A 144,179-nucleotide genomic window follows, 5' to 3' on the forward strand; every position below is an offset into this window, starting at 1 on the left:
TGGGTTCGGTTCAGTAGAACATCTACAGAGTGAGGCACCATCAGGGTTAGATCATGGCCTAGCACCATTCCCTCACTCTGTTTTACAGACGCAGCAGCAGCAGCGACAGCTCGCAAACATCTTGGCAAAGCGCATGCTACAGGATCAAGGGCGGAAGAAAAGTAACCGCACGGCCTATTCTTCCCTCCATGTTCCTGCATTAATACAACCAAAGCACATCCATCACATTCATGCACAAACAACACAAAGGCCTTTTCATAGTTTGGTGTGCCCAAAACTGGTGCAGAGCATAATGCAGTCTTAAGCAAGTCAAATGATTGCTGGTGTTCCGTGTTCCATGGCAATGGCGAAGAAATGCCCTTCTTTGTCAAAGCCAACATCAGTTTGATCACTAGTGAAACATTTGGGATCCACAACCTACAGTAAGAAGCCATACCTATCAAGGCTCTAACTTCCTTCTGTGTATTTGGGACAGACATGCCAGAAATGTGTTTTATTCTTTCAGGTGTCAATCTTCTTCCCTCCTTTGACAGGAGATAGCCTAAACAGGTGACCTCCTGGCAACAATATTGAAATTTTTTAAGCAAAGCTTTGTGACTATGCTTAGCTAGATGGATAAGCAATAACACAGTGCCCTCCTTACAGGCGCTCTCAGAGTCAGCAGCTAAGAGCAAGTCATCAACATGCTGAAGCAATGTACAAGTAGAGGGCAACTCAAGGGTATCAAGTTGTTCTTTCAAAGCCCTACTATAAATGCTAGGACTCTCTGTGTACCCTTGAGGTGCATGAGTAAATGTGAACGAGCGTCTCCCTAAGGTGAACGCGAAAAGTATCTACTATCCTTGTGTTTAGGAATACTAAAGAAAGCATTCTTTAGATCCACCACACTAAAGTAAGTAGCTGTAGCTGGAATCATGGTTAGGATTGTCGTTACATCAGGAACAATTGGAAATTGCAGAGCCACGACTTTATTATTATCGCCTTTCTTGTACACGGGTAAAATCGGACTATCGCACAAACTTCCTGAAATTTCCTCAATCACCCATAGATGCTCAAAATCGGAAACAATGCCTTTCAAAGATTGCTCGCCCTCAACTGAAATCTTATACTGGGGAATGCGTGGCAGCTCAATTCCGTGTTTCAAAACTATCTTAACAGGTTCAATCTGTAAAACACCGACATCATTGTCGTCAACAGCCCACAAGCTCTCAGGTACATTAATGAATTCTGGCGGCAAAGGTCTAGTCAAGAATTGCGAGACAGAAAATTGCTGTGATGAAATCGTCAAGTGCACTCCATCAGAAGAACAATAGATCACTGCATTTAATTATTTTAACAGATTCAACCCCAGCAAGTTCTCTCCACAATTCGAAGTCAACAGAAATGGACAGTGGTCCAGAGGGCGCTAGAGAGCCGTCCAAGATGGCGGCCTCCCTGTGAGCTCTGTGGAGCTCCCCTAAAATCCTGACTAATCGAAGCATCTGTGGTGCGCAAATTGTCCGCAGCCGCCTCCTGTTTGTAGCCAAGGCGAATCCGCTCAGAACGCGGTATTTCATCCGCCGACCCTCGGACGCCATGTACCGGTCCCTCGACGGTGAAGAGCTCTCCCCCCCTCATCCCTGTGCGAGCGAAGCACAGCCACAGGCCGGGCGAGGAGGACGGCTGGCGGCGGAGCGGGCCTGCGACCCGAGTGAGTCGTTCGGGCGGCGACGGCTGAGCCCCGCCGGTGCACTGGCCCTCCGGGGAATCAGCGGGCCCGGAGTTGCCGGGACGAAGGAAAATCCTGCAGAGACCTGGGAAACCAACGCGGGCGAGCGGGCCGCACCGGAGGCTTCTCCGAACACCGCCGAAGAACAGGGACGTGCGCACCGCGCACCCTCGCACGCACTCGCACGCATGAAAGATCCCATGTGGATCCCCGGCTCTCCCGAGTGACATTTAGTTTATGGAAAAGCGCAAGAGCATGGGGATCCCCGAGTCCAGGTCCACATGAACAGTAAACAACACAGCGGAAAGCCATATTCAGGGCGGCGCGACCCGGGGCCCCCTGCGAGCGCGCTGCTCAGCCGATAGCAAGCTGTATATAACGCCCACGGAGGAACGGCAGGCAAACCCAGCACCCCTGTTGAACCAGAGATTTCAAAACCACACCACCCGGCCACGTCGAATCTGAACATTGTAGGTGTCCGGACACGTAGGCCCCGAGCGCATTCACAAGCACTCACTCGCAAAAGAGACCCCATGTGAATCCCCGACATTTCTGAGTGGCATCCAGCGCGTAAAACACTGCCGGAACTTGAGGAAGCATAATATACAGCACAGACTGTGGTCAAATGGCCCGAACCTGCCCAACGGCAAGACTTACAGCGCTGCAATGACCCGGGGGGGTGCGCCCCTGACTGAAAATCACAGCGGGCAGCCAAAATCTAGGTGGTGTGCTCTGGGACATCTTGCAGACGCCCTACTTGCAGACCTACACAATAACAGCCGAGATCAGGCGGTTGCCACCGTCCACAGAAAGATGGCAGGCGAACCCAACATCCCTGCTGAACTCGAGACGCGAAAAAGACACGCCACCCCGCCTAGCCTTCAAAGCAACTACTCTGAACTCCTCATGAAGCCCTGTCAATAACGCGCTTCCTCAGAAAGGACACACACCGCTGGAGAAACGACCAGCCGGGCGCCCCTGGACCCCTGACCTACCTCCCTCTGCCCTCTGGCTCCCACAACGCAGGCACCAATGGCGACCTCGAAGAAAACTGACAGATCTAAAAAAAAGCTGAACTTCGAGAGTAGCTCCACGACCAAAGCAACCTCCTCGAACAGCAGAGCGCAGTCTCCCATCCAGGTTGCAGCCCAGGATGAAGAAGAGGCCCACGGGTTTGACATCAGGGAAATCCTCCTTGAACTTAAGGCCGGGATTGGAGGTTTAGGATGCAAACTCGACGCACTCTCCTCCAAAGTCGACCTACTCCAGCACCGGCTGGACAAACACGCTGACAGACTGGACACAGTCGAGCAGAGAGTGTCTGACCTCGACGATGGTGCAGCGGCCCTGACATCCAGAGTGGCCTCCCTGGAAGTGCAAATGAAAGCAGTAAATGCGAAGAACGAGGATTTGATCGTGGGAGTTAGGGAACAACAACTTACCACGAAAATGGAAGACTACGTGGAAAAGTTATGTATAGACCTCTTTGGTGCAGAGATCCTGTCCAAACTGTTTGTTGTGGAGAGAGCTCATCGAGTTCCCAACGCCAGACCGATCCTGGGGGCCAATTCTCGCCCAATCATAGCGAGATTGCTCAACTATAAGGATCGAGATGCTATTCTAAGGGCGGCTAGTGAAAAAGGGGATCTCCAATACGATGGCGACAAGATCCAGTTTTTCCCAGACTTCTCCCAAGCAGTCCAAGTGCAAAGAAGATCGTTTACAGCAGTGAAGCGCAGGTTACAAGAGAACCAGATCCAATATTCCATGCTCTTCCCGGCCAAACTCCGTATTCAACACAAGGGCAGGACTCAGTTCTTTAACACCCCAGAGGAGACCAGCGACTACCTAGATCGCTCCGCTGTAGACCCGCCACACTTAACGTAAGACCGCAAAGGGGCGACAGGCCAAGAAGAAACCCGCCGTAAAATTCACCCATAGGATACCCAAAGCGGTGGCAGGAGGCTTTGTGGTTGTTTAGAAACTACCACCACAGATCAATATTGCATCCGAAGAAGGGAGCCAGCCTCCTCTTGGAGGGCCACCTGCGCCCCGAGTACAGCAATGCTAGTTGTACTGTTAACATGGGATTGTTCATCAAGGGCCAGTTGGGGGTTGCCTGTGCAGGGGAGGGAAGTTAGTTCAGCAAAACCGCCGCAACCCGCATACCCCTGTTCCACAACAGTCACACGAAGAACTACCTACCTAACAACTGTCAAGTCCTCCCATTTCCTCTATGGAATGCGGCTCCAGTCAAACCCGCGAATCCCGGCTCGACATGATTACATTGACCCCTCTAAATGGCATTGGCAATGTTGAAGATCGCCACCTGGAACATACGTGGCGGTAACCAGTCTACGAAAATGAGGAGAGTTCTCCAATATCTTCGAAGACACTTCAAGAGGCTCATCTGCTGCCCTCGTCAGAACAACACTGGGCCAAATCATGGGGATGACATCGGTACTTCTCGACCTACTCTTCATTCGCCAGAGGTGTCGCGATCCTGATTGACAAGAGAACTAATTTCAGCTTTACTGAGTCAAAGAGAGACACTGAGGGGAGGGCCCTAATGGTAAAAGGAATAATCGCGGGGAAAGAGGTAGTGATTGTGAACTCGTACGCACCGAACACAGATGGACCTGATAATTTCAACTGGGTAATGACCCATCTAGATGTGACCAACGCGACGACTATTGTGTGGGGTGCGGACCTCAATACTCCACTCGATCCCAGGCTCGACAAATCCCATAATACATCAGGAAGCCCATCCAAGGCCAGTGCTCAGGTTCGAGAGATTTGTCAGACCTTTAACCTATCTGACATGTGGAGAAGACACAATCAAGACTGCAGGGACTACACCTTCCGATCAGCCGTTCACAATACCAGTTCCAGGATCGATTATATGCTGGCATCCTCCCATAGCCAATTCAAATGGGGAGTGTGCCAAATTCTACCAAGATCTTACTCCGATCATTCAATAGTTGTGCTAGAGGTTACCCTGGCGGGCATCGAAGTTCCTGGCCTCAATTGGTGGTTCAAACCCGGTTCACTCACAGACGCCGTATTTGCAGCAGAACTGCGACAAGAAATAGTCTCTTTCCTGGAAATCAACCAAGACTCAGTTGAATCGGCATGTACCATCTGGGAAACGCTCAAGTGCTATGTACGAGGAATTTGCCTGGCAAAAGAAAATAGTTTATTGAAATTTATCCTTGGGGAATTATACAGTAATGAGCTTCATCTGAAGGAACTAGAGCACAAATTCTCCAATGCCCCAGATCCACGCACTCAAGCCGAGCTCAAAGATGAACTCTTGAAGTTCAAAGAGACAGCGGACCGAGAATTGAAATTCCTTGGTCGCAGGCAACAGATCAGGCAGTACAGGGAAAGACAAAAACCAGGTGCACTACTGGCCTGGCTACTAACGATAGATAAAGTTCCACCCTGCATTGAATATATCGATGATGCGCAAGGTCAGAAGGTTAATACAGAAGAAGAGATCTCCAACGCATTCCGAGAATTCTATCAAAATCTGTATAGCTCAAAAGGTGCTTCAGACCCCAACACGATACAAGAGTACCTCAATGACACTGAACTATGTTGGGTGAGCCAAGACCTGCGCGAACCCTTGAACGTGCCCATATCACTCGAAGAAATTCAGGCAGAAATAAAATCTTTGCCTAACACCAAAGCCCCCGGACCTGATGGACTCAATGGTGAGTTCTATAAAGCACACGCGGAAATGGTGGCCCCCCTTCTTCTTCAAGTCTATGGGGAAGCGGTGGAGTGAGGGAAACTCCCTCCCACGATGCGTGAGGCTAACGTAATGATGTTGCACAAAGCTGGCAAACCTACAGAAAATTGCGCATCATACAGGCCGATCTCCTTAATTAATTTAGACAGCAAAATCCTAGCCAAAATTCTGGCCACCAGATTACTTCCCTTGATGCCGGCTCTGGTGCTGGGCGACCAAGCAGGGTTCATCCCAGGGCGTAGTACAACCTATGGCATCAGGAGACTATTTGGCGTCATTGAGGCCCTGGACCCGACGCAACAGGCAATAGCAGTTCTGTTACATGCCGAGAAAGCATTTGATTCAGTAGAGTGGCCCTTCATGTTCGCAACACTAAGGCAGATGGGTCTGGGTAACTTCTTCCTGAAACTAGTAGCTCTGTTATATAACGAACCACGCTCATACATCACACTAGGGAATACCAGATCCACAGGGATCACACTGGAGCACGGAACGAGACAGGGTTGTCCACTCTCAGCCCTTATCTTTGCCCTAGTGATGGAACCCCTGGCCTCGAGGCTGAGAGCCGAACAGCAATGTCGAGGGTTAAAGCTGGGTCCTCACAGATTAATCGTCTCTCTATATGCTGACGACGTCATGTTGTTTGTCAGTGACCCCCAAATCAATCTCAATCCTGTAATGCGAGAGGTGATAAAATTCGGGTTAATGTCAGGCCTCAAAACCACAGTTAGAAATGAACCTCAGCTTTTCTTAGACAATCCGGAATTCAAATTAAAATGGAGCTATATTGCTAATAAGTGCGGCCGTGACTGGCTGATACTTATTATAGAAACAGCACAAGAAACAGCAAAAAAGATTGAAATAGATTTAAAGAATTTAGAAGAGGAAATAAAGAAAAAATTTGATATAGAGGCTTTCAAGAAAGGCCTAGAGAAACATCTAAAAGACATGCAGGAATTTAAAACAGAAACCATCACGGAACGCATCAAAAGGATGAAGAAAGATATACAGAATTTCACTCATGAGAAGGCTTTTGGCTATATTAATAAAGACTACGCATTTGGGGAATCAAGATCTAACCCGAAGCAGAATCGGAAAGTACGTTTCCGCAATACCTCCTATAGCTCCAGTGATGGTGCTTCTGAGTATGATGAATACACTGACCCTCCGAGCAATAGCGGGAGTACCCGACCAAATCGGGGGAGAGGATCAAGAGGCAACAATCGTAGAGGTGACAATCAACGACAGTCTTTTTTAGGAAGGGGAGAAAATCAAAGACAATGGGCACCAGAGCGGATGCAAACACGCAGCAACAGGGGCTGGTAGTAAATCTCTCAGATGTTATTTTTTCCAAAAAAGAGGAGGAGGTACTTAACAAAGGACTTAACTTTGTGATATCTAAACATCACAATCCTTTTGAATTCAGGGTAGAATTCAACCAATTTATGCGCAAAGTACATCTGAGAGAGTTTTTTAAAGATACCCCGTTTGAGAAAGGTGAAAACCTCAGTGGCCTTAGGAATCCCTCTACTTTTTGTGCTCCTTTCAATTCACATACACCAGAATCCAAAGTCTTCGAAAAGAAAGTAATGGAGGAAATTAAAAGCTTAGAATCTCAAGGAATACCGCATCATTCCAACTTGAGTAAAACAGAACAACATATTTTGAAAAACTTGGGGTCGAATGAGAAAATCATCATTCGTCAAGCGGACAAAGGCGGTGCAATAGTGGTCCTCAATAGGAATGACTATATTGAAGAGTGTTTAAACCTTCTCTCAGATACCAATCACTACCAAAAGCTAGATAAAGATCCCAGCAATGACCTTATTACAAAAATTAAAGAAAAAGTTACCAAAGCGGTTGAATTAGCCATGATTAGCAAACAGGAGGGTGAGTACTTGATTAGAGAGAATGGGAGAATACCTGTATTTTACATTCTCCCTAAAATCCACAAAAATCTGGATAAACCCCCAGGTAGACCTATCGTCTCGGGCGTTAATTCTCTCCTAGAACCCCTCTCGAAATTTGCGGATTTCTATTTGAGACCTTTTATTCCTAACATGAAAAGCTATGTGAAAGACACAACGGATGCCATTAATAGAATTGAGGGTAATGTTTTTGACCCTAATGTGAATTTGCTTATGTGTTTGGATATACAAGCATTATATACCAATATACCTCAATTAGCAACGTTAGAGGTAATAGAAGAGACTCTACTGAATAGAGAAGATCAAAATCCAGTCTCGAGCTCTTTCATAAAATGGTGCACGGAAATGGCTCTTACAAATAACTTCTTTCAGTTTATGGGCCAGTTCTACAAACAAATAGAAGGTACTGCCATGGGGGCGGCAATGGCACCTAACGTGGCGAATTTGTACGTCAACATGTTTGAGGAAACAGTGGTGTATACTAACCGTAATCCATTCCAAGAGAACATCCTTTGTTGGCTACGCTACATAGATGACGTTATCGTCATTTGGAAAGGGAGTGAGGAGGAATCACAACGCTTCATGCAATGGCTGAACCAACAGAACAGATATTTAAAATTCACCTGTAATATCAGTAATGAACAGGTACATTACCTTGATATCTGTGTCTATCATGACCAAGGGGTTCTACTGGTGAAACCTTATACTAAGGAAACTGATAGAAATGCCTTATTGCACTATACTAGCCACCATGCTCAACACGTGAAGAATAATCTGCCCTTTGGGCAATTTCTCCGGTTGAAGAAAAACAGCAGCACCAATGCTTGCTATGAATATGGGGCCAATGATCTCATTGATAAATTGGTCCATAGAGGATATCCCACTTCTCTAGTTAAAAAAGCTGCTAAGAGAGCATTTAATAACAATCGAGAAGCTCTTTTAGATAATCAAATACGTAGAGATGGAGAAACGAAAGAGACACCGCTGGTTTTTGTGAACACATTCAGTAATCTCTCGTATAAGATCAAGGGCATTATAAATAGAAATTGGAAGAAAATCATGACTAAAGAAATTGGGAATCCCATTGTAGCTTTCAAAAAGAGCACTACTGTACGCAATTTAGTTATGAGAAATGATGTTAAAAACAAGAAGAGAGTATGCCAACAGCGAACCTATGGGGTCTCCCACCTGTATCAGGACACCATCCATGTGGTAATTGCACAATGTGTATACAAACTAAAAAAACTACGACTGTTGATTTGGGCTTTGGGAAAATGTGGAAAATTGCAGAACATACAAATTGTGAAACAAGTAATGTTATTTACTTAATTAAATGTCCCTGTCAACTCATATACATAGGAAAAACAAATAGAAAATGTAAAACAAGGATGATCGAACACAGAAGTTGCATTAGAAACAGCATTGAACAAGCACCAATGGTGAAACACTTTATGGAAAAGAAACACACTAGTAACGAATTTGAATGGGTGATTCTGAAACAAATTAAAGGGGAGACACAAGAATTGATTAACAAAAAGTTACTACAATTGGAACAAAAACTGATTTTCCTGTCTAGAAGCCATACCCACGGTCTGAATGAAGGGGTAGAGTGGCACAATGCCTAGACAACTTACTTTGATTCGATCATCGATGTTATGAATAGGATTTTGGAGAAATGTAACCATACTATTGCCAGAATACCCAATTAATTTCCAACCGACTACATATGGTTCTTGGATTTGCCATTTGGGAGTAAAGTAAGGATGTATCACCCAACTATGTTGCAAATATATACACACGGTGACATTAGATAGTGGTTTGTGTATGAAGTATGGACATAGGATTCTACAATACACCCGTTTGTCTATGAAAGTGATGTAGAATATATGAATAAGTTGTACAATATGCAGAGAGTTACTATGTGAAATCTTACCGTGAAACACTGTGAATATGTGAGTATATGCCACGTCAGAACAAACTGTATATTGATGGTAGTATTTACAAACGTACGGGGTTATCCATTTCTCCCCTCTTTGTTTCACAGACTGCATTTACAACGTAATAGAATGATTGCTCTATTGCTACAATATGGATCGGATAGTGAAGAAATGGCAGGGTCTGTCAATACTTGAATGCCCGCATGTCAGTTGTGCTCAGTATCCGACATAGGTAGACACTAGATGCTCCCTGCACTACATTACCCATAAGAAATGAGTAGTTCGGGCATACGAACGTGGGATGACGTGATGACGTCAGCTTTTACGTGGCGTATGTGCCGACGGGATGACGGCACTTTATTTCCTGCGTAAATGAACTCGGGTTATAAACATTAAAAACAGAGCGATTCAGAGACACATCGTACAATAGGATGACCTTGATATTGACTGAGTGAGTAACTGTATAACGTTATATATCTTCCTCGTGATTGAAAGATTAGCGGTCTACATGAGATATTTGTTATTTTTCAGCTACTAAAGTAAAGAAGATATCCCATTTAGTGAGGGTCCGGATGGGAAGGGACTACGAGTCTTTGAGCAAGACGCATTGGAGATAGAAATCGTCCTTCCCCTAATTCAGACACATAAGTAAGTGGTTGTTTTTGATGAGGTTGTTGAGTATATTTTACTTTGTATGAAGTATGCGGACACATTTCTGAGGGCTACTTAGTTCCCATATTTATATCTTTCAGGGATAAGATAATTTGTTGGAAAAGTTAAAAATACTTTGAAAAGTTGGAATCGAACAAGATATTATGGAACAAAGATGTGGTCATGAGTCCATAACAATAGGGCAAGATTCATGGCCCTAGAATATAAGAGATGATAACACATTATATTAAGTCATTATGAATATAATGTCGACATATATTGTATACTAGGTCAGAAGAGAGAGGAGATAAGGCATCAAGTTCTGAAAAATTGGAATTTTGCCAGCAAATTAACCATTCACGGTTAGAAAGGACTCCAGTATAGTGAACCCTCGAGTCAGAGAGGTATGTAATTAAAAAACATATGTCTCACCCTCATGGGGATAAGGGTTACACAGCTAGCTTATGTATAGGACTAGAACTGTGATATAAGAGAGTAATAGAGTGCCTCTTTTATTTTAACAGGGTACATCGTCTTTTCAAAGAAGACGGAAATTTGATAATATGGTTGCATCTTGAACAGAATCGACACAAGACACTACTTGCCCCTGAAGAATGTCCTACATTGTTGTGTGAATGGGACAGAAACTTGTACAAGTTGGGAATCTGATAAATCAAAATGTGCAATAATCAGAATGACATCATGAGTTAAGGAAACTTAGTGTGACTAAACCACATGGGTTTGACTAGACACTGAATTGAATCTTAAACTTGATTTAAGCTGTTTTCACTTGTGTGGGTTTCAGACCAGATTATTTTATGTGATGTGATATGATCATTTTTAATGATGTTTTTTAATGAACTTTGGTTCAACTAATAAAAATTGTATTTTTTTGAGGATCATAGTAATTTCTGACTATTAGACAGGATACCCATGTGTGGTTGGCACTTTTTGGTAACTTCTTTTTGTAGATAACAGATATTGCTCCACGGAGTAAGAAGTTTGCATATCCCCACCTGTGGCTTAGAGCCGTGTTGAGAATAAGGCCTCAAAACCAACCACTCCAAATCGATAATGTTCCCCCTGACCCCCTGCACGTCAGAGTTTGCAGATGACCACGGGTTTAAATGGGAAAACTCGAAGGTGCGCTATCTGGGGATCAATATGTCACGAAGTCATCACGAGATATTTAGAGACAATTATGTAACTACACTGCAGTTTCTACAAGAACGTATCCAGAGATGGAAATCTCTACCACTGACGCTCTGGGGCAGGACCTCACTGACAAAAATGGTTATCCTCCCTAAACTTCTTTATCTCTTCACAAATATCCCGCTACTCCTCCCCAAATCCTTCTTATCAAAAATCAAGAGCATGATCCTAGAGTTGATATGGGTGGGGAAAACAGCGCGGGTAGCGTACAACACACTTACACTACCGATATCAAGCGGAGGCCTGGCTCTCCCTGATATAGAGAAATACTACTGGGCGGCCCAAGCCCAATTCCTAAGTCACTGGTATTCAACCCACTACATCAGACCACATGTACAAGTGGAACGAGCCCTAGCCTCCCCCGATATGTTAGCTGAAGTCATAATAAGCCACGTTCCCGTGCCACATAAAACGCTAAACACAGTCCTATCCACATATGCGATATGGAAGAAGATCGCTAGCGAATACGGAGTGGCTATACGATTTTCCCCCCTGTTACCGATAAAATTCATCCCCGGCATCCCCCTCACGAATGAAAGAGTATTCCTGATATGGATAGATAAAATAGGGATACAATCGCTGGGAGACCTCTTTGCAGAGGGCACCTTTCTAACCCCTCAAATGGCTAAAGACAGAGGAGGGAACACATCCCTGGATGTCTTTCTCTACTTTAGACTCCGTCACACCCTACAGGGGTTATTCCCCACATTCCCTATGCAACCCCCTACGTGGGATCTGTTACATAGCACAATTTTAGCACAAGGTGAAGGTAGACTGGTGTCAACTCTGTACAAAACTCTGTTAAGGGACACCCGCAAACTTCATCCTAAAGTGCAACGAAAGTGGGAATCGGCTATCCAAGAACCGATTAATGAGGAAGACTGGTCTTATATTCTTCGACAGACTCAAAAGGTAGCGCTAAATTCTCGATATAAGCTAATACACTTTAACTTTGTACACCAAACATACTACACCCCAGTCAGGAAACATAGACACCATCCAGAAGCATCAGCCCATTGCGAGAGATGCGCATTTGCCAACGCTGATTTTCTCCACCTGGCATGGGGCTGTCCTGGCGTTCAACGCTTCTGGACTTCCGTTATACAAATAACATCTGACATTATAGGTGAGCAGGTGACCCCCTTACCGCTGGGACCGCTCCTTGGTCTCACTAAATATCTACAGCCAGTGTCACGCAAGTTGGCAGCACTCCTCATGGTGCTAGCACGAAGAAGAATTGCTATTATGTCGAGGGGTCACGGCCCACTCCCCAAGATTGTAGACTGGGAAAGGGATATAACATATTGCCAAGATATGGACACCGAATTTATTTGAACGTTGCCTTTGCATGCGCGCCCTCCCGACATCTGGGGGCCATACATAACTTATCTGATGAACAACGCTAAAGCTTCAGACTCGGACAATCCGAGCCCCTAGAAGGAAGGGCCGTGGGATAAGGGAACACAAGGGCAACGCGGAAAGCATTCCTTCCAACTCAGACAAAGGATAGAGGCAACTAAAGTTACAGTGGACACGTGGGGTAGGGGGCGGAAGGGTGGGGGAATTGCTGTTGGGATTTGTATTGTGAGGCTCCCTGTTGAAGCATTGTTTATCTGATGCAGTAAAAAGTCAAAAGAAAAATATATAATAATAATAATAATAGATGGCCTAGACCCTCTGCTTATTGGCCCACTATTCACACCGCACTAGACGACAAAGAAGACCTAATGAGTAGAATTCTTCTGAAGTCTAAAGGGGCTCTTATTCTCCTGTGCATCACCAAGTTATAAGAGGTGACCTAGACCCTTTGCTTATTGGCCCACTATTCACACCGCACTAGACGGCGAAGTAGACCTGATGAGTAGAATTCGCCTGAAGTCTAAAGGGGCGCTTATTCACCAGTGCATCACCAAGGTATTGGAGGTGTGGCCTAAACCCTTTGCTGATTGGCCCACTGTGCACACCCTGCTAGATGGTGAAGAAGACGACCTGGCGAGTAGAAGGGTAAACAAGGCATCCTTCTGGCATTGTATGCCTCTCCTTTCTTAACACATTATGTTGTCTCAAGGCACCATTGAAACACAATAAATTTAAAGGTTGCAGAAAGTTTGATTTCTGTTTGGAGTATTAAAGGGTGAGGAGGGATGAGGGTTCACAACTAAGGCTTGAACACACTGCTTAGCCTTTTCATTTCGGTCTGCAGTATCTGCTTTGCTGATGTCATTTGGTTGTTAACTTGTGCTTTGTCATGGTGCATTTTGTATAACAACTGGTATAGAATAAAATGAATACATAATGTGGAAAAAAAAAAAAATGGACAGTGGTCCGTAAGGAGACTTAAAGAAATAGGTACCGGCGAAGAAACCGGACAAACAACTGGTGTGCCAGAAAACCCTACAGAAACATTGGTTTTCCCTGACAGTGGAATGTTTGGAACCCGTGAATGATCAATGGAACACTTCTGTGCTCCAGTGTCTATCAAAAACTGATGTTTCCTATTTCCCACCACCATTTCGACGTAGGGACTTTTCTGATTGACGGGAATAGGTGTAGGTTCCAAACCCTGCTTCGGGCAATCCTAACGAAACAGAATGTCATCAAAAGGAAGCTCTTCAGATAAATATAAAGCGGAAGGATAATCAAATATATTCCTGGTGTCCACACTCGAAATCTGATTATCCTGCGAGAAAGGTTGCTGAGGATCCTGTGTAAACTGACCTCTACCAGGACCCCATACACCCGGGCGACCTCTGGATCGTCTACCCATATTCCCGAATGTGTTATTCCACCTTTGTCGAAGGACGGGGCATTGTGCACGCCAATGACCCTCTTGACGACAGTAGGCGCACTGGTTAATGTTCACAGGACCCAAGGGCACATCCCCTTGCGGGATATACTGACCTCTAATCTGAGAACTACCCCATCTGGTGCCTCTAACAATTTTCTGCAATAGCAGTTAAGTTTTCAAATCACCTTTTCGTTTTTCAACTCTATCTTTTTCATTATTGACATGGTTCTTGTAGTACTGAGCGATGTGCAGTACTGCTGACTGCGATTTCGCCTGCCAATCACTCTCAGAAGACATCATTTGTGACTGGATGTCAGGCAGCAATACACGCACACATTTGTCCACAAATAACCTTTTCCCAGACTCTGTGCCTAGGTCTTGTCCACTGAAATCAGAGAATACCTGTTTGAACCGATTAAAGAACTTGGTAGCACCCTCAGGCTTTCCATGGACACAGGCCATAAGTTTATCCCAAATAATTCTTTTCTCTGGAATTATGGTTTTTAATTTAGCAATGATTCTATCAGGCAAAGTTAATATCACCTGAGGCGGTCTTTCACCAGCTGGCCTTTCTCCATCGAGTCTAGTTATAGTCACCCATGTATCTCCCAAACCTGGCACGTCGTCTATAGTTCTAACCTGTTTCCACAAATCTACAGGCAGGAGTACAGGGAATAACAAATCAATATCGCCTAAGGTGAACACTGAGGATTGCAAGACGGACTCTATTTCTTTATAGAATCCTGTCGGATTTTTCCTAATATCAGGAATAGATTGCCTAATAGTATTCATTTCCTGTCTTGAGAATGGGACGTGAACGAAATGCGACACATAATGTGCAGAAATGTTCACAGCGACTATATATATGTGCAGCATCGGCCGCAATCTCAACCTTCGGAACAAATGTCGGAGGAACCTCTCTCATAGGCAACTGAGAAGTAGGTGACTCCGAAAGCTTACTAAGTAACAGAGCTAAATTGAGTGCTAAAGCAGTCGAAGAAGTGTCAAGTGAAAAAGCTCTCTTGTAAATACTCAATAACTCTGTGGGACAACTAATCTTTCTTTTTACACAATCATCCTGTAGGTACTCTATCATTACCTGTATCACTTTCCTCTGCATTTCTGGCGTATACTGACTATATGTGCCATATACTTCAACTGGAGTTATCGATATATCCGAAATCCATCTAAGTGCCTCCTTCGTACAAATTCGTGCTTCCTCAGATCTCGATTTACGACAAGGAAGGAACCGTTTCTGTACATATATACTTTACTCCTCGTCATCCTCATTCTGAACTTTTCTAACTCCTTTATATACCCAAATAACCTCTTGACATTCTCATTTACTTTCTCCACAGTGTCTCTAGAAAACGCTAAAGTATTTAGATCCCTTAACCCTTGCGGGAGATCTGTATTATTTAATTTTCCCCACATTACACATAAATGAATCGCTAAACCTTCAATAAAAACATTTCTCAGGAAAATGATTCATATTACAAAGTGTGGCAAAAACATTAGCTTGATCATCCTTCTCCATACAATGTTTAGCCCATGTAATCAAATCACGTTTCTTCTCTGGTGGTACAGTATTGCGAGTGTCAACCTTTGACCCTGCACCTCGATCGACTACAAGTGGCTCAGAACCACTTGGAAGAAAGGGAGCAGGCAAATTCAATGGAGGTACTGTAACTGGTACGATAAGAAGAGGTGGAGGAGCTGGAGGAAGGGGAACGCTAGGAGGAGCAGGAACAACGGAACAACAGCAGGTAGAGCAGGAATATCAGGAGGAAGAGGCAAAACAGCAGGAAGAGGAACATACGGAGGTGGCGCAGAGGCACCAGGCCTTCGTTCATTTAACAATTTATCTATAAATTCATCGGAAGCATGGAGGTCTTTGGAAGGATATATTTTTTGAATTCTAAGTGAAAAAGCCCAATCCATATTCCTAGTCGATTCAGAATGTTTATCTTGGTCATACAATAATGCTTTTTCGGTGTTCGTTTTATGATGGCGTGCATGTCTTTCTCTACTTTTAAGTTGTTGCAACGCTTCTTTTTTCCAATTCTGCAAAACATCAAATGCTGCAGGTCTAGCCTTTTTCTTTAATAAAATTGACTCTAAATACGAGGGATTTCAAAACTACCATTGATTGGCCACTGAAGGTCAGAGGCATGTCTGGTTTGTCTGTGCCAAATGTCATAAAATACTATACTTCCAATGCCATGCTTACAGTACATAGTACATGCCGGCGACCCCTCCTGTAGTGCAGGACGGCTAAATTCCAAAGATTGTCTATCGCTGCGGAACAACGCCCTGAAGCAGGTAGACAATTTCCTAGGCATATCAAATTATTGGTGTGACCTAGTCAATAATTGTGTCTGCAGATACAATGCACCAAATCAAATTTTCAGGGTTGAATTAAGAGTCGGGTCACGACTCACCTGAACAAACCTAAGGAGGTCCGATCGGATTTCAAAGAATCTTACCTAACTAATCTTTTCTCGTGTATGGTGATTTCGGCAAATCTGCCCGCCTCGATAAGTGGACCCTCGTCAAGATGCCGTCTCGGACCACAAGCTAATCATCCAGGGATCGGGTCGTTCAGCGCTGCTGAGGTGTTGCGTCTCGTTCAGTGGGGCCCCTTTTTGTCACACCGTCCGATCCCGGGCCGATAGCCTGCATCAACCTTCAACAATCCGGCATCGATCTTGAGGGTCCCTATTCGGGTGCCAACTGTGAAAACAAAATCAAAATATCGAGGCTGAGTACTCCAAAAGGAAATACACCGAACACAGGTTAAAAAGAAACGTACAAAGTACTTTATTTTATACTGAATCAAGTCAATAAGAACAGAGCAAAAATCAGATAGCTATCGGCCCTCAATACAACACAACGAAGTCCAGCGTGGTTCAATGTGTTCAGTGAGAGACGCTGTACATTAGAATGCATTGGCTTTTTATACTTTTTGTGAGCATGATGTCCAGCCCCACTTCGGGTTAATATTCCACTAATACATCACCGATCTAGGGTTTATGCCAAGTCTCGCACATCCGCATATAACTGGTTTGCTTTTAATACATATATCAACAAGCCTATACGGCAACTATGTATTCTGGGATTTCCCATGTAGGTCGTCTTAAACATTAATACAATGTAGTTAAACAAGAGTTCTACGTTCAGTATTTGAATACATTGTCTTTATCGTATACTCGTGAATTAGTTTCATTGCACGAGTAATCCCTTACACACAGGTCAACGAAGGACAAGGTCTCAGTTCACGACCTCAACAAGTGGCATGCAGGAAAGTTACACATTAGCTACGTACAGAGGTCAAGACGGCCATGTTGTATTTTGGAATGACATCGTCCACCATTTTAACTCACAGGGTGACTTTACAAAGCGAATCCTAAAATGGCGGATTGACCTAAAATGGAACTTGCAACATGGATTCCTTCGCAAGCGACTTACGAGCAGCTTGGCGTAGGCCAATATACATAGATTTATTGCATTAGGAGGCTCAATATAATTTCTCTTTTGACAATGAGTCGGGGCCTGCTGGCAGGTGCCCGCCACTGGTGGGGGGACATGAGTCGGGGCCTGCTGGCAGGTGCCCGTCCCTGGTGGGGGACATGAATCGGGGCCTGCTGGCAAGTGCCCATAACTGGTGGGGCGATATGAGTCGGGCCTGCTGGCAGGTGCCGTCACTGGTGGGGAGACATGAGTCCGGGCCTGCTGGCAGGTGCCCGTCACTGGTGGGGGACATGAGTTGGGGCTTGCAGGAGCATGGTGCCATGTGGGCTGTATTCGGGGCATGGTCAGGGGTGATGGGCTGCCTGTGGGGCATGGACAGGGGTGTTGGGGGTCCCCTGTGGAGTAGGCAGCCTATGGGGCATGGTCAGGGGTGATGGGCCGTCTGCAGGGCATGGTCATGGTGTTGGGGTGTCCCCTGTGGTGTGGGCTGCCTGTGGGGACTGGACAACGGTGTTGGGTGGTTCCCTGTGGTGTGGGCTGCCTGCAGGGCATGGACAGGAGTGTTGGGTGGTCCCCTGTGGTGTGGGCTGCCTGCGAGGCCGTATTGGAGATTTCCACGGCTTTTTCTGGCGCAAGGGGCGTTCTTGGGGGCGTAACTGGAGCTGCTGGATGTTCGCTGCGCCACAGGTGCAAATGGGATCGGGTCGTTCAGCGCTGCTGAGGTGTTGCGTCTCGTTCAGTGGGGCCCCTTTTTGTCACACCGTCCGATCCCGGGCCGATAGCCTGCATCAACCTTCAACAATCCGGCATCGATCTTGAGGGTCCCTATTCGGGTGCCAACTGTGAAAACAAAATCAAAATATTGAGGCTGAGTACTCCAAAAGGAAATACACCGAACACAGGTTAAAAAGAAACGTACAAAGTACTTTATTTTATACTGAATCAAGTCAATAAGAACAGAGCAAAAATCAGATAGCTATCGGCCCTCAATACAACACAACGAAGTCCAGCGTGGTTCAATGTGTTCAGTGAGAGACGCTGTACATTAGAATGCATTGGCTTTTTATACTTTTTGTGAGCATGATGTCCAGCCCCACTTCGGGTTAATATTCCACTAATACATCACCGATCTAGGGTTTATGCCAAGTCTCGCACATCCGCATATAACTGGTTTGCTTTTAATACATATATCAACAAGCCTATACGGCAACTATGTATTCTGGGATTTCCCATGTAGGTCGTCTTAAACATTAATACAATGTAGTTAAACAAGAGTTCTACGTTCAGTATTTGAATACATTGTCTTTATCGTATACTCGTGAATTAGTTTCATTGCACGAGTAATCCCTTACACACAGGTCAACGAAGGACAAGGTCTCAGTTCACGACCTCAACAAGTGGCATGCAGGAAAGTTACACATTAGCTACGTACAGAGGTCAAGACGGCCATGTTGTATTTTGGAATGACATCGTCCACCATTTTAACTCACAGGGTGACTTTACAAAGCGAATCCTAAAATGGCGGATTGACCTAAAATGGAACTTGCAACATGGATTCCTTCGCAAGCGACTTACGAGCAGCTTGGCGTAGGCCAATATACATAGATTTATTGCATTAGGAGGCTCAATATAATTTCTCTTTTGACAATGAGTCGGGGCCTGCTGGCAGGTGCCCGCCACTGGTGGGGGGACATGAGTCGGGGCCTGCTGGCAGGTGCCCGTCCCTGGTGGGGGACATGAATCGGGGCCTGCTGGCAAGTGCCCATAACTGGTGGGGCGATATGAGTCGGGCCTGCTGGCAGGTGCCGTCACTGGTGGGGAGACATGAGTCCGGGCCTGCTGGCAGGTGCCCGTCACTGGTGGGGGACATGAGTTGGGGCTTGCAGGAGCATGGTGCCATGTGGGCTGTATTCGGGGCATGGTCAGGGGTGATGGGCTGCCTGTGGGGCATGGACAGGGGTGTTGGGGGTCCCCTGTGGAGTAGGCAGCCTATGGGGCATGGTCAGGGGTGATGGGCCGTCTGCAGGGCATGGTCATGGTGTTGGGGTGTCCCCTGTGGTGTGGGCTGCCTGTGGGGACTGGACAACGGTGTTGGGTGGTTCCCTGTGGTGTGGGCTGCCTGCAGGGCATGGACAGGAGTGTTGGGTGGTCCCCTGTGGTGTGGGCTGCCTGCGAGGCCGTATTGGAGATTTCCACGGCTTTTTCTGGCGCAAGGGGCGTTCTTGGGGGCGTAACTGGAGCTGCTGGATGTTCGCTGCGCCACAGGTGCAAATGGCTTGGGAAATTCATGAATACGCAGTGCACCTGAATGCTGTCTGGCGCACGCTGGTGCACGCTCCCTCTCTGCGCTGGCCGTGTGCCGAATACTATGAATTACCCCGTTAGTTGTAAGGAGTTTAACAATAGGCTTTTTAGTATAGGCTTTTTACTTTGACAAAACGCCACAAAGACTGCTTTATTTTTCATTTGATGGTCGACGCTTGCTCCTATCTTAGATTTAGGTTTAGGTTAGGCGTTTTTCCACCCTGCATTTACAGTTTAATAAACACCCTTTAACTGTGATCACTTGTGTCTTTCTTTACTGTTGTCACCATGAATTCCTTACAATACCCACATACCGCCTCCAGGGGTCACAGGCACAGGGTATTATGTCCCACCGAGTATTTAAAACTGACTTTTTATGTCTGGTCTAATATTGCTGCTGAGCATTTTTTGCATAGGACATACTTTAGCAGAAAACAATGCTTTGCGTGACACACTCTTATTTGCCTTCTGTGTATCATGTGTTGTGTATGAGGCACACATGTCTATTATACGCTCATAATTAATTTGCTGCTAAGGTGGAACTACCGTTACCAAAGTCGAATACTACATTAAGTATTTAACTTGTCTTTTTATAGTAGTAGGAATAAAAGTAGTATTAAAACTTAATTTGGATACCGAAATCCATAAAAGTGCAAAACACAGATATGAAACACAATCATGCAAAATCCTTACATAAAACATTAGATTCAGAATTCAGCCACCCCCTTCGGGTTGAACAATGACATAAAAACAACCCATACTCTGCCCACCTGCTTCAAGGGAGAGTATACTTTAGTTTGGTAGTAAAAAGGCCTCTGTCCTCTAGGATCTTTGGGCGCATTTTCAAAGCCCTTACATAGATTGACAGCACCCAAGCTGTCAAAGGGGCCTCAGCTTTCAACAGACAATTGAGCGTCAGACCATGCTGAGCTAAGCTTTTCCCTTTAAAAACAGGGACCATCAACCACTTTCTTAGCTCGGCATATTTGGGGCAGAAAAACAGAAAGTGTGCCAAATCCTCCAAACCTGCTCTACAGACAGGGCACATAGCATGTATAGTCATTCCAGTTCGCTTTGCTATTATTTCACCGAGTGGTAAACACATAAAACGAGCCCTAGTGATGTGTCTTTGTTGTGATTTGGTATGAAACCATTCCAAATAATCTTTTATTTTATTTGTTGATAATAACATAAAACATCTGTTTGAAGGTTTTACCATCTCTAAAGTTTCTCTTTTTGCCATAGATCCAGGCTGTCACTCTCTTTCCCATTTCACGAATCCTTGACCTAGTCAATAAGTTAGCATATCAAAGAGCACCTCCAAGTTTAAATTCTGGAATATTTGTTTTATGTAGTGGAGCCAATTAATTTGATTCGCCCCATTGAGCTTGAAGATGTTTCCTATAAGATGCTGGGACAGGGAAGCGTTGGGGTTTTCTCAAACCCTGAGCCACAATGAAATTGGTTCTCTTACCACTTCATCCACAATGTAGCTCAGGAACCCATTCACTCTGGACCGCAAGGTTTGGTGCCGATATTGGTAGGCCCGGTAACTTTTTCAGAAAAGCTATTTCTTCACAATTCCTTTCTGGTTCCCATAGCCACAAATCACAGCACCATATTTTACTATTCCTCTGGTCGTAGCCATATAGATTGATTTCATTATCTTCAGCGGCTGCTATTGTGTTGTGCCATCAACCTGAAAATGACCCCTACTGACTGCCTCATACTGCAGTTATTTTCTATAGTGGGCATCAGGGGAGAAAGCCCCTGATGAACAGACTCCCAAATAGTCGAATGAGTCCACCCGAGGAATTGGACTCGTCCCACACCTTGTTAGGGAGAATTCTCCAGAATGGCTAATTTTCCTTACCTACTGAGTCCCTCAGCAGCTTTGCTGGATTTCTAGGATTTATTTTTTAAGCTGGTAAGAGTGTGAGCCTTTTCTCCCACTCTTACATGTGTTTTGCTGTGTATTTAACATTTTTGTGTTCATAGACTGTGGAGCCTCACCTACTCCATAGGCATCATCTTTTTACTGTGTGTCACACAGCACCTTTTGTGCAGTAACACAGGGTTCTTTTTCAGACTTCCCACTCTAAACTCCATATTCTGGGACTGACTACCGTCTCCCAGAACATGTAAAGTTGCCATTGACTTTATTAGCCTTTTTAAATTCACAGAACCAGTACAACCTATCTTACATAGAGTACTGGAAAGGGTTAATAGTTATCCCTTTTTGTCTGTCTCTCATGGAACATTATTTCATTCCCCTTTCTTTGGCTGGTGGCAGTGGTATCTACCATATTTTTCCTACCGCGGTCTATGTAAATAGCCTTGGTACTGTTTTAGGCTATCTTAGTAGCCTCGAACCTAAATCCGCTGGACCCCATTTACTTTTATTTGGTTCTGGCTGGGTTTATTCGCTATATCTTTCTCTAAAGGTCTTTCTTGTGTTTTACTCTGTGCGCCAAACCAGGTTTGGTTCCTTTGTTCTCTGTCCTTTCGCAGGCTTCTGCACAGAAACCTTCCTTAGGGGCCTGAGAGTCTGGGGGGAAAGGATGTGAGGGAGGGGTTTTAGGCCCCCTGCAGAAGGTTCCCTTGGAAACCCAAGTCGCACTCTGGTTTGATTGGCTAGGTGACTGTCCTGTCAGGACAGCCACCCTGCTGTGTGATTGACAGCTAGGCTGTGGGAATGGGGGAAAACTGCATAAAAAGCAGCTCTCTGGGACTAGGAAGGCAGAGCCGCCACTGTATCGAGAGAACCGAAGAGAAGCTGAAAGAAGAGGACCACTACCATGACTGAACCTCCCGGTGAAGCCCTGCTGTGGGTCTGAATCTCCAAACTTCGACAACAGGGAAGATCTGCAATTAATCTTCTTCCCTTGAGCTGGTGGGACCAACCAGTTTGCCAAACACCAAACGAGGCCTCGATCCCCTGGTCGAATTTGCTGTGCATTGCCGCAGTGAACCGGATAGCCAGTTTGGGTTTTAAGGAGCGCACCTTTTACTTGTTGCTATGCTTTGCTGCTGGTTTCTTCCCTGGCCAGTGCAGGACCCTCCAGTCTTCCTACTTCAGGTCAGTCCGACAGTCGCTTCAGGAACCTTGAGCCTGCAGGACCTGCCAGGAAATTCTGCCTCAGCTACAGCCTTCTTCTTCATTTTAGGTACTGTTCCAACCAGGTTGTTCGTTCCGTCCAACCGTGGTGAAAGGGTTTGAAATCTCTCTACTCTTTTAAATAACTTTTCCTTCGATCAACTTTGTTTCTAACTCTTGGCAAAGACTTAATCGCAAACTCCTCTGAACTGTGTTATCCTCTGCAAAGTACCATTAACATTGGCCCAGGCCTATTGATTTAAATCCTCATTGTAGCAAGCCTTTTCTAGATTGCCCTGCATACTTACTTGTTGGTGCTGCTTAATTTTGTATAACCTTGTCTTTCCCTCCCTTTTTAATTGCAGGAGTGCCATTGTGCTCACACTTCATTTTGAGCTTAATTGGTCCAGAATTCAATGGGTGTTGTGTAGTATATTAAGAGTGTGATTCTTCTGCTGCTTTATTGAGTGAACTCTTTTACAAATGAATGTGTAAATAAATGTATATTCTTTTACTCAGAAACCTTGAGTCAGTGTTTGTTTGAACCACAGTAATTGCTGTCCTTTGTGTAACTTCTGATACTGCTCACTTTACTCTTGAGATAAGTCTGGCTGCACAGCCATCGCTACCACTTTACTGTGTAGTACAGGCTTGTACCAAAGGTGAATTTGGACTTGCACTTGTAGTCTTAATTGTGTGTGGTGTTCCCAAAGGGTACTGCATATGATTCTGCCTAACACACCCCATAGTCCAAAACTTTCCCTTCTTACTAGATGGGCTTCAGTACATTACTGCAGATTTGTTGCTATTTACCTGCAGATCTAATTCTCCCATGAAGGCTACATAGTTGTTCATCAGACGTTGCAACACTCTTGGGGTCTGTGCTATAAGCACGTAGACGTCCACATAGACTAGGACTGGCCGTGACACCCCCCTATTTTTGGGATGTCTGTATGACAATCTACTAGGACCTTGTGCAGCTTATTAATGTACAGCGAAAATAAGATCGGGGCAAGTAGGCTCTCTTGCATAACCCCAGCCTGGATCGGAAACCAAGGCATGCAGCGACCCCTGCCCCTGATCTTACACATGCCACATTGTTCGTCTAGGGAGATGAGGAGATCCAGGACCCCCGCTGGGAGATCGTAGGACTTCAGCACCTGCCATAACTTAATTCTGTTGACCTTGCTGAGGTCCATAAATGCAAGGTATACTTGCTCTTTCTTTATATACAATGAGTTATACATAATCAGGTAGAGGTTTGGGCATAGGTCAATAGCTCCAAGTAAAGGACAGAATCCAAGTTGGATTGGGTATAATATTGAATTGGCTGATACCCAATCCTCTATTGTCTTCAAAAGGCATCTTCCAAAAATTGTACAACTTGAATTAAGGAGTGAAATAGGGCAATAAGATTGGGGGACTCTCTACTCCCTTTCTTGAATAGAGGGACAATAATTGCCTTCTTCCATTATTCCGGGACAATGCCTGTAAGCTTTATCGCATTGAACAACCCTGCTAGGATGGGTCCCTAATCTCAATAAAATCTTGATAGTAATCTACCGGAATTCCATCTGAACCTGGTGCTCTATTTCTTTTCGACATCTTAATAGCATTTATTACATCTATATAGTCAAATTTCACTTGGCTGTTCATCATTGCTCGCTGCTCTTTTCCCCGGGTGGCCTAAGCCTCCCGATTGGCCATCTCCCCGTGGGCTCCTATGTTTGTGGCCGTATTGTTATAGAGATTTGAGAAATCCACAACCCAGCCACTGTCTGGGATCATAGTCACTAAACCCGATACTTGTGCCCAATATACAGGGGTTTTATTCACTGCCTCCCAAAGGTTTTTAGAGTTACTTTCCAAGCTGGCTGCCTCCAGTGATTCACGGGCATTAATATTGATTTGTAATTTCCATTTTTCTACGGCTCTTTTATAGGAAGTTCTTGCCCGTATGATATCATTTACCTGCCAATTTGATCCTTTAGTCTTTTCATAGTATTTGAAGACTATATCTAGTCTTTTTTAGCATTACATAATATTTGTTTTTAAGGAGAGTACTATATGAAGACTATTCAGTGTGCTGAATACTAGTCGATCGCTAACAAATACTAAAGTGTACCTATGTTTACGCCTTACATTGGGCCCCATGTAACTGGCTCAAGCGCCCTGATGCCTTTGGGTTTGTGTGCACTCTACAAATGTAAAATAAATAAATTAACTAAAAATAAATAAACAAATACTTGTTTCAAGTCTTTTAGTCTTCATTTAGTATTGAATACATTACCGCTATTGAGCACTACTCAGAAGACAAAAAAAATATGAACATAAGATCTTCCATTTTGGTGAGGGTATTGCATCCTCTGGTTTTGCATTCCCAAAGCCCTGAGAATACAAATGGATGATTTTGCAAAAGCTAAAGCAAGATTCCCAAGGCATAAAAGTGGCAATTCATTCAGATTGCACTGATCACCTTCTGAGAGTCGCAAGAATAAGGGGTAAGTAATTGACCCTACTTCCAATGCGTGCAATCCGCAAGGTAATTCTTCAATCGTCTGTGCGCGCTTACCAGTTGCAGGGCATTGCAAGGTTACGACGGATGCCTAGCGCAGGTGGCTACTGCCTCAGCTCTGCATGGTGGTGTGGCTAGCATAGGTGTGCAGCAAGCGATCACCATAATTCCCGGCCTACACTGCCCAAAGTATTTTTTGCAATGCAGCTTCAGAGACGTCATTTGGTGATCTCCAGGGGTCGCACCTGCGATCCCCGTGGTCCCCCTTTCTACCCCTAAAACAAAAAAAAAAGTATTTTGTTTTTTTAAAATTGAAGCTCCTGAGCTATGGGCAGCATTATGTAGCTCTTTGTTTCTAGGGTGGCTAGATTTCTTGTTCAGGCTTCTTAAAAAAACACAGGGGGTTCCACAAGTGTAACACTGAGCAGTGACCCTAAATAAGAACGAATAGGAATAACAAATCATTTGTCTCTCTGGAATCCTATAAAATAATTACTAGACTTATTAAATTTTTATTTCAGGCACACTTCAGCGGCTGAGTCACTGATTTAGTCTGTTCTTAAACACCTCAAATTCACAATGTAATGTGTCTATCTTTTCTATCTCCCTGGCATGCTATTCAGGATGTTTGTTTGCATGTATGAGGTAACGAGTGTCAAGAGTACGGGATGCAGGGTGAGTACGCTGCTTTCCCTGTGCTACTCTAAATTCTTTAATACACAGTTATGAACCCTCCCAATGGTATGTATTTTGTCAACCTCTGAAGCCTGAATGGTAGATCCACGCAGGCTTGACATGTGGCTAACTTTGCACCAGACCTGCAGATGAACTGGCCAGCTGCTAATCTAAGTTACCAGTTTAATGGTATCCACTACAGAGTGTAATTTGCTTTCTGATTTTGAGAACATTCAGACATGTAATTGCTCATTTTACTGTAGACGGCAAGATAGCGATAGCCGGTAAAATCGCTCAGTGGTTTGAGCGCTCCCTGCTGTGATATGTATGGGTGATCTGCAGGTTGCAGGTTCGAATCTGGGCAAGGCCAATTCAGCCTTTCATGCTTTTGATGTTGATAAATGATTACCAGCACATGTTGGGTGATATTGAATGATTATTTGTTCTACATAAAGCGCTTAAGCGTAAGTGCTATATAATTGGACATCATTATTATTTGGTCATGGACGCCTGCTTGCATTCACAATAATTTGGTAATATGGGCCCATAGACACTGATATTAATGATGCATATAGTGATCCATTCTTGGATAAAATTTATATCACATTACAGTGATCGTAGTGTACTTAGTAACATTGCTATTTGATGCCACATCCGGCTGTGTCAAGGGTTGAAAGGTCATGTTCTATCGCTTCGTGTGCTGGCACTTTGGGGTGGAGTCAAAAATGCAAACAGTTTGTGGAAGTAAACACCTAATGTACACCATAAAATGAAGGGACAAAACTATCCTTAATCCCTATGCATATTACCAGTGAGACAGCGAGTGCGTTTCTGTGCACAGCCCTTTGCTGTCAGCCTGATGTGCACATCTAGCACAGCACACATTTGTGACTCTGCAAGCACATTGCCCCACTGCGACTAGGCCCGGCCATACATGGACACGTGTGCTGTAAATGGCACCATCTGGCGCAATTTGTTCAAAGGTTTTCTATTGTATAAACTGCATAAACGAACTTAAAGAGGTTGCGGCCCACTCACTCACTCACTCCCTCACTCACCCGATGCAATCAGTGTGGGAGTGACATACTTTTTAAAAAAAAAATTTTTAATCTTGTTTATTTATTAACAGCGCACAGGAGCAAACATGATAAACACACATTAGTTACAGACGACATATGACATTTGGAATACCCTCCTCCCCCCACCCCTACGCCTGCAGACGGCATTGTTCCCGGGCCTCATTCCGTTCCGCTAGGTGGCGACCTGTCCCCCATAGAACGGAGAGCGTTCACGATCAGGCGCGGCTTAAAGGTAAGCGCCGGATATTTCTGGTCATAGTCTAGGACCGGGCCCCAGACGTCCAAGAAACAATAGAGTCTGCCCGCCTTAGCTGCCGTGACCTTTTCAGCTATTAGGATGTCCCAGAGTTTGATCCACCTCAAGGGCATGAGGGGGCCTTCCGCAGTTTTCCAGGTGCGGGCCACCGTGATTTTGGCAGCCAGCAAGAGTTGAGTGGACAGCGTGGCCCTCCTCCCCGTTCTCGGGTAAGAGTCTGTGTGCGGGATCCCAAGGAGGACCTGTTCCGGAGTTAGTGGAATGGTCACTTGGGTAATGTCTTTTATAGTGGCGAGGCATTGGGTCCAAAACTCCTTTACCTTAGGGCAGGTCCACCACATATGGAAGTAGGAACCCAAGTGGCCGCATAAACGCCAGCAGTGAGGGTCTAGGGCTTGTTGAAAGTGGTGGAGACGTAAGGTGGGGTAGTACCATCGCAACAGCAGTTTGTGGGCGCATTCCCGGTTGGTGATACAGCGAGATGCCGTGCGCGTCCTGGTCCAGATATCCACCCAGGATTGGTCCTCTATAGCGTGACCCAGGTCCGTCTCCCACAGGGACATGAAGGAGGGTTTAGAGAGGAGGGGGTCGTCCAGCAGTAGCTTGTAGAGGGCGGAAATCTTCCCTCAGGCAGGCAGGTCAGCCGCTGTGGGTTCCAAGGGAGTAAGAGGCCGAGTTGCTGCCATCCGGGTCTGGGGGTTGGAGCACCAGTGTCTTAGTTGGGCATAGGAGAATCTGTCCGACTCTGCTAGCTGAAAGGAGGATTTACATTGTTCGAAGTCCAGGGGGGAGTCTCTTGCGAAGAGCTGTCCCAGCGTTTCAAGGCCTCTTGCAACCCAGTTTCTGAAGTTCGCTGGACGAGCTCCCGGGGAGAAGGCCGGGTTGTGGAAGATCGGGGAGAGCGCGCTCAGGTCGTTTGGGATCCCTCTGTATCTGCGGGCCCAATCCCATGCCTTTAACGAGTTTTTCGTGGCCGTCAGCACATCTGGCCAACTCTGACGCAAAGCGTTAGGGAGAAACGGGAGGAAGCGAAGAGGCAGGGGTAGGCGCGATTGTTCGATGTCCACCCACTTTGGGCGACCTGAGGCCAGTCCCCACGGCTGGAGATGGGCCAGCTGCGCTGCGATATGATACTTGCGGAGGTCCGGGACCCCCAGCCCTCCCAGTCTAGCCCTGGCCATCATCGTTTTACGGGGAACCGTCGCTTTCTTGCCCTACCATATGAAGTCAATCAATTTCCGTTGAAGCTTCATGATGGGGGGAAGGGGGATTGAGACGGGAAGGGAAGCACAGGCATTTAGGAAGCGGGGAAGTAGATTCATTTTGCAGGTTGTTATCCGGCCCAGCAGGGAGATTTCCTGCGACCGCCAGCGCGTGAGATCCTTCTCCAGTTCCTCGAAGAGCGGGGGAAGTTGGCCTGGTAGACTTTTGTTGGTTGTGCTGGGATCCGGACCCCCAGGTATGGGATTGCTTGGGTGCTCCATTGGAACGGGCTTTGCTTCTCCAGGGCGATCCTTTCGTCCAGGCTCAGGCCCACACCGAGGGCTATCGATTTTGAGAAGTTGGTGGCGAATCCCGCTACCTCGTCGAAGCTATGGAGCTCCCCCAGAGCAGCCCTCAGGGAGGATTGGATGTTTGTGACGGTTAGCAAGACGTCATCCGCGTAGAGGGCGATCTTATGCTGGGTGGCGCCTATCTTCGGGCTGCTTATCAGTTGGTTTGTCCGAACCCGTTGGGCCAACGGTTCCATGACCAGGGCGAAAAGCAGGGGGGAAAGGGGGCATCCCTGCCTCGTTCCGCAGGTAGGAAGGATAGGGTCCGACAGGCGGCCATTAACCCTGAGCCTGGTTTTGGGAGCTTGATAGTTCGCCAGGACCATTTTCCTGAAGATTGGGCCAAAGCTGAAGGCTTCGAGGGTCAAGGTAAGAAATGACCAGTCCACCTTGTCGAAGGCCTTGGTCGCGTCCAGGGCCAGCAAGGCCAGTTGCTGGGAATTTCTTGTGGTCACCTCTATGAGGTTCAGGGCTCTGCGAATGTTATCTTTCGTGGACTGGTAGTTGATGAAGCCGGTTTGGTCCGGGTCTATGATGTTCGGTAGGACCGGAGCCAGGTGGTTAACGAAGATTTTCGAGTAGATATTAGCGTCCAAATTAAGCAGGGAAATTGGTCTGTACGAGCTGTTCTCAAGGGGGTCCTTTCCGGGCTTTAAAGCGAGAACGGTAATGGATTCCTGCATGGACGGAGTGATCGTTCCGGTGTTCACAAATGAATTGAAGAGGCGAGCCAAGGGAGCCACCAATTAGTTTATAAAATCTGGTGGTGAAGCCGTCCGGGCCGGGGGCCCTGGGTTTCAAACTCTTTATCGCCTCTTCCATCTTCTCCTCCATGATGGGCATTTCCAGCTCCTGGCCAACCTCCGGGGTCAGGCGTGGAAGGGCCGCCTTATGGATGTATGCACGCTGTGCTTCCAAGTCCCTCGGGACCGCTGTCATAGTCTCGGACTGATGGGCCGTGGCTAGCCGGATTTTCTCTTGGTCTGCATAGTGCACCGACCCCTGTGGGTCGTGAAGGCCCAGGATGAATTTACGCATCTTCTCCCTAGCTAGCTTGCTGACCAGGAGCTTGTTGGCTTTGTTATTGTGGACATAGTACCATTGTTTGGTCCTAGCGAGCAGGTTCGCAGTGGTGTCGGCATGGAGAGCCTCCAGCCTCTTCCTCGCCATTTGCAAGGCTTTGTAGGATTTCGGGGACCAGCCCTTCTGCTTGTGGACCGCTTCGGCTGGACAAACCTCGGCCTCCAGGGCGTCTCGGGTCACCTTCTTAGGTTTGTGAAACGCGGCGCCCTGGGTGATCAGTTCCCCTCTGAGCACCGTCTTCATAGCGTCCCAGGTGTTGGCGGGGGACGTGTCCTCGTTAAGGTTCTCCGTAAAGAAGTTTTTGATTGATCTGGCGATCGCATCTCTCACCGTCATGTCCCCCAGGATAGGGTCATACAAGGTCCATTGGCGACATGGAGGGGGATCCGGGTCGTGGACTCGGAGGGAGAGCGAGACTGGGGCATGGTCCGAGAGGATCCGGGGGCCGATCGTGACGTCATCCGTGAAGGTCAGGATCCGGGGTGAGGCCAACAGGAGATCGATTCTGGAGAAAGTGCGATGTACATATGAGTAAAAGGTGAAGTCCTTCTCCTCCGGGTATAACACTCTCCAGGTGTCGACGACATCAAGCGTGCGGAACAAGTGGAGCAGTGCCAGGGCTAGCTTCTGGTCTCTGGAGGTGGGGGGGTGAGATCTGTCTTTAAGGGGGTCCGGGACCCTGTTGAAATCGCCTCCGATGACAAGTTGTCCTTCCGTGAATGGGAGGAGGGACTCTTCCAGGTCCTGGTAAAATCCATCTTGGAACTCATTCGGGGCGTATGCTGAAACGAGAGTGTAGAGCTGGCCCATAATGATGCATTTGACGGCCACAAAGCGACCCTCTCAGCAGCGCAGGACGTCGAGGACTTGGGGGTTAAAGCCCGCAGCCAGAAGGATAGCGGTGCCACCCTTTTTGGTGCCATTGGACGCTAAGAATTGTGTGGGGAAGAGTCTGCTTCGGAGGCGCGAAAAGTCTGCTGGAATTAAGTGTGTTTCCTGCAGGAAAGCGATTGAGGTTCCATCGGATTGCAGCCCGTGTAGGATGGATTTCCTCTTTGGGGGGGAGTTCAGGCCCCTATCATTCAGAGTGGTGAGTTTCAGTTGCTGATGTGGGGGCTGGCTGTCCGAGGACCTTTGCCGCGTGGGGGGGATTGGGAAGGGTCTAGGTTAGCCATAGCTGCGATGTGTCAGCAGAGGTAGGGCTCCTGTGGCTGATGGTTTTAACAATAGTCTCCAACGGGAGATCCAACCTTCCAACTTCGGCCTCCAACAGGAGGGCCAAACTGTGGCCGGGGGGCCGATTGGTAACTGTCGGCGGGTCCCCCAGGCATCCCAGGCCAGCAACGGGCGACCTGGGTGACATGGTTGAAACTTTCTCCAAGGGTAATACGATGACATCCACCTTGGAGGAGAGTATAGGCCACATGGGGTCCGCGGCGGGCTTAAGAGAGTATCGCTAGTCTCAGTGATGCTTGATCCTTAAGGGGAGCATAGGCCATCATCTGGGTTTGCGAGATCTCTGCACTCGTGACCAGGGGGTCCGTTTCTGCTTGGGGGAGCCAGGCTCCAGGGCCGGATCCGATCGAGGTGGGAGAGAGGGCCCCGTGCTCTCGGGAGAGCCCGGCTGTAGAATGGAAGCCGCATCCTCGAGGTGACTGATGGTGCGAGGGGTGCCTTTATATGAAAATTGTAGCGCCGTGGGAAACAGCCATCTGTAGCGCACCTGCTGGTCTCAGAAAAAGAGGGTGAGAGGACGGAGCATTCTGCGTTTTTGGAGGGTTAGGGGCGATAGGTCTTGGAAGATTTGGAGTGGGGATCCCTGGAAGAAGAGCTCATCCTTTGTGCGGCTTATTGCAGCTATAGCCTCTTTAGTGGTGAAGAAGTGGACTCTCGTGATGACATCTGGGGGAGAGTCTGTGTCAGTTCCCCGCCGGGGGCGCATTCTGTGAGTGCGGTCAAGTAAGAGTTGCGTTTCATCTAAGTCCGGCAGTAAAGATTGAAAGAGGGTGCTGACATATTCAGGAAGTTCCTTGTCTGGGATTGATGAGGGGACCCCTCGGATCCATAAGTTGTTGCGCCGAGAGCGATTTTCCATATCCTCTTGCTTGAATTCGAGGATTTCGGTTGTATCCTTTAATGCTTGGATATTACGTTGCATCTCCTTCATCGAGTTAGAATGGTCCACTGTCAGCTCCTCGACCTCCACTATTCGGTGTTCAACGTTGTCAATCCGCTGTTCGGTTTGTTCCAACTTGGCTGTGAGTTCCGTCATGCAGTTCCGGAATTCCGCTTTAATGTCAGACATAAAGACCTGGAGGTCTTCCCTGGTGGCCAGCGTGCCCTTCACGTCGGAGGCCCTCTGGGGAGTTACATTCAGGGGGTCGGTTTTCTTCCCTTTCTCCGGGGCCTGCAGCATGGTGGCAATGTCAGTGCCCCTCAATGATTTCACCACCTTGGTCATGGTTTAAGAGGGGGTGGAGCAATATGCTTGCTGCCAGGGGCCACAGGAGTCAAAGGTGGTGGTAGAACTGGAGTGGGCCGGGGCGCCCCAGGAGATTTCTCAGGGAGAAGAGGCAGGAGTGCCTTCGCGGAGTAATAATCGTGTTCGTAAGGAGAAGCCACCCAAGGTGAGAGGCCCGGATCGAAAGCTATGGGGTAGAGATGGTTCCGCTCCGCCGGTGCGTGGCGACGGTGGGCAGGGGCGCCCCAGGAAGCTGCAGGAGCATAGAACCACCGCAGTGGAAGCGGAACACGATCAGTAGGAGGTGGGGGGGGCAAGATCGGGGGAAGCCAGTCGTGGATGCAAGCGGGGAGGCTCAGGGCCACCTCACTCAATGGGGACAGAGGCGCTCACCTGAAGAGTGGTGCGTTGTCGGTTCCAGGGTGCCAGCTGCTGGGCAGCGGGTCCGTCGGGGCTTGGAATGCTTAGTGGGGCCAGCAGCGTCCACTTGGAAAGTAGAGCGCCGACCGCGCTGGAGGTAGGGGTCGCATGCGCCGCTGGCTTGGAGTCCGCCAGAGCTCGTCTTGCGGGGGAGGCCCAGCGACACCCGTCCCAGGCGGGAGGGGAGGATGCAGCGCTGTAGCTCTCGGCGTTGGATAAGTGGTCATCTCAATCGAAGACCCCTTGCAGATGAGGGGGAGGAATGGGGGAGGCGGTAGGTACTACGAGAGTGCTGTTACATGTTGGAGCCACACTGCCCCTACCCGCATCAGGCCGAAGGGCGCCAACGGGCCGCGGCGGCAAAGGGCCCCAGTCACGGCCGCCATCTTGAATCACGGCGGGGAACACCGCGGAGAAGTTCCAACGCCGCGTTTTCAGCCACTCTGCCGCGTTGGGGGCCAGGAATGTAGCCACGGGTGCAGGAGACGTTCCGCTTCAGATCCCTGTCAGGAGGCCATTACAGCATAGCGGGAACCGGTGAAAGATCAGTCAGAGCCGCGGACCCCAACTGAGGCCATCAATGGGGCAGCCTCATCCGCGGCGCTCCAGGCCACGCCCTCCTTTTTTAATTACGCTACTTCACTTGGTTCAAAGACCAGCTGTGACAGGGAGCTTTTTGTACCTAACCTCAAACACCGGACCCCTCAAACCCCCTCCCCCCGACTCTCTAACTGACTAAATATTTCTTGTAAACCCTTACCACCTTACTAAGAGGTCCCTTTGCGGGACCCGACCTTAACGGCTGGTGTAGACCAGCCGTTAAAGTTGGGACCCGCAAAGGGACCTTGGTGCTAATTACGGTACCGCAATTTGCGGTACCGTACTTAGCCCCTTCCCCATTCCCATTGAGCCCTATGGGGCAAAAATGGGAATGGGGAAGAGCCATGGAGAAAGGGGGAATTACCGCCCCGCCAACCTTGGAATGGGGTGGTAATTCCCCTTTCCTCCATGGTGCTACCGGTATGGTACCGGCGGAAACCATGATGGTAATAGCACCATGGTTTATCGCATTCCGGGTAATGAGGCCCTATGACTAGCCCTTTAAAGGTCAGTTGCTGCTCAATAGAGAGCCAGTGTAGTCTTTTTCTGGGTGTTCTGTAATGTGGGATTGGCGACTCAGCCCACAGACCGCCCGAACTGCTCCATTTTGAATTGTTTGAAGACTCTTTATGTTTGATTTAGTGGTGCCAATAAAGAGACTGTTACAGTAGTAAAGTTTTGTATTTACAATTGCAGCTGCAATTGATGCTCTATTGGCTTCAAATAGATAAGGACGTATCTGCCAGAGAAGAGGAGCACAAGATGATTTAAGATGGGCCACGTGCTTTTTAAAGGTCAGGCTGGCATCAAAAAATACTCCAAGATTTTTTACATATTCAGATACAGCAATATTATTGCCATCTATCATAAAAGATTTGTAAGAGGCATCTAGATGTTTTAGCCTATGGGGTGTGCTGATGATCAGTAGCTCTGTTTTTTTTATCATTAAGAACCAAAGAATTTAGGGCCATCCACTTTTGGATTGCCTCATAGATTCTATTAACAGTTTGAAGATCATCTTTATAGACCCTAGATAGTTTAATAACTATCTAGGTGTCATCGGCGTAGTTTGCAAATAGTATGCCCATGGATTTTAGCATGTCACATAAACATTTGATATATATATTAAATAGTGGAGGTGACAGGCATGACCCCTGGGGGACACAGCACTCAACAGGAACTTTCTTGGATTTCGAAGAGCCCTTGGCTACACAAGCACTTCTAGGACCAAGAAACTACTTCAACCATAATAGTGCTTCAGGAGAGCAACGGCCTATGTTCAAAAGTCTGTCTGCAAGGAGATTGTGATCAACCGAATCAAATGCAAGGGATAGGTCCAAGAGAAGCAGAAGGGCAGGACTGCCTTCTTCTATAATTTCTATAATACTGGCCTTCAAGTCCAGGAGTGCTGTTTCTGTCCCATGATTAATTCTAAAACCAGACTGCTCATTTGTCAAGATCTTGTTAGTTTCGACAAATTTCTGGAACTCAATATTTGCTATTTTGTCCAAGATCCTGAGAATAAATGGAACATTAGTAATGGTTCAATAATTTTCTGGGGCAGTGGGATCCAGGTTATCCTTCTTTAAAAGTGGATTGATCCAAGCCTCTTTAATAGCATCAGGAATGACTGCCTCTCCAAAAGAACGATTTACAAGTTGTGTAACCCATGGTGTAAGAAAGGACGCAAATTCTTTGAAAAGTGTAGAAGGAAATATATCCCCCTTGCACGATGTTGGTTTTTGCCCTTCTATGATTGCCAGAATCTCCTGTTCTGAAATTTTAGTAAAAGAGAAGGGGTTTATCTCTTGATCCTGTCCTCTCAAGGTAGAGGTCATGGTATCTTCAACTAGAGATTGTGATATAATTTTTTCTTTTATTTTGGCTTGGTGAAGCTGTGTTTTTTTACAGAAGCTATCAAGTATATCTTGACACCAGTCATTATTAATGTTTATTCTGGGTTCTATAGCGGGGCCTTTAACTTCCTTCAGGACTGAGAAGAGTTCTTTTGACTTAATGGAGGCATTTTCAATTCTTTCATTAAGAAACAATTGTTTGCCGCCTAGTGCAAGGTCCTTATAGGCTTTTGGCTTTCACATTTTCTTTTATTTTTCTTCGCATTAATTAGCGCAGGTGAAAAACGATGTTTATGTCCTTTATGTTTATTTTTTGTCTCTAATTGGACGAGAGGGTGCAAGAATGTCAAAAGCATTATTCATAGCATTTCTAAAGGCAACAGTAAAATCCTCCAATGGCAGATTACTGCCTAATGGTGGTAGAAGAGGATGGATGGTTGTTTGAAAGGCTTTAGCTGTGACATTTTTTATATTACGCAATTCGCAGGGGGCCTTTACTTTATTGGGAGCCCTATCAAGTTCTAATGACATGTCAAAATGTATCAGAGAGTGATCTGACCATGGACATGGTTCTACATTTTCCTGCTTTATGGGTTGGTTTATCCACTATTTGTAGAAAGCCTATGGAAGAAAGTTTATGTAAGAGAGATTGTACCGCAGTGTCTTTTTGATTATTAGCCCAAAGGTTAAAGTCACCTAATATAACAGTAGCCCTATTATTTTTACATGAACCTCCGACGATTGCCATTAGCTGCTCCTCAAAAAGAGGTGTGCCACGTGATTTTGGGGGAATTCTCACAGTGAGAAACATTTTTCAATAGTGGGTTAAAATGGTGCATTTTACAGCAATTTATGGGATAAATTGGGTAAAAAGCCATTCAGTTCGCAATTAGTTTTGTATGTTAACACATACGAAAAAATCATCATGCTTTTGCCCACAATATATGGCAGTATATAAAACATTTTCATGCTACTAGTAAAAAAAATGCCATGCCACAGAAACCAAGTATATCCAGAGAGGCCCTACCAACATAGGCCAGTGCCACATAATCACACTTATGTTTGCTTTTACAAATTATGAAAATACCATGGCCCACAACGGATAAATGGCCAGACTGGAGCCACCAATGCAAACCAGTCTATCCAGGTAATAACACTCATCATGCTTGCTTTACCCTTGATACCAAGTAAAAAGTAACAAATGCAGCTAATAGTGCCAATCTGCATATACTTTCTTACTGTGACATGGTATTTTTTACATGACATCAAAGGTAAAGCAATCATGATAAGTGTTATTATGTGGCTAGAGTGGCCTACTGCCACATAATAGAGGTGTGCCACATACTGCCACCAAGAGGCGTGCCGCACAGTACTTCACCATCGAGGGCTCGGCTCACTTGTGGAAGAGTGAAGTGCGGGCTTGCTGTAATCCTAGCAGACAATCTTTTACTGGCAAGCGCAGCATAGCTATGCTTTGGTTCCTTGGGGACGCAGGTGACATGGCTCCTTCACTTCCACTGCCTAGGCTGCTCCTGAAATACACAGTGCTCCCAGGAAGCAGGAGGAGAGTGTTGTGTGACTGGTGGTGTACTCATTGACTTCCCAGACGTGGCCCTGGTCAGAGGACTTTCCTGAGGCCCCCTGCTGGTGCAATCCATTCAGGATTACACCAGAACTAACCCACTAGCTGCCTCTATGATAACGATGCCCCCCAGTTTCCCATAAGCTGAGCTCCATGTTTCTATGTTTGCATGTTAGTCCTTGTTGTGCCCATATGCCTCCGGGTTCAGAGGAGCACATTATACATTTGTAAAGTAAAAGGCCACTCTTGACATATGCAGCCTTACCAGGACTCCCCAATGGGACAAACCCCCAACCCCCATTCTGCTGGTATGGCACTGGGTTGCCTGCGGCATACACTGATCAGTTCAAGACAACTTTGCTCGCCCCACCTGTTGCTGCTGCCTTGCCTGCCCTGCTGGGCTACCTAAGAGTACCAGAACAGAAGATCTGAAGAACAAAGTACCTTGAGACAGCCCTAGCCAGAATGTCTCCCAGACAGGATTTTTGTAAATCTTTATTATAATATAAAGTTCACTTTACAAGGACTTGTTATATTTTTGAAGAACACTTTTTTAGTTTTGAAGGATATTTCTTTTTAGTTTTTAGTGTAGCTGTTTAGGCCTGATGTTCAAGAGAGACAAATACAACTTCGCCAGCAAATAATTGATCCAGGGCAAATGAGAGCCATATCAGAAACCTCCACACCAACCGATGTGAGGGATATGTGGTCCTTTCTAAAAAAGTGCTAGCGGCTGCACGAAATGCATCATAACCTACGTTGTGATCAACATGCCTTTGAGAGCGCTTAGGGAAGTAGTCCGATAGTTCAAATGGACGGCAGAGTGGAAGGCTGTATTTCAGGAAATAAAGGATGTTTTAATGGCAGAACACATATCCACTTTGGCCACCAACTATGCAGTGAACTAACTGTAGAACCCGAGCCCTGTTGGACTCTGTGGCATACTATCCAAACATGTACGAGAGAGAAGCTCAGACAGGAGCATCATATCATATGCAAGAAGACGACTTCCAGACACTGAGACAGCATACTCTCAATCTCAAAGGGAGCGTCTAGTCATAGCATGGGCCTGCAGACACCATGACATACTTAAATATGGAAAGCGATTCACCGTCATAGCAGACAAACCTGTGGTGTTGCTATACAGCTTTCCAATGTCAAAGATGACACTGAGAATGGAACCCTAGGGCTATGGATATAGGAATATGACTTCAAGATCAGAATGTGGCCCACAGGATGTCCTATTAAAGCACGCATTTAGGTGTGTTGCATAGGAGACAAAGAACCCTTTAGTTTAAGATGGTTTACGATGCAAATAATAAATGGTGATGGCATAGCGTGCAACTAGAATGTCCCATGATAGATCCTGTGATTTCTAACTAAATTTGTGTGGCAACTAAAAGTAAAATAAAATGGGTTTCCTGCAGCCTTAGAATGTGCCGGTTTCCCTTGCCGGTTCACAGTCTGTAATAAACACACGAGTCTTTAAGCAGAATATCTAGTTTGCCAGTATATGGGACTTCCCTTATTCCAAAGTAAATGGACAGACTTGTGCAATACTGGGGTTCAGAAGGATGTATAACCTTTTGTTCTCTTCTTTTTTGTCTCGTTCTTATTGGAAGCTGGTTTCACGTTCTCCTCATACAGATCTCCAGCCTCTGCACCTCAAGCGGCTCTACCTACGTGGGAGTCTCCAAGTCGCGGCTGCAGAGAATGATGGGTTTAGCTAGTGGGTGTGGTAGATCCTAAAATCCTACATCTGGACTGCATAGTAGGACAGAATGGTGGCCAACAACTCTAAATCTCCAGCCTATGGTTCCTTTCCGTGCTGCCTCCACCTCCATGGCTCGTACCCATCTAATCTGATTCTCAAGACCTCTCAACCAAAACCTCTCTCGTAATCACATCCTTTTTTTCCAATCCTCTCCCCCTTGTCTTAATTCCTGCATCACATCCTCCACCTATTCTCCTGATCACCCTCCTGATCTCCATTCCCCCACTTCCTTTATCAATTTCTGTACCAACTCCTCTTCCCTTTCCTCTGGTGCCTTCTTTCTAAAAGCAACTCTTGTCGCTATATCATTCTTTCCATTTATTAGGCTCTTTTTTGAATTCATCATCCTTCCGGCACCTTCCTTTGCCCAGTACCAAATCTCTAAAAATCCATTGTATCCTCCAGCATTGTCACTTCTTTTTGACGCTTTCTTCTTTGTGATCAATATTCTCCAGGTCTTCCCTTACTCCCCTGACTTCTTTGTCCTTCTAGGCACCAACCATCTTCTCAATACCCCTCTCCAACTTCCAACTGCCTCCTTTACACCTCTTCTCATGAATCGCCTCTGGCCTCCTACTGTCCGTCACACTTTTACTTCTCTAGGTGCCACCCAACTCCTCAATGTTCTTCTCCATCACACAATTATCATGTACATCTTTTTCACCCCTCTGGGCAGTACCCTCTCAGGTCATCTGGTCACCACTGATGCACTCCTTACTAGCAGTCCCTGTTCTCTTAGCTTCTGGGTCTTTGCACCAGCTCAAAGACTCCAGTGACAAAGTCATCTAAGCCACCCATCTAGATACTTGGGCTGGGCTCTCCCCCCCTCCTCCTCAAAAAGTCATCCTGATATCTTCTCCAACCTGCTCAGAAACACTAGAATCACTTCCACTCTCAGACTGAGCTCTTGATTTTTTAATGGGCTTCATCAGCCCTCACCTCCAAGACTCTCTGGTGAAAGGGGTTTCAGGTGAGTCAGCTAAGATAGGGATTGGCTGTTGGACTCTGCCCCTTAGGATGTCTTACAGTGCTGCTGTGGGACTCGGAATTGGCACATCCTTCCCATTGGACATTTCTCATTTTGTCTGCAATGACCTGGTCCTGCCTTCATGCTACTTTCTTGGGAAAGGAAATCGGGCCGCTGGTGTAGGGATGGGCTGATGAGCCCCCCTCTGAGGATGGCTCCCAATTCTGATGTGGGACTTGGGCTGGCTAGCCTCTACCATGCTGTGGTCCACGCTCTGATTGACATTGCTCTAACCCTCCCCCCTTTAGTGGACTCTGTGAACCAATCTATTCCTAACTGTATGTCAGTAGAGGCCTTGTCTAATGGGGGACTATGGACTGGAGAGATTCCTGTCCTAATTTAGGTCCCTGTCTTTCCGTCTGAAGGTAACATTCCTCCACCCATGTGAGAGGTGCGGAGCAGGTCAGCACTGCCAGACCACTGCCCACTGTCACTCAATTCCCTTAAAGAGTGAGTAGCTGCTGAGTCACTGACTTCAGTAGAAATAAAAGGTGCATACTTCGGCGTTGGGGAGAACATGACTTCCCGGATCCCATATGGTTGTTACTGACCAGGTATAGGCACTATGCCCTTACAGGGACTCTGTCCTTTGTTGTGGCCATGTAACTGTCCACTGCCCAGAGGTAGGGACTACATGAAGAAGACCAGGGAATCCACTCCATACGACCCTGGAGCCCATCAGCCTTTAGCTTGGCAAGATATCTAGCCCCTGAGGTCACCCCATTGCAGGTCCCCAGAGCGAGGCAAGGGACTTCATCATAGGAGACCATGACAAGTTGATCACAAGTGGAACGGTACATAAACCTTGTCACACTAGAAGCAGACCTAGCACTAGTGACATGAAACAAAGAAGGATCCCCCAATGCAGAAGGTTCACATGCTCATAGTGTAACAAAGGTGGAGGCACGCATTGGAAGGATGGACATACTCAACTGAGGGTGACAAAGAGGAACTGAAGGCATACAAGGACGTGCATTATTGGATGTGTGAGAGCAGCAAATTAATAATTCTAAGACGAATAGTGACCCCCAACATACTATAGCAGACGATAATTGACAAATTCCATGAATTTCATAGAGGGATTGTGGCAAAAAAACAAGCAGATGGGAGACAGGGCTTCCAACATTGGGCTAAATGGTGGAGAAAGCAATTCAAGCCTACCACCTATTCCAATGCACAAATGTGCCTGACAAACTAGTAGCCATTACACATACCAGCATTGTCCGAGAAGGTAGGACAGGAATTAGCAGCCAACTTCTTTAAGCTGCCACGGTGATGGAAACCCTACTATGACTAGTGGACAAATGCTTCACATTCCCCCTCGTGGTGCGAGCATCATCAAGGCTTCAGGGATGTCCTCCCATATTCCTCAAATTATTCTTGCTCTGTGAGACAGACAATGGCCCCCGTTTAAAGGAAAGTACATTGTGAGATTCAGCAAATGCACGGGCGTGACAGACACGATAAATGCACTACGATCCGCTCAAGCTAAGGGGATGGTGAAATGCAGGAATTTTGGAGAATTGAGGCAAGTGGGGTTTCGTTGATCAGGTGTTTTGTGCCACCCTGAAGAACTAGAGAAACTCCCCACACAGCTCAACTGGAAAGCGACCATTAGCATTGAAATCCCAGAGCAAGACTACCAGAAACACTGTCTTCCTTATACAGAGTACACAAAGACAAAGAAATTAGGGTTTAAGCAGGTAAAAAGAAGATGGAAAGATACGCCGAACAAAAGATGGTGTGACAGAATGAACCAGACAAGACAGGGAGCAGGTGCTTATTTAGAAGCACTAAATAAGGCTATTAGCCACCACATTTGATAGCACCAACCAGCTGTATATGAAGTTCAAGGAACAATGGTCATAGCAGCAAAAACAGATTTCACAATAATTCTCACAGCTTCACACGTCATGCAGCGCAACACGCCAAAGGAAAAGAAGCACAGGCAGAAAGCAAAGTATCAGAGCAGAAGATTACATGTAACATCCAAAGATTCTACTCATCACTCACCTTTCACTGCACTAACCCTCTTATATCCACCCTTGTCCTCAGAAGGATGGACTGCTGCTTCAGCCTCCTAATGGGATTCCCTCTCTGCCCCTTTAACCCTTTTGAGAAGTTGTCAAATGAAGCTATCTGAACAGGTTTTTAGCTTGGAAATGCCAATTGCTGTTAGAGGGTGTGCATCTGTGGCATTTGCCCACCCATTGTTAGCACACTTTTAAATGTTGATTGTTTTAATGTTTTCTTTATAGGTTATGTGGAATGAAGATATGACGAAAATTTAGGCAGGAAGCTGAGCCTCTGGATGGATGGCCAACTTGATTCCCCAATCATTTAGATATATATTTGCAGATACCAAAAACTGTAAGTTTGGCTGTTTTCCCAAACTACCCAGAATCTACTTCCATCACCTACCAATGGCACCAAACTTGGAGGTAAGACTGGGGCTATCGCTGATGAAAGAGACCATGGTCATGATTCTCAAAACCTTTGTTTCACAAGAGATGGGATGTGCTAGGACACCTGCTACCCTTGGGTGAAAAAGTGAGTGCTCATTCACAAGGAAACTCTGAATGTGCACATCATAGATGCACACATTGTGCTCATTATGTCTAATTTTGCTGGTACACAATGGAGCAAATCAAGTGATGGACAAAGGCGTTTCTCGCATTTTAAGTGCACATTACAAATTAGGGATATGCTTAATAACTTACATATTCATAAATGTTGTGCTTTTTATGGAAACATCAGAAAGATGACACATGGCATTGCTACATGATATAGATTTGGTGGTCAGCTTATCTAATTTCCCATGATTAGCTGAAACCGAAAATATGTTTAGCATGGCAGTTGCTAATAGAATTATGAAGTTGTGATACATAACTAGTTTTGCCAATAAGTTGAAAGGAGAAAAAAGGGACGATGACAAATGGGAATGGCCATATGTTGATCCAGACGCCTAAACCAATCCTGACTTGGAGGCTAGCTTTGGGAGGAGAGAGAAGGGTAACTGTCCAATCCTAATGGCAGGGATTATTGCAGGGTACTTCCCCAAGATTGTAAAATTGGTGGTGTCATCGCTGCTATATAAGGGGGACTGCACTAGAAAAAGGAGACACAGAAAAAGGAGACAGCTAGGGACAGACAGAGAGAAGAGACAGATCATCGGGAAGGTTTCTGAAACTTACCATCGGACAGCTATAAGGAGATACCAGAGGAGATTTCTGAGAGTGCATCTGGGTGGAGATGCCTATTTCTAGGAAGGCCTCAAAGCTGACTCTGTTCTCTGGTGGAGAGCGGGAGGCCATCTTTGAGAGTGGAGTGACCAGACCACTGCCCTTTTCTTTCCAGAGTGTCCTGAGGTGTAGCTGGCTTTCATGAACCTTAAACAGAGGCTTGCTATGTATGTAGAACTGAGCCCTGACAAACCAAAAGGTGGGGGAGTCTGCTGGCCCTGAATCCCTTCCGTTCATAGAGGGCAGGGGGACACAACTATGTAGATCCTTAGCCTATTTAACCAAAAATATTAATGTAATGAATTCCCCATTTGACAGAACACTTTGGGGTGAATTTTGTTAAAATTTGAAATGATCAAAGCTCACTTCCCAGTGTGCGCTGAACACTATAGCCTATACATTAATTGGGTTGTGCGGCTGCCCCCTGACTTCTTTAAGGAAGAGGGGTGTCTCAGTCCAACCTTTTTATCAATCTTCCCCAACACAGGCCTTTTAGTAAGGGGGGTCTGAATTTCAATCTTCCCCAAATCATTCCAATTGTTCTGCCTAGCTTCCCACAATAGACCAAAGCAAGGGGGTCCTGAAAACCACAAAATCACCCTGTGTTTATTTTAAACCAAAAGTGTGTGCAAAATGATGTATTTGAACCAATCTTGAAATCCTACTGCTAGCCTTTTAAGCCGGCAGGAAAATCAAAATCGCACAACATTGCATGTTAACTGTCTTTGTGACTGATCAGTGTAATTATTTTGTGTGTTGAAATTTGCAGAAAGGAAAGAATTGTGATTGTGTTCTTTTTAACTCACTTTTGTGATTTATTTATACTGAGAGAAGTTGATTGTGTTGTGCCACGGATAAAGTGGTTTTTTGACATTTTCGTGCTAATTTCTATTACTTTTAATTTAAATAAATACCAATATATTTCCCGTACACCGGCCAGGCTCTTGGCTCATTGTTAGCTCAAGGGAGAGGGATCCACGGGGCATGATATGTGTCTGAAAGAGGGCTAAAAAAAGAATCTGTTAAACATTTAGTTGCATAATCACGTGAGTGGGGAGGGAAGGAACTCCCCGTTTTGAGGGTGGCTTCTCAATAAACTGTTACAGGTGCTGGGAGTCTGCCGTTTACAGGTGTCGGGAGGGTGATCCGAACACTAATATATGCAGCAGAATGGGATTCCTTGTCCCCTAAGGGGAGTCTCTCGCAGTGAGGTGCCTCTAGCCCAGACCTCTAGGGAGGGTCTTGTGCAGCGGGCTCACCTGCCTAGCCTCAAAGGCGGAAGGTCCACCTTGGGGAGAAGGGACGAATTCCCTCGATTCGTCAGAGCTGTGAGTGCATTAACGATGACATATGTCATGCTGTTGCAATGTATCGCCGCCTGGCCTTCATAGACCCCTTCACCGGGCCTCCACTCTTATTGCTCAGCATCTACAGGGGTCCCAGGTGAGGGTGTCCCCAGAATCCTGCCGTCCGGCCTCAGCCGCTAACCCCCTAGCTGCGGGACAAAACAGCATGTGAATCTGGGCCGATATCCCTCGTGGGGCGCGAGCAGGGCTCCCTGCGCCAGAATGGATGATGCGTTGGTAGTGTGCTCTGCGGGGGATGCTAGAAAAAAGTAGGGTGCGGCCCCTGTGCTGGCCTGCAGCACCTATGTGCTCTTGATTAGACCATCTACAAACGCCCGCAGTACGACCTCAGTTGTTAGTTTCTCTCTAATTGCATGTGGGCATGCTCTGACTTATTAAGAATGCAGAAGTAGATGCATTCGGGATCACTTGTCTCGGGAGGATAGCTCAGCGGCAACGTGTTCACCTTGGAAACAAGACGACACAGAACAACACAGGTTCGAACCCCGGGTCTGCGCTTAGAAACCTCTGGGTATTAAGCGCGTTATAAATAACCTATCATATCATATCACTTCGGAAGAGTAAAGATGACAACCTTAAATGTACATGTCATTTTAACTGCTAGCCTTAGATTTGGGCCCCTTTAATACGGTGGAGTAGACTCGCGCCCTGGTATAATAAGGTCCTTGAGTGGCTGCGTTATGAAAGTACTCGTTTATTCATTCATTCAATCCCGTACTGAGGCACTAAGAAGTTGAAAGGCCTGCAGTGGGAACTACACAAAGATCGTACAGGTTTGCGGGGAGTGATGCCCTCCTACAGGAGACTGGAACAAACTGTGGAATGCGGAGGGAGGGTGGGTGGCAGAAGTAAGATTTTCTTCTTGGACCACAAACAATTGCAGCTGCCCCTCAAAAGGTCAAGCGGTATGGACGCGATTGGCAGGTTTTGTTATTCACCAGCTGTCACTGATAACAGTAGACAAAAAATGACTCTGGGTGATATCAGCCAATCAGCCAATATCAGCCAACGCTAGAACATGAGGCCAGTGAGTTTCAGGTGAAACATAAAGCATAACAAAGGCAACGATTCATGTGGGGAATATTTTGCATAGCTCTAGTTAAGAAGACATAGGAAGGCTGCAAGGGAAGGTTGGGGGTGAGCGTCATCTGTGGCCTTTCATCTCCATGCCAACGCCCATCACAGGCTTGCTTGGAAAGCTAGCAAGGCAACTTCAAAGACGCTGTAATTGGCAGGTCACAGGTTCCAATACCGCCTGGGCCCTTCATCCTTGAGAGGAATTCCACCATCCGCATGGTGTTTGTGCACTCGCATGGAGTTTTTTGAACTTTTGCAATGAAATTGAAGGATAGTGACACAGCCTCCGGAAAAGTTGTGGGGCTAATCCTCACACATGTTCCTATGCTCACGGCATATGCATAGATCAGTGTACTCTGGGTGGACAAAGCCTTCAAGGGCAGTCCCCCATGTCATATTTAGTTGGGATATGACAGGAGTACACAATGCATCTCCAGAAGGGGGAGGGACAAACCTCCCCCCTGTCATAGCACCAGTCTGATTAACTAACAAAGGCTCCATGGATCCACCCTATCCTTTTGTTGGGCCCTGCAGCTGGTGGTAGTGATTAACATACAACTAGAATGTACTTCAAACAGGCCCACATAGGGCCTGACTGCAGTGTGGGCCTGACTGCAGTGGTTAACAATGGAGACAGAAAATCCCAACAATCTTTCAAATACAACTGTGTCAATCTGAAGCCTGCTCCCACCCTCATAATCCATTGACAGTGAGCTGTCATGTCTGGGACTGCGTTTTTACAGAAGTTCAACCCGCAGGGGGACCCCATTCATAAGGTACGAAGATGTGGTTTGCAGGAGCCAGAGAGTCTGGTCTTGCTGCAGCTTCAGAGCAGCAGCCTTCTGTAATGGCTTGAAGGTGAAGAACGATGGTCTGGAGGGTTACCCACAGCAATGCCATAGGTTAGAATTTATTCCAAACCTTGCAGCCATCACCTCTTTTCTTTTGTATATGACCTCATGCATACAGGAGATTGTTGGTAAGGGCCCCAGGATTGGTTCATTAAGGTAGGCTTAGCCTACACCAATCATTGTGGTCCATTTGGCTTGAAAAGAAGGCTGAGTCCCTCTTTTGGCAGGTCATCTGAAGACTTTGCAAGGAGTAGCAAGACAAGTAGCAAGTCTTACATTTTCTGACAGTGAAGGTAGGCCAGGTCCTCCAAAGAGGGAAGCAAGATCCCTCCCCTAAACATCTCCCAGGGAACAGAGGGAGATACCGAATCTAGAAGACCCTCCTGCCGAATACAGCCTGCCCTGCTAGGCTCTATAGAAAGTTTCCTAGGTGGAAGTACCAGAAGGTCTATGAACCCGAAACCAAAGGACAAGACAGCTGCCTGCAACACACTCTTCAGCTTTAGGCCATCTGCCTTATAGGACGACACATGCCCAATAAAGAAGATGGGAGAAGTGCACTGACATCCACCTTAAAGGACATTTTCAATCCAGTCAAGGTCGTCAAGCTTCAAGAGACTGCAACGCTGACCGTTGTTACACTGCAGTCGATTGAAGATATCCGAAATGTCTTGCTCGACAGGTGCTTCAGAACCTTTCGATCAGCACTGAGACAAGAATTCCTGGCCCGAGCCACTGTGTACGCTCGAAAAACTGTCTTGCCGCCTGATACCCATAGCCAACTCGTCTTGAACTCAGTTGCAGATCCTGAAAAGTGTGCTGAAGCTGACTCGACCCTGTCGAGCACCAAGGAAACCTACAGCACAAGGTTCATTGTGGTTATGTCACCCTCGGCCTTCCTGGAAGGCCTCTAGAGACATTTTAAGACCCATTGCTCTCTTTGTGCTGAAGCCAAGTAATATTGAACTGTTGCATTTATTTACTATACAAACTACCTTCCTATCAGTATCCAGAGTGCATCGCTTTTCCTTCTTTGAAACTGTCTGTCCTCTGCATTCCTTTACAGGGTGGGTTGTATTTCATAGTGTTGCTAGAACTGTCTGTTGTGATAATAATAGATATTTGTATAAAACCTTGACTGGACAGTCCCTTTTATCATTGGGTAATATTTGCATTTGCGGTGTATTGCAACTAACCAACGTTCCACAACCTTGCGGAGATAAATATGCTGTTCCGTCCACATTACCAACAGTGGACAAGGAGGTTTATAATTTGCTTGTGTTGCCATTCTGTTTTCATCCCTTTAGGTGTACTAGAGGTGTGGGGCTGATCGATGGTTTAGAAACTGATATTCATCCCTGGACTACTGGTGCCCCGGAAGTTGATTCGTCACCTTGGTGGCAGACGGTCAGATCTAGTTGGAGCCTTGCGCACAGCTTAGTCATCCAATGATAAAAGTATTGTTGCAGGCAACGTTTAGAACACTGCTAGTTATTTGTAATAATCATGGATCTTGATATAGAGACTGTAAAAGGCATGACCAAGGATGTCCTGCATATCCTATGTCAATAGAGGAGACTGCCCCACAGCACCAAGATAAATAAACCTGGGTTGCTAACCACTTTCCATGATTGGGTAGAAGCAAGGGCAACTGTTACAAGATCCCAGGGGACGGGCTAGGCCTGTGTACCCGAATGCAGAAGACTTTCCGGCAGGGATAGTGGAAGATGACGAAGCTGACCGCATGAGCAGTGTTTCTCACCAACCATCCTTCCAGAGGACAAGCATGGTTTCTCAACACTCTAGAGTGTCAGTGAGGTCAGGGTCTAGTCCGGCATCCCGCAGGTCCCAGGCCGCAGCACAGATTCTAAGTGGCCCAGTAATTGTTCCGGCTGTTAACGAGGTAGCAGCTAGGAAGCTGTTTCTGGAGGAGACTAGACTAGCACTAAAGGAACAGAAACAGCGGGACTATAAAGCTGCACGAGCTGGCACTTGAAGAGAAGAGGAAACCAACAGATCCACCTCTAGTGAAAGCAGCGGTAGTGGCTCAAATCAGGGTGCCCGAGATAAGCCCTGATGGCACATGCCCAGAGACTTAGTGCAGGCTTGCAAAGTGGGGAATGATATTTCTGAATGGTTTGAAGCACTTAAGGTTGCTTTTCTGCTACATGAGGTGGACAAGGTACTCTGGTGCAGACCAGATGAGTTGCTTGCCTACACCAGGGACTGATGCAATTCTTCAGTTAACTCCCAAGGAAAGTCCCTGTTTATGAGACCATGAAGGCAGCCCTCCTCTGGAAGTTCTGTAAAACCCCTGACCAGTATCTCAAGAGCTTCAGAGAGCTCAGAAAGAAAAGTGAGCAGACATTTGAAGTGTTCACACACTTGCCATTGAAATATCTGAGCGGGTGGGTGTCTGGTAACTACCTGTAATTGGTTATTTATAACATGCTTTATACCAAGAGGTTTCTAAGGGTGGACTTGGGGATCGATCCTGTGTTGCTCCACATTGTCTTGCTTCCAAGACAAGTATGTTGCCCCTGAGCTATCCTCCAGAGACTCATTTCTGACAAACTTGACACATTAAATGTGATGTACAATTTGATTGCATGTGAGCATATATTGAAGAATAAACATATGTATATAGGTGCAGAAAAAGCACACACAGATGAACGGGGACGTGCAGGAACATAAGGCACAATATGGCAAAAATGAGTATATTGAAGGTGAATAGTATAGGTTAGCCTTAGTTAACCCATATTATGTATATTGTGTCCACAGATAGTTACAGGTGGCAAGACGCAAGTTGCTGGACGCCCAACCAGAGTGCACGGCTGACAGTGAGGGCCTCCAAAAACCAAGAAGACTATGGAATCTAATTAGGCTAGCTTGGTGGTATTTAATGTTGGTTAATGTTGGTTAAAGGAAATAAAGTCCCGAGATGAATACGGGCAAATGAGCACCCAATACCAGTGTTGGGAGTAACCATGAGATTGTACGGCTCCTAAAAGCATAGCAAACAAATGGGTGCAATGGAAGTGCTGCAAATTATGTGCTCATTTCCACCCCAGTTATTTATTGAACAGTAAAGTGTTTAGTTGCTGTATTGCCCCTAAAGAAATTCTAGACATGGTTGAAAATGAGGGATAGAATGAAACATGTTGGGCACATGATGGTTTTATAGACCCTAAAGGAGGTCTAGGCAACAACTGCAAGTTTTGCAGAGGTGTGGTTAGAGGTTTACATTGGACACTGAGCCTCTTTAGCACTTTGCACTTTATTATGTTTTAAGTAGATACGTGAGATCATCCTGACCTGACGTATACAAATAGTTGTTTGTGTTTGTATGTAACTAAACCTTTAAGCTAAATTCAAAGGGGGAGTTGTGAATTGTTTTCATGAAATGATCATTAAATGTTCTTGTCGAGTAAACACGGGTGGTCATTTTTGATATAAGCAGTCCAAGAAGGTTTAAAGGTGGTCTGAAATGGGATTATGTACTTGGCCTTCCATCTAGAATGACAAAGTACATGGAACAGTCGATGGAACACCTAAAGGCCAGTAAGGAGCTGATGAAGTACTGTCATGACCAGAAGGCCACTGTGAAAGTCTATTCTCCAGGCCAGGGAGTGTAGATTATGGAGCCTGTCAAACCCAGTGCCCTTTAGGACAAATGGACTGGGCCTTACTGTGTGCTGGAAAAAGTCTGTGAGGTAAATTATCTCCAGGGACATCATTTGGGGGTCACCAGGTATCGCAACCTCGACCTCTGAGGTTCCCCTTGCTACCTGTGTCGTTTCCCTTGCTACCCGTACAAAAAATAATTTAAAATAAAGTAAGAAAAGTTTATTTTATTTTTAAATGGAAGCTGCTGGGCTGTAGCCAGAGCCATGTGGCTCTTTGTTTTTGGAGTGGCTGGCTTTCTTTTTCAGGCCTCTTAAAATAAATAGGGGGTTCCACAAGTGTACCACTTTGAGCAGTGACCCTAAATAAGAAAGCATAGGAATAACAAATAATGTGTTTTTCTCGAATCCTATACAATAATTGCTAGACTCATTAAAGGTTTATTTCCGGCACACTTCGGAGTGAGTCACTGATTTAGTCTGTTCTTAAACACCTCAAATACACAATGCAGACACAAACTCACAAAAAAGTATTTAGAGTAGAATAAGTATCCATTTTGGACTATGTATTTTGCTTTTCCAAGTTGCAGTTATAGCATGTTTTCCTGCCATTGTCTCTGTTACGATCATCACAAGAAATTCCATCTTGGTGTCCTCGGTCACTTGACAAAATCCTTGTGCCTAAAAGCTTGTGTACAGTGTACAAATGTTTGACCATAGCACATAAAGTGGACCTTGATTTAATTGAGCCACAATTAATGCTTTGTTGTAATGTGTATATCTTTCCTATCTCCATGGCATGCTGTTCAGGATGTTTGCTTGCATGTATGAGGTAACAAGTGCCCAGAGTATGGGATGCCGTATGGGATGCCGTGTGAGTGCGCTGCTTTCCCTGTGCTACTCCAAATTCTTTAATACACAGTTATGAATCCTCCCAGTGGTATGCATTTTGCCAACCTCTGAAGCCTGTAAAGTAGATCCACGCAGGCTTAACATGTGGCCACATTTGCATCAGACCTGCATATGAACCGGCACTCTAGCTAAAGCTAACAGCATCTGGCATATATCCAACTACATGCAGAGATATCTGCCAAACAGTGGCATATTTGTATAATAAATTGTAACCGCACCTATGGAACAATAAACTCAACCAATCTCAGGCACACAACGGTGTCCATTATCATTAGAGACTGAATGCAGGTTATGAGAATACCAACTGGCATATGCCACATCCAGCGCCATGGTAACACAGGGTTCTACCCCCAACCTCGTACTGCAGATGAACTGGCCTCCTGTTAAATCTCAGTTATCAGTTTAATGTATCCACTACAGAGTGTAATTTGCTTTCTGACTTTGAGAACATACAGACATGTAATTGCTCATTTTACTATAGCTGGTAAAATAGCATTAGCTGATAAGATAGCTCAGTTGAGTGCTCACTGCTGCGATGTGTGTGATCTGCAGGTTGCAGGTTTGAATCCTTAAAGGCCAACTCAGCCTGTCATCCTTCTAAGTTTGATAAATGAATACCAAGACATTGGTGATATTGTACGTATGTTTGTTCTATATAAAGTGCTTAAGCGTAAATTCTAAATAGTAACACATTATCATTTGTCTTTGGACGTCTGCTTGCATTCACAGCAATTTGGTAATAATGCCTATAGACACTGATATTAACGATACCTTTGGTGATCCATTCTTGTATGAAAGTATGTCACATTACAGTGATATCGTAACCATATTTTTCATAGTGTACTTAGGACAATACTTCTTGTTTTGTCATGGAATGAAAGGTCATGATGTCTTCGGAATGGGGCCAAATGACATCACTTCTTGGGATGTCATTACTGCTCCCTCCAAGCGCCTTGATGCCTTTGTGCCAAAGTTTTTACTCTATAATTAATAAATAAATAAATCAGAGGTCAAGGGTCGTGTGATGTCACTTCTGCTACCCCTGGCATTTTGGTGAAATAACATCCCTGATTATCTGATTGACGTGAAAGGACCTTAACAGACGTGCAGGGTCTTTCATGTCAACCAGCTAAACCCACTTTATAGCCAGGATAACTTGGTCATGGCGTTAGTGATGGATGGAGAGCCTAAGGAGGAAACCAATCCCCTCCCAGATCCTCTGCACACCAAAGCCACAGATGGTTCAGTTGAAGTTGTCAACCTTGCAACAGAACTGTCAGAACAGCAACTTACAGACTGTCGACTTTTGCCAGTCTGCTTTCGCTGACTCCAGGTCACACAGATTGGTGCACCCATGATGTGGACACTGGAGACAGTGAGCTGGTGAATAGCAGTTTTCACTGGATGTCCGATAACCTCCCTCTTGATGGTGTATCGGACACCATCAATGAGGAGGTTTCCAAGATGCTGTCCCTAGGAGTGATAGAGCACTCCCACAGCCTCTGTGCTAGCCTAGCCCTTTGGTAATGGTAACTATAATCACCAGTGGTGGGAAGACTGAAGTCCGCGTTTGGTTGGACTACAGGGAGCTCAATTCTGTCATGAAGACAGATGCTCAACCCATTCCTCGGGCAGATGAGCTCCTTCGCAAGCTATCCTATCAGTATACAGAGTGCATCCCTTTTCCTTCTTTGAAAATATCTGTCCTGTGCATTCTTTTACAGGGTGGTTGTATTTCGTAGTGTTGCTAGAACTGTCTGTGATAATTAAAAGTCGATATTTGTATACAACCTTGACTGAACAGTCCCTTTCATCATTGGGTAATAATTGTATTTCTGCTGTGTTGCAACTAACCAACATTTTATGCATGGCCTTTTGGAGAGAAGCCTGCCGTTCAGTCTACGTTAACAAAATTGGACAATGAAGTTTATAATTTGATTGTGTTTCCAATCTGTTCGGATCCCTTCTGGTGTACTAGACGTGATGGTTTAGAAACAGATATTCATCCCTGGAACACTGGTGCCCCGGAAATTGATTCGTCACAATCCAGCTGAGCTTTAAAAATTCATAGCATTGATTGTAAAGGCTGGAGGGGGGGTGTCTGTACTCCTGCTCCCTATATGGCAGAGGAGAGGCACAGAGGAACCCAGCAAAGATCCTCTATAGGGTAGCGCTGGTCGAGCAATCAAGGCCTAGCTTCTAAGGTGGTGATGCAGGATGGTAATTAAGGACAGTGTAGTCCCCAAGACCCCACAAAGGAATGTCCACACTGTATTAGTTAAAACACAGTCTTTATATAATTAAGGTTCAAGGTTATATACACAATCACAATAACTCACTTTGTGCTCAGTTAATCTACAGTGGCAAATATATACAGTTCTAAGCGGTACCACAATTATTATCAGATTTCATTAGAGTGCATCAACTGTACTCTGGTTAAATGTCACACAAATCACTTAATAAAGGTAACCAACAATATATATAGGAGGAAAGCAGTTGGTTAGAACAATTTGCATAATACTGGCACGTTACCTAGACACAGTCCTGTGTGGAGATCCCCCACCTGGGCAACCTGTAAAATTAAGATATATCACAAGCCCAGTCCATATATTGATCTATAAGTCTTATTCCCTTCTAAAATGGTTCTACCACCCCAATGTACCTGGAATAGCAGAGTTCGATGACGGGTCATCAACGGATCCTTCTTGAGCGTCTCCCTTTAAAGCAGGAGCCACGGATCATCGAGATCCCTCGAAGAAAGTGAACTCGGCATCCAGACGGCAGCTTTGGTCCCAGCGGTCCTCGTCGGCGACGGAACGAAGACGTCCGGCAAGGAAGAGGCGTGCGGGGCACCTCGATGTCTATAGTTCAGGACCACAAAGAGTTTGTGAAGAACTGTGGCCCAGCAAGGGCGTCGAGTCGTCCGACGTCTCTACGTTCTCTGGGTGGTGGGAATGCTCGACGGCCTGGCCTTCTCCGGCGGGATAAGGCGGGCGGGGGTGGGGATGAGCGTGCCCGTGAATCAAAAGTCTTAGGCAAAGGAGCGTGCGGCTCCGGTCGTCGATGGCACGGCGTCAAGTGGTCCCCTCTTCTGGGCAACACAGCTTCGACGGGCCTCAAGCGGTTAAGTAAACCTGCAAAACCTGGTCGATGACAGTGGACGGAATATCTGGTGCTTATCTTCGTGCTCCTCGGCGGTCCCAGTCTACGGTCGGCAGCCTTTCGAGAGTCTGACTTCCAGGGCGCTTTGGCAAAGGTTAGCAGTGCTCAATGGTCCCTCGGAGCACGGGAAGAGGGCGCCTAACCAGGTCCTCTCTTGGATCAGTCTCGACGGCTTTCTGCTTTCGGTGAAGGGAGACAGCAGTCAACCTTCTTCTTCAGGGTCGGCTTCCAGATTAAGCGTCAGTTTCAACTTCAGCTTCTGAATGATTTCTAGCAGTGAGAGGCCCCCAGATATACTAGTTGATCCCCCATTCATTCTGCTGGGTCACACTCAGGCAACCAATCACTCAGAAGGGCATTCAGCAGTCAGTCAGCCAATCAGTCATACAGTGCATTCAGGCCATTCTCCTCCCTCTCAGACACTCACAACAAGGAATGTGTATTGGGACAAGTAACCAGCCATTCAACACTACACACTGCATTCATACCAGTTTTGGGCAGGGCTGTCTCAGTCATTGTGCTTCACACTGGAAACCAGACATCCACAACAAGAAGTGCATATTGGTCCATTCACCCAGGTCCCACCCACAGGGTGTACCCACAACATACAGTCACTGGGAAGGCTCCAGCCAGTCTGGCCTGGACTTCACAACAACACCATATATGGAACTTCCACCCAACATCCAGTCAGGGGTAAGGGACAGAGTCAGAGCTTCCCAGGACTTTGGTAAAACAAGGTAACGGGCAACAGAAAGCAAGAGGCCACAGGGGCCGTCTTGTTTCCCATCAGGAATCAACTGATTCCATTGGCAGGGCCTGGGTATCCCCAAAATGGAGGATACTCAGAGCATCTGTCAAATTCAGCATGGAGCTGCCACCAGCCCATACCCTGCTCTGTGGGCCATACACAGGTGCCCTAAAAACATACACTAGGGGCACAGGGCTGTACCCCCACCCATGGGTGTCATAAGGGTATCCCATGGGTCTGTACACCAAACCAAAAACAGGAAGAGCTGCACTGTCAGGAGTCCCACATGGACTCCTGGGCAGAAAACAATAGAGAACTCAAATGAAAAAGGACTACAGGACAAGGACAGGGAGACCCTGTCCCTCCAATGCATTTCCAGCATCACATTGATGTTGGCACTCAGGTTACTTGTTATATTAACATTAAGCCCCTTAGTGGCTGGCACAGTGCCAAGTGATTTTCTGCTGCACAAAAAGTGCTACACAACTGATTCAACTGAAAAGGAATTTAATATCAACTTTAGAAGAATATTAAGTTACTTTTAAAGCTTTTTTGTCAAATTCTTCCCCATGTGAAGGGCTGACCAGCATATTAACTGCTTTATGGGGGATACTGCTGCTTATTTCTCTTCTATCCTCAAAAAGCATTTGTTACCTTCCTCACAATTTCTTCCTCAAACAAGCTAATTACTCATCCGCATTCAAAGACCACTCCATGAACTTGCCTTTAGATACTTGACATTTTCCTGCCAGTTCTGTGGGAAAGGGGCAAAAAGAAAAGTACTGAACGTTTACTGTTTTTACATATCCTTTTGTTGCATTATGGCTTCTAAAAAGGGACAGACAAAGGAGGCAACCTCATCGTCCCCTACCACCCTCAAGAGGCAAAAGAGTGAGTCTTCTATACCCAAAGAAGACACGATTGACCCCGTCATGCAAACCATTTTATCAGAAATAAGGGCTCTTAAATCCTTTATGGAAGACACTAATGCTAAATTGCAGCAGCTATACAACAAACGGACCATCTTTGAAGCTCGAGTGAATGAGGTGGAAAGACGATTTGGTAATGCAGAAGATATTTCCAATAATGTCACCAATCTAGAAATTACAGTTGCTGCTCTACAACAGCAGGCTGAGAATCTCGAAAACAGGAATAGGAGTAACAATTTATGCATTATTGGCCTTCCGGAAGGATATGAAAAAGATAATCCTACTGCCTTCTTGTATGTGTTTCTACCTCAAATCCTTAACCTACCGGCATCTGTGCAGTTCATCATCCAAATAGCACATCAAATTGGTCCTATCAAGTTGCCTTGAAGCTCCATTGACTCACACAGGACCCTTATACTAGCTCTCTTGGATTTTACCCATATTACCCACATTATGGAAAAGGTTAAGAAAATTAAACATCCGACATGGGCAGGAAAGTGAATTCTCATTATGCAAGATGTCTCCAAAGCAACTGCAACAACAAGGAAAGATCTCCTGACCTTTAAACCAGCCCTTAGGCAGTTGAATGCCAGATATGGTATTATTCATCCAGCCATCCTAAAAGTTGCCCTAAATGGGCAGATCTCGACCTTCCAGAATTCGGCAGACTTAAAACAGTATATTCAGTCTCATAAGAGGAATAACATGGATACATCTAGCCCCATCACTTGAAGGATAATCAATACCTTGCTTGGGCTACTTATCAGTTTTTTCACTGATCTCTGATTTTCTCCACCGAAGCAGGGGTTTTGGTGAGCCCTTTTTTCTCTCGGCTCTCCTCCCCCCATTGCATTATTTCTGTAACATGGATTGGTGCGGCTGGTTCCAGTTAGCCACCGTTCTTCTGATAATTCTTGGATATGTTTCATTTTTACCAATTTCCATGTCTTCACTGTTCATCCTGCCCTCTCCCTTATGTTTCTTTCCCTACGTGTCTTCATCTGATATGCTGGTATAATCAAAACTGGGTTTAGGGCTAGGGGTGAGGGTTAGGGGTTAGGGTTGGGGCTAGGGTTAGATTAAGGGTTACATTAGGGTTAGGGTTAGGGTTAGGGGTGGGGCTAGGGTTAGATTAAGGGTTACATTAGGGTTAGGGTTAGGGTTGGGGGTTGGGAACCCCCAATATACAAAAAAAAAGAAACGTTACAAGGAGCTGGCCAGTGCCGAAATTTCAGCACTGGACAGCTCCATGTGACGTTTTAACGTTACTAAAAATGCATTGAAATGCTATCTTTTACATGTCAAAGTGCATTTCCATTGAAACAAGTCCATTTATATTTTTGATGGACTGGTTTCGATGGAAAAGCATGTTTACATGTAATAGATAGCCTGTCGATGTATTGGTAAACAATGCTTTGGTTTTGATGGTGTGGCATTTCTATGCTACAGTTTAGATGTAATGACTACGAATCCTACATACTCTATGTTAGTATGCTCTGTTGTTTTATTCAATTTGTGTCAGAGGTTTTGCTGCATTGCAAATACTTGTACATGCCTCCTATAATTTATGGTTCCACCTTCCATACCTATGCCCCTTAACATAGTCTCTTGAAATGTTAAAGGATTACACAATGCGACCAAGAGGCAAAATGTGTTATCTCACCTTAATAGATTTGAACCCTCAATTGCCTGCATTCAGGAGTCACATCTTTCAAATGAAGAAGCAACACTTAAGCGACACTGGGTGGGTCAGGTCTTTCCTAGTGCTTAAACAAATGGAGTTGTTATGCTTATTAATAAGGCTCTCAAATACAAAGTACTATCCAATGAATCTGATAGCTTGGGGAGATGGGTCCTGCTCAAGATATTAATAGATTCTAAAGAATACTCTATACTCAACATTTATGGCCCAACATCTCCAGATCCTACTTTTTGGCTGCAACTTAGAAATCATATGCTTCAAGGTAATCCTCACAATCTCATTGCATGTGGAGATTGTAACCAGGCTATGGACCCCTTCCTGGATAGGAAGTCTAGTGTGCGGTACATTAACACCACCTCTCACACGTAATTCACCAACTTTGTATCAGAATTAGGCCTCAGTGATGCTTGGCGTATTACTCATTTTACTGACTCTGAATTCACTTTTTACTCCACATCCCATAATTCCTTCTCACGACTCGACTATATCTTCATCCCCAATTCCATGGTTAATTGCCTTCTCTCTGCCCTAATAGAATCCATTCCAATCTCTGAGCATGCCCCAGTATATATCCAACTTGCATCCCCAATAAACCCTTGTAACTCAAACAGATGGAGATTAAACACTGATCTGTTAAGTGATGAATCCTTTGCACCCTTTATTGCATAACAACATGATATTTATTTTGCTGAGAATAAGAATCAAGACACATCAATTACTGATAATTGGGACTGCTATAAAGTGGTTCTTAGAGGTCATATCTAAAAAAATGAAAAAACTCAAACCCCTGGAAAACCAATTTGCTAGTACCAACCCTTCCTCTATTTTCAAAGATATTCTGAAGTTAAGGTTTCAATATAACAAACTCATTACACAATACTTGTGTGCCAACCTGCTCAAATATAAAGCTAAGATCTATAAATTCTCCAACAAGACTAGTAAATCTTTGGGCTCTTACCTTAAATGTAAAAAAGAAAGAACTATGATTGCTGTTATTAAAGATCATTTAGGGAACAGAAAACTTTCAGACAAAGAAATTATCCAAGCTTTCCAATGTTACTCTAATCTGTATACCTCTGATACACTTCCTAATAATACTTTCGTTAAGGATTTTCTACACAAAATATCCTGGGACTCTTAACCCCAGACAGATCTTCAATGACTTAATGATCCAATTCCCTCTTCTGAAATATTTCTGGTTCTTAAAAATCTTACAAATGGCAAAGCCCCTGGACCGGATGGTTTCCTTAATGATTCTTTTGCCCACTTTTCCATTCTATTAGTCCCTAAACTCAGTGTACTGCACTCTCATTTAATCTCTGAAAATATGGCTTAAGGCTCATTTCTAGAAGCCATGCTTATTGTATTCCCTAAGCTGAATAAAGATCCTGAACTCTCTCTAAATTATCGTCTCATCTCCCTTATCAATACAGACTGCAAAATTTATGCCAAGATCTTAGCCAATAGACTCCTCCTTTTTTACCCAAACTTCTTAAGCACGATGAAGTTGGATATGTAAAAGGTAGGGTGTCCTCCTCCAACATTAGACTTTTTTTTAGATATCATAGAACTAATATAACTTGAATGACCCCCACACTGAGGTTGCTCTAGATGCAGAAAAAGCTTTCGATAGAGTTGAATGGAATTTATATTCAATGCTCTTAAGTGGCATGGCTTTGGTTCTCCTTTTCTTTCTATGAGTAACATCCTCTACTTTGAACCCAAAACTGCAATCTTTGTAAACGGACAATTATCCTCTTTCTTCCCCTTATATAGAGTGACACGTCAAGGGTGCCCTCTCTCCCCAATCCTTTTTATTTTAGCACTTGAACTCTTTTTGGAAGCTATTAGACAAAATGACAATGTTTTAGGAATTCAATATAAACATCTCCATAGCAAAACTGCAGCATATGTTGATGATGTTCTTCTCTTTTTTTTAAACCCAGAACTAGGTGCCCAACACTTACTAGACATTATTTCAAGGTTTTCTAAAGCATCGGGCTACAGAATTAATATAGACAAGTCTGAAATTCTTCCCCTTAATGTACATTGAACAACACATCAACTCTTTCCTTAGGCATGAAATGGTGTCCCAAAGGCTTCAAATATCTAGGTGTTCACATTCAGCTTCCAGTAATAATATTCACGAACAAAACTCAGAAATCCTGTTAGCTAAGGTCAAAGAATTAATATCCTCATGGTCTCCCCTCTTCCTTTCCTGGTAGGGCCTCCTGGAGTCCATTAAAATGATGATCTCTCCCATTATTCTTTTCCTCCTCTATATGCTTCTGATTCTACTTTCGTCTTCCTTTTTCAAATCCATAGACTCCTGCCTAATTAAATTCTCATGGGGGAAAAAGAAGCACAGAATTTCGCTTATTAAATTTAAAAAATCCTGCACTCAGAGTGGTGTTGGCGTCCCCGATTAAAATAAATATCACATGGCTTTTGTTATTAAACAAGCGCAGTTGTGATTTGCTCATGAGGAATCAGCATGTGTCCCTAATTGGGTACGTCTGGAAAGAGCCTTGGTTTCTCTGATTTATTTACCTTATTAAAGGTAAGAACACATTTACTAAATACTCCTGTATTCGCCTGTCTATACTCTATCTTAGAGTATATATGTTTCTGTCACTAGTTAAACAGACCTTGTTCATCTCTCCTTTCATATGGTTTAGTCCCCTCATCAAAATGAAAGGTAAAACTATTTTTTGGAGGCCATGGCTCTCCAGAGGTATCAAATATTTTAATCAATTCTTCTTGCAGGGTGTTCCTATCACATTTAATAAATTTGCTATCAAGTTCCATATGCCTACCTCTTTTCTGAAGCAATATTTTGACATTGTTGCTGCAATTGCTTAAAATTATGAATCGTTTATGTATAACTCCAATATTCCTGATGCGCAGAGGCTACTACATATGCTGAACTCTGATACTACTGCCCCTATGTATTACAAAAGCCTAATGTTGACGTGTTCCACTCAAATGGCTGATCTTCTTCATGGTGACTGGAAAAATTACTGCCTGCTACCGGATCTTCAACTATGCTAGCCCCCACAATGGAAATGAATTTCTAAGATTACTGCTTCGGCCAGCTTAAGCCAAACCCTCTTCTTCTTCCATCATAGGGCCTTCATCACCCCTGTTTCTCTCTTCAAGTGTGTTTTAAAACCCAATGACAATTGCTGGAGCTGTTTACATTCCCACGGCTCCTTCAAGCATATGTTTGTAGAATGTCAACATGTTAAACCATTCTGGAACTCGTATTTTCAATTTTCATCAAGCTTTTTGTTTTGACTTTCTTATTTTTGGTAGTTCTCTTTTACGTAGTACTCCTTCTAACAAACATACAGACTTTTTGTTTGATTTATGTTTAATGGTTGCAATCCAAACCATCACTACTAATTCGAAAACCCTAAATCATATTCATTACAATTTCTGCTGGAACTCTATCTGTAATATCCACAGATTAGAAAGTTGCAATGCCTTTTCTCCTGATCTACTCTGTAAACATCATTTGAAATGGCAACCATTCCTTGATTTCCTCTCTAATGCTGATTCTCATTAATACCCTACAAGCATCATTTGTCATGATTGTTATGTACCCTCCCATCCCCTCCCTCCCTTCTTCTTGTGTATGTCCTGCCCGTTCTGTCTTGTCTGTTATGTGTATTGTCACCCCCTTTTTATTTAAAAGCTCTTAACCTACTTTACTAAATTATATTTACATATACTTGGCTTGCACATGCATCAAATTTCTGTTATCAACCTTTCTTTTATGCTTTATCCTAATATTTGCCATACATTTCACATATCTCTGATATGTATTAGTTGCCATGTATATCCATTTCCTATAATAAAAATCTTTTAAACTCAAAAAGAAACATTCAATGTCCTCTTTAAATGTATTTATTAAAGCCGACCTCAGGGATTGTAGTCGTCAGGTTTGTAGGCTGGACACTTCACCACTGCACTATATAACCCGATGAAAAATAACAAACAACTAAAGTTGAAAAGCCCCAAGACCTCCCAGATCCAACTTGGGTCTTTCCTCTCTGATATCTTTGTCTCTACCTGTGGTGTCCCCCAGGGATCTAACCTCTCTCCCTGGCTGTTCAACCAATACCTGGCACTCCTTGCCCACCGCATTACCGCTCTCTGCACCAACTTTCAGTGCTATGCGGACGATACTCAGCTCATTTTCAGGCTACCCTCGGCCTCCACCTCTCCTTCCCTCATCTCTGACTGTCTGCCATCCAGGAGTGGTGTGCCGCCAATGACCTCTGCCTTAATGCCAGTAAGACTGAGATTCTACTCATCGGCACACCCACTCCCTCCTTCCCTGCAGCTCTCTGGCCGGCCTCTCTTGGCCCTCTTCCCGCTTCCACCTGCATGGCTAAAAACCTTGGGGTAATCTTCGACTCCACACTCTCCTTCTCTCCTCACATTTCTGATGTCTCTAAGAAGTCACACTACCAGCTGCACCTCCTCAGAGGTATTCTTCCTTTCCTCTCCTTCCCCCCAGAAGCTCACTGTCTCCAGGGCCCTGGTCCTCTCTAAGCTGGACTATTGTAACAGCCTCTATCTAAAACTGCCTGCCTCTACTTTCCGCCCTCTGCAACTTATCCAGAACAGGACTGCGAAAATTGTCCTTGGCCTCAAGCCCAGGGATCGTATCTCTCCAGGACTGAAATCTCTGCACTGGCTCCCAGTGGCTGCGAGGATTAAGTTCAAAACGCTCTGCATTGTCCACAAGGCCTTCTGGGGCCTGGGGCCGAAATACCTTCAACTCTCTCTTCCTAAATATCTTCCTTCTCAACCTCTCCGCTCTTCCGGCTCCAACTCCCTCAGGGTCAGTCGCTTCTCCAAGCAACGAGTTGGTGGTAGATCTCTCTCTTCGGCAGAGGCCTCCCTCTGGAACAGCCTTCCTGCCTCCCTGAAACTTGAGGAGAACCATCTCTGGTTCCCGAAGCACCTCAACACCTTCCTCTTTGCTTCTGCTTTCACTCCCCCTCTCCCCTGTTGATTTTCCTGACAGATACTGCACTGGATACCTGGCCTCCCTTCTGATCTTGGGCCCAGGCCTGCCAGTTGCCCACCTGCACTGCCTCCCTGGCAACCCCTGCACCTGGGGACTGTTTCTGTATCCTTACAGTCCCCCTACCAGCACTTAGGTTCTGCACTTACCATACACTTGCCACCCACTGGCCATTTTATTTATCTTATTTTATTGTACTATCCCTTGTACTGCACTTCCCCCCTCTCCATCTCCCCCACACTTTTCCCTTTCCCCTTCCCATGCACTTGCGCGATCTGAATGACACCTGGCCTAGTAGGATCGTTGTCTGTCTTCCCTTTGTTCCCCCTCCCTTGCCTCGTCCCGCCTTGAAACACTTGTGTATAGGCGCGTTATAAATACCATATCATATCGTATAATATCATACGGTACTGCAAGTTCCAGGCAAAACATTTGTATTACTTCTTGGAGTTTAAAACATGCACAACTTTTAACGTTTTCAAAAACATTATGAGAAATAAATATCCTCTCTTGGTTTTGTGTGTGCGTTGTTTTTATAAAAGGCAAATGCCATTCGTCCTGTGCAAATTGGGTGGTTATGCAAAGCCAATTTCATGAAATGTGCATATTGTACCTTGATATGCTAATTTCTGGCAACATCACATCCTGTTGCGTTTGTTGATGAGTCCCCCCAATGTTTAGTACTTGCCCGCTCCCCAGAACCCTTCACCAGAACACCCCACGACCATACATTCCATACTGACATGACAGGCACTCTGACTTCACCAAAGTTACCAGTGCCACCGCACCAAGATGAGGCATTGCTAGAGGGGTAAGGGGGGGACACTTAGCAGGCTATAGCCCCGGGTCTTGGTTGTAGCCCCGGATAGAATCTCAGAATCCCAAAGGCTAGCTAGCCCCGAGTCCCGGCAGTCCCCGACATTAGCTTAGCCCCAGATCTTTTCCAGGCCTAGCAACACCCCTGGCACCAAGACCAGATTATACCATCCTGTCGGAAGGCGGCACGCCTGTGACGAAGAGGGAATGCTTGCTTGCTATAGGTTGGCTGTGCAGCAGGAGAATGCTGGTTTGCTTGTCCTTCATTGGCTATTTTGATTTCTTGTTGCCCATGGAATGGCTGCGAGTTGTCCTCGGGTTGCAGAAGAGGCCACGTTTGATCTCCAGGTCGTCTGGTTTGCTGGTGGGCGGGGCTTGTAAATGATGCAACATTTTTTAAATGAAACAGTTAAAATCAGAATTTGAGTTAGGGCTGTTCTAAACATTACTTGCGTTAATTTTCACCGAAGTACCAAGCACTGATAAAGTGCAAAGTACAAGAATTTAAAAAAAAATGAGAAGTATGAAAGATAAGCATTTGAGGCGCTTCCAAAAAAATCAAATAACACAAAAGGGTTGGACGGAAATATGAATAGAAGCAGTGGGAGGTTGCCAAAACATTCGTTAATGCTGGAGAATACATTTGCTGTGTGCCTTTCCTCTTTATCCTTTCAAGATGAATTCGTTTATGGTGGGAGCTGGAGGGGAAGTGGAGGAGGCGATGTATTTTCCCCCACCTTACCTCCAAGGAGAATTCAAAACATGTGGGCCTAGTCCCAAATGTATTCCACTCCTCCCGTGGCAGTAGAAACACTCTCCCCTATCAAGTGGCCGCTACGGTGGAGGTAGGTGAGCAAACAACCGGTTCCACTGTGCAATGTTTGCTACCGATTGCTGAAGGTCATGGCGACCGTGAGACACATGAACAGTTCGCCACTCCCAAAAAAGCCACAGTAGAAGCAGAACTGTATATTAAACATGTGCGCCACACAATGTCGCCAAGATAGAAACAAGCACCTTCCAAGCAGAGCAAGCATGAGTGCCCCCCAGGTGCTATACTGGGCCCACGAGACCCAGGCCCACTAGAGGGGCCTTGAGTAGACCCAATGCCTTATTCTATAGGCTCTATGGCACAGAGGACACTCTCGAGGGCACCTACGAAAGGTCCCTGCTTCTGCTGCATTACCCTCCTACAGTGACAGAGGGGCCTGTGCTTAGCCAGTAGGCCTGTTCATGAGTAATATTGATGTGTTATTTGCTCTCCCCTAAGCCCTTTACATAGAATATATTTACATACAATCAGGCTCGGACTGGCCTATGTGGAAATAGGGCAATGCCAAACCAAAAATGCGAAATTCTAGTGTGGGGTGTTTTTTTTTGGTCATAGTGGGCCACTTTTTTAGGCCAATGTGGGCCAGGTTGATAAGTGACTTCACTCTGCAGCTAGTAGTTTTGACCACTAAATATTATTTAAAGTGCCCAATGTGCATCGCATTGGATCAAAAGCCTCCCCCCTTTGGTCCTACTCAAACTGTCTGCCACAAAAGGAACAAATTGACACTTTTTCATTCGTGCCCAAGACAATGGGCCTCATTCCGAGTACGGCGCTAACCAATGGCGCTATTAACGCCTTGGTTGACGCCGTACCCGGACCGGCAGCGCCTTGGTGGATGGCGGAATCACCGCCCCATTCCAAGGTTGGCGGGGCGGTAATTCCCCATTCACCAAGGCTCTTCCCCATTCCCAAATGAGCCCCCTTAGGGCTCAATGGCAATGGGGAAGATGCAAATAACGGTGACCGTTCATTACGGTCACCGTTATTGACTTGGAGGCCCCTTTGCGCCCTCGACTTTAACACCTGCTCAAAGCAGGCGTTAAGGGCGAGGGCGCAGAGGGAACTCGGAGTATGGCGGTAAGGGAATACCGCCACCGGTCTCGTTACCGGTGGCCGCTATCCCTTACCGCCATACTCGGAATGAGGCCCAGTGGGCCTCATTACGACCCAGGCGGTCCGGAAATAACGGTGGCGGTAAACCGTTGTTTCCGGACTGCCTGAGTCCGACCCCTGCAGGCGGGAGGCAGTGCTTTAAGTGGGCCGGGGCCTGCCGGGGCCGGGCCCCGGCAGTCTCCAGAAAGTGGGGCTGAGCCGGGGCCCAGCCGGGGCCCCCCGTCTCACACAACATTGGTGGGATGCATTATCCCGCCGCAGCCGCGACGGGAGATGCGCCCGTCATTATGTCGGCCAAGCTGACAGAAGTGCCAGCCAGCCACAGCGACGCTGAGGCTGGCGGCACTTCTGTCAGTTAGTGTAACTCCCTCTGATGACCCCTCATGAGGGTCATCAGAGGAAGTTACTGTCCCTTTGTTTTCCCTCCCCAGGTCACTGACCCCCGCGGGCTCCGTGATCTAATATGCAGATTAAATCACGGAACCCGCGGGTTCGCAGAGGGTGAAAGACGCCTCGGGCTCAGTGATCTATCTGCTCATAGCAGATAGATCAGAGCCCGAGGTGCCTTTCTCCGTCGGCAAAGCTTTATAAAAGATGCCTTGACCTGTGTACGTTTCAAGCCATCTTTTATAAAGGTAGATATATTTCTATGTTTATAAAAGACGGCTTGAAACGTGCACAATTCAAGGCATCTTTTATAAAGCTTTGTCGACCGACAAAGCCACCTTGCGGTTTGTTTTGTCCGTCATCGACGCTTTATAAAAGATGCCTTGAATTGTTTACGTGTCAAGCCATCTTTTAGAAACATAGAAACATGTTACAAATATCTATGTTTATAAAAGGTGGCTTGAAAAGTACACAAACCATAGTAAGGTAAGCACACAAGTGTGCGTAACTTACTATGGTTTGTGCACTTTTCAAGCCACCTTTTATAAACATAGAAATATGTAACATTGCTATGTTTATAAAATATGGCTTGAAAAGTACACACACCATAGTAGTAAGCATACAAACATATAAATGCTCACATACATTTATATATTTGTTTGCGCACCTTACTATGATTTGTGCACTTTTAGGCCACGCCCACAATGAAAGCCACGCCCCCAAACGAGGGCCCCCCCTCAATTTCTTACCCCACTTAAAGCACTGGCGGGAGGTGATGTTCCCGCCAGGTCTGGCCTGGCGGGTTTAACACCTCCCGCATGCAGGCGGACGAGGAAACACCGGCAGCATTACGAGATGCTGCCGGTGTTTCCATGATCCCCATTTCCATCGAGTCCCATAGGACTCAATGGGAATGGGGATTTACACCATTCCGCCTCCGTGATTCCCGGAAAACCGGGGTTGTAATGCCCCGGTAATTCCGGGAATCACGGAGGCGGAATGGTAATACGAGTCCGGCGTTAACCAGGCGGTTTTACCACCTCGGTTAACGCCAGAGTCGTAATGAGGCCCAATGTTTCCCTCTGTCCGACGCTGTGTACGATATCACCCAACCAAAGTTGGTACTCATTTATCAACCTAAGATGGGTGAAAAGCTGAACTGGCCTTGCCAGGATTCGAGGCTGCGACCGTCAGATCACACACAGATCACAGCAGCGAGTTCTCAACCCACTGAGCTACCTTACTGACAAAATGGAGTATATGTTGCCATCAGTTTATGAAAAGTGCGACACATTGGAGTATATGTTGCCATCAGTTTATGAGAAGTGCCCTTTGCTCCCCACCCCCAAACTTTGGTGTCCCGTCGTTCTTCTTTTGCTGCTTAAAAACAGTGTCTGGGAGCTGCAGCAGGGATGTTCAGTAGTTCCATTCATCAAGTCTGCTTTTTTAGACCAGTGCATTGATAATGTGCAGCCCACTTCCATCACAACTCCTCTCTGAAGGCTCTGTTTATCGTGGCGCCAGGTGAAGGTAGTCCTCTCGTACTATTTGTGCATTCGATTAGACTGCAGAGGTCTTCAAACAGTGGGGTGCAGACCCACGGTGGGCGGGGGGGGGGGGGGCACAAAGCCCCAGCATGAAATGTAAAAAGAAAACATTGGTTTGTGAATGTTTGTGTGTTTGTTTTGGTTTGTTGAGCTGATTTTGGCTTGTGAGGGGCACAGGGGGGAAGGAGGGTTGTACAACAAAGGCATTTTAAAATGACTTTGTTGAACAATCCCCCTACCCACCTGCCAATATCAGCTCTCCTCTGAGATGCTGTGGAGCCCAGGGGACAAGGATGGTATTTTTTAACTGGATATCTATCCTAGATGTCCAGTCAAAAATACCATGTTTTCCCCCTTAGCCCCCCAGCGCCTTGCATACACACATAATCATATCATAGATGTCCAGTAAAAAATATCATGCCTTCCCACTGGGCACCCCAGTGCCAATTGCAAACTGTTTGTCTTTTTACCCTTTTTTTTAAAATGTATGCTCTAAAATGTAACATTTTATTTTAACCCATTGTTTTAAAATAATTAATATAATTCATATCTGGAAGCCCCTCCCCCGCCCCACGAGCCTCCCTTGATTGGTTCGGGCACCTAAGCTGCGCTCTGTCACTATGGCATATATAGAGGAAATCTTTATGTTCCCCCACTTAACAAACTCACCAGCCACCACTAGCCCTGCGACTGTGCTGGGAGCAGGGTGGGGGGAGCCATGAGATAGTGGTTGGAGCAGGGTTTGGAGAGCCCAGGGTCTGTGGTGGGGTGTGGTGGGGTGAAGAGAGCACAGGGACTGGGCTAGGGTTGCGATGAGGGAGTCCAGAGACCGTGTTGGGAGCAAGTGGGGGAGCCCAAGGATTATACTGTGATTAGGGTGCGGGGACGGTGCGCGGTAGTTTAGAGCCATTTGAACTTACTGTCCATTTGGCATTTTTGGGGGTCCCGTAGTGCCCACATCTTGCATGAGGGGGCCCAGACCTAAAACGTTTGAAGACCACTGGATTATATTAATCATGGCTGTGATGAACATTTTATTGTTTTTGCTGTAATAATGAAGGGCTTTTGACTCAATGAAGGGTCAGCAATTGATGGAAAATGGGTCTTGAGGGCAAGATCATTTACAGTTTCATTTTTGTGTAAATAGTTTTAAGTCTTTATGTTGTCATGGCTCATCTGGATATTAAAGCCAAATCCCCACCAAAGTACACAATTGACGAAAAGGTAAAGTAAATACTTTTAGTAAACAAACCTATTTGCTGGGTTTATTAGCAAAAACAATTGCAATCTTTTGCGGCAATGCACATTATACGTACATAATCATGGCAAGAAACAAAGGGCATGCCTGTTTCAGGCAATGCTACAATAAGGTGACTTTTCTTTGATAATGCCAAGCTGAGGAGAGTTTTCAGACATCTCAGCTTGTTACATTTGACCTGTGAATGGCACATGTGCTCTTGTCTCCTTTCCTTGCATTCTGCCAGTTGTAGGCTAGCATTTAAAATGGTAAAGCAAAAATGCACGGAGTACCGGAATGTCAAGTGACAATCAGTACAAAGGGTCTCATTATGACCCCGGCGGTAACCGTGCTGGTAAAAACAGCACAGCTGCCGCCGGAGTCATTTTTTTCTGGCGCCCGGCAATGGGGATTTACTGGGGCATTACAGCCTCGGCGGTCCCAGTAATTCCCCTTTGCCGGAAAAAATTACTCCCCATTCCCATTTGAGTCCCATTGGACTCAATGGGAATGGGGAGGGCGGTAGCACCGGCACCATTCATAATGTTGCCGGTGCTACCGTCAAGGTCTGCGAGCGGGTGCCGTTCCACCCGCCAGATAAGACCTGGCAGGTGGAAGGCACCCGCACGCAGAACTCGGAGTATAACGGTCCGGTAACAACGGTGCCGGTAGCTTACTGGCACCGTTGTTACCGGACTGGCATACTCATAATGAGGCCCAAGGTGTACCACGCGCTCCTACTGTGAGGCATACTTGGATCTTTGGCGTTTTCACACTTCTTTCTGCACACCATCATTTTAATTGGCTTCTGCATCATGGCATGCAAATGCTACACACCACTCATGCGGTCCCATGTCAAGCATGAGCAGCAGATCCAGTCCGGAGTTTCTTTTCCCTTTGCATTCTGGTACCCACATTTCACATGCAGCAATGCAAAGATCAATGGCCTCTTCTCCACCCCCTCTGTACGGGGACGAGAACCCACCAATCGGATAACACTCTAGCCTGTTCACCTCTACTACAGCCTAATTAAACCATTGGCTCATCAGGTGATAAGGATAACTTAAAATGAAGCCCAAATGTTCTACCTGGATACCGTCCACAAAGCCAACAAGCGCTTTGAAGTAATGAAAAGGTGATGCGAAGCACACCACAAACACCCCAAAGAAGTAAATAAAACACATAAAGTATCACTTATTCCATGACAAGGGCCTCACTAACCAAAGTCAACTTGCACATGCTATCTAGTACGCGATTGTGTACACCCACACACACACACACACCCAGACCCAAGCAAAGTGACATCTCTATAGCACGTGCACCCATCTGCTCTTTGTTTCCAGAACCTATTACAGCTTTCCTGGCTGTTGGGATTGGGCAACCTCTAATGTAAGCATGCACTCTGCAGGGGCCACATGGCCACCGCGCAGGTCTCAGGTGCATAGCGCTAGTATGCAGCTTCATGTACGGGGCAAATCACCTGCTTCACCCACACCCTGCATAAACCGCAGGGCATTGGCAGAGTGAGCTCCCCTGCATCGGCCCAGTCAGCTCTATGGACAATTCCAGGGAAAGCTACTTACAGTACTCGGCGGTCAGTGCTACAAAACGCCAGCAGTGTAAAAGTACTACTTTTTGTCATAATAACCAAATTATTAGGAGGATACTAAAAAAGAAGTGGCATCAGCTAAAACTGGACCCACATATTTGCAATTTTGTGGAAGAACATCTGTCTATAATCTTCAGGAAAGCCAAAACATTAAAAATAAATCTGAGCCGGCCACTACTCCCAGAGGAAAATAAACAACCTCAAACTTCATGGTTACAACCACGATTGGGTTTAGACAATGCGGTACATGCACCATGTGTACACAGGCACAAACAAGTACGGACTTATTTAAAGATTCGAATGTGATTCAATTCAAAATAAAAGATAACATCAATTGTCGATCCAAATTTGTGGTCTATGCAATTTTGTGCACTTGTTAACTCATTTATATAGGTAGCACAATACGTGAACTAAGCACCCGTATTCTTGAACATTTATCACTGATTGGAAGCCAAGATGCAACACTCCCTTTGTCACAACACTGGCAACAAAACCATCAAATGAATGATAAAAAGGAGATACGATTTGTAGGCCTACAGTTAGTCACAGAGGAGGAAACAGGGAACATCACATAAGACAAATGGAAGCAAGACTTATCTGTCGTTTTAGAACAACCGAACTGGGTTTGAATTTGGATAATGAAATGGCATCCTTCTTGTAAAGACCCATAACCTCCCAAAATGTTTCTCAATTCTAAACTTGATGTATATGCTGTTATTCTAACTTCTTCAACAGTCTCACAAGAATATTTCTAGCTATGGACTCTCGATGATTATGTATTTACCATAAATGTGGCATGTATATTTGATGTTTGGAACATCCGTTTGTAAACAACATGAACATGGAAAACATAACCAAATCCAAGATCTTTCTACTGCTAAACCAGATCAATTAGCAAATACGTTACAGCGTTGATTGTAATATACTTCTGTCAATATATGCAACATACTAAATCTTTTAACAAGTACGGTGTAGAACGAACCCATGAATATGAGAACACAGGTCTATAATGTACAGTCTATATAACTGCTTGAGAAGACCAAAAAACTAAAAAGTTGTCTCAGGAAACAAGAATCCCATTTATTAATTAATGAAACAATCACATTTGAAGTACTCGAGCACCTACTAGTACTCAGGAATTTCACGTATCAACAATAAGCAACGTGCATTAAAATAATAATGAACAATTAATTATCAGCATAATAGTCACTATGCAACTAATGGCACAATCACTTTAAAGGAGTAATTCGGTTATTCATAATGTCACTTAGATTCCAATTACCAACACCACGGGAAGAAATACACTGGGAAACACGAACAATGTGGCCATTGATCCCAAAATATGGTTGCCGTTCTGAACAGCGCCCCAAGAATAGAAAAAGGACTAGATGTAACCTTGGTAATGTATATAAACATAGACAACCGCTACCAGGTGTTCCAGGACCGAACGCAGAGCCGACGCGTAAGACCACGAGCAAGAGTTTGTAGGTAAGCCCTTGACCACCGGCCGACCCTGGAAACGTAAAACCAATAGTTGCCAGATGTGACAGAGCTCACACTTTTTCACTAACTAACACTAATGAGACGCTGAATCACACCGCGTATGTAACTCTTAGATAAACACAATTAAATACCGTTAGTATTCGTATAAACAAATGTTAAATCACGAATTAATAGATGCGCTGCAGTTCGCATTACCCAGTAAGTTACCAAACCACAAGCGGAATGGTGCAGCGCATGTAATGTATAAAGAAACTAAAACAGAGAATGCCATTACTCGGTTGAACCAACATAAAGGTCAATCCTCATAAGAATTTAGTATTACGCAAACGCAAATAAAATAAACAAATAGAATGCAATGCCATTTCCTAAAACATAATACTGTCATATTTCAGGAGGCATTTAATGCGTGATATACAGCTACAAGAAGTAAACACGAACAATTGAGAAATAAAAGGGTAAGAGGCGGAAACCATTAATTATTTCAAGAATTTATGTAAGACCAGTGTAGTACCAATTAACCAATTTTACAAATGCAAGAATTTGATGTGACTCTATTATGAAAAGGAATGCATGTGCAATAAGTTTGATCAAGCACTATGGCGAATAAACACAGAATGGATCAGATAAATGGATTTTGGCATGACTAGTGTTAGAATGTTATGGAAGATAAAATTAAGGTAGTTAACTAATGTAGACTAATGTAGACTATTGTTGGAGATGCAGATTTATGGACTATTCTAGAGATACTTACAGTTACTAATTTGTGTTGCCTTTTTCTCTTGCCTCTTTCCCTTATCATTTTCTCAAATCCACCCAACAACTCCTTCTCTGTCGCCCCCCCACCATCTCTGTGTTGTCATGACCAATACCAAATTATTTCCTGACCATATTTGTATATGTGTTCAATATTCACTAATTCTCGTCATATTTACTTTTTTGTATTGTAATCATGTAATGCGTTTTTAAATTTTTGGACATGTGTGAAAATGACGAATATATGTATTTTCTGTTTGGAGAAAAATTGCTATTGCCCTGATGGAAGAAGGCACAAGAGATGCCGAAACACGTGTCTCACAGAGGGATACATTTCTATAAAACCATTAAATAAAACATTACAAAACTTTCATAATACTTGCAAGAGGTTGATTTTTTAAAAGCAGTGGTGCAGTATTTATGTGAAAAGACTCAACTTGCATATATTACACGGAGTAGGCAAATTTTCTCTCAGTTGAATTTTCACACAGCTGCGACACTCGCAAAACCTTGAATCAAATAGGGCGCAGAGCACTTAAAGCTGATATCCTACCAATTCCTCGAAATTTGGCATACTTCCACTAGAAGTACATTACCAGTACTAAAGGGCATCATTACAAGTTTGCCGATATTCTGGTGGTAAATCCGACGGGAAACCGGAAAATGCAATTACTAATAGCGGCACGTGTCTGCCGGTGTTACCGGCTGATTACAAGTGCTGGTACACACAGTAAATCCCCATTCTATGCAGTCCCATATGATATATGATAGGTTATTTATAACGTGCTTAATACCCAGAGGTTCCTAAGCGCGGACCCAGGTATCGAACCTGTGGTGCTCCGTGTCATCTTGCTTCCAAGGCGAGCACGTTGCCCTTGAATTATCCTCACGAGGACTCCATTGAGGGATTTTGCCGCTATTACCAGCCGTGCCAGAAAAACACGCAGTTTTTTCCCGATAGGGGTCAGATTTACCTCAGCCCCTACAAAGTTGTAGTTGGTCAGTCCCGTAAAAGTGCTGGTAAACATTACTAACGGCACTTTTACTGTGTACCGGCCAACTCGTAATACATGGTTTAGACCCGGCCTTGCTTTACTACTCATGAGGGATATCAGCAAGGTGTGATTCCCCCAGCAGGAGGTATTCGATGGGTACAGAACGCAAGCCGGGTGATCTCCTTCCAGATGTGCACTGTCAGTGCAGGAGGACTCTAGCAGTGCCTGCCCCCTCTAGCTTTACAGTTTCCTCCAGTGGTGGGGTTGGTGCTCGGTCAACTCCAGTGGTGATGCTCTCTCAACCCTGCACCATAGAATGGCTGTTTAACAACATTCCTTTCATACCCACCCTTTAGCCACCTACCCATTCATTCTCTGCACTTTACCCCTCGCCCTTACCTTCTTAACTGCACATGCGCTGTGGAAAAAAAAGTTCTGCAATCTGTAGTCCAATTACCAAAATGACTCATGAAGTCCATGACAGGATAAGACCTCAGTACTGAATTCTATGATTTTTAGTTTAAGTACCAAGGTGTCTAATAAAGACAGTGGGATAGCTCAGACACAGAATTCTGGAAATTGTAGTGAAGGTATCAAAATGTCTAAGCAACACTGCAAGGTACGATGCTGCATTGTGGGAAATGTATATAGTACTAAAGTGTTCTTTTAAGGACTGTGAGAGCAGGTAAAACAAGACATTGGGCCTCATTACAAGTGCGGTGGTCTGTAAACAAGGGTGCCTTGTTTCTGGACCGCCACACTATGAGTCTGCCTGCCGGGGCCACTGCGACCAACAGGTCTGACCCTGCCGGGCACATTGGCCCCGGCAGACGGAGTTGCCATGGAAGCACCACCAGCAACGCTGACGGTCAGTGGTCGAAGTGAGCGGGAGCGGTGCTCTTATACTTTTTTTAATTACCTTGTATAGCTCCTATACTTTTATCTTAAAAAGAAACCATTCCGGAATGGTTATGTTTTAAAATAAAAGTGTAGGAAGAAGTTGAAACCTTCACTTCCAGTGCACTGAACAGTCCCTTAAACAGCAGGTGCAAGTGTTTGGGGGGTGTATTGTGTGGGGGAGGGGTTGTGGCAATGGGGTTTGTGGGGAGCAGGGGCAGGCCAGCAGGGAACATAGTTCCACTACTTCTTTTCGTACACTTCGATCACTGCTCACGGTGCTTCCGAGGCCCCACACCCATGGAGTCCTATGGGACTCTATGTGAATGGGGACTTGAAAAATCCAGATGGGGTGTGTTTCATGCTAAGTAAGACATTTAATGTCATCACATCCATGTAATATGGTGTCCGGCATTGGGTGACCAGATGACTGACAGTTGTCGAGGGCACCATATTTTCACTTCTGGACTTTCCTACACTATTGGCTTGCAGTTTAGACCAATTGACACCACTGACATGAACCAAGACTAAGGGCCTCATTACATGTTTTCCGGTTTCCTGATGGTAATACTGCCAGGATATCAGCAAACGGTGTTACCGTTACCATCGCCTGATCTTCCAGCATTACTGGAAAATTATAGGTGTGGCAATGGTAAGTAATTGCCCATTGCATGCAGTCCATTACCGGTGCCGGTAATACTGGCAGTTTTTTGCCAGTGAGGTGCCTGATATAAAGCTGGAGGTAAATCAGATCACCCCACCAGCAGAGTTGTAGTTTTCCGGTCTGGAATAGTGCTGGTAAACGTTATTACCAGCACTTGAATTCCAGACCGGCAAACTTATAATGAGGCCCTTAAACTCACAGAATACATTATGTGTTTACATATAACTATCACCTGGTTTTCTATCCATATTGCACATCAATTACCTTATTCTGCAAAATATGTTTCCAGAAACCAAAAGAGGGCTTTCAGGCGGCCCAGTGAGAGTATTTTCGTAGGTGTGCCACTGACATTAGTTTCTCTCCAGATAACAGTGTGTACCAGCTAATTCAAACATCGAAACTGGAAACCAAACAACGCCCAAGTATGGCGTATTGAATTGAGTATCGCTACCTATCTTGCATTGTTGTTGAACTAGGCAAACGTAGAAATGGTGTTCAGTTGGTACATGCTTAATGACTCTCTCGTAAACAGTGCCTCTAGAAATTAGTATTGGGGGCCAAACCAGGGCGTAAAAATACAACAAGGGGGGTGCATGGCAGTGGCACATCAAATAAGGGTCGACACGCCTAACTGATTTAAATATACCTGTATTTTACCAAGGTAGGTAAAAAAATTACATTAAACATCTTCAGAGAAGGTTTAAAACAATAAATGTTTTGCATCAAGTTAATATACATCCTAAAAGGTTAACTAACGTTCAGCAGTTGTAAAAATGCACTCTGCACCTATACACTCAGAAAGAGACTGCATTCTTTTAACCCAAGCAGTCATCACTTCCACCACAGCTTCAAATAATGTGTAGTTTGAGGTGGTATTTAGCAGAAGAGAGATCACTTCCAGCTCAGCTTTAAATAATAGTTCTTCTATTAAACTGTCTCTTTTTGACTGGTATCACTCATAGCTCAGTTTCAAATGATAGTCAAGGACAGTCTACTTAACAGATACAATATCCTCAAGGGGAAATGAGGCACCTGCTCCCTTGTTCTTTAGCAATGCTTGCAGGAATCTCACATTGGCCCTATAGAATTGTTTAGTTTTCACTTCCTGGCTGTACTTCCCAGTGGTGGCTGGTGAATTTTGTTATTGGAGGGGTGTAAATATTTCCCTTAAATATGCCAGATCGTAGTGAGGGATCCCGAACCAATCAAGAAAGGGATATTTTATACAATAATGTCTTAAAACGGTGCATTTTAGAGCACACTTTCTTTGAAAAATTGGGTAAAAAGCCAAGCAGTTTGCAATTGATTTTGTAGGTTAATTCATGAAAAAATCCAATAGATGCAAGTGTCAGCAACAGTGCACAGGAACATTTCTGCAACACATTTTAATTTCTTTGCCAACGATATATTCAAGTAAGAAAACGTTTTCATGCTCACTTTGCCCACACAATTCCATACTGGCTGCACCAATATCTGCCAGTATTCCCATTTAAGAACATGCTCATGTTTGTTTTCTTTGTACATTATGCCAATAATTATACTATGAGAAAACATGGCTATTCTTATTCTGCCAATATATGGTAGTACCCCACGTAATAACATACTCCAGTTGGATTTATCATTAAAAATACCATGCCATTCATGGCATTACCGGTTAGGGTGCTAGCCCCCTTCTTTAGAAAGTTAAGAAAGCTTACTCAGGCCTACATATGGAGTTGAGGAAGCCAAGAATCCCTAGTAGGCTGATGCAAATGCCCAGAAATAGAAGGGGTTTGGGGGAACCAGATATGGTGAACTATTATCGGGCAGCGCAGTTGAGGATACTACGCGACTGGTTGAAGGATGACAGGGGAAAGGTGTGGAGGGAAATGGATAGAGCGGTGGTGGGTCACGGGCTGGAGGGAGTTCTGTGGCTTCCTCGGGAGGACAGGCCCAGGAGGATGTATTGCAGCGGAATTGAGGAGTTGGTGGGTAGGCTATGGGATGAAGCGGTGTGTAGATCAAAACTCACTACCTTTCCCTCACCTCATACTCCCATTTTGCTAATCCTCAGTTCACCCCTCTGCTGGGGACTGATGCATGGCAAGAGGGCGGCTGTAGGTGCCTCAAGGCCCTCTACGAGGGAGGGCAAGTGAGGGACTTCTTTACATGCAAGAGAATTTTTGTGGTGGGGGAAAAGGAGCGATTCTGATATATGCAATTAAGACATTGGGCCCTACACCCTGCTATAAAAGGGGCGGCCACTAGGGAGCTCACCCAATTCGAGAAATATGTGTGTACTAAAGCAGGGGATAGACACCTTATGGGGATCTATATAGGTTGCTCAAGGATGGAGAAGAGGCAGGCAAGAGGGGCTTTATGACCAATTGGGAAAAAGAAACTGGGCAAGCAATTTCTATGAAGCAATGGCAATCCCTTTGGGTGCAGATTTCCAAGCTGACGAACTCTCTACAATTCCAAGAAATTTGGGTGAAGTTGATATACCAATGGCACCTCACCCCCCACAGGTTAGCTAAAATGTATCGGCCCGGAACCAGAACCGCCTTGTGTTGGCGGGGATGTAGGAGGAGGGTTCCTGGAGACACGCCTGGTGGCTTTGTCCGAAGGTGGACCCGTTCTGGCTCAATATCCGTGAAGCGGTGCAAGACATGATGTGCACCGCTACCATTGGGGGCGCAGACACGGGGCTGTTTATGCTGGGGCTGGATAGTACCCTAGACAAGATGCGGACAAAGGCTCAAAGGAAAGTATATGTGATATTGGTGATGGCGGGGGCTCTGGAAGAAATGGAAGGCAAAGGAGGGGGCCATGGAACATGAATGGGTAGGAAGGATTTGGAGGCTAGCAGCGCTGGAGATGGTGACGTACTCATTGAGAGGAGAGCATCAGCAGTTTCTTTTGGATTGGGACTTGGTTTTCCAATTTCTTAAAAGAAACTCCAGGGCTGCCTGGTGCCCGCGTAGTATGAAGCTCTTGGGATTGGCAGGATACGGGGTCAGGGACAGGGAGGGGGGAGGGGAGGTTTGGAATGGGAGAACTCTGGGGCATGAGTGGATCCATTCGATGGAACTTGGGCTGTGTGCAGTATGGGTGGGTGGGGGTGAGGGATGGGTAAAGTAAGGACATTACAATGGACCGAACCTAAGAGAAATCTAGTGATGCACCAAGACCCGTGGGGGTGGGAGGGCAGGGCTTGTTGGGAGGGGGTGGGTGGGGTTGATTGGTTAAGGTTTCTTTGTTCAGTTGTTGTTATAAATGCCAATAAAAAGGTCTATGAAAAAAATACCATGCCACAGTATGAAAACATGCTCAAACTGGCTACATCCAAATGTCAGTCTAGCCACATAATAACACTTATCATGCTTGCTTTATTGAAGATACCAGATACAAAGCACCATGATACAATAAGAAGTGGCAAGGCTAGATACATCAAAGTTCCAGTGTACCTACATAATAACGCTTATCATGCTTGCTTTAACAAATATGCACAATACAAAATGGTATGCCACAATAAGAAATGGCTAGACTGGCTGCATTAAAATGTCAGTCTAGCTATATAATAACACCATGCTTGCTTTATCATAGATGCCCTGTAAGAAAATGCCCCCTACCCCCTCCCAGTGTTTCACATGCACACAATCAAAGTCAGTCATGTTACTTTTCTTTTACCAGGCATCTATCGTAGATGCCCAGTAGAAAAATGCTGTGCCTGTCCTTGGGCCCAGGGGTCAGGAATGGTCTTTTCTATTTACTATACATCTATCATAGATGCCCAGTAAAAAAAAATACCATGCCTGCCCCATGGGCCACCCAACGTCTCGCACTGGGAGCTGACCTTGGCCAGTGAAGGGGGGCATTGTGCAACAAGAGCATTTTTAAAATGCCATTGTTGCACCACCGCTCCCCCTCCCTCTTGCCAAAATCTGCTCCCAGGGCCAGCACAGACACACATGCACACACATTCACAAAACATTCACAAAACATTCACATGCATCATGCACCCGCTCATTCACACACGCACCCATCACCATACACTCACTCATTAAACGCATACATATACATTTAAATTAATTTACCTTCTGCCCCAGTCCTGAAGGTTCTCCCCAGTGCTTCATTTCATGCATAGCATGAACAGGAAACAGGAGGCAACGAGTGCTTCCTTGTTCCAGCACATTCGCACAAGTGCCAGATCGCTGATGATGAAGTGTCCCGTCCCGTTTGTATGTGTGGGGTGGCACAGGAGCAACCACTTTCTCATACAAACATGCAGTTCCACAGCCAGCATTGCCAATGGGCCATACAAGGCTCGGGAAGCAAAATGCCCCTGGCATTGCATGGTCTATTTGACATACGTGCCTGAGGAACAGAACTGTCAAACGGAAACCGTGTTTCCCTTTGACAGTTCAAGCCAGGACAGAAGCGCTCCCTCAGCTGCAAAAAGCAGCAGCTGCGGGAGCAGTCAGTGTTTACACTGGGCTGGCTCCTCGGCTCCTCCATAATGGACAAGGGTGCCGGTGGGTCGGTGCCCCCTTGCCCATTATGGACGGGTCGCCACTGGTACATCCTCAATGAATCTATGCACAGGGACAGTGTGGCTGGAGCTGAAATACTGTTGACTTAGAAGTCTATACATGAACTGCAATGTTGGTAATGCAGTAATTTTGCGAACATCAAGGGGTCCATAGACATGCCCTCTGGGAGAAGGCTACAGGGGTAGCTCAGCAGGTTGACTGACTGTTGCTGAGATGTTATATATTTTAAACTGTCTGTTAATCTTATGACGTTTGGAAATCCTTATAAAAAAAACAAGTGCTATATATGATATGATATTTTATTTATACCGTACATTTATACCGTACTCATACACGCGTGTTTCAGAGAACGACCAAGCAAAGGAAGGGGAACAAGGAGAACATAAATAGGAATCTTACTAGGCCCAGTGACATTAAGTACGCGCAAGTGCATGGAAAAGGGAAAAGGGGAAAGTGCGTGGAAGGGGGAGAAGTGGAAAGTGCGGAACAGAAGTTAGAAAAGAATAAATAATAAGTGAAATAAATAAATGCAGTGAAATGTGTAGTGCAGCCAGCAAGTGGCAAACGCATGATTAGTCAGATAGGGTATATCCGATAAGTAATACAGGTCCCAGTGTCAGGCGTGGCCCGGAGGCGGTGCAGGAGGGAGGCAGGGTGACCAGGTACATGGGCCCGAGAGAGACCAGGTGCATGGTGCCGCAAGAGAGAAACAGATCAACAGAGAAGAAGAGGGGCAAAGTCAGAAGCGAAGAGGAAGGTCTTGAGGTGCTTCTGGAACCGGAGATGGTTCTCCTCAGGTTTCAGGGTGGTCAGGAGGCTGTTCCAAAGGGAGGCCCCAGCCAAAGACATAGATTTGCCCCCAGCTTGTTTCTTTGAAAAACGACCGACCCTGAGGGAGTTAGAAGTAGAGGAGCGAAGGGCTCGAGAGAGGAGGTATTTATGGAGGGATAGTTGAAGGTATTTTGGGCCCAGGCCCCAGAAAGCCTTTTGGACAATGCAGAGGGTTTTGAATTTAATCCTTGCCTCCACTGGGAGCCAATGAAGGGATTTCAAAGCTGGAGAGATATGATCCCAGGGCTTGAGGCCAAGGACAAGTCTTGCAGTTCTGTTCTGGATTAGTTGTAAAGGGCGGAGAGCGGAGGCAGGTAGATTTAGAAAGAGGCTGTTACAGTAGTCCAACCTAGAGAGAACCAGAGCTTGGGAGGCAATGAGCTTCTGAAGGAAGGAGAGAGAAAAGGCAGAGTACCTCTAAGGAGGTGCAGTAGGAAGTCTGCCTTTTTAGAGACGTCATAGATGTGAGCGGAGAAGGAATGTGTGGAGTCAAAGATGACTCTGAGATTCTTAGCCTCGCAGGTAGGGGTAGGAGGAGGGCCAAGGGAGGCCGGCCAGAGAGTGAGGGGGAAGGATGGTGAAGGTGTACCAATGAGGAGGATCTCAGTCTTGGTGGCATTTAGACAAAGATAGTTGGTGGCACACCAATTTTGAATGCCGATTAGGCAGTCAGAGATGAGGGAGGGAGAAGAGGTGCCCGTGGGAAGCCTGAAAATGAGTTGGCATAGAATTGGAAGTTTGAGCAGAAAATAGAAATGCAGTAGGCGAGAGTTGCCAAGTATTGGTTCAGGGCGAGAGGTTAGACCCCTGGGGAACACCACAGGTAGAGAGGGAGACAGGATAGGAAGGACCCCAGTGTTACCCGAGAGTGTTGATCAGAAAGGAAAGATGTCAGACAGGCCAGAGCCTGATCGGTGATATCGAGGTTGTCACGGAGACGATGGAGCAGGATGGTATGATTGACCATGTCGAAAGCAGAGTAGGGATCAAGTAGGATGAGGACAGGGGTAATGTTAGAATCGAGGTTAGAGAGCAGGTCTTCACGGATGTTCTGGAGAGCAGTTTCCGTGCTTCTGACAGCTCTCAATCCAGATTGGTGGTCATGTAAAATGTGTTCGGCAAGTCGGCAAGGGGATGGTTGGGGCTCGTCGCGTGCTTATTTATAGTCAGGGGGGCAGGAGAATGCAGCTTGATAAGCATATAATATCTCAGCAATATATCCTGTGATAAAACACAAAGGAGGAGGGAAAAAAATCACAGGGTATTTCTGTGATAGTCTAACTAAACAAGTAACACAGTTTAAAGAAAGCGAGTCGATGTAAGTTTAAGAAGCATGTTTCAGTTTGTACATTTTTTTTGTTGTTTCTGTAAAAGTATAAGCTGCACATCTGGAAAAGAACAGTGTGCCCAGTATGTAGGAAGCCTGCGTGTAACAGTAATAGCCACAACCTCAGTGATCTACATGGGCCATTGATCCCAGTGGAGTCCCTTTCAGACCAGAAGAACGAACACTGGCTAAGCAAACAAAAAAGCCTGCAATCCAAGTCGCGAATGCCAGCAGGCCGTGGGAGCATCTTTATGACTCGTGAGTAGTTATTTTCTAGAGGGGTGGCAAGCCACCAATTAGGGGGGCAAAGCAGCAACTGGGGAGGAGTAGTGGGGGGGCCATTGCCCCCATTTGGCCCTCTCTAGGGACGCCTATACTCGTAAAATTCCATTTATTCATACATCACCTAATACTTGTGATTAGCATTTTTCACACAGATAAGGAAATGGTTTGATCAATTTGGGGCAAGTTGAGAACAGCACCATTAAAGTAGAAGTGAGAGGAGTAGAGAATAGAGATTAGAAAAAGCCGAATCACTCTGCAATGGAATGCAATGGAGCGTGAAAGGCAGATCATTAGGGGCAAGAGAGATGCCAGTGCAGGGCCGCACCTGGTATTGCCGGGGATACGCAAAGTGAAGGAGGGTACGGTTGCCCGCAGTGTTCAAGGCTGTAGAGAGGTAAAGAAATGGCCCTGGGAGAGTTATTCATGCCGCGCTTGGTGCGCATGCGTAATGACGAATGTGCAGATATATGAAAATAAAAGTGACGTCCATATTAGCTCCTACTGTGTAAATCCACCCTATTCCTAGTTTGTAAAGCCATAAGCTCTAAAATTGCCTGAACTTCCATGGAGGTATGACCTCCAAAATATGGAACTATAACACTGGCGGTGGTGCCTCCATTCCCCAGTGACGTGCAAGGGGACTTCAGAATGGAGACTTTCCGACACTCTGTAATTCCGCGTTAAGGTGTCACCACCACACCACTTGCGAAGCCCTAAAACGAGTAGGATATCCTGAAATGACACGGATGAAGTCACATTGCACTCCAGGGAGTGAGTGTGGCTGTCTCAACACAGTGACGAGTAGGATATCCTTAAATGACACGAATGGAAGTCCCACTGCACATCCTGAAATGACACGGATGGAAGTCACACTGCACTCTAGAGAGTGAGCGTGGCTGGCCAAACGCAGTGACGAGTAGGATATACTGAAATGACATGGATGGAAGTCACAGTGCACTCCAGAGAGTGAAAGTGGCTCTCTCAGCACAGTGACTAGTAGGATATACTGAAATGACATGGATCGAAGTCACACTGCACTCCAGAGAGTGAGCGTGGCTGGCCAAACACAGTGACGAGTAGGATATACTGAGATGACACAGGTGGAAGTCACACTGCACTCCAGAGAGTGAGCGTGGCTCTCTCAACCCAGTGACGAGTAGGATATCCTGAAATGACATGGATGGAAGTCACACTGCACTCCAGAGAGTGAAAATGGCTCTCTCAGCACAGTGACTAGTAGGATATACTGAAATGACATGGATCGAAGTCACACTGCACTCCAGAGAGTGAGCGTGGCTGGCCAAACACAGTGACGAGTAGGATATACTGAGATGACACGGATGGAAATCACACTGCACTCCAGAGAGTGAGTGTGGCTGTCTCAACACAGTGCCTGGAGAGTCAGATGCACAGTAGTATTTTATACAGTTAAAAAGAGGTGCTCACTGTGACCTCCTCCCCAGCAGCCCCTCTTTTGTGTCATGGCACTAGTACTAAAATAGTGTGCACATTTTCACTCAGCACACCCACCTTTGAGCTTCAGCAATTTCTAGTGACAGCTCAGGATAACGCACTGCTTAAGCCAGCATCGTTTTAACATGATGTAGTCAAATGCAGATATCTCTCAAAGATAGTCGGCAATCACAGCCAGCTTGTATCTTTCTTGGGGCATATTACTATGGTGGGTTGACATGCTTTGGGAATTCTGAAGTTTGCTGGGGTGCACAATAGTACTTTTACGGCTATTACGTGTTAAGGCACGTAGCAACTTGACAGAAAACGTGGCTTTAGTGCGTGTCACAGCCGTGCGATGGACAGCAAGAAGGCACATGCAATAGTTACTGGCAGCATCACAAGGAAGGGTTGAAACCAACATAAGAGCATTTTCAAGTTGTATTTATTTGTATCTTTAGAATGCGAACATTTCCTTTGTGGGAAAATAAATATTTTGGGAAATCGCAGAAAATGTTAATGAGTTAAATTATCTGAAAACAAATTTGAATCTATATTTTTAAGATAACAGAAATGGGTAAATGTGTTGTTTTATATTGTGAAGTTTGATACATTATCATTATTAAAATATTGAGAAACTAATAGACTGTATTAGGATGATTCCTTAGGAGAGAGATGTGTCTTTCCAACAGAGGTTCTCAGAGGGATTTTTGTTAGTTTGTCCTTGGAACTTAATGCATGTACCAGAGACCCTGCACCCATAAATTAAGTACAGTTATTCATTAGATAGACATTTACTATATATTAGTAGTGCAACTTTACATTGACATTATAACCCTCAAGAACTCCATCAGCTACCGCCCCCTAAACACCTGTCCTTACCCAAAGTCTAAGCCTAGAAAAACGTGATCAGCCCCTTTAGGTCTGACAAAACCTACTGAGAACTACACTATCCATGATTCTCTGGATCTAACCAAATTCCGTGAGATCTGGAGGCACAGCAGCCGTTTGGGACACAAAGATGCCCGAAGGGCGCCTGTGCTTAGTGTTCCAGTCACCATCAAGAACACTTTCCTCTGCGAGTTACCAGCTCTGGAAAACTTACCTGAAAAGGACCCCTATATAGATTTCTTCACCCTCTGAAACCACTTTGCATTCTATCTCAAGTGAAATCTGGACCCAGTGCCACCGGCAAAAATGAAAAGAAGAAATACAGGAAAATTCTACTGAGGCATGAAACGGCTTATAGAGAGACCACCCTCAAAGCGTGGAGTTCCTTCCCTCCCCACTTAAGGTATCACTCAACAAACTAACAGATTATTTTTTTTAGCCCTATCTCAGACACATAGGATCCTTCTCACCTGAGCTAACAATAAGCCAAGAACCAGACCAGTGTACAGGAAATATATTTGTATTTATTTAAATAAAAGTAATCGAAGGTAGCACAAAAATGTCAAACAGCACTTTATTCATGGCACACCACAATCAACTTCTCTCAGTATAAATAAATCACAAAAGTGAGTTGAAAAGAACACAATCACAATTCTGCACTTTCTGCAAATTTCACATCAAGAAATAATTATACTGATCAATAACAAAAGCAATTATCATGTAGTGTTGTGCGATTTTGATTTTCATGCAGGCTTAAAAGGCTAGCAGTAGGATTTCAAGATTGGTACACTTACATATGGTAATTATGATTTCGCCAACACTTTGGTTTAAAATAAAAACTGGGTGATTTAGCGGTTTGTTTTTCAGACCCCCTTACTTTGGTCTGTGTTGGGGAAGTCAGACAGAAGAATTGGAATGATTTAGAGACTTTCGGATTTCAGACCCCCCCCCCCCCCCTGCACTGAACGGCCTGTGTTGGGGAAGTCAGACAGAAAAATTGGAATGAATTGGGGAATTTTGGGATTTCAGACAACCCTCCACTGAAAGGCCTGTATTGGGGAAGCTGGATAAAAAGGTTGGACTGATTTAAGAACAAAGACACCCCTCTTCCTAAAAGAAATTGGGGTCATCAGGACAAAAAGAATTGTGCAATTAAATTATAGGCTATAGTTTTCAGCGCACACTGGGAAGAGATCTTTGTTAATTTCAAATTTTAACAAAATTCACCCTGTAGTGGTCTGCTAAATGGGGAATTAATTACATAATATTTTTAGTTGAATAGGCTAAGGATCTACACAGTTTTGCCCCCACCCACTATAAAGGGAAAGGATTTAAAGTTCAGGAAAGCCAGCTGCACCCAGGACACTCTGGAAAGATAGGGCAGGGGTTTGGTCACTGTACTTTCAAAGATGGTCTCCCGATCTCCACCATAGGACCCAGTCAGCTTTTAGGCCTTCCTAGAAATAGACAGCTTCACCCAAATGTACTCTCAGCAATCTCCTCTGGTGTTTCCTTACAGCTGTCAGATAGTAAGTTTCAGTAGTGCTCTCTGTCTCTCTGTCCCTCTCCTGTTCCTCTCTCCGCTTGTTTCCCTTCATCCCAGTGCAGTCCCCCTTATATAGCAGTGATGACACCATCAATGTACAATTTTTGGGAAGTACCATGCAATAATTCCCGCAACTAGGATTGGACAGTTACCCTTCTCTTTCTTCCCAAATCCAGCCTCAAAGTCATGATTGGGTTGGGGGTCTGGAGCAACATATGGCAATTCCAATTTGTAATCGCCATTTCTTCTCCTTTCAACTTTTTGGCAAAACGATTTATGTATCAGAACTTCATAATTGTACTTGCAACTGCCATAATAAAAATATTTTCTGATTCAGCTACTCATGGAGAATTAGATAAGCCGACCACCAAGTCTGTATCATGTAGCAAGGCAATGTGGCATGTTTCTGCCATTTCCATAAAAAGCATAACAGTTATGAATATGTACGTTATTAGCCATATCCCTGATTTTATTCTCCACCCGCTCACCAACGCTCACATTTAGAACATGTTCAGGTCTGCCAGAAACACATCTTAGATAGCCTTTACAATTCCATGAGTTGCAGTTGAATGCATTTTATATCTCCAAAATCGCCTAGAAATTACCTAGAAATGGCACATAGATTAACACAATCCACCTTATGTTTGCTGACAAAAAGGCCTAAATGATAATAGTCCTTTTAAATTAATTGTGAATCTTCATGTGTGACAAATGGCCCTTCTCCTGCCTTCCAGACCTTTGTTTTCACTGGGTCAGCCTGCACCCAGAGATTTTTTCTATCAGTCTCTTTGTGTTGGAAACTTGCTCTTTGAAGTAGATACCCCATTTTCACACATATTAGCGATGCTGCAGCCAAGGGGATCTTCTCCTGTAGTCAATCCCTTCAGAGCCAGCAGGTCTGGAGAACACTGAATTTTAGACATCTTTAGCAGGACACATTATTGCAGTTGGTAATTAGATACCAGATGTGACATCTAGTCTGGGAGTGGGAGATTTCCTTGTGAAGTTTCCCACAACCAGCAAAAAGTTTGTCTTTGGCTGACATTTTTTCATGAACATAAAGTGGCTTTTTAAATGTCACTGGAATTTTGTAGTGAAACCTGATATACATTGCTTTTTGTCAACCCGCTGATCATGTCTTTTCCCTGACATTTTTCTGTTAGTGATACATTTTCACATTTAAACTGCTTTTATTTGCACACACCTGTGCCACACCTGTGACAGCTGTTTTTGTGTCACTGTTTAAAAATCCTGTTTTCCATGTGAAAGGGATATTTGATTTTTCTTTTTTTTGTAAATTAAAATGCTGCTTTTCCTTTAGTAATGACTGGTGAAAGGGACTTCTGTTTGGGGACTTTGAATGCACCCCACAGGCAAGTGCACGGACGCGCACCTAAATTAACCTAAAGAGACATTGGTGAAGTTAGCATACAGAGACAAGCAAGGACAATGCCCATTCATGCTAACCTGAATGGCTCTGGATCCTACTCCTAAAAGACCTTATGGAAGGGGAGCCTAGGACTTTAACCCCTCCCCCACATCTAACTGAATAAAACGTTGGTTATTCACTGAGCTTGGAAGAAGCACTGGCGCAGTTGGACTGTGTTCCCGCAGAGTAGCACTAAATCCTGAGGATTACTCTCACCATCTACCATACCTATTCCATGAGTTTGCCAGGAACCTTTTCAGGGGCAACACAACAACACCTGTCAAGGGAAGGGGAAGGGAGTGGACAGCAACCATATCATGAAGGAAAGACTTCCCCTTTCTCCTCAATGACTCCCACCCCCACCTGTGAGTTTCGAAAATAGAAGTGACGTGAAACAAAGTTGGATTAGAGGTGGTACCCACAGTGTTCCCGCAGGAATCAGGGAATCGTTACAGAACACTAAGTCCACAGATTTCTCCATAGTGTACATTATGGATCCATCAGGACTGTCTGTGCAGGAATTAGATGGATTACTGCAGAATCTTAAATCCGAGGTTCAAGCAAGTAGGCCAGCGACCAGTCCCTGTGACAGGACCTAATTAACACTTTACAAGTTACTACTGCATAAGCAAAAGAATGGACACACTGCAGAACCATCGAGATACATTGCCCTTTCGTAACACCCAGGAATACGTCCAATTCCGGTTACAACTCCGATCCATATCCTACGAGTGCCTCCCGAATGCTTCTTAGAAAATACCCCAAAATACCCCATCTTTATGCACCAATGTCAGCTGTTTTTCTTGTTGTGCACAGCTGCTTTTCCCAATGACAGCTGTATGGTGGCATGTGTATTGTCGTAATTAGGGGGCCCTGCTGCCAATTTGTCTATACTGCTGGTTCAAAAGCGAAATCCCATTGTAAATATCTTTACGGGTTTTAAACAGTAGATTGAATAATTAAAGCCTGTACCAAACACTAAACAACAAGCTCTTTGCCCTCCTGCAGGGATCACATGACTTGCTTGCTCACACTGAAACATTATGTGGCCTGGTGGTAGGAATGAATTGGCGAAAGGAGAAAATAACTTCCTTATTGTACAGGCGATTATGATGAGAACCTAAAGACGCGCTGGCAAAGCAGTCACTCTACTCACCATGTGTGAGGAATACACTGACTTGGTAGTGGAACTGGAGCACCGTTTGGTCAAACAAAGAAGTGATGGGGGTAAAACCAGGAACAGGCCAATATATGTGCACCCAAAGTTGAATTCAAATAACTTTATGCCTCAACCATCCCCGGAGCCCAAGCAACTTAGAGGGTTGCATTGCCCACTGACCAAGAGAAGCATTAGCGAAGACGCCAGCAGCAGCTTTATCTTTATTGTGGCAAAGCGGGTCAATTTCCAAAAGGATTGCCCATCAAAACTGAAAGGTGGCCACAAGTAACTGGGAGCCATTGGGGGAACCGAGGATTGGAAATGTTCACATTCGGGAAATAAGGACGCTTGGCAGTAAATGAGGTCAGTCTACCTGGTATGCTCCCCGGCCCGACCTCTCACTTAGCCTTGCTGGCCACTTTGGGAATAATGGGAACGTTTGGGATCTCAGGTTTGGCCTACATCGACTGCGAGGCTACAGGAAACTATCTCAGCATTCATTATGTCTGCTCTCTGTGGATATCAATGCAATATAAGGAATCTCCAGAGCTTGAGAGAGCAGTGGATGGATCCCGGATAACTGCAGGGACAGTAGTAAAGAGTACCCTAGACCTACCACTTGTTTGGCCAAAATGGCCAACAGGAGATGCTGCAGTTTGATGTAATATTTTACCAAAATCTCAGGACTACACAGGCAATACCCTGGATCCAAAAATATAATCCAGAGATTGACGGGAAAGCCAGAAACCTATGGTTTTCCTGCACGGAATAATTAGTCACATGCACTCCAACCACTGATATACATGATCCCCAAACCAATTGTCCTATGACAGGCACAAGCTAGGAAGTGCTAGGTCAGATGGGGAAACAACCTGATACATACCCCTGCACCCCCTATATGATTAACTGATAGACTTAGTCCCAGATGCAGACATGCCTAATTGTAAATTGTAAGCCTTATTGGCCAAAGAAGATGAGCACCTCTGCATATACTTGGATGATTACCTGAAGAACGGTTTTAGTCAGAAATGCTAGTCCACTGCTGCATCACCGCTTTTCTCTGAACCAAAAAAGAATTAACCCTCAGGACATGCATTGATTATCAGGCACTCAAAAAGGTAATGATTCAGAACAGGTATCCTTTGCCACTCACCCCAGTACTTTTGGATAAGTTGAAGGACACCCAAATATACACTAATCAAGGTCTGCAGGGGTATATCTGGTGTAGGTCAAGAGGGAGACAAATGGAAACCCGCAGTCATCTTTGAAAACCAGGTGATGTCTTTCGGCCAGTGTAATGTCCCTGCAACATTGCAGTACTTCATGAAAGATGACCTGAGAAAACAGCTTGTCATCTGTGTTGTTATCTACATCAACGACATTCTAATTTATTCAAAAATGTATTCCCTTATTGTTCATGTTCAGAAAGTCCCAACGCAGCTTCATAAGGGCCATCTAAAAGTCTTCCATCTATGTCCATCAAGTTGAAATCCTAGCCTGGCAGGCAGTGTCTTTAGCTTTATCATTAAAATGCCCAACATCAAAGGGTACGCAGTTATCTTGGTCTTGGTGGGCCACTTGAATGAAATTGCTAATTTGAAAGAAGTGCTGCCCACAGCTGAGTTGGCACATATCCCTCTGCAGTATTTAGTGAAATTACACAGATAACCTTCTGTGATCATGGATAGAGGCAGTCAGTTCCTATCTTGCTGATGGTTCAAATTGTGTATGGCATTGGGAGAGGAGGTCAGACTACCCACAAGTTTTCCTCCACAAACCGACAAACAGAAATGGTAAATAAATCCTTCAATCAATACCTTCGGCTCACCTTCTCCCATCTTGAAGACACATGTGAGTGGGTGGAGGGCCAATGGGAAGCAGAGCTCATATATACCAACATCACCCAGTCCAGCACAGGGTGCACTCCAACTACATCCTCACAGGCACCCATCCTCAAGCCTTGTATCTTTACTCCCCTCCCATAGGCCCCACTGTAAAATCTGTGAAGCAACATGTCCAAATTCACCTGGTTGTTGAAACTCCTGAAGGTAAGTTATCCTGAGTCAAGGAGGCCTACAAGAGTCTTGCTGTTCACCATCAGAGCATTGCCCTTAAGTATCGAGTAGGGGAGCGAGCCTAGTTGGCAACAAAACATCTGAAATTAGAAGGGCATTGCAGGTTTATACATCACTTCCTCGGTCCCTTACCAATTACAACGACATTGATTGGGCAGGACACACTGGTGTAGCGGGTGCCCTCCATAGCCCCAGCCCTCGCCAATCAGGGTGTAGGCTGGGCCGATGCTGAACGCTGCATTTGAAGTAGGGGCTCCACCTCCGGCTTCCTCGCGCCGCATCAGACCGGAACCAGGAAGCTCTCTGAGCTTCCTGGTTCCTGTATACAGCGGACTGGTCCGACCAAGGATGAATCGAGTAACAGGTAGAAGCTTTTTTAATTTTGTTTGCATGTGTAAAAGTGCATAATGTGTAGGGTTTATGTGTATGGTATGGGTGAATGACTGGTGGGTGAATGAGTATGGATGTGATTATGTGTATGTGTGAATGTTCTTTGTGTGCCTGTGTGGAGAATGCAGTGTGAGTCAATGTGAGAGAAGGTGTATGGCTGCGTGACTGGTGGGTGAATGAGTGTGGATGTGTTTATGTGTGTGTTTGAATATTCTGGGTGGGTGGGTGCCCTTGTGGATAATGCAGTGTGAGTGGATGTGAGAGAATGTGGATGAGTGAGTGACTGATGGATGAATGGGTATGTGATTATGTGGATGTTTGAATGTTCTGCGTGTAGGGTGCCTGCATGGAGAATGCAGTTTGAGTGAAAGTGAGAGAAGGTGTATGGGTGAGTGACTGGTGTGTGAATGAGTATGAATGTGAGTGTGTGTATATTCTGGGCGGGTGGGTGAAGAATGCAGTGTGAGTGGTTGTAAGACAAGATGTATGGGTGAAAAAATGGTTAGTGAATGGGTATGGAAGTGATTATGAGACTGTTTGAGAGTTCTGGGTGGGTGCCCTTGTAGAGACTGCAGTGTGAGTGAATGTGAGAGAATGTGTATGGGTGATTGACTGGTGGAGGAATGAATATTATTATTAGAATTATTTATTTTTTATAATGTGCCACTTACCCGTATGCTGCAGGGCGCAGATATAACAATTAGAGACAGAAAGCCAGACAAGGACAGAACAGGGTGCCGGGCATTCCGAACGGGGAGTCAGATGATAATGGATTAAGTTCTCCTCAACCTGGTATTGAAATATCAGTGTAGAAACTGCCCTAACGAAGTACTGAAGGTATATTATGTTGACCGAAAACCAATCACATCATATGCCTTACATCGGCAATAGGGAATCCCCAGCATAACCATAGGGCGTCCATTTTGTGCTGTAACGTTCGCCATTTGCTTTCTCTCTTCTGTTGTTCAACACTTAGCAAAAATGTATTTTATTCTGAAAGCTCATGCACAGAGCAAGGCCACAGTCAGTCTACATGCTGAGAGACCGGCCCAGACAGAAATGCCAAACAGTACAGAAATACATAGTTTTCCTCCCTCACAAGTCCTTGAGCGCGAGCAGAGAGGCATTTAATCAGCGGCCCAGGTGCCAGCCGGTCTCGCTGAAACTGTAGAAATAGGCCGATAAACATGAATTATACTTTTCCTAGCGGCCCCCCCTTCAGGGCTCTCCTTAGATCAGGCTGACCCCTAGTTCACAAATAGAAACCAGTAGATAACACGCTTTGGAATGTGTCTCTCCTACGAACACAGTAGCCTTGCTGAACAAGTGCTTTATGTTCTTCATAACAAAGAACTATGTCTACTTACTGCAAATTGCAACTGTTGCTAAAATGAGTAATATAGATTAGGTAAGAAATGTGTCATAATGTGTCATATTTGTCATAATTGTCAATTACCGGACCTTAGCTCAAGAAGATACATTATGGGTGGTTTTGATGTGTCACAAAAAGATTGTATGATTGTCTTTTTATATATAATACTGTTGTATAATGTTTACTCTCTTGCGTCTAGCGAGGTCTGGGTGACACAGGTTGCGAGACGTTAGACCCAGTCGGCCGACTGAGAATATATTTGCTTTGCAATAAACCCTAGTACTTGGGAATTGAACCTTGTGTCTGTCGTATCACTAGTTTATGATGATTATGCCTTGTTCCCATATGCGAAGGGTCTTGAGGGCCTAGCAAAAAATGGCGCCCGAATAGGGACCCTCCCCCTTTTGCTCCATCGTGTACGTTGTATTTGAAGATGGTGAAAAAACGAATCGAGGATGAGGCCGTCGAGCCGGGATCGAAAGGTGTTCGGGGTACCCCTGTGAAAGTTATGAGAGACTCCTTTGCAGATCTGTACATAGCCGATCCCTGATCAACGAGCAGCAGCCAGAGAGCATTGAGGCGAGGGTCCCGAAATGAGGCAGATTGAGCCAGATACGCAGTCACGACGATTCTTGGTTGCGTCTGTATACGGACGAATTGCGTCTTGAGTGACTAATTGGTTGATCAGGTGAGTCGTGCCCTGATTCTTAACAGCCCTGATATTGGTTGAGTGTTGCTCTTGCAAGATCAAATGCCCAGGGTAAGGTACGAATAAGATCAATATGCCTGGGAAATTGTCTTCCTGTTTAGTGGGATTTTTCCACTGCGGTAGACAATCTTTAGAAACTGGCCAGGTTGTGCCACCCATAGGGTCGCCAGCGTTTGAAATGTATGTAAAATATGGGAAAGGGGCAATAATGTTTAATGAAATTTGGCATAGGCAGACCAGACATGTTGCAGATTTGCAGTGGCCAAAAGATGGTACTTTTGAAATGGCACGTATAGAACACTTAGAATCAGTACTGCTGCGCAAGAAAGCACGGCCCTGCGACATTTGACGTCATAAGAGACTGGAGGAAGGAAGCTAATCTTCGTTTAAAAAGTAGGGAGAAACATGCATGAAGACATAAATCAACACAGAAAAAGCATTAGAACTAGAAGAGCTCAGAATGACTGAAGATATCAGAAGAGGGGATAGGAGTATTCAATTAGGCATACAAAAAATATATCCACAACAAGAGTTACATGCATCAGATGAACTCATAAATAAAATTCTGAACGAGAAGAGACAAGAATGTCCTCAAAGTAATGTTAACCCTTTGCCTGACCCTATTGAACCAATACACATTGCCTGCCCCACCTCAGTTGCCACCCCCCATTCCTGCTGTTCCAACTGCACCATCTCCCCCTGTGCATGTGACACCATTTCCCCCACCACCGACAGAGCATGAATTAGCAGCTGCCGCAGGAGGCAGTTCTATGGAGACGGGGCCTGCACAAAGAGGAGGCACTAGAGTAACAAATAGTACGGTTAGCAGAGAGAGAAGAGAAGAACTGAAAGAATGGGAGAAACGTACATTGAAAGCAATGACGAGGGATCCGCGCTGAGTGCAATGTATGACTATAAGAAGTTTGGCGAACAACAGTTATTGTTGGAATGCATGGGAGAGTATCTTATAGATAGATGGAAGAAATTGACCGGTATGTTAGCACCACAGAAGTTGAGGGATCTAAACGCTTTTTCGCGTATGAGGGAAAGTACGGCAGAGATAAAAAGAGCATGTAGCCAGGCTATTTGAGTTTAAACGTGAGCTTGATCAATTGTATGAAGAGGTGAAAAGAGGGAAATATCAGGTGGTACCATATGTCAAGCGGCGATTATTTTCCGCTGTGAAAACCTGTTAGTGAAGAGATGAAAATATGTACGCGAGAGGCAATTAGATGGATTACGGATGCTACCATTTCTCCAATGGAGGTGCATGATACGTTTGATCAGTATATGGTACAGATGCAGAGGAAGGCATTGATGGTTGAGTATTTGCAAGATGAATGTTTTGAAAAGAAGTATTGTTGCCCCCCTGATTTAATGACAATATACAAAAGAGCGTTTTTACCTGAAACTGGAAAGTCTGCCCTCTCCCTCGATTTAGCTATAGTGCTTAATAAACGAACCAATGAGGAAACACCTAGTATGATATTGCCCATGAGAGAAGCCCCCCCCACCTTTGTACCGAAAGTAGAGATTGCTGCCGCTGATGGGCAACCACCGCAGGTAATAGAAGCCCATTATACAGCACAGTTCGTGCATGTCCCTTTTTCCAAACAAGAGGTGAATAATATAAAACAAACAATCCCTGATTTGAGGAAGAATCCGGCAGGATTTTATAAAGAGATTGAGTTCTATTTGAAAACGTCTATTTTCACAATGAGTGGTATTGACCTATTATTTCCTGTGATTCTCCCGATGGATATATGGAAACAAATTAGAAATGTAGATGATGCTGATATTTTGGGTGGGACATGGAAACATTTGATTAAAGAGGATACAGACAGAAAAGCTGGCGAGAAGCCATCGCCGGTTTTGTTAGCATTACCAGCACGCATAGTACAGAAATTAAAAATACTAGTACCTGAAAGAAGAATTATCTGGGATAAATTAACGGCATGTGTGCAAGGTAAAGATGAATTGGCTACTGACTATTTCAATAGATTTGAAGAAGTATTTGCAGATTTTAGTGGCCAAGATTTGAGCACTGAACCCGGAAAGAGATTATTTGTTGACAATTATGTGAGAGGGTTGCTACCGAAGATTCAAAATTTAATAATGACATCTGAAAGTGCGTGGCAAGCAAAATCACAGAGTGAAGTGTTACACATGGCACAATACTATGAGAATAGAGTAAATACAGAAAAGGAGAAAGAAACGAGGGACAGAGTTAATCTGAAAACAAGAGTATTAATGCAGCAGGTAGCGAATAATACCAGGGGTGGAGGAAACGCACAAACGAGAGGGAATTTTTCTAACATGCACAGAGGTCCAATTGGACTGAATCAATGTGCATATTGTAGAAGGGAAGGTCATTGGCAAGCACAGTGCCCACATTTACAGAATAGGAATGGAAATGCCCCGAGAAGACAGAATAGAGGTCGCCTGGGAACACATGGACAGAATAGAAACTCAAGGATGCTGCAGAATCAGAATAACCAGAAAAATAACAATCAGAACCAAAACTAACATCAGCAGAATGGTGTAGGAGAAGGAAACGTTTTTGATACTCAGTCCAATTCATGCTACTCTGGCGACTTTACATCGGATGATGTATTGTTCAACTAGGACAGCCCGAGACATTGGTCGGAACCAGTATCTATTCCTGTTGACCAGAAAGGGCCCTATGTAGAGATGAAAGTTGGGAATAGAGAGCATAGTTTCCTAGTGGACACAGGAGCGCAAAAGTGCTCAATTGACCATCACTTAGTTCCGGAGATACCACTGTTAGGGCAAAAGAATGTTTCAGTAGGGTTCACAGGTACACCAGTAATTTGCCGTGTCACAGTCAGTCCCTATAACATTAGGCCCATTCACCGAGTCTTGCCCATTTCTGTTGACACAAAATTGTGGCAAAATGTATTGGGTTTAAATTTGTTGAAAAAATTGAGTGCGGTTATACATTGTTCCCCTAATGAGGTGTATTTGACAATAGCACCACAATAGATGCCAGTGTCACAATTTTTGTCTAAACCATTACCAACTGAATTAAGTAGTGTACCAACTTGTATATGGGCAATGAATGATAATTATGTTAGCTGTTTAAAAATAGAGCCGGTAAAAAAAATTTAAAGGAAGGAATTACATTGCCACGCATTCCACAGTATAAAATTTCAGTAGAAGGTGAAAAAGCATTAAAATGCATTGTTTCTGATTTTATTAAATGAAACGTAATTGAAGAAATTACTGGTAGTACTTGCAATAGTCCAATTCTTCCAGTTTACAAGAAAGGAGGGAATGAAATACCATATCGTTTCATAATTGATTTGCGTGGATTAAATAAAGTAGTTGATCCCCAATTCCCATTGGTCCCAGATGTTGCTACCATTTAAACTATGATTCCAGCAACCACATCGCATTTTAGTGTTGTAAATCTGAAGAACACATTTTTCAGTATTCCGGTACATCCAGGCAGCAGATACTTATTTGCTTTTACATTAGGAGGACGTTCTTTCACATTTACACACATTCCACAAGGTTACACTGAGAGCCCGAGTATTTATAGCAGAGCATTAAAAGAACAACTAGACATGAGTTACCAACAGGTTGTGTACTATTGCAATACATTGATGACCTATTGATTGCTGCTGACACAGAAGACATTTGCAAAGAGAGTACGGCTAAATTGTTGACACATTTGACAGCACATGGTCATAAAGCTTCATTAAATAAATTCCAGTATTATCGAAAGGCGGCGGCCTATTTAGGCTACCTACTTTTGAAAGAGGGGAGGAGACTGACACCAGAAAGAATAGAAAGCATCTCTGGTATGCCTATACCAAAGACACAGAAGGAAGTCAGATCTATAAAAGGCATGGCTTCATATTGTAGGCAGTGGATTGCTAACTTTGCCATGATTGTGAAACCAATGGTGGCATTAACAAAAACGGATGTCACATTGCCTTTGCCATGGAGTGATGAATGTCGATGCATTTGATCGGCTCAAAGCTGCATTGTGCTCAGCTCCAGTTTTGGGCACACCAAATTATGAAAATGATTTTAAGTTATTTGTGCATGAGAGTAATGGTTGTGCTTTGACTGTTTTAAAGCAGGAACAAGGAGGGAGAAATAGACTATGCGGTTATTTTTCTTCTGCGCTGGATCCTGTTGCATGCGCTTTGCCGCACTGTTTGCGAGCTGTTGCTGCGGCTGCCGCATCAGTAAAACAAACTGAGGGAATGGTTTTGGGTCATGCCTTAACCTTAATGGTGCCTCACATGGTAGACGTTCTTCTAAATAGAACGCAGACGCAACATCTTACATCGGCCAGGCTGACGAGATATGAAATTGTCCTATTCGCACTGCATATTCAAATTTTTAGATGTTATGCTTTGAATCCTGCAGAGTTAATGCCCCCTCCCAATGAAAGAATGGGGGAAAGGGAATCACGACCCCATGATTATATAATGGTTACTGAAAAAGAAACAAAAGGGAGAATTGATTTAACAGATACCCCACAGAAAGAGCCAGATGGAGAACTGTTTTGTGACGGTTCCTGTTTCAAATTACCCGATGGTACATCAACTGCTGCATATGCCATCACGACACTAAAGAGAATTGTAGAGAGCAAAATCATCCCATATAATTCAGCACAGGCTGCAGAGATAATAGCGTTGACCAGAGCATGTGAAATTTCTGAAAACTTGAATGTAAACATATATACTGACAGTCAGTACGCATTTGGGGTAGTACACAATTTTGGTCGACTCTGGGCTGAGAGGGGTTTTCTAACATCACATGGAACCAAGATTCAACATAGTCCTTTGATAGCAAGATTGTTATCTGCTCTTGCGCGTCCTAAGCGATTAGCAATAATGAAATGCAAAGCGCATAAGAAAGTAACATGTAACATTGGAAAAGGAAACGCATTTGCAGAAAAAATTGCAAAACAAACTGCCACTGATCTACACACGAAGATGTTTATTGAGAGGTCAGAAGAAGTACCCTGTATGATAGAAAATGGGATTGCCACAGTTAAGGAGATACAGGCAGAAGCAACTGCAGATGAAATAAAAGCTTGGGCTGAGGGTGCAGAAGAATTAGACATAGATGGTTGCTGGGTAGGCAAAGAGAGTAAAAAATGGATGCTGTCCAACTCCTATGTAACCACGATGGTCATTATGGCCCAAAGCCCGACACACATATGTGCTAGGAAAATGATTCAGCGTTTAGACACAGTATGGCAGAATCCGCACATTAGAAAAACTGCTGAAAGACTGGTTCAGAACTGTATGACATGTTTGCAACACAACATTGGAAAAGGAACAACTACCCCAGTAGGTAGTTTTGGCCCCCCCTCTATGCCATTTGAATTGATACATTTTGACTTCATAGAAATGGAAAGATGTCAGAACTTGAGGTACGTCCTTGTGGTAGTCTGTGCATTCAGTAAATGGGTGGAAGCATACCCGCTTAAAGACTGCACAGCAATGAGCACAGCAAAAGTAATGCTGAAGGAGTATTTTTCCAGATTTGGCCTGCCACGTGTCATATGGTCAGAAAACGGCCTGCATTTTGTTGCCGCCGTGATATTACAAATTTGTGCAGGCCTCCAGATTGATAAACGATTCCATTCGGCCAGACACCCGATGAGTGCCGGTCTTGTTGAGCACTAGAACGGTATCTTGAAGAACAAGATTAGTAAAATATGTTCAGGGAGTCAGTTGAAGTGGCCTGTTGCGCTGCCCTTAGCTTTGTTGTGCATGTGCACATCTGTACAGGCAAGAACTTGACTCTCCCCTTATGAAATCGTGATGGGGAGACCCACAAATGTTTGGAGCGCCCCGCAGCCCAGGCGTTTGAATGAAATTGAATACCCTTTGCTCAGCACTTATTGTAACACGTTAACTCAAAAACTGCATTTGATTCATCAGCAGGTGCAGAAGGCTCTTCCTGTCAGATATACTGGTCCCGGGCATTGTCTGCATCCCAGAGAATGGGTTCTGGTAAAGAATTATGAAAGAAAGTCTTCACTTGCACCGCGTTGGAGAGGCCCCTACAAGATCCTCCTGGCCACACAGACTGCATTCCGGGTGGACGGTCCAAAGGCATGGATCCATGCCTCTCACATGAAAAGAATTCCATTCCTGTTGAAAGAGCTGCCTGATCCAGATATCGAAAAAGAAGGAGAAAAAGCTGCAATTGATCATAAAGACACAATCACCAGTTCTCTGCCAAAAGTACTGGCCAAGCACGAGAAAGGGCCTGGGGAAATTGCAACGAGCAAAAGAGGACAGGAGGGGCCTCCTCAACCTTGCCCAGCTGCGGCTGCATCATCACTTGCTACATCACAGGCTGGCACTGAGCCTGCAGCTGAAAGTGAAACTGCATTATTCATAGATCACTGTCATGATCTCTGCTTCCAAAAGGTCAGGGTTTTCCCAACTCCCTTGGAAGCAGATCCATAACCCAGGTTCCGAGTGCCAACCAGTCCCAATTGGGACCTTTTGGACCCAGTCCTGGCGCCAGTGGGACCAGGCTCATAAATATGCCCAGTCCCAGCGCTGGAAGCGCCGGGCTCATAATGCTTGGGTGGACTTACCTGCAGCAGACCATGCTGCTTACTTGCCTGCCAGTTGAGCCTCTGATCCTCTTCTGTTTGGAACTACTTTTCCTGTTGGGTGGGGCAGGAGCCACTCCCTAGATTCAGAACACTGGAACTCTTCTGGAAAGCAAGAACTCTTTTCTTACCTAGGCGTGGCTGTGGAAGGAGACACCTAAGCACTACAGGAGGCTATTTAAACCACACCCGATGGATGAATCTTGCTTTGCGTTATTCTGCATCCTCTGCAGCAGAACGCTCATCGTGTCTTCTGCATCTGATCCTGGGCTTAAGGAAAAAGGCTTACCATCCTGAATCCAGTCTTCAGCAACACCTATAAAGACAAGAAAGAACAGGTTAGCATTACGGTCTTCAGTGACAGCTCTTCACTTACCTGGTCCATCGGCTGTCACCAACGCCTCGCGCTGCATTCCGGCATCTGAAAGACAAAGGCTTACCTACTCTTCGTGCGCTCCGGAGGTCTTCACACTGCATTCCGGCATCTGAAAGACAAAAGCTTACCAACTCTTCGCACGCTCCGGAGGCCTTCGGCGCTGCATCCCGCATCTGAAAGACAAAACAAGGTGCGTTTAAAGACATTGGGGAACTTTAATACTCACGTGCCATTACTCCTTTCCACATCTAACCCAGTGGGTATTCCGGCACCCTGCAGCCGCTCCGAACTTGTACCTGCAAAATAAAAAGACAGTTAGAGCGCATCGTGAAGCAGGCAACAAGCGCTTACTTACGTGCTTCCAGGCGCTTCTATTCATCACACGGGGTCCATCTTCAACTCACTTCAGCCCGTCATCCGCCATCGCCGGAACCCTGCAAAACAAGAAACATCATTACTAAAGACTTTAAAGACATTAGAATTACTCGAAACTTACCGTTCGTGCAGTAAACGACGGACAGCAGTCCTCTGAAGTCAAGAGGCCTGCTCCCCTTATCCAGTGAAGAAACTGGTTACAGCACCCTGCCCCGAGGCAGATGGAGAGCACGGCGTTCACTTACCTAAGGTGAGAGCGTTAACCTTTGGGGTTCTACAGGAGAAGAGAAAGGGAAGAAGAGAGAGACATTCAATAACCCAGTTCCTTAATCCCATATTTTCTATCTGCAGACATCTTACCCTTCAAGTCAGACATACAGTGCACAGAGGTCCAGCCCAAAGAGCCAGCCGTGTGTTACACATCACCTTTGCAGATACGGTATACGCCCAGTCAAGACCGGCGCCTCTACGGGAATCAGGTGAGCGTTACAGAACGCAAAGCCTACCACAAAACTCCCGTCCAGGCGCTATGGAAACCTCGGATACCGACCAGCTAGCCCAGTTACTTGGGGAACTAAGGGCAGAAGTGCATGCAGCCCGTCAGGAAACGAACGCTCTAAGAAGGGAACAGATTATTTCCAAGGAGCGAACAGATGATCTCGCTAGACAATTGCTACAGTCACAAGCCGGACAGACCCCGTTACCCGCATCTGGGGGAAATCTTCCTTCTACATCCTCTATGAATCCAGTGCAGATCAACCTACCTGGGAATGTACCTCTGGCTCCGCCCGAACGATTTTCTGGTGACCCAAAGAGGTTTGCAGTATTTATCAATCAGTGCCGGTTGCATTTCTTATGCTGGCCAGCAGCCTTTCCAACTGATCAAGCTAAAGTAGCTTTCGTGCTTTCGTACCTTAGTGGCAATGCGGCAGACTGGTCGATCCCTCTAGTAAATCAAGATGATCCGGTCCTCCATGATTTTCAAGCTTTTCAGCTCAGTATGGAAAAACTGTTCGCAAGACATTCACAGGGGCAGGCCTTGGACAATGAGCTTCTTTCGTTGCGACAAGGTAATCAAGACCTTTTGGCTTATATTGCGTCTTTCAACAGACTGATAGTGGAAACTCAATGGCCTGAGGACAAAAGGATTACGCTGTTTTATAGAGGTCTACGTGGAGAGCTCAAAGATGTGTTAGCCCAAGTAGTGAATCCCCCACAAGATTGTTCGGACTATATAGACTTAGTCGTTCAAATAGATCACGGACTGCAGAACAGGAAGGCCGATCGTTCCAAGTTTGATGCTCGAGTATTTTCCAAACCGCCAACTCCTTCCAAAGGAGTAGACCCCGGGGAACCCATGCAAATAGGGGGTCTGAAAGGTCCTCTAACACAAAAGGAGCGGGGAAGGAGAAAACAGTTGCAATTATGCCTCTATTGCGGAAACTCAGGGCACTTTCTTCGACACTGTCCGGTGAAACCTGCCAAGAAGGCAGTAGGAGCTGCAGTTACCGAAGTTACAAACTCTGAGCAGGGAAACGACCTTGCCCGACAAGAATAGAGGTCCTCTTGCCGAGCGTGAAAACCAGTTCCGTGACCTCGCATTTCGTGATACCTATGGTCCTCATTAGCCCTGATAATCCGGATCGATTACATGCAATTGAAGCTTACGTCGACAGCGGTGCCATCGGCAATTATGTGGATCATGAAATGGTTTTGAGGATGAATCTAACTCTTTGTCCCAAGGCTGTAAAGGACGTCATTACTACGGTGGATGGTGCGGAGATAGCCTCCGGGCCAGTAACGCATACCACTCAAGAGGTGACGCTAGTAAGTCAAGATGGACACCATGAGAAGATCGTGTTCGATGTGATCAAGGCCCCTCAGTTTCAGATTATTCTAGGAATACCTTGGTTAGAGAAACACAATCCTCTGATCGATTGGCGAGCAAGAACGGTCCAGTTTCCAGAATGTGGCTCTACTTGTCACCCTCCACCTGGTGTTGCACTGGCAGCAATTTCTTCAGAGACTCCCCAGTTACCTCCCGAATACCTAGAATACCAAGATGTTTTCCGGAAGGATCAGGCTAACTCTCTACCTCCTCATAGGTCTTATGACTGCCAGATAGACCTGATACCTGGATCTACTCCTCCTTGTAGTAGAATTTATGCCCTCACCGAGCCTGAGAAACTTCACCTTCGACAATACCTGGATCAATACCTGGCAAATGGGTTTATTCGTCCTTCCAAGTCCCCTGCTTCTTCAGCTTTGTTCTTCGTTCCAAAAAAGGAAGGAGACCTTAGAACTTGTATAGATTATCGCTCCCAGAACCAGATTACCGTTAAGAATAGATATCCGTTACCTTTGATCCCTAAACTCCTGGACCAAGTCAGAAAAGCATGCATATATACAAAGCTGGATCTTAGAGGAGCTTACCACTTGGTACGAGTAAAAGAAGGCGATGAATGGAAGACGGCCTTCCGCACCAAGTAGGGACTATTTGAATATCAGGTCATGCCCTTCGGACTTTGCAATGCCCCGGCCACCTTTCAATATTTTATGAACGATGTCCTCAGAGAGCTCATAGATGTGTGTGTTGTTGTTTACATTGACGACATCCTCGTTTATTCTTCATCGGAACCTGAACATCGGAAACACGTGAAAATGGTCCTCGAAAGATTGCGTCAACACAAACTTTTCGCTAAGTTGGAAAAATGTGTTTTCAACGTAACTGAAGTTGAATTCTTGGGATTCATATTATCACCTGGCGGAGTGCGTATGGATTCAAAGAAGGTCGATGCAGTTCTCAAATGGCCATCACCATCCTCCGTAAAAGGTGTGCAAAGCATGTTAGGCTTCGCTAACTTTTACCGCAGGTTTATCCCCGAATTCTCTCGAATAGTCCAGCCCATCACTGCCTTGTTAAAGAAAAACAAACGTTTTGAATGGTCTACCGAGGCGGAACAAGCTTTCCAGGATTTGAAGACTAAATTTATCTCTGCACCAATCTTAAAACACCCTCGCCCCGAACTCCCCTACATCGTGGAAACTGATGCTTCAAGCCTTGCCATGGGGGCAGTTCTATCACAAAAGGACCCGGTAACCAATCAGTTGCATCCCGTGGCATTTTGGTCCCGCAAATTCTCGCCTCCTGAAATCAATTACACGATTACTGACAAGGAACTTCTGGCTATCAAGTCTGCCTTTAAGGCTTGGCGGCATTATCTGCTGGGGGCCCGACACACCGTTACTGTGATTACGGATCACCAAAACCTGCAATATTTGAAAACCGCAAAAGCCCAATCCTCTAGACAACTCCGTTGGGCATTATTCTTTTCCGAGTTTGACTTCATAATTACCTATCGACCTGGTACAAAGAACGGTAAAGCTGATGCCCTTTCTCGGATGGGAGTGGAAGAACACTTGATCAACCCTAAACCTGTACCAATCATTCCCGAACAAAGAATTCTGGGTGTAATCGCCACAGAATCCATAGAGGAAGTTAAGGATAAAGCCAGGCAACTTGTAACTCCAGCAGACATACAGAATTGGCATCTGCAGGGAAAGGACTTTGCAGTAAAGGACAACTTATTGTATTTCCAAGAACGATTATACCTACCCAGCACAGATTTACAGAAAAAAGTAATCTCTTGTTATCACGATTCTTTAATGGAAGGACATCCCGGTATGGCCAAGATCTCAGAAAAGATCAAGCGCTACTTCTGGTGGCCGTCTTGGAAAAAAGATATCAGAGACTTTATAATGTCCTGTGGAGTATGCGCCCAAAACAAGAGTCAAAAGGAAAGACCAGCAGGCCTCTTACGCCCTATTGACATCCCACCTCGCCCTTGGCATACGCTTTCTATGGACTTCATCACCGATCTACCTCCATGCTCCGGATACAATACGATTCTAGTAATCGTGGACTTATTCTCCAAGATGGCGCATTTCATTCCGCTCAAAGGCTTGCCAACAGCAGCATCTCTGGCCCGAGAATTTCTCGAAAACATTGTCCGACTGCACGGTTTTCCTTCGGGTCTAACTTCGGATCGAGGTAGTCAATTTATTTCTCATTTTTGGCGAAGTTGCTGTCTGTCGGCTCAAATTGATGTGAGACTATCGACCAGTCACCACCCTCAGACCGACGGACAAACCGAGAGGACCAATCAAACTCTGGAACAGTATTTACGCTGCATGCTGCAACAAACTGAAAAAACTTGGAAAGACATCCTTTGGATAGCCGAATATGCCTACAATAACTCTGTCCATTCGGGAACTGGGAAAACCCCGTTTTTTCTTTTGTACGGCAGTCACCCTCGAACCTCGGAGTTGGATCCCCTCCAAGATCTTGAAACACCAGCAGTAGACTACCTGCATTCTACAATCACCCAAGCCTTTAAGGAAGCTGTTTCTCACCTTCAAAGGGCTAAAGAACAATACAAGAAAGGAGCAGATCAACATCGGAAGGAAGCCCCTCAATATCAAGTAGGGGATCAAGTCTGGTTATCCACCAAATATCTACCTCTAAAAGGGCCACGCACATTTAACCCAAGATACCTTGGTCCCTATTCCATCACTACCATAGTAAACCCAGTAGCGGTCAAGTTGGACTTGCCCTCGCACATGAAGATACATCCGGTCTTCCACGTCTCTCTATTAAAACCCGTGCAACCTCAAACCCGACTAACTAAATCTCCAAAACCTATCCTAGTTGATGGATAACTCGAGTTTGAAGTCAAAAGCATTCTGGACTCCAAGATCTCCAAATCTAAACTATTTTACCTAATTGACTGGAAAGGCTACGGCCCCCAAGAGAGATCCTGGGAACCTGCTGAATATGTCCACGCTCCTCGCCTAATCAAAAGATTTCACCGAACATTTCCTGACAAGCCAAAACCCCCGGAGAAGCCCGGTTTGGGAGGGGCCTTGAGGGGGGGTACTGTCATGATCTCTGCTTCCAAAAGGTCAGGGTTTTCCAACTCCCTTGGAAGCAGATCCATAACCCAGGTTCCGAGTGCCAACCAGTCCCAATTGGGACCTTTTGGACCCAGTCCTGGCGCCAGTGGCACCAGGCTCATAACTATGCCCAGTCCCAGCGCTGGAAGCGCCGGGCTCATAATGCTTGGGTGGACTTACCTGCAGCAGACCATGCTGCTTACTTGCCTGCCAGTTGAGCCTCTGATCCTCTTCTGTTTGGAACTACTTTTCCTGTTGGGTGGGGCAGGAGCCACTCCCTAGATTCAGAACACTGGAACTCTTCTGGAAAGCAGGAACTCTTTTCTTACCTAGGCGTGGCTGTGGAAGGAGACACCTAAGCACTACAGGAGGCTATTTCAACCACACCCGATGGATGAATCTTGCTTTGCGTTATTCTGCATCCTCTGCAGCAGAACGCTCATCGTGTCTTCTGCATCTGATCCTGGGCCTAAGGAAAAAGGCTTACCATCCTGAATCCAGTCTTCAGCAACACCTATAAAGACAAGAAAGAACAGGTTAGCATTACGGTCTTCAGTGACAGCTCTTCACTTACCTGGTCCATCGGCTGTCACCAACGCCTCGCGCTGCATTCCGGCATCTGAAAGACAAAGGCTTACCTACTCTTCGTGCGCTCCGGAGGTCTTCACACTGCATTCCGGCATCTGAAAGACAAAAGCTTACCAACTCTTCGCACGCTCCGGAGGCCTTCGGCGCTGCATCCCGCATCTGAAAGACAAAACAAGGTGCGTTTAAAGACATTGGGGAACTTTAATACTCACGTGCCATTACTCCTTTCCACATCTAACCCAGTGGGTATTCCGGCACCCTGCAGCCGCTCCGAACTTGTACCTGCAAAATAAAAAGACAGTTAGAGCGCATCGTGAAGCAGGCAACAAGCGCTTACTTACATGCTTCCAGGCGCTTCTATTCATCACACGGGCTCCATCTTCAACTCACTTCAGCCCGTCATCCGCCATCGCCGGAACCCTGCAAAACAAGAAACATCATTACTAAAGACTTTAAAGACATTAGAATTACTCGAAACTTACCGTTCGTGCAGTAAACGACGGACAGCAGTCCTCTGAAGTCAAGAGGCCTGCTCCCCTTATCCAGTGAAGAAACTGGTTACAGCACCCTGCCCCGAGGCAGATGGAGAGCATGGCGTTCACTTACCTAAGGTGAGAGCGTTAACCTTTGGGGTTCTACAGAAGAAGAGAAAGGGAAGAAGAAAGAGACATTCAATAACCCAGTTCCTTAATCCCATATTTTCTATCTGCAGACATCTTACCCTTCAAGTCAGACATACAGTGCACAGAGGTCCAGCCCAAAGAGCCAGCCGTGTGTTACACATCACCTTTGCAGATACGGTATACGCCCAGTCAAGACCGGCGCCTCTACGGGAATCAGGTGAGCGTTACAATCACATAGTACCTGGAGCGATAAGGTACAATCTACGTCCTCAAAATCGGAAGTGATCTGATTTGCACGTTTTGTTTTGCCTCTATTCCCGACAAGGATGAATTGGGAATCAGAGGCCTAGGGAAGTGGAGCGTGGGAGCTGTATCAATCTGCATCAATTTAAAAGTTCCGGAACGCGGCTTCCCTGTGCTATCTTTGAAGAAAGAATTGAATGGCCTATGTTGATCACCCCTTGAGAACAAGTGGGGCGCATATGGTACCGACACAACAGATGCTTGCTCCAACGTTCTGGAGCACTGTGCAGAGCCGCAATAAGCTTGCTACTTCTTTATAAAACAGGCTAGCGAGAACTGGCCTAGACGCTTTGCTGATTTCTTTGGACGCTTTGCTGCTTAAACGGATGCTGCTGTGAAGAAATTATACGCGACGAACATTGCCGAGAGAAGAATTTCAGACAATGCCTATCCTTACTTCTGTTGCCTCCTGCACCAACGCTGATGACATTATAGATATAGAGACCATAAAGATGTCTAGAAGGACTTGCTGTAGGAAATTCATGCTAATGATTATAACACTACTTTGCACTATGGTACACTGCTCCCAGTATTATGGTATCTGGAGAGTGTGCATCCACTGAGTTCTCTTTTGCCTGCTACCAGTGCACCTGCCACAGACACTCCAGTACATGTACTCTCTTATACTCTCCCTCCACTAGAAGAAAGACACAGAAGAGGGTAGGGCAATAACACGTTGCTTTTGATCATGAATATGACTCACTCTATCCTGAATAGAACGAATTGCTGGGTCTGCTCCCATTTACCCCAGCATGGCGGGAAAGGAATGGGTTGGTATGTACAGCCATTACCCCTTAATACGGCATGTTATGCATCATTGATTGCACTATTTTATGGGAAATAGAATAAGAGTGATATGGGTCAATTAGATGGAACAAACATAGATGAGTTTGAAAGGGTGATAATGGAACCGGTGGGTTGTTCCATATTTAACAGAGCAAGGGTAATCAAACCAGTGGTAAGACCAGTAGATAGACTTTATGTGCCTTATAAATCATCTGTATTCACTTTTCACATGAATCCGGTAGGGAACAAGGATGTTGTGTCCCCCTCCTATAGTATTAATTAAAGCCTGCACACTGTCCCATTTTGCTTACGAAAGAAGGGTTCCTATTCAGTAGGGACATTCACTAGATGCATGAATATTGCAGTACTTGAGGGAGACGAAAGAAGAACCAATATATGTAGGTGATCCCGTTTATTTTATATGTGGAGAAAAAGCTTATCCCTGGTTGCCTAGAAATTGGGAAGGGACCTGTTCCTTAGGGATCCTTTTTCCAGTTGTGTTCCTTTCCAAAACGTCAGATATATCGAAATTATCTAGATCTAGGCCCCGGCGGGATGACACAGGATTAATTGCAGAGGACATGGCAAAATCATTCATCCCATTTTGGGGGCAGGCCATAAACTCCTGGAATATACGAAGACTATCCAGGATATTAGAAAAAACAATTAATGGAACAACTGACATATTTGACATTAGAAGAAAAGGCAGTTAGATTAATGAAACTTCAAAATAGAATGGCTCTTGATATAATCTTGGCTGACCGTGGAGGTGTGTGTAAAATCGTGGGGTCAGCGTGCTGTGTATTTGTAAGTGACTCCTCCCCTATGATTTTCGAAGCAATCAAGAAATTGCACATTTTAAGTTCTTACATTCATACCCTGACAGGCGGTTGGGAGCTGAATATAAGTTCATGGTTTTGGGAGCTACTGCGCTCATGGGGATGGAAACTAATTGCAAATCTAGTAACATTACTTGGAATCGTCATGACATGTTGTTGTTGCATACACTGCCTGCCAATAACAAATGAATGTGTACATATGGTAACAAAAAATAACTTCCAAGTTGAATACGAATGCAAACAACAAAATAGAAACAATGAAAGAATTTATGTACATTAATATTGATGATGACAATTACAGAAGCATTCATAGTTCAGAACTAGATACATGGTCAGATGAATATGCGATGTATGGATGATTCTCTTGGCTTACGGCCAAAAGGAGGGTTTGTAAGTATAGAAACTGCCCTAACAAAGTATAGAAGGTATATTATGTTGACTGAAAACCAATCGCATCATATGCCTTACATCGCCAATAGGGAATCGTCAGCATAACAATAGGGTTTCCATTTTGTGCTGTAACATTTGCTTTCTCTCTTCTGTTGTTCAACACTTTGCAAAAATGTATTTTATTCTGAAAGCTCATGCACAGAGCGAGGCCACAGTCAGTCTACATGTTGAGAGACCGGCCCAGACAAAAATGCCAAACAGTACAGAAATACATTGTTTTCCTCCCTCACAAGTCCTTGACGGCGAGCTGAGAGGCATTTAATCAGCGGCCCAGGTGCCAGCCGGTCTCACTGAAACTGTAGAAACAGGCCATTAAACATGAATTATATTTTTCCTAGCGGCCCCCCTTCGGGGCTCTCCGTAGATCAGGCTGACCCCTAGTTCATGAATAGAAACCAGTAGATAACACGCTTTGGAATGTGTCTCTCCTACAAACACAGTAGCCTTGCTGAACAAGTGCCTTATGTTCTTCATAACAAAGAACTATGTCTGCTTACTGCAAATTGCAACTGTTGCTAAAACGAGTAATATAGATTAGGTAAGAAATGTGTCATAATGTGTCATATTTGTCATAATTGTCAATTACTGAACCCTAGCTCAAGAAGTTACATTATGGGCGGTTTTGATGTGTCACAAAGAGATTGTATGATTGTCTTTTTATATATATAATACTGTTGTAGAATGTTCGCTCTCTTGCATCTCACGAGGTCTGGGTGACACACATTGCGAGACGTTAGACCCAGTCGGCCGAATGAGAATATATTTGCTTTGCAATAAACCCTAGTACTTGGAAATATCACTAGTAGATGGTGATTATGCCTTGTTTCCATATGCGAAGGGTCTTCAGGGCTTAGTATATCCAGGTGGGTTTTGATGGATCTCTTAAATTCTATCAGGGACAGGGATGCTCTCAGGGAGAGGGGAAGGGCATTCTACTGTCTGGATGCTTGCACGTCAAGGCTGAGTTCCCCAAATTTGGTCAGTTTAAGACACGGTTGCACTAGTTTGTGATTGTCATTGGAGAGCAGATTGACCCTTGGCGGTTTGGCAGTCAAATGATCCATCAAATATTGAGAGGCCATATCTATCCAACATTTGTAGCAAAGAGACAGCAGTTTGCGTGTGACCCTGTGTTTCACAGGTAACCAATGTAAGGCCCTTCTGGATGACGTCACATGATCTCGTTTGGACAGACCATGAGTGGCACGCGCTGCATCCTTTTGTGTAATTTGAAGTGAATGGAGGTTGGCCTGTCATGTTCCAATAAGGAGACAATTACAATAGTCAAGCCTGGTGTTAACCAGGGTGGTGGCTAGAACAGTTCTGTTATTGATGGACAAATAAGGCCTTATTTGGTACAGCAACTTGATGATGTAACCACAGGACAATCATATATGAGAGACCTGGAGCTTCATAGACAGTTCTGCCTCCAGGTATACCCCAGCCTCTTTACACATCTGGCCACTGTGATCTTACTGCCCATGATGTTAAAACACTCATATGAGGTGTCCAGTTTCTTCAGCCAGGGACGTGCTGCAACAATGAGCAATTCAGTTATTTTATTGTTGAGTACCAGGGAATTTAAAGCCATCCTGGATTGGATGGCATTGTACACCACGTTCAAAGCCTCGCAATCTTCAACATAGTTACCCGACAGCTCAAGGAGAACCTGGGTCTCATCAGCATACTTTTATATTGTACATCCAGGCTATCCAGGAGGTTGAGTAGTGGCTTAATGTATATGTTGAACAGGGTTGGTGATAGACATGATCCCTGCTGCACTTCACAGGTGGTAATAGTGATAAGTGATTGAGCATTTTCTAATGCCACTTTAGATGTATGAGGGCCCAGAAAGGAATCAATCCATTGTGCAGCTCTCTCAGAGCAGCATGCAAGGGCTTATAATCTGACCAACAAGATAGTATGGTTGACAAGATCGAAGGCTGCTGAGAGGTCCAATAACATCAGCAGAGCTGGATTGCCTCTTTCCACTATGCCTGCGAGATCAGATTTAAGATCTAGTAGGGCCGTTTCCATCCGGTGTCTAGCTCTAAAACCAGACTGTTGAGTACCTAAGATCTTATTGTTCTCCACACATTCCTGGAGTTTTAGGTAGGCAATTCAAGTAAATATTTTAAGAAGGAAAGGGACGTTTGTCATAGGTCAGTAGTTTTTTACCAGTGAGGGATCCAGGGTGCTCTTCTTCAATAATGGGGTGATCCAGACCTCCTTGAGAGATGGTGGGACTATGCCATCCCTAAACAATGTGTTCACCATTCTAGTAATCCATGGAATCAACACATCTAGTGATCCTTTAAAAATATTTGTTGGACATATGTCTCCCAGACAGGATGTGGGTTTTAAATTGGACACTATAGTGTGTATTTCAGCTTCTGCGCACTGTTTAAATTCGAACTTGGGTACTGACGAGATGATGGTGGGAGCAGCAGGAGTATGAAGAGCCCATGATGCTGAGTTACCGATCAAGGATGGCTTATTGATAGCCCATGATCTTGTTAGAGAACTCATTGTGTACTTCCTGGCACCAGGCTGAGTCCCTGATAGTGGGAGCAGAGACAGTATTAAGGGTATTAATCTGATTATCTGGGTGACTGTTCTGGGTGGGAGGGTGCCTGTGTGGAGAATGCAATTAAGTAAATGTGAGAGAAGATGTATGGGTGAGTGAATGGCGGGTGAAAGGGGATGAATGTAGTTATGTGTGTGTGCAAGTCTCTGGGAGGCCAGGGATCACTGGGGCATTTATGACATTTCCTTAAGTGACATGACATGGATACTGGTATTTTCAGGCAAAGCCAACTTCAGGTGTCTTAATACGTGGCTAGACTGTCATTTTGGTGCAGCTAGTCTAGTCATTGCTTACTGTGGTATGACTATTTTTCTGGGCATCTATGATAAAGCAAGCATGATAAGTGTTATTATGTGGCTAGCCTGGTATACTGTGGCATGACATTTATTACTGGGCATCTTTCATAAAGCAAGGATGATAATTGGTATTACATTGCTAGACTGGCATTTTGGTGCACCCAGTCCAGTTATTTCCTACTGTGGAATGACATTTTTTTACTGAGGATCAATGATAAAGCAAGTGTAACAAGTGGTCTTACATGTCTAGACTGGCGAACCAGTCTAGACATGTAAGGCCACTTTGGACATCTTTTCCTATTGTGACATGGCACTTTTAAAGGCCAATCTAGCAGGAGTATGTTCTTACATAGGGGTACCGGCATATATTGGCAGAGCCAGCTTTGTCATGTTTCTTAATAATATAATTACTGGCATTATGCGCAAAGCGAATATGAGTATTTTCTTATTTGAAAATGCAGGTATATATTGGTGGAATCAGCATGGAAATATATGGGCACAGCCAGCATTAATAAGTTTTTTTTATATTGGCATATATTTCGAGGAAACGCATGAAAATGCATTGGGTGTTACCCTACAAAACCGATTTCACTTTTTCTGGTCTTTTTCCCTATTTTTCACAGAAAGTGTGCGGCATAATGCACCATTTTAACCCATTATTCAAAACATTTTCTCATGGGAGGGGAGAATTCCTCCAACCCCACTCCAGCGAATCCATTTTCATTAGTTCTGGCTCCCTCGCAACACTCAGTCACAATTGCATACTTGTGGCTAATATTTACGCCCTCCAATAAAACAACTAACCAGCCACCACTCGGGACTTGTATATTTGGGGACCAGGCACCGCCCCTTTCTTTCTACTCTAGGTGAAACATTGAAGCTTTGATTAAAAAACATACTTAGGTCTTTCACCTAGAGCAATGTGCCCCCCTGCAGCGGCATGTTCATCATGAACATTGCACACACATGGTGGGCCGGGCCAGCATGTAGTGTGACATGCCCAATGCTGTAAGGAGTTAGGGAGGCCCCCTCAGCATGACTTGCAAGGGGACCCCCTGAATGTGTGCTATGCCACTAGTAGGAGACTGCATATTTGAATCTCCAACCTTCTATGAAACTTCACCTATCCCCTGATAAGCCTGTGCACCACGACACATGCCCTGTTTGGGATTGCATACCACAAGAGGTCATTAATGGGGAATGTGAATACATTGTCAGAGCTGTACTTAATTCCAAAGGAACAAGGGGGAAACTTTATTCCTTGTTGCTTTGGGTGGGTCATGGACACGAGGACCACATATGGGAGCCCCCTATTGGATCATGTAGAGTCGGTAGAGTGTGGGACAGTATATGACAGCACTAAGGACACTTGCCAGAACATGTAAATTCAACCAACAATTAGATTAAAGACTTAGAGATCAATTTATGTTGGAGTGCAGCAGTGGCAAGTTTAGGGTGAAGCTGTGGGCTGCAGATGACCCTCCTCTTGACACCGTCCTACAGATTGGATAGGAAGTAGAGCACACGGAGCAGTGTGCTAAGGTGCTGGAGACCAGATTAAAGGAGTTGGCCAAACAAACTGTTACTGCAGTGATTTCAGCTGATGCAATTACGGCTGTGAGTGGCAGTAATTTCTCAGAGAGGAAGAAGTTCTCCAATGAGAGACCATACAGGGGCAGAAGGAACTTAGAAGCTAGAGGGAGGTTCAACTCTCGAGGGAGAGGCTGTGGTGACATGAGGAGGTGTTTCAGGTGTGACAGTGGATCACACTGGGCAAATGATCCGGTATGCCAAGCGCTAAAGATCATTTGCAGAATTTTCAAAGGAAAAGGACACCTGGCGAGATGTTGTCATATCAGGAGATCTGCGACCAGCAGTGACTACAGTGAAGGAGAAGAAGAGTGTGTCTCTATGGTAGTCGACGACGATGAAGATCTGGATAGCCTGAAGGTTCCTGTTTCCATCAATGGAGTCACCACGATGATGATGATTAACTCTGGGGCCAAGTACACGTTGATGCCAAAGAATATTTGGGAGAATATGGGGCCCAAATATTGAAGTGGATATATGCCACAAGGCTTAAGGGGGCATGACCATCATCTCTTAGCATGGTCCAATGTAACACTGAGTTGCAAGGGTAGAGACACCACTGGCAAGGTATTTGTCTTGTGAAAGGAGCTACGCCTCTATTAAGCTGGTCGCACCAAAAAACACTGTTGATCAAGTTAGATCCCAATGCAGAAGACGCAGTATTGTCGTTGGGGGGATTGTTCGATGGGATGAGGTAATTTTTCAAGTTGTCCACCAGATAAGGCTCAGAGACAACTGCACACCTGTGGCGCAGAAGATGCAGAACATACCCTTATCAATGACAAATGAGGAGATATCACAGTTGAAGAAGTTGGTGGAATGCTTTGGAGTGTATCTATCGCCCCTTTTGTCGTTGTGAGCAAAAGTTCAGAGAAGATGCAGATTTGTGTGGACATGAGTGAAGTGATTTGTGCCGGAGAGGCATCCATTGCCCATCATTCAAGAAATCATCTCGACCATGGGGCTAGAAGGTTGTTTTCTCCACTTTAGACCTCACCTCGGCCTATCATCAAGTGAAACTACATGAGAAGTCCAGACATTTAACAGCCTTTATAACCCCAGAGGTTCTATTTCAGTACACGCGCATGCCCTTTGAAGTCATCTCTGTGACTTCGATTTTCCAGAAGATTATGTACCGGATCTTTGAAGGGATCTGGGAGTTCTTTTCTTTCAAGATGACATCATGGTCTATGCTAACAACTTGGAAAAACACAACAAAGGCTTGAGGGTGTGTTTCAGAAACTTCATAAGGCAGGAATGACACTGAGCAGAGAGAAGTGCAAAATTAATAGAAGTGAAATGGTATACCTTGGGCATGTCATTTCAAAAGACGGCATCTGCCCTAACAAGAATCTGCCAGATGCGATTCAAGAGATGCTTGCACCGGGTGGCCGAGACCAGTTACAGACATTTCTGGGAATGGCCAAATATTATTAGAAATGTATTCATAATTTTGCCACACATACTGCAAACATGAGGGAGTTTCTTAAAAGCAAAGGTGCATTTTTTTGAAATGATGCTTGTAAGGAGGAATTTGTGCTTATAAAAGGGTTGTTAGCTAAAGCTTTGATTTGCAGAAATATAAAAGAGGAAGGGCCACCATCATCACAACTGATGCTAGCATTGTGGGCCTCAGGGCTGTGATGACCCAGATGGAAGGCAGTACAGAGTACTTAATAGCCCTTTCCTCCAGATTATTGAAGGATCTTAGAAGAATTATGCCATGATTGAAAAGGAGGCTTTGGCCCTCTAGTGGGCGGCAGAAAGGTTTCAGAGCTTTGTGTGGGGAATGAAATTTGAATTCCACATGGCCCATAAACCTTCGCCTGCAGGAAGATGACTGTATTGTGAAGTACATATCAGGTGCCAAGAATTATGGTGCCAACTGCTTGTCGAGGAGTTCCTCCATTGAAGAAAAAGGAGACAAGGAGGAGGACCAGGAGGTGATGCTGGAGATCAGTGATAGCTCTATTTCCCAAGAGGAATGGGAGAGAGCGATGCAAGATGACAAGAAGCTGAGCCAAATCATGTCTGCAGTGTTGGAAGGAAGGCTCAGCAGAAACCAGGCAGAGGATCTCGGCCTCAAGTGTTTATGGAATTTGAAGGATGAGCTATCTATTCAGAATGGTCTGCTTCAGAGAGGTGACAAAATCATTCAACCAGAGTTTGTTAGAAAACGCCTAGTGGAACTTGGCCATAAAGGACATCAGAGCATCATAAAGATGAAACAAAGGATCCAAAACGACTACTGGTGGCAGGCCTGAGACCTTCAGATTGAGAGGGCTGTCAGGGAGTGTGTCCTTTGTCAAAGAAGTGATAAGGTGTGAGTATGAAGTGTCCCGTGGCAGTCACCGGCATCCCTACACAGCTGTGCAACAAGATTGGGATGGGTGTAATTGGCCAATCTGGTGTGATAGGCTGCAATTGTTCTGTCTGGTGGTGTTAGATCTGCTCACTAGGTGGGCAGAGGTATTGGTGACGAACAGTGTGACCTCAGGGAGAGTGGTTGAATTCATAGAGGAGTTATGCGGTAGGGTAGGGTACCCCAGAGTGATTGTCACTGATAATGGTACTCAATTCAGATTGAAGGAATTTAATGACTATTGCCGCATGCATGCCATCACGCATAAGACCAGTGCTATCTATCACCCACAGACCAATGGAGTGGTGGAGCGCCTTAACAGAGTTTTGAGGAAAGCGATAAGGTGGACATGGTCAAAAGGGCATGACTGGACGGCTGCCATGAGAGAGTCTGTAAGAGCTCAGATGTTCACCCCGCACAGCATCACTGGCATGTCACACTTTGAGCTCAGTAGGGGGAGGAAGGTAAACACAAAGCTTTTTCCCCAGTGATTGGGTTGGCCTGCTTTGGTGGAACGGAAGTTGGAGAGTGTGAGAGAGAATATTTCAAGGAGTCAGTTGAGAAACAAAGAGGTGTATGAACGAAATGGAGTCAGAGGTCAGAGTGAGGATGCCTGCAAGTGGAGGGGACATGGCGAGGATCATGTTACCTCCGACCCTTTGATACAGGGTGTGTAAGTGGTCAAATCCAGTCAGAGTAAAGGAGGCATTCAGGTTTGCGTTTAGGACTGAGGACAATAGGGTATGGAACTTGGAGCGAGTGATGGTTGAGAGAAGTGGCAGCTGTGAAGCATTTGGTGTATCTTACTTGCTGGGTACTACAGATGGGGAGCCATCCAGCTCCAGAAGTGGAAGGAGGGGTTGCAGACCTGGTTACCGCAGAGACTTTCTACAAAGAAGTGCTGGACTACAGAGGATTCTTTTGGGGGTATTTGTGAAGAGGAGGGATGTAGAGTAAGCGTTCTCATGAGCCGGCTCTCTGTATCCTGTGCAACCCTGCACGAGAAACTCTTCTCACGGAGGTTCAAAGAGGGAATCCGGGGTGAAGACGACGGTTGCAGGAGAGTAATGGGGCTGGAGTCAGCAGGGCTCATTCTCTGATATCTATTCTTAATAATTATATGAGGTTACCTTCTTACTGGTGTCCATCCTACATCCAACATTACAGATGCCCTGTCACTGATTAGACAATTCCACCTGAAACACGCTGACAAACCTAGCCCAGCAAGAACGGTTTTGTAGGGGTGTATTGACCCTTGAAAGCTTCATCAGCCACAAACCCCTGAATTCCAGCCCTGACCCGATTGAAGCCTAGACACCTTGCACCAGCCCTTCTAGGTCCATCAGGTGGTAGAAAACTGAGCAAAGGATAATGGGGAAATCGCTAGCACAAACAGAGATTGGAAAAGTTGATGGGAACTACACTACCCATGATTCCCTGGGCCTCATCGAATCCTGCAAGTTTTAGAAGGCTGGCAGTCATTTTGCAACACATAGACAAGAAATAGCCATGCCTGAAGAGAACCGACCTTAGCTTTCCAGTTACCTTTAAGTACACTTACCTCTACGAGTCACTGGCTGTGGTAAGCTTTCCTGAAAAGGCTTACTGGATGGATCTCTTCACTTCTGAAAGTACTCTTCATGCCATCCAAGTCAAATCTGGAACCAGGTCCACCTACAGCAGTGAAACGTGTCAATTCAGTCACATTCTATTTTGGAACACACGCCCACAGCTGTAATAAGGTAAAGAGACATTGGCAACACTAGCATACAGACACACACTCAAGGACAATGCCCATTATGCTAATCTGAATGTCTCTGGCCTTTGACCTTATGCCTACAAGATGACCTTAGAGAAGGGGAGCCTAGGACTTTGAATCCCCAACACACCTAAGCCCACCAATTCATTTGCTGTGCAGAATTCTGTTAATTTTATCCTTGATTAGCCAGAAAGAGTAGCACCTGTATATTGATTAGTAATTTGTTTGGTTTTATGTTGCTCCATTTATCTCTGCTGATTTCCTATGCATTTCTGACATTATATAATCTTTGTGTGTTTCAACAAACTGGATATCATTGTAATTGCCATTTGTTCGGTTTGGTTTAATATTTTGACAATGTATACCTGACCAAGTGACTAATAAAAAAGATTCTTTGGTTGGCATAAAAAATGTACAGTTCATAAACTACCCGACTAAAAACCGACAGGTCACTGTGTCTAACCAGACAGGTGTTGGATAAAATAAAGGCCCAATACTACCAAGCCTTTGCTAGAACAATGGTGATTTAGTTCCATATATAAATAACTTTCTGTTTGGGACAATATGTTTTGTGAGATTTCTGTATATTTCCCCAGTCCCAATCAAAGTAGGGGATAGTCTGTGATTCGCAAACACTCTATTTTGGAACACACGGCCACACCTGTACTAATATAAAGCGACATTGGCATACATAAACACAATCAAGGACAATGCCCATTATGCTAATCTGAATGACTCTGGCCTTAGAACCCATGCCCACAAGAACAAGATGACCTTAGAGAAGGGGAGCTCAGAACTTTGAATCCCCAACACACCTAAACCCACCAATTCATTCGATGGCCAGGACATTATATAATCTGTGTGTGTTTCAACAAACTGGATATCATTGTAATTGTCATTTGTTTGTTTGGGTTTACTATTTTGACAATGTATAAATGACCAAGTGAATTTTTTGTTGGCATCAATAATGTACGGTTCATAAACTTCCCGACTAAAAACCGACAGGTCACTGGGTCGACTCAGACAGGTGTTGAATAAAATAAAGGCCCAATACTACCAAGCCTTTGTTAGAACAATGGTGATTTAGTTCCATATATAAATAACTTTCTGTTTGGGACAATACGTTGTGTGAGAATGCTGTATATTTCCCCAGTCCCAATCAAAGTAGGGGATAGCCCTTGATTCGCAAACACTCTATTTTGGAACAAACGGCCACCCCTGTACTAATGTAAAGCGGCATTGGCATACATAAACACAATCAAGGACAATGCCCATTATGCTAATCTGAATGACTCTGTCCTTAGACACCAGGCCCACAAGGTGACCTTGGAGAAGGGGAGCCCAGAACTTTGAATCCCCAACACACCTAACTGGACATTGATTTTTCATCGTGTTTGGTAGATGAGCCTGGTCAGTTGGACTGGGTTGTCCTGGAGTGGCACTGATTCCAAAGGATTACACTCACCATCTTCCAGAACTTCTACGAGTTCCCCAGGAACCTTTACTGGAGTAACACGACAATGCCTGCCATGGGGAAGGAATGGAAAGCAATAATATCTCAAGGAGTTTGTTGCCCCTTCCCCCTCGTGGACTCACATGTGAGTTTGCTAAAGCAGAGAAGGTGTGAACCCAGGTTGGGTTCGGTGGTAGCCATAGTGTTACCATGGAAATCATGTAAGCATTCCAAATTGTAGACTTCGTTTTGATATATGCAGATTAAAGTATTTGGTTTATGATACCTGCTGTATCTGCTTGTGAAATGAAAGCTTTGCTTTTCTGCTTCTGAAACAAAGGGTGTGTGAAAGATATTTTTGGGCAAATTCAAAGCAGGGGGGGAGGGGGCGTGAGGGATGGTCTTTGACACGTTCATGCAGAGGTGATTCCCAATCTGTTTTTGGACCTGTCAAGTGGAAAAGTTAGCAAGGTGGATGTGAAAATCTGCCGCTTTAAGATATTTTTTGTATTTTCTGCATATATTTGGAAGGGTGTTGGGTAGCACTGCTGAGCTTGTATGCAGTGTGGACTTGTCATGTTATGTTAGCCAATACTTATACTGTGTCTACCATCACAGTAGCGATCTTACGGCACCTTGCCATGCCCGAGAGGTGGCATATTGTGACCCTGTGAGGGTGTTGATAGACCTTAGTCTGTGGAAAGGGAGGGTTCGGGAAGAGGTGATAGCAAAGAGAAATTACACAGTAAAAGAGTGGAAAACAATTAGGGTAAGTGGGAGGGGATATTGTTGTCAAAGTAGGGATGCATGTTTTTTTAAAGTCATACGTTATTGGTAATCATGAGTGAAGGACTCAGGAGAGTACACTTGGGATTATTATCCTGCCTGCATTTTATGTCATAGCTACGACAAGGAGTTTCTGCTTTACCACACCATAGGATGGTGCGTCTGTACAAAGAGCTTAAAGACACAAGTCTGCCTTTTGCTCAGCAGTGGTCTGAGCTTTGAGCCTGGGCATGTTGAAGCCATGCCCAAGAAAACACAGACAGCAGAGCCATTGTATTTACTTCCCTAGGGCCCCAACAACATTTGGGAGGAGTTGTATGTCAGCAATGAGAATTTGCCATGTTGCAAATCCATCCTTGAAAATTGGATACAACAACCTCACTTTTTTGTTTCCTCATTTATGTAATGGTTACAAGGACATTATACTTGTCCAAACCCTAGGCTTGTACTTCTAGGCAAAGTGCATATGGACACAAAGGGGCTCATTAGAAGGACGGTGGTAGCCTGCCGGTGCTACTGGCGGGTTGTCGCCGCCCTCGTATCCCAGTGCCCCCAGGACAGCCGGGATATCAGGCGGCAGATTGGGAAGTCCCCTTTCCCGTGGAGTTCCATGGGACTCCACGGGAATGGGTTCACAGAAGCACTGCACCATTGTTAACGGGGCCGGTGCTTCTGAGAAAAGTCTGCCATCCGGGCCGTTGCGCCTGGCAGGTCAGACCTGCTGGGTGCAACAACCCTGGAAGGCGGAGTTGGAGTGTGGCAGTCTGGAAATGGTGCAGGTACGGTCCGTCCGGCACCCTTATTTCTGGACCGCCACACTTGGAATGACAATCTTTGGCTCAACACTGGTCAGGCTTGTGATCCTTCCACAGTGCCAAGTTTTTCTACTTACTCTTCTACGCCCTGAACAGCCACAAATGACCGACTAGGTTCTAGTGATGGGAAAGCATGAACGAACTGTGGGTACATGTAACTGAGGGTGGGATTTTGACCACAGCTTCCCTAGGAGCAGAAGCCCCTGTCCGGGTTTCCTGAAGGTTCCTGAATCTTGAATGCTAAGGGCTTTATGGGAATGCTTATAGTGTTGTGTAAAGCAGGAATCCTCTTAGGCTAAGGCTGGGTGCTTATGGGAGTTAATTTACATAATCCAGCCTTAGAATAGCTAGTGGAAAGTAAGCCCTGCAGGCTCATTTGCATGTATACCTTGATTCCCACTCTCTTCCCCTCCCCAGTTAATGGAGTTGGGGATATAAGCCCCCAGTTCTTTAACTGAGGTGTGACACCTAGTGGAGGGTGCTATAACAAGGGGTGTGGACTGTGCAGCGCTAGGCATGGCTTAGTGGTGTAGAGGAGTAGCTGTATACATCTGCAGGAAATCCTGCCCCCTTACCTCCCCTATATTTGAAACATGAGATTGTGCCGTGCCTGACACCAACTATAATACCAATGCTGCAGCGAGTCTTTGAAATGAGCTACCCGTTGAGACCACCCTACCGAATGTATCCTCAACGTGATGATAACCTACAGGAGGAAAACCCTGAAGGAGTATAAAGAGAAGCTGAATGGGTGAATTGATGACATCATAAAGAAGTGTGCACAATGTCTCAAAATAAAGAAGCATGATGAGGTATGTGTCTTAACTGACAAACAACGATGCAAAAGTTCACATGAACTATTGACATAAACAAGAAAAAGACTACAAAGTAAATAAGATGTTGCAGAAAACAGAAGTTCATCATGTGTACAGATGCTGAAACGCAAGGTAGATTAAGTCATCATCGAAGCTAGCTATGAGTAGTGAATAGAATGCAGGCGTAGCCACCATTGTACAGAAACTGGACTTTGATATCATGAATTAAGTAAGCCAGAACCCATGAAGCGGGAAGGGAAAACTGAGTCGCAGCAAGAATAATAGGCTCATGGAGCTGCACAGCGAGGCTACCTGGCCTAAAGTCAAGATTCAAGACGGAAGGTCAGCGATCTACTCTGAAGAAGAACGAGCAATCTACTCTGAAGAAGAACGAGTATGCGGAGGATGAACCTTCTCAAGTTAAGGTGCAAGAAAGAACACAAAGGATGCCAAGCTTTAATTCATTTAGAGCATTTAAAAGCTATAAAATGGACCAAATCGTGGTCTCATGTCACGTGAGCCAAGGATGGAAATAGAGCTTGAACTTGGAGTTCCAGACACGATAGCGAGTGTCCTCACTCCCGTGCATTCTCAAAGACAAGCATACTCTGCAAGGCCAAGTACAAAGAGAATGTCATGGCAGAAGGCATGGGCGATGAGAGGTGCTGGGCTATTTTGGTGATGAGGTAGTTTCATGCCTTATCTCCTTGCACCTGGGTCTGGGCTTAGGTGTTGCTAAATGAACCGATGTCCCAGACATGGCACAAGTGTGTATTAGTTCACATAACGAAGGACCTTATAGTTTGTAGGACCAATGAGAAACTGTGTATCTAAATGTTTCTGAAATTACATGTTTTTAGAGGTAGGCATAAGTTGTCTACCTGATATTAGACAGCCAGTAACAATCCTAGCTCCTATACAATTGTATATCTCGATGTTCCCCTTAACCAATCCCGACCCTTGATACGTTTTCTCACTATTGCCATGTAGTATGCCGTCACTCTGACGCATTATCACTATAAGAATTGTGTTATTTGTGGAGATCATTGAGAGACTGAGGGTACGCCCGTTGATGTTTGTTGTAACCTCCCCGTTTTAGATAATTGTTAATAAAACAGTCCCTTGCCATCTTCCTGGGTTGGTTTGGTTATTTGGACTCAGAATGACTGTGGTGTAATGTAATCCTATCCATATGTGCCTTCCTAAGGGCTACAGGCTCAGTGGGGACAGCAGCTTGGGGGAGTGTCACATGTCCAACCAAAATAATATACAACGCTGCCAGGAAATGACTGAATCATTTTTAACGCCTCACACCCAAATGATTGTGGTGGCCCGTTTATGCACATTGTACGGGAGATTTCCCATTGAAGCAAAAGGAAAAGTTGGAAAATGGCCCTTTTAAAAATGCTACTTTTATGGGACAAAAAGACTGCACTTTCAAAAAAGTAATCGTGGTTTCATTCCAAAAGATTGTATTCACTTGAAAATACACGTGAAAATGACGGGTCACCTTACAGTCAGAGTGGATCTTTTCAACTCCAGCCAGGCCACAATGTATCCCCTTAAATGCCCCGCAGTTAGGGCCATTTAGCGAACTCTACAGTAGAAGTGAGTGATTTGCTATCCTTCCTTTTGTACCCCCACCTCTCCTTATGTTCCCTGGCACTGTCGTTGACCCGCGGCAGGCAGCCTTTCCACAGGCTGCAGGGCCGTGATCATCTTCGTTTCTTCCCCTACCCTGACAACAAATGACAAAGCCAAGCGCTTGAGTTGTGCTAAGCCACGGAAGCCCACCCCCACAGCCATGCGTGCACGAGAGTCTACAGGCCTGCTCGGTTACTGATGAGGGGGTAGTGTGGGACTTACCAGAGTCCCAACAGAAGTCCCAACAGAGCACTGGTTCGAAAGAAGGTTTTACGAGACTGCTGGGTCTCTGACCAGGCTAGCCCCAACCCACTTAAAGCCCTGGGAGGTCCCTGATTCCAACACTCCTGGAAGGCCCCAATGCATCCAACATAGACATGTCTGTAGGATACTTTAACTGGAATGATTGTCCGGTCGGACTTTATTCGAGCGGGACCTTTCCTGGTCCCAGCAGGCTACAGTTTACGTTTGTTATGTTAACACTGCTTATATATTGCTGATGACCACAGGGAACACAAATCCTCTATTGCTGGGTTGCTAACCCCTAAATGAGAGATTAGATATATTTGATACAACATTGGTTCTTGTGAAGGTTTTCATTTATTTTGCAGACGTTTGAATATTTATCCTCGCCGTCAGCTTCAACAGTTGGGCATACAGTAACCTAAAGGCGACCCTACAAACCAAACCAGAAGAGAGTCACTGGCTGGAAGGTCTCAGCTCCTGGACGGTGGGGCCCGGATCCCCTTTAGGGCTCTACCTGTAAAACAAATGAAGATAATTACTGCCTTAGACAAGGCAGCGGCTAAAAAGCACATGTACATATACTTCAAGCGTGTACCTGTAGCAGCGCATGTTCCTGCAGCAGGATAAAGCCTTGAACCTAAACATGCCAGATTAATGCACAGATCTGGTTGACAGGATCCCCTCATAAGGAAATGTCTGAGCTGTTCCTGGATTGAAAAGGTACCTTCAAGCTCTGTGTAGGGAGTTCAAATATTGTTATGCTGGCAACTGCCTCTTGAACCGCCTCATGCTTACAAATAATGTTTGTGTGGCCCCACCAAAAGCTAGAACCTCCTATCCTCCCTTTAAAATCAGTCTACTACCCGCCCACCCCGAACATCCTCTGCCACCCCCTTACAGGCAAGCCTCACAGTATGAGGGTCATTGGTGTAAAGTGATGTTATCTTCACCAGGGTGCTCCCACAGTTAGCAACATGAGCGCAATTTGAGGAAGGGACTAGGGCGTGTATACCCCCCCCCCCCAAACTTTCACGGCACACTATTTTGTCATTTGTCAGGGGCCCCTTTGCTTTAGATGTCATGCCCCCTTCCCCCGACATTTCCAGCAAAGTTACTCCACTGGTCAGCAGCAATAGCATGTCATCAACAGGACATTGCCCTGAGCACATTTCAGCCAGCAGTCAGCTTTTCACAAGGAAACGACCTAAAGCCAAGACCATCCCATATATTGCCGGGCGGGCAAGTACTGAAGAAGACGAGCGTTTAGGCTCATAGCGTGCTCCGCCATTTCTCGCACATGCTCAGCCCACTACATATTACCCCTTCAGTAAGGGGGTACCATGTGCCCATTGCTATGCCCCCAGTATTTCACCTTTTTGGACCCCTATTCGACCTACCTTCAAGAGAGGGGCTTGAATAGTTTTCCACATTCAAAATGTATTTCCGGTGCATGCACAAACATGCATAACCGGGCAGCCACACTGGTAACATGAGTGTGTGCACAAATTCTACCCTTTGCTACACATGCAGGTGCACCTTTCTAGGCGTACACAGTGAAAGGAAAATTCCACTGGCTGTAGATGTAGCCAACGCATGTGGAAAAACATGCACACCTGCAGGTGGGCTTTTTAATAGCGTTGCTAGCTACATCATTGCTCATCATTCAGACTTGGAAAGAAGTAGAGACATTCGCACAGGAGAAGCTCATCTATAATGGAGAATTATGGGGGAGCAAAGACAGCCTAGTGAAAACATTGAGCATATCCTCAACTTTAGCAAGTCGCTGAGGATGCACTTCTGGGCTGGCTTTCACTGACTAGGTTAACGTGGTTTTAATTTCACAATTACAGCACCCCAGAGCGCACGAACAATTGGCCTTTCAAGGCCACAGGTGTTTTGCTTCCCAAGCCATGCATGGCCCAGTGGGGATGCAGGCCGGGGAACTACAGCACCAAATATGCTTATGGAGCCCCCATGCACCTCTCTGCATATTCACACAGCCTATGGCGGCGAGATGGTGGTCTGCATATTCACACAGCCTATGGCGGCGAGATGGAGGTGCTCCGGCTCCACTGAGCATGTACAGGAAATAGAAAGCTCTCCCTGCTAAGGGCTGTTGCAGCGGTGTGAGGCTAAGGCTCCTTCAGCTAAGAAATAATACTTTGTAGATATGTTTGTAGATATGTTTGTATATAATTATGCATGTTTTCATTTGAAGGTTTGTCTGTTTGGGGACCCATGTGACTTAGAGAAAGCAGTTTAGTGTGTGTGTGTGTGTGTGTGTGTGTGTGTGTGTGTGTGTGTGTGTGTGTGTGTGTGTGTGTAAGTGTGTGTGTGTGTGTGTGTGTACGCATGCAGGGCAGCCAATAGCAAGCCTCTAATTTGGGAGGATACATTGGTGTGGTGGCAGCCTGCATTGATATATTTTCTTTCAGTGGGCATATAATTTGTACTGGCATTATTGGCAAAGCCAACATGATGATTGTTCCTATGTGGGCATAATGGCTTATATTTGTGCAGCCAGTATGGACTTGTTTTCTACCATGGTATGGCATCTTCTACTGGCATGATGGGCAAAGCCAACATAAAGGGTATTCTTATGCAGCGGTTTAATTGGTGCAGCCAGTATGGATATGTTTTCTGACAGCGGCATGTCATTTGTTACTGGCATTATGGGCAAAGCCAACTGATGAGTGTTCTTACATGCCCCTACTGATCTACAATGGTGCACACTGAAGGGATTTTTTTATGGCAGTAGCATGGCTTTTTTACTACTGACGTGAAGAGTAGACACCACTTATTATTTGCACTAATAATAATGGCATCAGATATATTTGGATCCACACTAGAAGTCCCTTCGTACAGTAAACTATGGACCTGGTAAAGCCTTAGAAGACTCAGGGGTGAACCATGGTAGTACTACCACAATATTTTGTTATATAAATACATTCAAAATTGTAAAGCACATAAGTAGTGATAAATATGCACATTCAAAATTCAAAAGTAATGACATCTCAATGAAATTCTCTCTTTGTGGAAATCCTATTTTAATTGTAGGAGCAGATACAGATCCAAATCCAATGCATTTCAGATAGCAATCCTTCACCAATTAAATCATCCGCAATTCATTACAAAACACTATTACTGTAGGTCTCAGATCTACTGATCACAATGTAATGAGCCTATAAAGACATACCTCCCTGAATTGTGATACTTATGATGAAACTAAAGGAACATAAAATATCATGACTGTATAACTTAAAAGCACGATGCAACTGTATCCAATAATGATATTTAAAAAAGGGTCCAAAAGGAACTGTAAAAAACAATCATACCTGGTTGGGGATGGGAATACTTTATATATGATGTACTTCTTGAGGGTTTCTTAGTATCTACACAAATGTGAAAAGTGATAAACCTAAAATAATACTTTAAATCACATGTCCATTCCCAAATGGATCCTGCATTAGTCGGTCCCAATACTCTCACTGGGAATTTGTATATATATGCTGTATTATGGGCAAAGACAACATGATGGGTATTTCTATTTGGGGAGTATTAATTGGTGCAGCCAATATGGACATGTTTTCTGACAGTGGCATGGAAAATTATTACTGCCATTATTGGTAAAGCCAACATAATAAGTATTCTTACATGCACATGCTCGTCAACGTTGGTGCAGCCAGTATGGACATGTTTTCCTACACGGGCCTGGCATTTTTACCGACATTATGGGAAAAGCCAACTGGAATATGTTCTTACATGGGGGTACTAGCCTGTAATGGCAGAGCCAGCATCTGCATATTTTCTTATAGTATCATGACTGCAATTATGGGCAAAGCAAACACGAGAATGATCTTACATGGAAATACTAGGATATACTGGTGCAGTCAGTACTGGCGGATGAAAATATTTGTTTTGCACTCACAGAATACTGGCATGAATTGTGGGCAAAGGCATCATGAAAATGTGTTGGACAATGATTTTGGATAGGCTCCTTTGCACTGTTAGTGACTTGTCATCTTTTGAATTATTTTCATGTTACTCTGCAAAAACAATTGTAAACTGCACAGCTTTTTACCCAATTTTGCAACGAAAGTATGCGGTATAGTGCACAATTGTATCCCATTTTTAAAAATATGTTCTCCTTTTAAAAATGTTCTTGGGGCAGAACGAATCCCCTAAACCTTTGGGTTGGTCCAGGCTCCCGCGCTACACTCAGTCGGGCCCACATATTCATGGGACATGTTTACGGCCCTCCAATTAAAATTTTCACCAGCCAACACTGCATTGCTAGATCGACCTTATCGGCACTAACCCATGTTCAAAACTGTTTAGGTGGTGGGAAACCTTAATGCTAGCTATATAGTTTCTAAAGCAGTTCTATTGTATAAATAAACCACCAGGTAAGACATTCTTCTGGAATGGATAATTTGTGTTCTCAAACCAGAGATGGCACTCTCCCTTGGATGTCCCAAAAGAACATCTCTTTATATAATATTATTTCTGGACATCTTCATGGTAGGTTCCTCCTGCTTTTATGCTTCGTAATAATACATTTTATTACTGTCAGATATAATGGTGCACACTTTGCCAACCTTGAGAGAATGAAGGCCTGATTCAGCCTTGCTGGGATTCGAATCTTTGACAGCACTTGGAACTCTGAAGGAAGTCCTTGACTCACAGAGCTTTTTTTATTACAAAGAATGCAGTATGGAATCCCTCACTAATAAACACAACAAAGATCAGCACCAAACATCCCTCCTGGATGTACAGCTGCTGGCAATTCCTTTTGTTGCTCCCAAGGGAAAAGCCAGGCTTGAAGAGCATTTCATCCAGCATGGCTTGCGGCCACCGGGTATTACCAGAATTAAATAGGACATGAAATAGTTAGTTGAAAAGGCTGAAATTCGCACTGGCTCGGGTTGGGAATCTGCATTTACAATCACAAGGTATGGGCCATTTACGGAATTATTTTGAGGTCTGAGTAGAATCTAGGATAGGATGAACTTATCTAGAAAACTGTGAGGCTGGGCCTTTTCCCTTTTAGCAGAGGCGTTGCTAGGTTGGGCTTAGGGGGCTATACCCCCAGGCATTTTGCTTGTAGCCCTGGATAGAAGCTTAGGCGCTACAACAAAAAGGCTAGGTAGCCCGAAGTCCCGACAATCCCGACATTAGTGTAGCCCAGGATCGTTTCCAGACAAAGCAACAACTCTGCCTTTTAGGGCCGCTTGTCACCGGAAACATGTGCTTTGTTAGACAAGGGTTATAGATCTTGGGTGGGATATGATATGATATGACATTTATAACGCGCCTATACACAAGTGTTTCAAGGCGCGACGAGGCAAGGGAGGGGGAACAGACGGAAGACAGACAGCGATCCTACTAGGCCAAGTGTCATTCAGATCGTGCAAGTGCATGGGAAGGGGGAAGGGGAAAGTGCGGGGGGTAGAGGGTGGGGACAGTGCAGTACATGGGATAATAGAATAAATAACAATAAGTAAAAGTAAGGCCAGCAGGTGGCAAGTGCAAGGGTAAGTACAGGCATCGGGTGTCAAGTGCTGGTAGTGGGACTGTAGGCATACAGAAAACAATCCCCAAGTGTGGGGGTTGCCAGGAAGGCAGTTCAGGTGTGCGACTGGTGGGGGAGGGTACCTGGGCCCAAGATCAGAGGGTGGCCAGGTAACCAGGAAGGTTTTGAGGTGCTTCCAGAACCGGAGAATATTCTCCTCAAGTTTCAGGGAGGCAGGGAGGCTGTTACAGAGGGAGGCTCCAGCTGAAGAAAGACATCTACCACCAGCTCGTTGCTTGGAGAAGCAACTGACCCTAAGGGAGTTGGAGGCGGATGAGTGAAGAGCTTGAGAAGGAAGATATTTAGGAAGAGAGAGTTGAAGGTATTGAGACCCCAAGCCCCAGCAGGCTTTGTGGACAATGCAGAGGGTTTTGTACTTAATCCTCGCAGCCACTAGGAGCCAGTGCAGAGATTTCAGTCCAAGAGAGATATGATCCCTGGGCTTGAGGCCAAGGACAAGTCTTGCGGTCCTTTTCTGGATGAGTTGTAGAGGACGTATAGTAGAAGCAGGCAGATTTAGAAAGAGGCTGTTGCAGTAGTCCAGCCTAGAGAGAACCAGAGCTCTAGAGACATGGAGCTTCTGGGGGAAGGAGAGGAAAGGAAGAATAACTCTGAGGAAGTGCAGCTGGTAGTGTGACTTCTTAGAGACATCGGAGGTGTGAGGAGAGAAGGAGAGTGTGGAGTCGAAGATGACCCCAAGGTTTTTAGCCTCACAGGAGGGAGCAGGAAGAGGGCCGATAGAGGTCGGTCAGAGAGTGACAGGAAATGAGGGTGTGGGTGTGCCGATGAGGAGAATCCTGGTCTTACTGGAATTAAGGCAGAGATCATTGGCGGCACACCACTCCTGGATGGTGGACAGACAGTCAGAGATCAGAGAGGGAGAAGAGGTGGCTGAGGGTAGCCTGAAAATGAGATGAGTGTCATCCACATAGCATTGGAAGTTGGGGCAGAGCGCGGCAATGTGGTGGCCAAGAAATCCCAGGTATTGGTTGAACAGCCAGGGAGATAGATTAGACCCCTGGGGAACACAACAGGTAGAGATCAAGATAGAGGAGAGGAAGGACCCAAGTTGAACCTGGGAGGGTAGATCAGAGAGGAAAGAAGTCAGCCATGCTAGGGCCTAACCAGTGATCCCCAGGTTATCACGGAGATGGTTGAACTGGATGGCATGTTTGACTGTGTCAAAGGCAGAAGAGAGATCAAGTAATATGAGGACACAGGGGGTGTTGGAATCGAGGTTGGAGAGCAGGTCTTCACGGATGTTCAGGAGAGCAGTTTCCATGCTTCTGGCAGCTCTGAAGCCAGACTGATGATCATGGAGACAACTAACAGATTGGTGTGAAGATTGAGCTGGGAGATGGCCAGCTTTTCCAAGAGTTTGCCCAGGAAAGGAGAGATGAAGATAGGGCGATAGTTAGCTGGGCAGGAAGGGTCGGCAGAGGGTTTCTTAAGAAGAGGGTGCACAAGGGAGTGCTTCAGGGGGGAAGGGCAGGGAAGGTAAGGGATCGGAAGGGAAGGGAAGCAAAGACTCCAGTGGCGGTAAGTTGTGCCAGCCTTGTATGAATCCTCCTCCAAGAACACAGAGACAGAAGACTGTGTGGCCCAGAGTGGGGGTACCATGAAAGTGATCATGCCTTAAATTCCATGTTGCACTGCAGCCAGCAGATGTGAAGCAAGACCTCAGTCTCAGCTGCATACCGTTGCCTCCCCGAGATATGCTCTGACAGATCTCTGGCTCTGAGCACCAAAGCCGTGACTACTATGTGCATGATTAAAGCCTGTATTTGACTTTGTTGTTCTTAATACTATGGGGTGATGCTTTTAGGTGACTTCCCAACCACTGCAATAACCACATAACACTGTGTTTACGAGTAGGCCACATGTTGTAGGTATCCCATTAACTTTGGGTGCAGTTTTGGGGCTCTCTTTGTTTGCAATTGACATTATATACGTTTTGGACAAGAGGCAATAATATATTGAGAACACAATTGTATTACAACGCATCACACAATTACATAGCAGAACAACTCTGTGCATAATGATCTGAAAAGAGATGGCATTCCATTGGTTCAGCTGTGACTCCTGTAACCCTGCACAGTTATCATGTGCATGATTGTGGTGCCAGTGGCCATATCACTTGCTAGTTCTGGATGTGTGGTGGGCAGGATATCATTGCCAGATGACTGAGGTAGAGTGTGGTAGCAACACACATATTTATGTTCAGTGCCTCATAACCGGCCCACAATATGAAGAAGTAATTTCTGACTTCCACAGCATCTACCTTGGGCCATTTGTGATGATTTGTGGGTATTTTCTGAACTGAAATTAGCTTCTTACAATAGATAACAGACTCAGTGGACAGGTACTTTAAAGAAATAGATTTTTCCTAATAAATTAAAAAATAAACACATTAGATTCCATTTACCCCTTCGTCCCTCAACCTTTTCACAATCCTATCTGTGATGGCAACCCACGCCTGTAGACAGCATAATGCTGCACTCATATAAATAGTGTACAAACACATAAAACAGGTTCCACAGCCCTGATGTTGTATCTGCATCCTGTCTCAGGACAAAATAAGCAAGGGTACCCTCCATGGGGCATGGCTGCTTTTTCTCGTATCCTAGTGAGGAAGGGACCTTTTTTGTTTAGGAGCCCACTCTTACATCATTCGCCCCCATCTTCTCTTATGGAAGGGTACCCCCAAAACATGAACGCCAAGCAGTACATAACGCACGGAATTGGTGACTCTGGCTGTGGTGCATTTTTCTGAGCTCCGAAAATCCTGAGCCCTTGGTTCACCCAACCTTATTAAGTCCTTGGCTTGTCCATACTGCACCAGGCACTTCGGTTAACATTACCAAGCGTGTTAAGTAGCTCAGCAATTCAACCCTTGTAGAGGTTGGTCACCCAGGCAGAGATAAGACATCCCAGTTATAAGGGTAATACATGTGTGATCAGAGCTAAACAGCACACAGAAGAAGCTCAATCCACACTGGCACCATTTCCTACTCTTTATTACACCTGATTACAGTGTCTCCAGTGATTTCAGGAGAACGGGCAACTCTTGGTCAGTGCCCCTGCTCCGGGCAAGCGTCTGATTTCGTTTACCTGACTCTAGCCTTCAGCACCTCTTCCTGTTCTTCAGCCCACTCTGTACTTGGGGAGAGTTAATGTTAATGGGTCTTGTACCGTGCACTGTTGCCACGTGTGTAGCCTCTTGGCGCTCTGGCGGGTCTGCAAAGGAAGAAGGATTGCAAGGTTTGTTAGTTGAACAATAGAGGGCAGAGGAGAGGAAGACTATGATGAATGAGAGATATCATTGTGTGTTTGCTGGATGTGCTTAGGGACCAGAGAGAATTCAGAAAGTGAGGAGACCAGTTGAGACCAGTTGAAGTCAGTGATCCTGGGTCCAGTTCTGAAAGGCTTAACCGTCACTCTAGTGAGTCTAGATTCGAGTAAAAGGTTCAAATAAGAGAGTGGAATAAGAGGATGAGAATGCCAGGGGGCAGGTAGATACATAAGGTTAGAGGGATTGGTGTAAAAAACTTTGCTGTGATGTGTTCTAAGAAAGAGAGTAGAAACAGAGGTTCTGGGAAAATACTCACTTTGCTCATCAAGAAGCAGACACCACCATCCTTTGTGGATAGATGTGGGGAGTGTCCTAAGATAGCTGATGTGCACAGTAGCAGATGGAGAGGGGTCCTGAATGAGTTCCCGGTTTGCAGGACATCCATTACGGAGATGAGAAAGTAGAGAGAGGTAAAGTGGTCAGCAAGAGAGGACTCTTTTAATGGAGAGTGATTGGGAATTGCACAATCCCAGAGTCTGTTCACCGGAGTGCGAGGAGGATCTGTATGGATGGGGGCTGCTCCTAGAGGGAGGAGTACGTGAGGTTTGAGGGTGTGTGGATGGAATGACCAGTGTGCAGTTTTAGGAAGGCGGGAAGGGTAGGGATGGTCTAAGAGGGGGTGCAGAGAGAAGATAAGGGGGATCTAGTGCTGCATGTGTTTTCCCTTTTCTGCTGAGACATGATTTTACATGAGTGGTATTTACTGGCATAAGACAGTGGAAGAGATCACTGGGCCGTGCCAGGGCAATTTTTAGATCTGTCTGGAAGCTGGCAGTGTCTGTTGTCCTAGGAGGTATGATGAGCAGGGTGACAGGCCTGACTGAGAGGGAGTGACATCTTGATTTCAGATAGCAGCTGGGAGGTCCCACGAATCACACACTCTCTTGGAATCAGGCTTCACGCCTCTGTGGTGCCAGAGGAAAGCTTTTCCAGCAAAGAGACTGGCGTCACTTACGAATCCTCAAGCCTCTGACGGAAGTGAGGCCTCCTGGACACCCAGAGGACTATGAATGCAAACATTCACCACAAGGCCACAAGCAATCCAGACAGATCTGTAAAACCTACTTAGCATGCTCCAAACATTAAAGGATTACTAAACAGAGTGCCCTAATGACACCAGTTCTCCAAAGTTATGCATTCCAAAAATGATCGCTCAGCAGGGAACTGATAACTCTGCTAGCTAAATGGAATGGAATCTGTCCCAGAGATAAGCCTCTGCTGCTACCCTGCTTTATTTTGTTATACTCACTGCTGCATCAGTTTTCTCTATTCCTTCCCAGATCCTGTAAGAATAGGCGGAGGAACTACTGACAGTCACATATCATGCGATTCACCTGCTTACCACTCAGTAGCCAGACGAAGACACAAGCCGTTAGTTAATTTTTATTTTAAAACTTGTATGCATTTGCTCCTCAACGAAGGAAAAGAAAAACACTGCCTGAAAATGCTGTTCTTATGTTATGTGGGGGATTAATTGGTGCAGCCAGCTTTATCACGATTAATCTGGCGATCACTTTCAATTCAGGGAGTTCCTTTCCCCCCAAACAAGGTGGCGCACACCAAAAGTTCTTATACAGATGCAACTTTAGAGAGGCCTTCAACCTTACTCACACCACCCCAGCCAATACCCTATGTACCACCAATGAGCTAGGAACCAAGCTGGTGTATAGTAAGAGTACATATTTATTTAATGTTTGAAAAAGAATACTAGCAACCAAACATCAGCCCCTAACACCGTGGCACAACACAATGTCACAATTCCAAATTACTTGCACCAATTGACTGACTTGTATTTCTAATGAACATACAGATACTACAGCACAGGTAGAGATACTACAACACACAGGTAAAATTTAGAGACTGTACATCTAACACACACAGAGGATTACTTGCACATTAACAATTATGACATTTTAACAACCCCCAGTGATTGCCTGGGTTATCACAATGCTCTTCTCTCCCAGCAACCCCTACTCCCTGGCATCACTTATATATGACTCCTTATATTTGAAGGCAAGGTACCGGGAGTGGGAATATCGTAGCAAAATCGTTTTGGCTTTTTATTTAATGGCAGGGTGTGACAAATAGACACAATGAAAACAAAATCATTCTAGCTTTTTTTTTTATTGAAAAGCAAACTCAGGAAAGTAACGCAATGGGAAAATCGTGTTGGGCTTTTTATTTGCATGAAATGCAGCGCCTTGGGAAAATCGTTTTGGGATGCAAGTAAATAATTGGGAAATTTGTTTTGCACACTTTGCATTCACTTGAATGGCAGCGGTTTAGGGGTACTTATTTTGGGATCATGGACACCCCCTTTGGGACAGGAGTCAGGGGTTTCAGAAGGACATTCACCTCACCCCAGTCTTTATGGTCTATACCGGCTCTAACACACTGGGCATGAACTTTGTTAGTTTCAAAATCTAACAACACTCATCCTGTGATTTTCTATATGGGAATTAATTGATTTACCTCCAGTTCAATGTGCTAAGGATCTACACAGCTACCCCCCTCCCCTACAATTTAATGGAAGGCAGGCAGTTCTCAACACAATTAAATTTAAATGTATAGGGTGAATTTTCTATAGAGGAATTAATTTGAGTTGGATTTAATAAAATGTGCCAAGGGTTTCCCCAGTTCCACCCACCTACCCGCTATGCGAGATGGAGATTAAGGCGGGCAGATTCCGCAAGCATGCATTTGTTGGCATTTTGATTAATCTGCTTATATGGGAGGCCTTGGTTATGGAGCATCCAGGGAAACAGCAGGGATCCTGTGAGGACAGCACAGATCTGGTCAAAAGGCTTCAGTCAAGGATAGTCCCGAGCACCCAGACTTTCTCTCCTCAAATGACAGGCCCAGATAGCTTCTAGATTCCCCTGTCTTTGTCTCCCATGCAATGTTTAAGGCTTTGGTAGCTCTCCTGTCTCTCTGCTAGTTCTTTGCAAGAGTCCAGAAGCAGACTACCTCGAGCAACAAAGTGGAAAAGTCAAGGGAAAAATCAAAAGTTCAAAGAAAGGTCCCAAGAGTCGAAAAGTCAAAAAAAGATCAAGCAACAAACCCCTCTCAGATTGAAAACTGATCTCTTATAAGACTGGTGACACTCCATTATTATCAAAATTCCCATGCTACGGATTGGCCAGCTGTCTCCCCTTCCCTCCCCAAATACGTCCACTGCCTGCTAATAGGACAAGAAGTTAGGGGGTATGAATGATGAATGATGGAGGCTGAGGCTGAGGGAGGATAAAGATTCATCATCCCAAAATAACAAGTGGGTTCAACTTCTTCAGTGTCCTTAAAATCTAACATGGCAGCTACCCTAATTTTTCAGATGACTGAAGGCACATATATATTTTTGTGTTCTATATTTTATGGCGAGGCAGAAAATACTAATCATATCTCAGCACACCCTTCTTGGGAAGAACTATAATTTTTATCGATTTACTCCTGAGCCGAGATAGTCCCAAATCTGCCCTTTCAAAACTTATTTCCATAAGCTATCATCACACCAACTTTCTATTCCCTCAGAATTATCAGAAGGCCGGAATCATACTTGTCTTTATAACTCAGCTTGTATCCGTCGCCTAAAATTAGTTTTAAAATAGTCCTGACGGGCTTCTGATACGCTTTAGTTTATTCCCCAGGATGAGCTCAGTGGAACGCACAATGCACTTTTTATTCAAGAAAATGTATTCAATGTTAGTCAATTGCAAGGCACCACAAGTGTCCCTGAGTTTCACACCAGCCCCCACCATTCCAGCCCCCACCATTTCTTAGGTTTAATTTTTCTCCTGTGATCTGATTAGGACATCTGGCTGGCCCGTGTGATCATGCCCTCCCCTTCTGGGCTTTAAAGGTTTTTTGTTCTAAGCTAATGCACAATTAATGGGGAGACCTGACATTAAAGGTCATTTCTGCTGGCTGTGTTATCTGCAAATCCCACAATTCTGATCTAATTATCTGTTAATTATTTGAATTTATAAATTAAAACTAGGCCTGCTTTTCCAGGGGGATGGGGGAGCGAGCCCAGATTTTGAGTTCAAATTTTCAAAGGCACAGAACTTTCAGTTCGGTGGGGAAAACCCCAGCTGCATCCATACTTCAGAAAACACAGCTTTAAATCGACAATATGTGCTTACATGAAACATTTTAGCATTATATCTGGGCATGTGTTTAAAATACAATCTTTCTTGATATACGGTTTGGACAGATATAAGTTCACCATAGGTATTATTCACAAATAGAACACAGTTACATAGAAAATTCAACAAGTGGGCCTTTCCATTTGAATGTCAGTTTATTTGTGAAAAGTTTCTTTCTCCAAAATATGTCACTTGGCTCCACTTTTTAAATGTAAGGCACCATTCCTCCTTGGTATTTTTCACATGCCTATCCTTTCAAAGTATATTTTCACATGTGTACTTCTGCAGTTTTGATCTGTCAAAATGCGCCTTTTGCCACTTTACACAAAGTCAGAAACTGCAGCACCACAGGTCATTTCCATTCATTGGGCATATCCATCAGTTCTAAGCTCTCGTGTAGATTCACCTTCACTTGCACACCTGTCCATTTTTTTTAGTGGAGTTGGCTAGGCCCATTTAATTCCATTTCACCAGGCCTTATGTCGCAAATCACTGTTTTGTACTAGCTTTTATATTTCAATGGAATTCCACATTAGCCAGCTTCACTCTCACAATAGGGCATAGGATGGCCTCTCCATCTCTGTAACTCTGGGGCTGTCTTTTCACCTTTTCATGGTAGTGCTACTGCAATATAATGTAACATAAATAAATTCAAGTAGTGATAATTGTGCGAATTCCAACTATGCCTGTGTAAAATGCTGCATAATTAAACTAAAACACCAGAGTATCTGTTTCCTTCGAGCCGTGGGAAACTGTGGAGTATAGAATGACACAATGTAGTACTGCAGGGCATGAGATGTGTTCTCAAAAATGGTATATTTGCAGAAACACTCCTACGGCAATATGACTTTTCACATTTACTCCAGAAGGGATCGGCCGGGGTTCAATGGAAGGAGAAGTTGTTCCTGGACCTAGGGTGGAGAAGAACCGGATTTGTACCCGTACCTTGTTTGTGTGCGCATCTTGTGTACGGCCCTGAGCCCAGGAAGGAGCCGACATGGAGTGAACAACCTGTAGTGTGAGAAGAGGACAATAGACAAGGCAAATACAGTCTGGAGAAAGCCACATCAGTATTCCCAGTGAGTGTAGCCGCAGATAGAAATTCCCAAAAATGTAATATGCCACATCAACATGCAAAGATCTGTGTGTGTTCCACTTTGTACAATTGCATTACAGTCTCAAGGTAGAAGGAGTTCTCAGTGCTTCAGATCCATCAACATGCATCGCAGTGTGCCCTTGTGGTTAAGGTGAAGAGCTTGGGATGTAATCAAGTGCGGCCTGTACAATGTGCCAGAAAACACATGTGTGTAAGCAAAAGAGATACAGCAAGAAAAGAAAGGAGACAGTCCCTGTGCCCTACCTTCAAACTATACCAGAGGCAAACATGTGACATCAACTCACAGAGGAAGAGGAAGTACAGGAGTGTTTCCCACAAGGGCTTATCAATTCCCCAGATCAGATCCTGTTAAGGTTTTAGAAGTAAGATCAACAGCCCGGGATCCAATGTACAACCCAGACCAATCAAATTCAATCCAAGAAGGGTCTACTCATGAACGTTGTCACCATCTCAGATAGAGTCACCATTTTAACTCTTCCTACCACTCATGCAGCCAGGAGTGACATTGATAGTGAAGAAAAGTTCACAATAGCACCTAAAGAAAGGGTCCTATTCCGGAGAGATTTGAGAATGTCTGACCCTCGGGGACCATATAGAAGAATAGCCACAAAATGACATAGGGGATGTAAAAATCCCTCCCTAGATGTCTGGCAGTAACCCCTACCAGGTAAAGGTGGGAAAAGCACTTGCTCAACTAATTTGAGAGAAAATGTAAGCACCTCAGATGACGCAGTTGACAAGATTGGCCTGAGCCAATAAAGGAAAGAAGGTGTTTGCCTCAACTTCATACTGAGACCAACAAATTCTGGGATTCATAATACCAAGCACGCAAGAGGGTCTCTCACCAGAAATCACTGTAGAACAAAGAATGTATCTGAATCTAATAAATGGTTCTAGGTTCATCCATCCAAGTCAATTCCCATAGCCCCTAACCCACCCCTACCAATCCCATATTTATTATACCCTTTACACCCTAACCACTTATAAATATGTAAATATATTTATTTATTAATGCGCCACAATGCAATTTCGGCAAAGTAATTAATTTACTTTGATGAAACAACAGTATATGTAGGAACTGCCTCAGAGAGTGTGGCCATAGAATAAGGGTATCAGATGGCCATTCACATTCTTTGCTGAAAGACAGGGGCTGATGGGGCTCAATCGAACGTCAAAGGAGACAGCAAAGTGAGGTACCAATTACAATTACCAATGCCATGCTAGCACATTGTTATGACCTTGCACATTCACGCTTAACAGCAGCGCACCTTACTTACCCATGGCACATGATTATGTTGTGATTCAACTTTTGTGCCCTGACTTTTACTGCCAAATACAGGAATATTGTTCAAGCTTCCCCATTTGTCAGAAGAACTCTGATGACAACATAACCAACGTACAGCTCCATCCTCTTCCCATTATCAACGTACCATTTGGTTGAATAAGCAGAAACCGTAAGACCCTTGGAGCCGTCAAGACGCAGGAACCAGTATATCTTGGGGTTCTTTTACTAAGCCACCTAATACCCAGAGACCTTCACACTAAGAACCAACAAGACTCAGAACATCTTGAAGTATAGGATAGCATACTTCACAATGGTTGGGTTCCCAAAACAACAATGGACCAAGGAACAGGCTTCACGTCTAGGCGCGTGGATAAATTTAAGATGCACTTAAAGATTCAGACCTTGTTGGCCTCAATCAACCACCACCCTTAAGCCCATGGCTTTGAGGAATGGTTTGATAAGATAGTGAAGCATATCCTGAGGAATTTAATAGAAAAAAAGCAAAACTCTAAATTAACATACTCCTTGGACATTGCTCACTGTGAGAAACATTTAAAACGCATCCACAGGATTTTCGCCCTTTGGGTTTGTTTATGGGAGGAACCCTAGAGACATCCACAATATGTTCCATACATGTGGGAGGAAGAGAAGAATAATGCAGTGAGTACTGTATAGTTTTTTTTTTTTTAATCAATGAAAGTATTACAGTTATCCAAGACGTAGCCAAGAAACATCTATAAAATACACTAGAGAAACATCAAACCAGCTATAGCAAAGCTGGCACACTTTTTTAGCCAGTGGCATGGACCGTAAATACTGAATGAGGTACTGCGAGTAACTCATTTGACAGCAAAGGCAAAAGGTGTACCATCATATAAAGGCATGGGAAAATAACACTAACAACACCTTTGTTACTCCTGCAGAAAGCTTCAGCCCGACAAGTACCAATAACAAGGGGGAATTAGTAGAAATGCCTGCTGATTTGCCGAAACGGGCAAAAGATGACCTATGAGACTTCATGGGAAGAGTGCAGGGATTCTGCCATTGTTTCTGAACCCGTCCAGAAAAACAGGTATGATTGAGGACTTATAGACTACCAGAGACAAGGAGGATAGTGATTAAAGTGTAAGTGGAGAAGTTTTGAAGCTTGGCAGTATTGAGAGTTGATAAAGTGAGTGGGTGTCCCATTGCACTGGAACCTAAATCAGATCAGACATGGTGGTTTTGCATAGATTTTAGGAAGGGAAATGACTGTCTGGGTAGATAGCATATCTAATATCATAGATAGATGAAGTGACTGAGAAAATGAAGAATTTAACCATCATACTCCTCCTCCCTCAAATTTAACAAAGGGCTTTTAGGAGTTGACAAGGAGAATATGGCCATAGACAGATGAAGTGACTGAGAAAATGAAGAATTCAACCATCAAAGCCCTCCTCCCCCAAATTCAGCAAAGGACTATTGGGAGTTGACAAGGAGAATATGGCTTTCTGTACTCTTGAGGTTCTCTTCCACTGGACAGATTTTCCTTTTGGTCAGGCCTTCATGGTATCGAGATAACTTTCCAGCGATTGATGGGTCACCTCTTCAGAATCTGTCATAATTTTGCTCAAGCATGTTTAGAAAAGATTATTATCCACTCTACCGTCTGGGAGGGACACAGGACATTTATATCTGATCTGCCAAAGAGAGACATACAGGTCTGACCACTAACCCTGCTAAGCAACCTGGCTTAGACTTCAGCGAAATACTTAGAGCTTTGCATGAGAAACGCCATAGTAAGTCCCCAAAACAAGAAAGTATCAGCCATGGAAAATGACTGCCTACCTACATCACGAAACAACTAAGAACCTTTTTGGAATTGTTGGGATATTACAGAAGAGTCATGCCATAGTTCCTTTCACATGCCGGAACCCTTTCAGAGAAATTAAATAATTCTCGCCCCACAAACTAAAATAGATGTGGACAGAAAAAACAGCATTCCAGTTTTTTTAATGAACCTTTTGCACCATTTCCCTTTTCATTGGGCTTGATTTAAAAAAGGAGTTAATATTTCAAAGGTTGGTGAGCTGGTGCAAATGGATCTAGATCATTTGAACGAAGCCCCACCCACCTGTCAGTCACTGCTTATCTTTGGGTGCCTTCTTGTTTTGCCGCCCTTTTTCCCTACTTAAGAAGCCCTCAAGCCTCTTTTCTTTTGCAGTTGGTGAGGTTGTGCAAGTGAATCTAAGTCACGTGATTTAAACTCCACCCACCCGTCAATCACTGCTAATCTTTTGGTGCCTTCTTGTCTTGCCTCCCTTTTCTCTCTCCAACCTCTTTTTTTTTCAGTTCGTGAACTGGTAAAAATGGGTCTAGGTCATGTGACCCAAACCCCACCCGCCTGCCAATCACTGGTAATTGTTTTACTAGTCTTTTCCCCTACTTAAGCAGCCCTGCAGACTCTTTTCTTTTTCAGTCAGTGAGCAGGTGCAAGTGGGTGTAGGTCATGTGACCTTAGCCCCACCCACCCTCTTAGCACAGCCCCTTGCTTTCCTTTCTTAGCTGTTAGATCAAGTGGAGCTCTTGCCTGGGCATCTGAAGTGAAGGGCAGACAAAAAAAGGGAAATTCCTGTTTGGACCTGATTGGACCAAAAGGTCCGAGGACCAGAACCCCCACACCTCTAACATCAGGTAATCTCCATCAAATATGTGTTTCATCCCTCTCCTCACCATAATAAAAATAATAGTAATAATAAAAATAATATCTATTTCTTATATTATGCTACACACTCATTGGTCTCAGAGCAATGAATAAACAGATGGCATTATTATCCCACCGAGTGGTTCTCAATTTATTGACCTCGGAAAGGATGAAAGGCTGAGTTGAACTTGCAGGGTTTCAAACCTGCGACAGTAGGCTGCGAACAGATGTCAGGGGTGAGCGGTCAGCCAGCTGTGCCTTCTGACCAGCATACCCGCACCACTCATCGCCTCTCTGCAGCAACCTCGTGAACGCTGCATTGCAGTAACCTTACCCACTTCACAATAGACTGAATCAGCACTCCATCAACTAACACTAATCAAAAACTGATGCTCACCAATGTCCACTCAGTAATCAACCATACAGAAGACATTGCCAACCTCATCACCACACATTTATTTGATGCCATCTGCATTACCAAGTCCTGGAACACATCCAATTACACCCACATCATGGACGTCCTCATCCCCAATCGCTGCAGAATTAGAATAAAAGTGTGTCCAAGAAAGGTGAGCGGAGGCCTCCCCTTCATTCACAAGACATCATGGCAATGCACCCAACTGGACGTTGCCACCATTAACACTTTCGAAAACCTTTCCTGTCACTTCCCACTCTGCCCAACAAACACAGTCACTTTCCATGTCATCTACAAATCACCCAAGCCCAATGCCTCCTTCATCAGAGACTTCACAGAATTGGTCACCACCATGTCTCTCACGGACACCAACAACATATCTGCTGCTTACTTGACACTCTGAAGCTCACACAGCACAGGTCCTTTCTTCCAGTGAGAGCTGCCCAGGTGTTGTAGGTTTGAGGATTCTTCTGATCGGGTGCAACTGCAAGAGACAATCCCTGTTTGAATGATGCAGATCTCTTCAGGACACTTCACGTGGTGGAGGAAGGTGAGTTCCAGCGACCATCACTGTTTGTAGTGATGACCGGGTCCTTCCAGTTGCAGTCACAAAAGCTGCTCCAGGACAGATTCCCTTTGAAGATAGGACGCTGGAAGTTTGGGAGAAGATGACTTGTGGCATAAACTGGTGGCCACCAATGTTCTGGGTGTGAATGTGGAATGACAATGGTTCTGGTGAGGAATCCCATGAGGGAGCTGGTCAGTCCACCTGGCAGTCCAGGGACCTTCCAAAGGCCCTGAGAGGCTGGATTCTTGAGAAGGCATTGAGATTAGTTGGTCTCACTACTCCAAGAGCTGAAGCACTGAGAAGGGTCTTCAGAGATTAAGCAGACAAGCAGGGCTTCACCAGGCCGATCACTGATGAGGATGCTGGGCCACTTCAGAAGTCATCCTTGGATCATCAAAGGTCTGCTCATCTTTGGGGATTCTTGGCTCCAACATAGATCTGAAGAATGGCTGCAGAAGTGCTCCTCTTATACAAAATACGGGCTGGAAACAAGTCGAAGCCCAACAATGGTAAGGATATGCACCATTCAAACAGCCAGTAGTTGTCTAATCAGGGACAGTTATTGGTTCCACATCTGCACCAGTAGCACACTTTCTGGTAACAGTGATGTGGACTGGGACTAGACAGTCCCAGACCCCTTTCTGGTCCATATACATACATACACACAAACACACACCTGCAAAATCAGCAGCTTTTCTGTCAATTTGCATGTCCTTATAAGGACTGTCCTGACCTGAGATGGCAGGAAGCAGGTCAGACAGCAATATGGCCAAAGAAAAAGTGAACATCTTGTGGCAAGGCCATTTTAGAGCAGTGCCCATGTTTAGTAACCATACACGATAAACGCGAATGTGCCTGCCAAAAATAATGCAAAAATTGTAAAAATAGAACTACGGCCACCAGCTTCTCTTTAGGCACATATAAAAGTAAACACAAATTCAATTTGTAATAAGCTAGGGTGATACAAAAGGACCCACATTGCACTACACTGTATGGTGCTCTGTGCAATGTAAAAATACACTCATTCAAAAGTCTGACGTTTGAAAGCCTGAAAGTCTTAAGCTCTTGTCAGTTTCCCCATAACAAATGAGCAAAAGGTAAGGGAAGTGAAGGTGGCAAGGAAAATGAAAGGCTAAAGGATTTACTTCCCTTCAAACAGTCAGGACAGGATCAAAAATAGAAAGAATGGGGTTCCATAGAAAGCTGTGGAGGGAAAGTTGCAAAAATAAAATCTTTCCTAAAACGTATCACACCCCTGCATGATGAGGTGAGTGTGGCATTATGGAGATGCAGTCTCGTTCACCCCCCTCAACCCCCTTAAATTGCTCTAGCATGGTCATAGGTGCAGCGGTGTGACATTTGGCTGCCGCATCCTGCCTCATCCTGATGTGATGTCTCTCGTACAAACTTACACTGTCCCTCCACCAAGAGGGTAGTGTGATCAGGGATGCCACTGTCATCCAGCAGGGGTGGTCTGTTCTGGGGGTGTATTTTGGTGGCATTGTTGTAAACCAAGTGTCCTCTTGGTCAAGGGAGTATAGATGTTCCATGCGTTCAGATGCCTGGTAACTTCCCTGCTCCTGGCGAAACAACCGATCATCTGCGAGTGCCTGCTGTAGCTCGTCCTCCTCTGCCTGCACATGCGTGGTGTGTTGAGCTGATGCATGGTGCGCAGAACGTAGCTGCTGCCCTGTGCCCCGTTGAGGTTTTACTGGCACATGCTGTGAAAATCGACTGGCTGGTGTGGGCCTGACATGTCTCTTCAACAGAGCCACTTGCAATTACCGGGGTATGGTGCGTGGCTGTGACAGGGGCTGGGGTGCTTGTGGCAGCTAACCTCTTGGCAGTCTTCTGCTTCAAAAGTCTGCCTTGGTTTGCTACAGCAACTGTACCCGATGGTTCCTTTGAGGTGGTGCCTGCCAAGATGGAGAAGGAGATAAAGTTTCAATTAATTGGTGGGCATTTGTGTGGGCCAAGCAACACTAAGGCTCCCAACATCTATTGCCACCCACTACTGATATAGGTGTGGCATGCTACACATTACCAC

The sequence above is a fragment of the Ambystoma mexicanum genome, chromosome 1p (genome assembly GCF_040938575.1).
Source record: "Ambystoma mexicanum isolate Mex_15411 chromosome 1p, UKY_AmexF1_1, whole genome shotgun sequence".
Taxonomy (NCBI): Eukaryota; Metazoa; Chordata; class Amphibia; order Caudata; family Ambystomatidae; genus Ambystoma; species Ambystoma mexicanum.